The 137,809-nt window shown below is 50.4% G+C and overlaps 8 protein-coding genes across 14 annotated transcripts; 2 read left to right on the top strand and 6 right to left on the bottom strand.

Moving 5' to 3' along the window:
- The first annotated feature begins 4,926 nt into the window (after positions 1-4,926).
- UBXN11 (UBX domain protein 11) lies at positions 4,927-26,846 on the top strand. Of its 2 annotated transcripts, none has more exons than XM_046016674.1 (15): positions 4,927-4,970; positions 9,036-9,141; positions 9,908-9,936; positions 10,565-10,663; positions 13,278-13,378; positions 13,845-13,899; positions 14,374-14,450; positions 16,717-16,843; positions 23,209-23,423; positions 23,723-23,800; positions 24,783-24,900; positions 25,031-25,134; positions 26,294-26,367; positions 26,442-26,582; positions 26,668-26,846. In XM_046016674.1, the coding sequence occupies exons 2-15, from the start codon at positions 9,071-9,073 to the stop codon at positions 26,828-26,830; spliced, it is 1,452 nt and encodes a 483-aa protein (XP_045872630.1). In that variant the 5' UTR covers positions 4,927-4,970; positions 9,036-9,070; the 3' UTR covers positions 26,831-26,846. The 2 variants fall into 2 exon arrangements, with proteins under 2 accessions (XP_045872630.1, XP_045872639.1); XM_046016683.1 differs by having other exon boundaries at positions 9,911-9,936.
- A 713-nt stretch (positions 26,847-27,559) lies between these two features.
- On the bottom strand, positions 27,560-29,112 carry SH3BGRL3 (SH3 domain binding glutamate rich protein like 3). The gene is made up of 3 exons (XM_046020020.1): positions 28,920-29,112; positions 28,108-28,275; positions 27,560-27,980 (listed from the first exon to the last, which is right to left on the bottom strand). The coding sequence occupies exons 1-3, from the start codon at positions 28,965-28,967 to the stop codon at positions 27,915-27,917; spliced, it is 282 nt and encodes a 93-aa protein (XP_045875976.1). The 5' UTR covers positions 28,968-29,112; the 3' UTR covers positions 27,560-27,914.
- A 1,242-nt stretch (positions 29,113-30,354) lies between these two features.
- Positions 30,355-65,278, bottom strand: CEP85 (centrosomal protein 85). 3 transcript variants are annotated; one of them, XM_046020007.1, is made up of 15 exons: positions 65,168-65,278; positions 59,087-59,162; positions 55,372-55,524; positions 47,306-47,619; positions 46,928-47,035; positions 45,985-46,118; positions 45,439-45,556; positions 44,276-44,461; positions 39,912-40,064; positions 39,531-39,682; positions 38,066-38,180; positions 37,143-37,193; positions 33,896-34,003; positions 32,538-32,763; positions 30,355-32,020 (listed from the first exon to the last, which is right to left on the bottom strand). In XM_046020007.1, the coding sequence occupies exons 2-15, from the start codon at positions 59,139-59,141 to the stop codon at positions 31,860-31,862; spliced, it is 2,034 nt and encodes a 677-aa protein (XP_045875963.1). In that variant the 5' UTR covers positions 59,142-59,162; positions 65,168-65,278; the 3' UTR covers positions 30,355-31,859. The 3 variants fall into 3 exon arrangements, with proteins under 3 accessions (XP_045875963.1, XP_045875945.1, XP_045875955.1); XM_046019989.1 differs by having other exon boundaries at positions 46,928-47,619; XM_046019999.1 differs by having other exon boundaries at positions 46,928-47,619; positions 65,201-65,266.
- Positions 65,279-84,147: 18,869 nt separating this feature from the next.
- On the bottom strand, positions 84,148-96,929 carry CATSPER4 (cation channel sperm associated 4). Its single transcript, XM_045998157.1, has 11 exons — positions 96,861-96,929; positions 96,663-96,737; positions 96,060-96,203; positions 92,208-92,309; positions 88,445-88,542; positions 88,167-88,287; positions 87,838-87,971; positions 86,411-86,585; positions 85,428-85,639; positions 84,931-85,096; positions 84,148-84,284 (listed from the first exon to the last, which is right to left on the bottom strand). The coding sequence occupies exons 1-11, from the start codon at positions 96,927-96,929 to the stop codon at positions 84,231-84,233; spliced, it is 1,350 nt and encodes a 449-aa protein (XP_045854113.1). The 3' UTR covers positions 84,148-84,230.
- An 848-nt stretch (positions 96,930-97,777) lies between these two features.
- CNKSR1 (connector enhancer of kinase suppressor of Ras 1) lies at positions 97,778-107,474 on the bottom strand. Of its 3 annotated transcripts, none has more exons than XM_046021952.1 (21): positions 107,364-107,474; positions 105,106-105,263; positions 104,840-105,021; positions 104,164-104,248; positions 103,689-103,730; positions 103,501-103,605; positions 102,878-102,937; positions 102,699-102,767; positions 102,270-102,371; positions 102,118-102,188; positions 101,958-102,031; positions 101,713-101,819; positions 101,605-101,635; positions 101,069-101,241; positions 100,147-100,220; positions 99,915-99,986; positions 99,353-99,426; positions 99,137-99,198; positions 98,955-99,054; positions 98,690-98,871; positions 97,778-98,431 (listed from the first exon to the last, which is right to left on the bottom strand). In XM_046021952.1, the coding sequence occupies exons 1-21, from the start codon at positions 107,413-107,415 to the stop codon at positions 98,162-98,164; spliced, it is 2,145 nt and encodes a 714-aa protein (XP_045877908.1). In that variant the 5' UTR covers positions 107,416-107,474; the 3' UTR covers positions 97,778-98,161. The 3 variants fall into 3 exon arrangements, with proteins under 3 accessions (XP_045877908.1, XP_045877918.1, XP_045877926.1); XM_046021962.1 differs by lacking the exon at positions 107,364-107,474 and adding an exon at positions 106,280-107,336; XM_046021970.1 differs by lacking the exon at positions 97,778-98,431 and having other exon boundaries at positions 98,697-98,867.
- A 4,577-nt stretch (positions 107,475-112,051) lies between these two features.
- On the bottom strand, positions 112,052-113,002 carry ZNF593 (zinc finger protein 593). The gene is made up of 3 exons (XM_046021996.1): positions 112,708-113,002; positions 112,427-112,489; positions 112,052-112,335 (listed from the first exon to the last, which is right to left on the bottom strand). The coding sequence occupies exons 1-3, from the start codon at positions 112,905-112,907 to the stop codon at positions 112,194-112,196; spliced, it is 405 nt and encodes a 134-aa protein (XP_045877952.1). The 5' UTR covers positions 112,908-113,002; the 3' UTR covers positions 112,052-112,193.
- Positions 113,003-114,244: 1,242 nt separating this feature from the next.
- C1H1orf232 (chromosome 1 C1orf232 homolog) lies at positions 114,245-117,854 on the top strand. Its single transcript, XM_046021983.1, has 4 exons — positions 114,245-114,497; positions 115,890-115,973; positions 116,062-116,159; positions 117,554-117,854. The coding sequence occupies exons 1-4, from the start codon at positions 114,414-114,416 to the stop codon at positions 117,852-117,854; spliced, it is 567 nt and encodes a 188-aa protein (XP_045877939.1). The 5' UTR covers positions 114,245-114,413.
- Positions 117,855-119,012: 1,158 nt separating this feature from the next.
- On the bottom strand, positions 119,013-122,128 carry FAM110D (family with sequence similarity 110 member D). Of its 2 annotated transcripts, none has more exons than XM_046015555.1 (2): positions 122,046-122,128; positions 119,013-120,255 (listed from the first exon to the last, which is right to left on the bottom strand). In XM_046015555.1, the coding sequence occupies exon 2, from the start codon at positions 120,159-120,161 to the stop codon at positions 119,340-119,342; it is 822 nt and encodes a 273-aa protein (XP_045871511.1). In that variant the 5' UTR covers positions 120,162-120,255; positions 122,046-122,128; the 3' UTR covers positions 119,013-119,339. The 2 variants fall into 2 exon arrangements, with proteins under 2 accessions (XP_045871511.1, XP_045871521.1); XM_046015565.1 differs by lacking the exon at positions 122,046-122,128 and adding an exon at positions 120,353-120,438.
- Positions 122,129-137,809: the final 15,681 nt, after the last annotated feature.

Raw genomic sequence — 137,809 nt, forward strand, 5'->3', positions numbered from 1 at the left:
AAAGCCCAATGAAGAAAAGCACGAGTTCAAGGTGATGACAGTTTCTCATTGGCTGAGTTGCTGGGGTACTTGATTTCTTGTAGGAGATGCAATGTATATCTCTTTATGTTGGGGCCTGTAACTGATGTTTCTTTCTGTCCACAATTCTTCTCTTGGGGTCTGTAATTGCCAAGTCTTCCTGTAATTGGCCTTGAATGGATAGCATGAGAGCTCCCCTTCTGGCCTCCTGACCACATTTAATAAGGTTTCCCTTTATTAATTTTCAGACTATCAATCTAGGATGGATGGGAGGAGGGCTAAGGGAGGGGCAAGCAGGTGACTAAACTGTAGTGGAAGAGATTTGGAGTGGGGTTGGCCATCAAGTCCTAGCAAGGGGTGGAGGATGAGAAAAATCACAAAGCTGCTTAGATGGTGCTCTGTTCTTTATATATTTATACATTATCTCTATTCTTTATACATACTTTATACCTTTATACATATAAATGTATGCATACATTTATATACTTTATTCTCTCAGTGGGGCTCTGCAATAACCAATTATCCCCATTTTCCTGATGAAGAAACTGAGGCTTAGATATTAAGTGACCTGTTCAAGGTAGTAAATGGTGGAGTCAGTCTCATTTGAACTTGAATACAGGTCTGTCTGAAGCCACAGTCATGTATGTAACCTCAGGGGCTGCCCTTATAGTTACTGATTCCCTGCCCTCTCCCTCTTAGAGGAGACAGTGGTTGTCCCTGAAGCCCAGCTCTAGTCTCACCCACTCACCCTTCCATAGTCTATTTTTGCCTCATTTGCATGCCAGGTAGTAAAGAAACCCCTCTCGCTTCCCTTCTAAGCCTCCTCTTGCAAGCTTTAGAAAAACTGAGTGGGCACTTAGGGGCCTCCATCTCTGGATAAAAAGAAAGAGAGAAAAAAGAACCGAGAGTGAAGATTGGTGAGAGAAAGCCAGGAAGTAGGGAGGGAGAGGGCAGGAGTCTTGAGGCCCCTGGGCAGGGGAGCTGTTGGTTCAGGAGAGAACTGGGATGAGCCCTCAACTACCTATCACTGGGGTTCAAGCCCTGGGAGGGAGGGGAAGGGGATTGCAACACATATTACAATATGGTCACCCTGCATCTTACATCCCCACTAAGAGAAGGACGTGATCCCATAGTACTACAGAGCACTCTAAGGTAAATCTTCATCCATCTGTCCATCCATCCACCCATCTGCCCATCCATCCATTTCAGGCAATTTATTGATTCCTACTGTGTATCAGGCAAGATGAATGAGTGAGGGTCTCTTCACCTGAGTTCGTAGTCTAAGAGGGAGACACATACTGTAATAATCACAAAACTGAGTAAGAAATGCTATAATGGCAGCAAGACAGTTAGAACGCAGAGTGTGATTCTGCTTGGGAGGAGTGGGCGTATCCATGGAGGAAGGAGCACTTGAGCTAGTCCTTGAAGGAGTAAGGGGGATTTTCCCAGGGGAAAAAGGCAAAGGTAGATGTTCTCACTGGAAGGAGAGGCCTTCCAGATAGCTTCTGGAATACTGAGAAGGATGGAGGGCAGAACTCATAATTAGGAGGCCCTAAATGCCAGTTAAACTAGAGATGGTAGGGCATGAAAGATGTATAAAGTGGCCTGGATGTGGGTGGGAAGAAGGGAAGGTGGGAGAGATGGCCAGGGTTTTATTTTGAAAGGAATGTATGGACTTTGAAGACTTCTCTCTCCTTTATTATTTACCTTTCCCTCCTCAGCTGCTTGGAACCAATAAACTTTTTAACCCCAAAGGGGTCATAATTGATAAAGATCTTTCAGGAAATGACCTAAAAGCAGAGGACTCTGTCCATTCCCAAGAATAGAGATTTCCAGAATCATCTAATGCCAGGTCTGGGGTCTACTTCCTCATCTCACAGATGGGAAAACAGGCCCAGAGAGAGACTTGTTCAGGACTTCTCTCCTCCTGGTCCAGGGTCTGTCCACTGTTGTCAAACAGTGAACACCCACCCTGGGATAGAATGAAGAAGAGGCCGAGTGGCCCCCACCCCAGAAGTCCAGAGGGAATCCTTGGAAACTAGACGGAGTTGGCCTCCAATGCCCTCCCAACACCCAAGTCTCATGTGAGCCTAGAGCCCTTGCAAAGATTTCCAGAACTATCTAAAATGAGGGATAGTGAAATCTAAGAAAAATAACTATTCAATGAGCTTAGACTCTAATTTTGTTTTCATAACTTTTCCTGGAAAACACATTTTTAGGGGTGCCTGGGTGGCTCAGTGGGTTAAAGCTTCTGCCTTTGGCTCAGGTCATGATCCCAGGGTCCTGGGATCAAGCCCCACATGGGGCTCTCTGCTCAGTGGGGAGCCTGCTTCCTCCTCTCTCTGTCTCTGCCAGCCTCTCTGCTTACTTGTGATCTCTGCCTGTCAAATAAACAAAATCTTAAAAAAAACCCCATGTTTTAAAAATCAATAATGTGACAGTGTTATGAGATTTAATTTGCACAATAATCCTATGAGCTAAGGGGTGCCTGGGTGGCTTAGTCAGTTAAGCACCTGCCTTTGGCTCAGGTCATGATCCCGGGATCCTGGGATGGGGTCCTGCGTTGGGCTCCCCCCTTAACAGGAACCTGCTTGTCCCTCACCCTCTGCCCCTCCCCACCCCTCCACTCGTGCTCTGTTACTCTCTCTCAAGTAAATAAAATCTTTTTTTTTAATTTTTTTTAAAATTTTTAAAGATTTTATTTATTTGTCAGAGAGAGAGAGAGGAGCGAGAGTGAGCACAAGCAAACAGAGTGGCAAGCAGAGGCAGAGGGAGAAGCAGGCTCCCCGCCGAGCAAGGAGCCCAATGTGGGACTCGATCCCAGGACGCTGGGATCATGACCGGAGCCAAAGGCAGCTGCTTAACCAACTGAGCCACCCAGGTGTCCCTCAAGTAAATAAAATCTTAAAAAAAAAAAAAAAATCCTATGAGGTGGGTTCTATTAGTACGTCCATTTTATAGATAGGGAAGCTGAGGCTCAGTGAAGTAGCTTGAGCAGGAACAGCCAGCTACAAGTGACAGATCCCAGCTTCATAGACTTGATAAGTTATGCTGGCCTATAATATATCTTCGTTTATTTTCCAAATTTCTATGGGAAAACGTATATTTGTTTTATAATAAGGCTCTGACTTCTCCCAACAAATGTTAAAAAAAAAAAAAATCGAATAAACTGGCCAACCAGGGTCGAGGGCTCTCACTTCTCTCTAGACATGAACTAGACCTAGACATGAACTAGGTGCTTGCCGAATGCCTGCTGCTCCAGGATCTTAGGCTGTGCTTCAGGTCCTGGGTAGGAAGGAAGTATGTGGTAAATACTGATGCCCAGATAAATGACAAGCCACGCTCCCCAGTCTCACTGAGATGGGAGAAGGTAGGCAGACCACAGCAGGGCTTATGAGGCCTGACGACCCCCTGCCCCTTCCTCCCATGCTGTTGGTCCTTGCTTACCTTCAAGAGCAGAACAAACGTAAGCAAGGTGACACTGTAAATTTGCTGATCATGGCTCCAAGCCCCCCAAAACACTTGGCCCAGCATAACCTAATGGTTTCTCAACACATATACTTCAAGCCTCAGAGAAATTTCTGGGAGAAGCTCAGTGGCAAGAGGGCTCTCCCATCTCCCACTTCCAGTCACTTTCCACAGGAACCCTTCCCTTGGCAGTGGGCCTGTACCACCTGCCCCTCAGCCTATCTTTGTCTGCCTGTTTCACTAAAGTAGGAGCTTCTAGAAAGAGCACAGATTCTGGAGGCAGACAGTTGTGGATTTGAATCCACTTTTACTGATTACCTGCATGGTCCTGAGCAAATACCTTCACTTCTCTGAGCTTGTTTTCTCATCTGCAAACCTCATAATGTTGGCATCCAGCACTTGGAAGGCACTCATTAATTCGTAGCTCCCTTCAGCCTCCAATTGGTTTGTAAGGAATGCCTCAAGGAGCTGGGCCTCCCCTGCATGCGGTAGACCAGGAAGTCAAATGGAAAATATTACAAAGTGCAGTCTGAGATATGCAAGAGTTTTGGTGGTTGAGCCCAGGCCTAAGGAAGTGGGTGCCTGCCAGTAGAAGTCATTGATTTTTAGATCATCACCACTGAAAGGTTGAGAGATGATGATATAGTTAAAAGGAGGAAATGTTTTTGAAAACTTACTCTGTATGGGTGTTGTGATTGGTACTGTGAATAATTATTTCATTTAATTCTCAAGGCAACCCTGTGGGGTGGGTATTATCCCCATTTTACAGATGAAGAAGCGAAAAACTTGCTCAAGGACACACAAGTCAGGCGCCAGGACTCCTGAGGCCAAAGTCCATGCTCTTAATTAAACTGCCTCTAGTTGTTCTAACATTTTACTTCTTTAGATGAGGCTGAGGAGGGGAAATATCTCACTCAAAGTCAATGTCTTATCCAAAGGCAAAGGGAGTCTCACCTGAACTTAAACACAAAGGAACTAGGATTTGAGCATCCCTGGTCACGAAGTGAGCAGAGAAATTCGGATTTAGGAAACATTTATTAAGTACTTGGCATCATTTCAATTCATGTTCAAAAACGCCCCGCGATGTACTGCACTGATGGGATGCGGAAACAAGAGACTTAGAGGGCTAATCTCCCCCCAAATCAATTTAGCAAAAACGGCTGCTCTGTCGGACTACCCATTCAGGATTCAGAGGCTTCAGGAATCTAACCCCAGCTTCTCTCCTTTTTCGAGGTTGGGGGGTGGGAGGTATAACTGAACCCTCCACTTCTCCAGACTCCGAGGGCGTACACGGCCGTGGATTCTGGGATTTGAGGTATTCCCGCGAAGAGTTTAGACTCGTGGGCCAATAGAATTCGAGCACAGGCGGTGGTACCCCCCCACCCACCGAATTAGCCAATGAGAAGCGCACGGGTCCTGGTCGCCTGGGAAACCGCGTGACAACAAGATGGCGGCGCCGTGGGAGGGCTCCGTAGCCCTACGCGGTGAGTCCCGGCTCAAACTTTTGCGGCCCCGGAGTCCCCCACGCAGGCTGGGGCCCTCGCCCCGAGAGCCCGAGGACCCGCGAGCCCTGTGGCTGGGTGGCCCAGCAGGCTTCTCATGGGAGCGGCTTCAGGTCCCCGCCTACGTGGCTACGGGAGGAGGCGGGAGGAGGCGACGCAGCTCCCGGGGAGGGGTTAGGTCGTGATTGAAGTCGCGTGGTGAGCGCTTCCAGCTGGAGATGGAGGGCTTGAAGGCGTGCAACCGGCCGGGCCTTGTCCGCGCCGGAAAGCACTGGGCCTGGGGTGAACTGTGCGAATGGACCGCGTAGGTCTGCGGGAGGATATAATCAGTCAAGCACAGCCCTGACTTGGGTCCTAAAGATGTAGGGGCCTGGGACACAGCTTTCCTCTCAAAGCCCCAGCCTGAAGGGGACACAGTCCAACGTGTAGGCGTCTCCAGCTTGAGGGGAAAGTCAACAGTCAGCTCCTGGAAGCCCCCACGTGAGGGGAGTAGACGTGGCTCTATCCTCAGGCCCACCTCTGCCCCGGGTCTGAGGAAGGAGGAGGCACAGCCCCAGAAGTCAGGGGTCTCTTATAATCCATGGGAAAATTAATCTGGAGCCAGTGTATTGGATTGGTCTGAAGCGAGACAGGAAGCAGGAAGTCACTTGCCGGCTATCGTGACAGCCCCAAGGAAGGTCAGTGAGAGCCCCACGAGGATGACCAGAGTGGGCATGGAAAGAAGGAGCTGTGTGAGAGACATTGTGGAGTTTAACCTGCAAAGTCTGGCGATGGATGGGATTAAGAGAAGAGGAAAGAGGAAAATTTTGTGGTTGGATGATGGGGTGCCATTAAGAAGGGGGAAGTGGGAGGAGCTTATTTTGAAGGAAGATGTTGAGTTTGGTTTGGGGACCAGGTCCCTTTTTTTCTATGATAGCTTTGTTGAGATAATAATTCCCATAATATATACTTAACCCCTTTGAAATATAAACTTCAACCGTTTTTAGGATATTCATGAGACTTGGGCAACCACCACCACAATCAATTTAGACATTTTCATCTGTCTAAAAAGAAACTCTATACCCTTTATCAACTACCCCATATACCCTCCAACAGCCTCCAGCCCTAGGCAATTACCAATCTATTTTATGTCTCTAGATTTGTCTATTCTGGACATTTTATATCAATGGGTTCATAACAATATGTGGTGTTTTATGACTTTCCCTTAGCATAATGTTTTCAGGTCCATTCACGTGGTGACCTGGCTTCCATTTCTTTTTATTGCTTTCCAATACTCAATTGTAAGGATATACCAGACTTCTTTATGTGTCCTTTGGCTGGTGGACTTTTGAGTTGTTTCCATTTTTGCATATTATGAATAATGCTGCCGTGAACATGTAGGCGAGTTTTTGTGTGGATGTAAGTTTTCATCCTGGGTAAATCCCCAGAAGCAGAATTGCTGAGCCATAAAGTAACCTTCTGAGGAACTGCCAGATGGTTTTCCACAGCTGCCGCGCCATTTTCCACTCCAGCTAAGATACCAATCTCCCCACCTCCTCACCAACACTTGTTCACTTCTGTCTTCTTTTTTTTTTAAAGATTTTATTTATTTATTTGACAGACAGAGATCACAAGTAAGCAGAGAGGCAGGCAGAGAGAGAGGAGGAAGCAGCCTCCCCTGCTGAGCAGAGAGCCCGATGTGGGGCTCGATCCCAGGACCCTGGGATCACGACCTGAGCAGAGGCTCAGTGGCCCACTGAGCCACCCAAGCGCCCCACTTCTGTCTTTTTTTTAACTAGTTTCTTCTGAGGGACTGTTATGGTGATAAGAATTTGGAGAAGGGAGGGGTAATTGGGGCCAGAAGAAACTCATGCAGGTCAGTGCTAGCTGTGAAAGGAACATCACCTGTTAGCATGATGGAATGTTCTAAAGATTGACTGTGGTGATGGTTTCACAACTCTGTGAATATACCAAAAACCACTGAATTGTACTCATTAAAAGGGTTAAGTATGTGAATTAGATCTCAATAACGCTGTTGTTTTTTTTTTAAGGTCAATACGGTATGTTTCCATTAATGTAACATTCCTGAAGTAAGAAAACAGTAGTGGTTGCCAGGGTTGAGGATGGTGTGGTTGTGACCGGAAGGGGCTGGTATGAGGGAGATCCTCGGGTGAGGGAATCTCTGTGGTGATGGAGTAGTTCTTTTTTTTAAATTTTTTAATTTATTTTTTAAGATTTTATTTATTTATTTGACAGAGATCACAAGTAGGCAGAGAGGCAGGCAGAGAGAGCCAGGGACTCGATCCCAGAATCCTGGGATCATGACCTGAGCTGAAGGCAGAGACTTTAACCCACTGAGCCACCCAGGCGCCCTGATGGAGTAGTTCTTTATCCTGACTACAGTAGCGGTTACCTGGAATGTCCATGGGGGTGACAAAGCATAAAAGGATACACACATGTAGTGTAACTGTTGGGAGCACCTGGGTGAAGGGCACACAGATCCCCTCCGTACTATTTTCCCAATTTCCTGTGAATCTATAGTAATTTAAAAGTAAAAACTTAACATAAGACTAAAGGACAGACAAAAACAAAGAAAAAAAGTGGAGTTAGCTCAACCGAGGGAAGGGGCAGGTCAGAGTGGGGACTCCATTCCAGGAAGAAGTTCTGGGCCAGGGGAGCATTTGAGGTCGGGCAGGTTCAAGTGTAGGAGTGAGGGGGAGTGAGGTCAAGAGATGCAGGCAGGGACCAGATCATCTCTGTTATGGAATTTTGAATTTCTTTTCTCTGGGCAAGAAGGAGCCACTGGGAACTTTCAGCAAGGAGGTGACATATTAGCTTTATGTTTCGGAAGATCCCTCTAGCTGGAGACCCGTGCAGGGAACCAGGAGCCGCTGTCACACTTGGCCACACAAAATAAAACGATGCCTGGACAAGACGGCAGGGACTGGGGCAGGCCAGGGGAAGACTAGGAAGGCTGATGGTGGGGGTGAGGAAACGCTAGGTCTGGGGCATGAGTCCCAAACTCCAGAGTGAAGACGGAGAAGCTGCCTCCCAGTGGCACAGCTCCCTTTGCTGGGCAGCTTCAGGGGCAGGGGGGAGGCCATGCCACACATTTTCAAAGGGCAGCTGTCTTGGATTTGTCAAAAAAAGACTTGATTCAGGGGCGCCTGGGTGGCTCAGTGAGTTAAAGCCTCTGCCTTGGGCTCGGGTCATGATCTCAGGGTCCTGGGGTCGAGCCCCACCTCAGGCTCTCTGCTCAGCAGGGAACCTGCTTCCCCCTCTCTCTCTGCCTGCCTGTCTGCTTACTTGCGATCTCTCTCTCTCTGTCAAATAAATAAATAAAATCTTAAAAAAAAAAAAAAAAGACTTGAGTCAGGCCTTGATGGGGGTCCTTTGGTTCTAGGGTTTCTAAATATTAGCCACATAATATATTTAATTCACTGAGTAGAGTAGTGGCCTTTAATTCCATTCCTGATGTGCATTCATCTTGACAGAAGAAGAGAGAAGGAGGGGGACAGACATGTATGAGTGTCCTCAGTGTATAGTAACCAAAGCTACAACAGCCACATTAAAATTTTTTTTCTTAAGATTTTATTGTCTTTTTTATTTTTAATTTTTAAATTTTAAGTAGTTTTAATTATTTTATTTTATTTTATTTTTTTACTCTCGATCAAATGCTTTTCACGATCCCAGGACTTGAGCTATGTGTCAACCAGCTCCTTGATGGATGGATAGGATAAAGCCAGGACACAAGTTGGGAAAATCCCAGGCTCCTGGCCCATCTCTGGACCCCCCACCCCCATCACCCTTTCCCAGGCAGGCCAGGGGCCTCCAGGATGAGAACAGAGAACAGGATATCCAGAGGCTCAGGCCAACATCAAGCACAAGGATCCTGAGACCAAGCTGCATCCAGAAACCTCTGCAGGGGTGGTGGGAAGAAGTGAGGGGCACTGCTCCCTGGACAGTGCTTCTTCCTGGGAAAAGAAACCATGGAAGAGGAAGTTTCCCTGGTTCTGAAGCCCTGGGTCCCCTCTTTCCTCAAGGACTGACTTCCTTCTTTCTTTTCAGGGAGTTCCTGACAGCTAGAGTCTCGAAGTAGAACTATGGGCTCACCTTTGGCCTCCCTTGGCAAAACCCGAAGAGTGCCCCTGCAGTCAGAGCCTGTGAATCCAGCGTAAGGAACCTGCCTGGGGCGGGGCGGGGGGGGGGGGTGGATGTTCGCACCTCTGCCTTTTGGCCCCTGTGGACTAGGAGGATGGCTCCTAGTGTCTTAGGGCAAACACGAGGAGTTACATAACCTTCCCTGACGACCGGATCTTTCTCTGTACCACTTCCTCAGAGAGGCTCCATGGCTCATCGGAGCAGATGCTGGCTGGGGCCCTCTGCCAGGGTGTGGGCTGGGTGGCCCCCAGGTACACAGAGTTCGGGGGTCGGTTTGCCAAGACCGATGGGCAGCTTCTCTGGCCCAGCCACGTGCTGAGCCCTCAGTAAAGGGAATCCTTTATATCTGTTTCCTGCTTTCATCCTTTGGAAGCATTTTTTACCCCTTTCCTTGCTCTTCTGAACACCACTTTGAGTCATTTCAAGGCCAGGGAGATCTAGAGTAGCTGAGCGACAGACCTGGGGTCCCACAGCCATTTCACAGCGGAGCTGGGGCTGGGCTGCTAGGCTTGGGAGCGCTTGTGTTTTCCACCCAAACCTCCCCACCTTCAGCCCTTCCCCGTCCTTCCCCGTTGGGACAAGGGGACACCTTGAAGCCTGTCCCTTGGTTTGCCCCAGGGTCAAGGATGGGATCCGGGGAGATTGCCTCTGGAGGCAGAGTCCCAGCCTCCATCTCATTTAGGCTTGGCTGGGCCCCTAGTGCCGGAGCCGCTCCCCGATGACATTCCAGAGGGTCCTAACTTGTCTGCCTTCCTTTTCCTTCCTGCCCGGGTTCCCAGCAGGCGAGGGATAAAAATCTACGGAGATGGTAAGTGCGGGCTCTGCCTTCACGTCCCCCTCTCCTCGCCCCTGCTGGGTGTGCCTGGGGTCGTGTAGATGGAGAGAAGGGGCAAGATGGCGGCCACTGTCAGAACAGCTGGCCCACCCGCAGCGCCCGCACGCCTTCCTGAGGGCAGGACCCACAGCAGCTCTCTGATTCAGAGGCCCCACACCCTTAGCAGAGATGTCACTGCTAACATGGGAAGCCCTCCGCTCACTGTGGGGTTGGCCAGTGGGTGCCAAGAAGCCGTGGGAGTCAGACCCCAGCAGTCCTTCCCCTGACAGCCTCCTCCAGCCCATCCTGCCTTTTTCCCCAGAAGCCCCATCCTCCCTTGGCTGCCCCGCCAACTGCAGGCTCGGACCTTTGCATCCCAACCCCATTCTTGCTGCCACCCTGTGGCTGGCATCAGCTACTCAGGTCCTCCTGGGACCCAGGCTGGGAGAATTGCAAGAAAGTCTGCTCTGGTTGGATCCTTGCTCCCTGACATCCCACGTGTTCTATCCGTGTACACGTGGGGGTACAGAGTACAGGAGGCTTCATCTGGGCCAGAGCCCAGGGCCCCAGTGTTCTCTGAGCCTCAGCCCCAGAGCAGTGACCTGGGCATCCCTGTCTGCAGAAGATGAGGCAGACGTGCTGAATAATGGACTTGGCCCAGAAGAAAAGATCGCTGTCCCTTCCTGCTATGGCGGCATTGGTGCGCCTGTGAGCAGACAAGGTAAGAACAGAGGCCTAAAAGGGGTCTGGGACCCAGCAGCAGGAGAGGGTCTCAGACAGGGGGTAAGGCCCAGAGAGGCATGGACCTACTCTTGCCTGCTGTGGGTGAGCCCCTGATCCCCAGACAGCCCTCCTCGCCTGGCCTGCGCTGTCCCCAAAGGACTGTGGTGACACCGATCTCAGAGGTGCCAAGAGGGGTCCACTGGGCAGCTTCCCGGTGGAGGGTGGAATGGGCCCGGGCACCGGGGAAACCTGGGCAGGTAAGGTCAGAGTCTGCTGCAAGCCCAGAGGAACTGGGGACAAGACTGGAAGTTTCTGCTAGCTGTAACACCTTGGGTAAGCAATGTTCTATCTCTCTGCCTCCCATTTCCTCGTCTATGAGTGGGGAGGCACTCCTCCTCTGAACCCCGCCATGGGATAGAACAGGGAATTGAGGCGGGAAAAGGAAACCAGAAGAGCCTGGCCCCACAACCATGCAGGCACAAAGTCCAGCTCTCCTGCAGCCCGGCTGGGGACACGCTTGTTAGCAACCCCGGTAACCAGCTCCTCCCCTTAAGGAGCTGTCCCGCGTGCTCTTCGCCTCTCCCCTGGCATCTGCTCCTCACCCCACTCTCAGCCAGTGTCTGTCCCCACCGAGGTCACAAACAAGGACTCGCCTGTCCTGTCTCACTTCTCTGCACAGCAGCATTCCACAAGGGTCACCATTCCCTCCTTCTCACATGGCTCTGGGCTCCTCGCCACCATGACGCCACTCTCTCGGGTTTCTTCCCGCCTCCCAGGCTCTTTCCTGTCTTTGCTAGCTCCTTCTTTTCCTCCTAACTTTTCAGTGGGATGCTTCTCCCTTGGGTTCTCTCCATCTCACTCTCTCTCTCTCCCCTTGCTGCCTCAGTGAGCTCATCCACACTCTAGGCACAGATGGGGTTCAGATGTCCGTAGAGCTGTTATAGGGCTTTGACTGCAAGGCAGAGAAATCCCTTACTCAGCTAGCATGGACATTGAGGAGGACTTACTGTCCCGAGTAGCATGACATCCGGGAGGCAACTCCAGGGTTGTTAATCCACCCCCTCAAAGACATCATCGAAAGGCCAAGTTTTGGGGTGCCCGGGGGGCTCCGTTGGTTAAGCATGTGCTTTCAGTTCAGGTCATGATCTCAGGGTCCTGGGATGGAGCCCTGAGTCGGGCTCAGCGGGGAGTCTGCTTGTCCCTCTCCCACTACCCTTTTTCTGGCTCGCGCTCACTCTCTCTCTCTCTCGCTCTCTCAAATAAATAAATAAAATCTTAAAAAAAAAAGTTCAGGTTTCGCTGTCTTTCCACTGAGCCATCTTTGGCCTGTCTGCCCACGTGGCTGCATGGCGACACAAGCAGTTCCTGGTTCACACACAGGGCAGCGGGCCGGGGAAGGAGAGGGCCCGTTCCTCCCTCTCGGTCTTTCTCGGTTTCTTTTCCGAAACTTTATTTTGGAGAATGTCTAGCCTATACAGAAATTAAAATAATAGTATAGTGAACACCCATATGTCTGCCATCTAGATGCAAGAGTGAGTGACATTTTGCCACTTAATTTGCTTTCTCTCTGTCCATATACACGTATGTATGAATGTAAATGTATTTTTTTGATGAACCATTTAGAAGTCAATTTCAGATATCATGACATTTCACCTCTAAATGCTTCAGTGAGCATCTCTTCCGAATAAGGGAGCCCATGCCCACAGGACAGGGATAGTATCCGAGAATGTGGATGACTCGGAGACGCTCTCGGGCCCCTCTTCTGCACTCAGATTTCCTATATTCCAAAATTAGCTCCTGGCTACTGTTTTTCCTGTCTAGGTACTAATCTGGGTCGGGCACTGTGTTTGATTGTTATACCTCTGTAGAACAGTGTCCTTGCCTTTTTATTTTTTATTTTTTTTAAAAGATTTTATTTATTTATTTGACAGAGATCACAGAGAAGCAGGCAGAGAGAGAGGAGGAAGCAGGCTCCCCACTGAGCAGAGAGCCCCATGCGGGGCTTGATCCCAGGACCCTGGGATCATGACCTGAGCCGAAGGCAGAGGCTTTAACCCACTGAGCCACCCAGGCGCCCCTATTTTTTATTTTTTTAAAGATTTTATTTATTTACGACAGAGAGACAGACACAGTGAAAGAGGGATCACAACCATGGGGGAGCCAGAGAGGAAGAAGCAGGCTCCCTGCTGAGCAGATAGCCCAACCTGGGCTCCATCCCAGGATGCTGGGACCATGACCTGAGCCGAAGGCAGATGCTTAACAACCAAGCCACCCAGGCACCCTTGTCCTTGCCTTTTTAAATTTAAAATGACACTGACTCTGAGAAGTCCGGGTCATATGTCCCTCAGAGAGTCCACACACGGATCTTAGTGCTTGCTTGTCCTCTGTGCCGACTCGTTCCCCTATCTGCTGCGTTCCTATAAACTGAGGTGCACTGTGGGGACAGCACGAGCTGATACAGGCAAAGTATTTTGGACAATCTCTAATATCTAAGTGGCAGCTCCCGTTACTACTGTTCTTTCTGCTTCTGGAATCCCTGTCGCCCTCCACTGGACCCCCATACTTCAACCTCCGCTCTAGGCCTGGGCTCCAGGACTTTGTCTGTTTGGCAGTTCCCGTGTTCCGTGACTCAGAGCTGGTGGCCACCTTGACCAGGAAGATGCGGGATCTGGAGCGGCAAGTGAGGTCTCAGACTGATGAGCTGCTGTCCAAGGTGGGACCCCGGTGGGGACAGGGCCTGGGTCTGGTCTGAGCGGTGGAAGGGTGCAGGCTGGGGAGGTCAGTGAGTTTACTACCGTAATAGGCCAGGGCGGATGGGTTCTAGAACCATCTCTCCCAATGAACCTCCCAGTTCAAGCCCCAGGTATGGGTCCCTGTGACCTGAGCAGAGAGGCTAAGGGTCTTCTCTACAGCTGAGTGAGCCTTGGACAAGGTGGTAGCAGTGGCTGCTGGCTCTGGGGCACTTGGAGGCGCTCCCTGCCTCTCCTCACCACAGTGGAACCACAAGGGTATCTGAGGGGTAGGAGCAGTGGCCGTGCCAAAGGGGGGCAGGGACAGGGTCTTTAAACTCCCCAGTGTTCCACAGAGGCAAGAAGGCTGGATCTTCCCATCTAGAAGGGGCTCCCTTGCGCTCTGGGAACCCCCAGGTCTGCCTGTCCCTCCTTGTCTTGCTGCCACAGGATCGGAAGATACGGGCCCTGGAGGAAATGGTGCAGAACCTCCAGGATCACCAGGGTAAGAGGCTCTCTTGGTCGGCTGGTCAGCCCTCCCGGGACACTTCCCCTGGGCCAGTGGCTGCTGGGCAGCAGGGTTCCAAGAGCATCAAGCTGAGCCCCGTTGTGAGTCCTGGACAGCTGAGCCCACACAGTGGTCATGACACACCAGGACAATGACGTCCTCTGTGGGACTGAGACCCCGGAGTGCGGCCACAGCCCAGCCCCGAGCACTGGGCAGGCCATCAAAAGTGTGGAAGAACACAGCCCCCTCAGGAGCCTCAGGGGGCTGAGGTTGGCGGGGGGGGGGGGGGGTGGTCTCCTGGGAGTCAGTCCGGGCCTCCTCTCTCAAGGTTGGAGGAGAGGCCCAGAGGCAGGTTTCAGGGGACCCCTCGAGTTCTCAAGGGGCAGCTACTCCAAAGGACGGTGAGGGCAGAATGGCAGGCAGGGCCCGAGGTGGTCCGGCAGCCTCCCTGCTGCTGATCTTTCCCCACAGGCCAGGTCAGGACGCAGCAGCAGCAGGACCTGGAGACCACATGCCTGCGGCTCCAGCGCCAGGTTGAGGAGATGGAGGTGAGAGAGGCGGTGGCCCAGAGCTGTCCGGCCCTCAGGACCTGGCACTGGGTCCTCCAGCCCCTGCACGCCCCATGGGTTCCCTCCTCAGGACTAACCCACAGTCTAGTGCCCCCACCCCGCTGGGCCCCCCAACCTCCTCGGTCTCGCTGGGAGCCTCTCGGCTCCAGCCACGGGCCTACCTCTGGTTCTCTGGCCACCTTGAGCTCTTCCCACCACAGGACTTTGGCCCATGCTGTTCCCTCTCCTTGAGGAGTGTTTTTCCACCTTCCCCTGGCGGGTCTTCAGTCATTGTCAGTCTCACATCAGGGGTGGGGGTCCTTCCCAGGGGGCCTCAGTCTCCCCTGTGGGACTGTGAGCTCCACCGAGGCGAGGACCACTTTCCTCCTGGTTGCTGCTGCACAGTCAGGACCAATCATAGCGGCCGGCCGTGTGTGGTTACCGATGGGTCCCGGTCATCGCCTGCCTCTGAACGTGGCATCTCACCCACTGGGTGCCACCTGTTGCCCCCACTGACTTACCCATTCATAAGCCAGACTTGAACTGTAGGGACTGTAGGCTCAGGGGAGGGTCCTGGACACACATCCCTCCTCAGTGCCCCCTGCCCCTGACGACTGCCCACCCTCCACCCCATCCCCAGAAGCTCTCCCTCTCGGCACAGAGCTGGCTTCCAAAGCCCCATCCTAACTGAGACCACAGAAGCAGCCCCCAGGCCACAGCTGCAGGAGGGCCCTTGGCTCCGGGGGCCTGTTCCATACCTGCCGAGTGCCCTGCTGAGAGTGCTGGTCAGCTGGGGCGGGGGAGGGGGGGCTTCTCTGAGCCACTGCCACAGGGGGTGAGGGCCATGCCCACAGCTTCAGGGCAGAAGGTATCTTGGCTCCGGCTCCCAAGACTCCCACGTTGGTGGCCTTCACACATTGACTCCTACTTCATTTAACTGAAACAAAGCATCTCTGGGTGCCAGGCACCCGGCCAGGTGCTAGGAGGTAAACGTGGTCCCTGTCCCCGAGGCTGACAGGCTGAAGGGAACAAAGACATAAACAAGGACATGGGTACACACATAGCACACGGTGAAATATTTCTGTATGTAGCTGGGTGACAGGATAGGGGCGAGCTGGAGTTTGGGCCGCTCTGCGGGGTGGCATCGGGCAGATCTGGAGGATAAAGGCCGAAGAGATGCCGTATGGACTCGTGGGGGCGTGGAGAGCAAGAGGGAGGTGGAGAGCAAGAGGGAGAAGGAGAGACGGCAAGGACTGTCGGGGGGCCCGTCCACCCGTCATGCGGGGCTGGATCCTGGCCTCCAGGATGGGAGGCCACAGGAAGGTTTCGGAGGCGTGGACCGGGAGGCCTGTGGAAGAGCAGTTGGAGTCGTCGGGGGCGCAGGGTGGGGAATGGCCGGAGCTTGAGTGAGGTGCTGGAGCAGAGTGGAGGGACCCGAGTCTGCGTCACTGGTGGCGCTCAGAGGCCTTGCGGGTCGTGGCTGAGACCCAGGTGGAGGGGTGCCGTTGACTGAGACTGGAGATCTGGAGGGGCAGAGGTTTGGGAGATGGGGACACGGAGTGAAGGCTGTTGGGGACGAGTTCATATTGAAATGCCTATGAGACCTCTAAGCGTGGCCGGTGGGCCGGGTGCAAGTGAGAAGGAACAAGTCGTGTTGGGGGGCTGATGACAGAAACCCGCTGGGTTTGGCACTGGGCGGGCCGTTGGTGGTTGCACCTGAGCAGTTCCAGTCAGTAGTGAGATGGGGCTAGAATGGGGTCAGGAGAGAGAGGGAGTCGAAGAAGCAGCGACAGGAAGTGTAGACGAGTCAGTTTTCCTGTGGCTGGGGGGATGGGAGGCCTAGCTCTAGAGAGGCTGCATGTAGCTCACCACGTCCTCTGGGTCCTGCACAAGCCCGTGTCCCTGCCCTTCCTCCACTCAGGCCGGATGCACCGGGTGCCCCACTGCCATCGGGGCCGCCTTCAGTGAGGTCTTCCTGGCGCCAGACACTGTGCTTTAAGCACTCGATGTGAGTGATCTTAACTGAGTCCTGCTCGCATGCTTCTAGGGCAAGGAGAAGCATACACCTCCAGGAAGTGAAGTGGCTTCCCAAGGTCCCAGCCAGGAAGTAGCCAAGACCCCAGGGGCCCATCCCTTCTGCCCCGTGGGCACTGGGAGCTGAGGCCTGAGGCTGGGGACCCAGCTGCTGCTGCCTGCTCCCTGGGGCGTTGAGCTGACCGCGTCCCCCCCCCCCCCCCTCCTGCATCTGTCCCTTCTCTCCATACAGCGGTTCCTCGGTGACTATGGTCTGCAGTGGGTGGGCGAGTCTGTGGACCAGGAGGGCTCAGACAACCAGGCAGACTCAGAGGATGGCAAGAGGGACTGGATGACAGCCAAGAAGTTCTGGAAACCAGGTAGAGTAGGGGGTCTGCCCCCAGTCCCTCCTACAAAAGGAGTCTCCAACACCACCCTGGGCCAGCAGCTGTCCAGAGGGAGTCTCATTCGTGCCCCTGACCCAGGAGCAGGGAGGACAGGCCTCTGCCTCCATCACTGAGCACCTGACCTGCCACCATGTTCTTCCTCTGGTCTTACCTCAGACTCCCTGCTTGCTCATCTTTCAAAGGCTCCAGAGACCCAGAGATACGAGACAGAAGACGACCTCACTTGTCTCGGGCTCCATAGTTCACAAAATGTCTTCCGTCCCAAAGTTTTAAAAAAAAAAAACGAGTCCTCTGCTTTGGAGAGCCTGCTCTGCCCTCAGAGCCAGGCTCGACCCCCCTCTTTGCGTTCCTTTTTCAGCCTCGCTGTAGCCAAGCCATTGAACTCGCCGTGTTTCTCTGGGACTCCTCCATTCTTTTTTCTAAACTTGGCCGTTTCCGATCTAGAGGAATCAACTCCACAGATGTGGAGCCGTAGATCTGGCCATTTCTGGAAGTCCATTCTCTTCAAAGAATGGAGGTGATTGCCCAGAGGTACTTCTCTCCAGGCTCTGGAGTTGGTCAGACCTGGGTGCTTGTCTCCATTCTACCGTCCTCTCCACGTGGGACTTGGGTGGGTGAGTTCTGCTCTCTGAGCCTCCAGGTCCCCCTCAGTAAGTGGGGGGTGCGCTCTTCCCTGGGGAGTTGAAGGGATCAGCGGGGTCGATGCCGAGCATCTGGCACTGACCTTGCAGGTCATCGGCCCCACAGGCAGGGGCTTTGCTTGTTTTCCACGGTGACGTGCCAGTGGCAGCCTCCCGGGAGCATGGGTGAGCGTGGCTCCCAAGGGGAGTGTTTGGAAAGTGACGACACCGTCTTGATTTCCTAACTTTGAAAACCTGAGAGAGCTGCCTCCACATTCAGGCCTGAGCTTTGGCCAGATCCCCCTAAATCTCAGGGCACAACTCCCCCACTGTTTCTTCTAAAAACATCACTTCCCACTTGTACAGTATTTGCAGCTTTCAAAGCATTTTCATCAACAGCCTTGACACAAGCCACAGGTTGTTCCATTTTATAGATGGGAATCACTTAAGAAGTCTGGAGACTGTTGAGCCAAGGGGGCAAGACTTAAGGCCGGGAGCCCGTTTAGGAGGTGGTCCCAGTCATCCAGGCAGGAGATGGGATGACATCCAGAGGCAGGGTGATCCTGGCGGGCACCGTGAGGAGGAGCAGGGCAGATTTAGGAAGCAGAATCCATGGTCTCGGAGACTGCATCAGGGAGCAGACAGGAAGAATTGGGGATGGCCCTGGGACACCCCTTCCCGGGTAGGTGGGGAAGTCCTGAAAGGCGACTGCCAGATGCGCTAAGAACATTCCTGGGGTCTAGCGCTAGGGGTCAGCCACCATGGCATCCTGGACCCCACACATGCCCCTGCCGGCTGGAGGGCAGTCTTCCTCCTGGCCAGGGGGGACCTCCTGGCTCCTTTGGGGGCCAGCCCAGATAGCTGGCTTCCGGACCTGGCTCTGTGGACTCCTACCTTCTCCCTGCCGAGAGCAGGGCAGCCCTCGCTCTGCTGTATTGTATGTTTACGCCCAGAATAAGCTGGCTCTGAGGCCCAGGGCTTCAAAGCTAGAGCAACTTGTGAAAACCACTGTGTGCCCTCCTCCTCCTTGCTTTCTGCTTCTGCAGCATGGAGGGGCCTCAGCTTAGCTCTGCTGCCAGCCGAACGGCACACTCTTCATTTCCAGTAGCTTTTCCTCCTGGCGCTGCACCCCCTGTTCCCGCCTCCTTGGCTTCTCCCCCACCCACCCCTGCTTTGTCCCCAGGTGCCAGGCTGCTGCTGCCCCAAGGGCCCTCACGGGCACGAAGCCGGCCTCTTGCTGTGGCCCTGATACCCTGGCTCGCTGCTCTGGCTCTCCTTCTGTTGGCTACAACTCCCCGCAGGCCCCAGGTGGCCGTGGAGGTGGGCTGGGCATCTGGTTGGGGCTAACCGGTCCAGAACCAGGACTCTCGCCCTGGGGAGAAGGGTTCTCTGGCCCACGAAGGGGACCCAGCCCAGGGGAAGCCTTGTGAGGACGTGGCCTCAGGCTGGATCATTCACCCCTCCCTGCCCTCCCTACCAGTGAACTGAGCATTAACTAGGATGCCAGGCGCTCCAGGGTGTGCCTGAGTATTAACTAGGATGCCAGGTGCTCCAGGGTGTGCGGGGACTTGAAAGGGACGATCCTGCTCTGGTGCGACCCATTGCCAGGTGTTGAGGCTCAGGGCTGAGAGCTCCTCAGTCTCCGTTCACCATTGCCTCAGAGCTCCCCACTCTCACTCCTCTCTGTCCTCTCTGAGCTCCTCCTTCCCCATCCCTGTCCCCACTGAGCTCCTTGATTTCCCCCTTCCCTGTTCCCTGAGCTACTTGCTTCCCCTTCCCTGTTCCTTAAGCTCCTCCCCCTCATCCTTGCCCGCTCAGAGCTCAAACAAGGAGGTGGGTGTGTTAATACCCAGGCCCAGGCCGCTGAGAGCACCGAATGCCATTGTGCACGTGGCGGTTCTTGGAGGCCACTGATGGTGGATGAACGATGACCGACCCATGGTTACTTAGCCCCTGCCAGGGCGTAGAAAGCCCAGCATGGAGCATGGCCCTGGGGCCAGGGCGTTGGGCATGTGTGTAGGACAGTGGGAGTGCCTGTGTGCCCAGGCCTGGATGGTCCGGCAGGTGGGACGACCTGCTGCACGGGGCAAGGTGGGAACAGTGGGAACGGGGTGAACGGTGCTCAGCTGCAGAGGTCAGAGGATTGGTTGTGACCCTGGCAGGGACCAGACTCTCAGGGCCTGATTTCTCTCCACCAGCTCCGCTGAGAGCAGAGCGAACATAGTTCCCCCGAGCAGGGCCAGGCTTGCGGAGGTCTGGAGACAGCAGTCTGATTCCTGTTCGGCCTTTTCGTGAAGCGGTGGGGACAGGCACGGCAGGGCCCCAGGGCACGGCGGTGGTATTCACAGCAGCAGGTGGCCCTGCCTGATGTGTGAGGAGCCAGCTCAGAGCAGGCCCACCATTCCCCTGCTGAGCACGGCCCGGGCTGGCCCTCCTCTGGGCTCCGTGGCCTCTGCAGCGGTACTAACCGCATGCATTGTCATTGCGGTCACCCTGTCTCCTTCACTCAAGTATGAGCCTGAGGAGGGCAGGACTGTGGGTGTGGGCACAGCCATGATTCTCAGGGCCCAGCAGGGCTTGGGCAGTCTGGACATATTGGCAGGACAGAGGGAGGGAGGAGTGGATCCAGTATGTGCTTCTTGGCCCACTCCGGGCCAGGCTCAGGGCTCGATGCTGTAGCCTGTGTTCAGAGACTGCCCTCTGTGGTTGGAAAGACAAGCAACCAGGAAAGGACAACAGCCTGGGATATGTACGGTGCTCCCCAGTGGGCGTGAGGGCTCCAGGAACTCAGGAGGCTGAGTCTCCGAGGCAGGGGCTCCTGGCACAGCTTCTCAGAGGAGGTAGTTCCTTGAGCCGGTGGGGAGCAAGAGGGTAGGGTGTCAGTGACGACAAAGGCCACCGTCTGCCAGGCATTTCCTCTGAGCCTCACAGCCACCTGTGAAGTGGGGACTGTTACTGTCTTCATTTCATAGAAGATGGAGCCCAGGCCCAGAGAGGTCAAACTACTTGTCCAGGATCACACAGCTTGGAAGCAGTAGCCCTGGGAGGATGGCTCCAGAGAGTGATGGAGGTGCAGGCTGAGGGGAGGATGGGGAACCTGGGTCCCAGGGGTCTCAGGCTTTGGACCAAGGAACTTGGTCTTGACTTCCATGCCTCCCCAACCCCCCCCCCCTTTTTAAAAGATTTTATTTATTTATTTGACAGACAGAGATCACAAGTAGGCAGAGAGGCAGGCAGAGAGAGGGGAGGAAGCAGGCTCCCCATCGAACAGTGAGCTTGATGCAGGGCTCGATCCCAGGACCTGGGATCATGACCTGAGCCGAAGGCAGAGGCTTTAACCCACCGAGCCATCCAGGCACCCTTCCAACTCCACTTTTTAATAAACTTACGGGTGCTCGAAGTTGGATGAGGGCTCAGAGATGATCTCTCCCTGTACCACACCCCTCCTTAGGGAGCCCAGGGAACAGTGTCCCAGAGGCAGCCTGCATGGTCACTGAGAGTAAAGGCATAGGGTCACCTGGGCCCTGAAAGCTGCCTGAGCAGGAGCATGTCACCTTACAAGGCCCTGTCCCCTCATCTCTAAAACAGGAGCGGTAATACCTGCCTCTACGTGCTCGGCACGAAGTAAACCCTCACTGAGTCATCCTTACAGTCAGTTCCCCTCACTGGATCTTGCTGGATGGGACAAAGGTTCCTATTCTCCCCCATTCCATGGACGGGAGAGCTGCAGCTCTGAGAGGAGGAAATGCCTCAGTAGACCTCTGACCTGCCTTACCCCATGTGACCTGGCAATGGGCCAGGCTTCTGTGGCACACTCCCTGCTCTTTGGGGCTAGTGCCAGGCTTGCTGCCTTGTTCTCAGGCCTGTTTTGCCTGGAGCTGCAGTATCCCGGGCCCCTTGACTCCCTGCAGACTGCTGCCGCGGGCGCCCGCCGGGCCCACCCCACAGTGACTTCCCCACGCCTTAGCCCCACTGGCCGAGAGCCTCCAGGGCTGACTTTCTCAGCAAACACTTTTCCCTCCAATGCTTCTTGGCATCCTCCCCTGGGCCTCCACCTGGCCCTTCCCTGTCCATCATCCCGTGTCCTTCAGCTCCCTGGAAAAGCCTTGGCTCCCGGATGCAGCTGGATGGGCAGGCAGCGTATCTGAGTGGTCCTGGGTCAGCGTGGTATGGTCTGCATGGGCCCAGTCCTCTGACCTTTCTAGGCTTCACTTTTCCCATCTGTAAGAACACAGGGGTAGGGGCAGGGGTTCAAGGAGATGAGCTTTGCTGATGTCATTTTTGGGTTGACCAGTGTGCTCTGAATGTGGTTCGTTGTAAAGAGAAAAGTGGCTTGCTATTGTTCTGACTCATGCCAGGGATGCCCAGTGTGTTCTGTGAGTATTTCTTGGGTGTCTCAGGAAGTCCAGGGGACCCTGGGATGAGGTGGGGGGGCGGGTGCAGCCCATACCACCTGGCAGATGTAGGGGAGGGAGGAGTCCCGCTGGGGCCTTGAGCAGCCACAAAGGCAACCGGAAACAAAGCCACCCACTTCGGTGTTTCCTCGGCCCCGCCCCCACACCTCCAGAGCCCCCTGTCAGTCACTGTGAGGAAAGGGATTGGGGCTCCCCCACCTCAGAGTCCTGACCCACATCCTGCCACAGCCTGGCTATCCTGGTGAAAACAGGAGGTTTTGTAGGGCTACGCCCCAGGGGATGGCGGACTTGGGAGCCAGATCCCTTCAGGGACCCACGACAGGCCCTGGCCTGGCCCCTTCCAGCATCCCACCTGCCCTCCAGCCTTTCTGTTCTGGTGTCTGTTGTGGCTGTCCCCACTGCTCCCTGAGGCTTAGGCACACCTGTGGGTGCAACACATTTTCCAGAAGAGGGGGCCCAAATGTCCGTCAGCTTCTCAGAGGGGTGTGTGACCCAGAAATAGTGGCACAGGCCAAGGTCTGCCGCATATGTGTTCTGTCCAGCAGCTGTCCCAACATCCCTCCCTACCCCCCAACAGCCATGCATCCCTACCCCAACCCCCGCTTCCTGATGGTGCGGATGGGTGGGAAAAGTCAGCCCCTCCTCTAATTTGCCAGGTGACCTGGGGCAAGTCATTTTTCATCTCTGTGGACCTGTTTCCTCATGTGTCAAATGGAGATAAATGACTCCTGCGTCATAGCCTCTGGGTTAGCCTGAGGCCCGTCGGTGCAAGGCAAGAATTGGTAACAATAACCCCCCCCCGGGCAGAGTGCCTGCTCCGAGCGGTCCCTCTCACGGTCACCTTCCCCCAACCCTTGTAGGAGGGGAGGCTGTGGTGCACAGCTTTCCATGTCTTGACCAAGGTCACATAGGTAGAAGCTGAAGAGCTGATTTGAACCCAGAGAGACGATCCCCAGAGACACAGGCGCAGAGCTGGATCCGATCCCACCCCTACTCCATTAGGAGCAGCCATTAGCCTTCTCTAACCTGTGGTTTCCACATCTGGGGTCGATCACAGCCCCTACAGCATAGGGGTTGGTAGGACGAGAGGGGCACGAGAGGTACGGAGCCCCTAGCACAAGTGAGGAGTCAACAAAAGACGGCCGTTCTGCAGGGCAGTTGTCCTCCCTCCTCCCCCGGGTGAGACGGCCACTTACAGAGATGCCAAGGCCACCGCTTAGCCAGCCGGGGCCATGGAAATCAGGGCTGCTGGAGTGTGCAGCTGCCGGAAGAGAGGCTCATGGCTGTTTATCCTCTTTGCCAGGGGACTCATTGGCGCCCCCCGAGGTGGACTTTGACAGGCTGCTGGCCAGCCTGAAGGATCTCAGTGAGCTGGTGGTAGACGGTGACACCCAGGTGACGCCAATACCTGGTGGAGCACGGCTCCGTGTTCTTGAGCCCATCCCACTGAAGCTGTATCGGAATGGCCTCATGATGTTCAGTGGGCCCTTCCGGCCCTTCCATGACCCCTCCACACAGGTAGGAGTGGTGGGGAGGGGAGACAGGCCGCTCTGGTGGCCTTGCCTTGCCCTCACTGACCCTTAGCTGGAGATGGGTGGGGGGCGGCTCAAGCTACCCTCCATAGGTACCCAAGTCCACGTGCAACTTGCAGAGTGCGCCCCCAACCCCCTCCCCCCCAAGTCCTGGAGCCCTGAGAACATCCAGAGTGTGATCCACTGGGTAAATCCAGGGCCCAGGGCTGATTGTCCAGACGGAAAGCAGAGCAAGGGGCAAGGCACCAGTCCAGCTGGGCCTCACTCTTCCAATCCCTGCTGCAGCGCTGCCTCCGAGACCTGCTGGATGGCTTCTTCCCCTCAGAGCTCCAGCGGCTGTACCCCAATGGGGTTCCCTTTAAGGTGAGGGGCTGCTCCTCACACCACCCTGTGTGAGGAGTTTGGAGGGGGTGGGGGCATTCCCCCAGTCTGAGGTGGGAAGCCACTCTCCCCCCGCAGGGAGCCCCAGTCTGATGACCTCTGGGAGGAGGGTGAGGCTCAGCCGGGCTGAGAGGGGAGTAGGGAGGCTGCAGGGGCCTCAGTTTCTCCATTAGCGAGGGCGAAGGCTGGAGGCTAAGCAGCAGGCAGTGCCCCCTGCTGGCACCCTGGAGGCACAGCCTTCAGCCTTGCAGGGCCACTGCCCCTCCCCAGCATCCAAGATACCTTGATGGCCCCGGGTTCCTGAGGTTCTATGCAAAAGTGGCCTGGCTTGCCCTGGAGGCTCCCGAAGACATCTGATGGGTGTGGAAGGCAGTGCTATGGGGGACAAACGTCGGGACTAAAGGACAGGGCATGCGCCAGCCCACTGCTGGCAGGGGTGGGTGGGGATGAGACGATGGGTGTGGTGGTGGGAGCATCCCGGAGGGCGGTGTGTCACTGCACAGAGAGGGTATGCGAGGGCGTATGCGCCGCCACCACCTGGGCTGGGAAAACCGTGAGTCATGACGGGGGTGTTTGAGGCAGTCCATGCCAAGATGGGGCTTTGCCCTCTCCTAACACTGTGGTGCCTTGCTTCCTGGCTGGCTCCCGAGAGGGGCTCTCTGGGAGGAGGGCAGTACCGCAGCTGCAGCCGGCGTGCTTGCAGAAGCTGGGCCCAGGTTGGGGACAGTAGCATGAACTGCAGCTCTCTGCTCTCTTGGGGGCCTCAGTTTCTTTATCTGTAAAATGGGGATTGCTTCAGACTATCCCTTGAGCCTATTCCTGGGAGGAGAGTGTGGCCTATTCCTAGAGGGAGGGTGTGGCGGGGGGCGGGGGGTGTGTGGAGAGGCCTCTGTTTGGGCAAGGGTAGGGTGGAGCCCAGGGCTGAAGGTCTAGGCCCACCGCTGCTGCCCTTCCTTCTTGCCAGGTGAGTGATCTGCGCAATCAGGTCTACCCAGAGAATGGGCTGGACCCATTCCCAGGTGAGGGCCGCGTGGTGGGCCGACAGAGGTTTCACACGCCGCTGGACAGGATGGAGCACCCAGGTTAGCTTGGACCTGAGGCTGGGCCTGGTGGTGGGGGCACGGTGCAGGACGATTTGCGGGTGGCCTCCTCCACCATCATCCATCCCTCACAGCCCCTCCCCAGCCAAGGCTCCCAATGCACTCCCTGCAGGCTCCAAGATGACTGCTGAGAAGTTTCTGAACAGGCTCCCCAAGTTTGTGATCCGGCAAGGGGAAGTGGTTGACATCCGGGGACCCATCCGAGACACCCTGCAGGTGAGGCCAGCCCCAGCTCCCCCAGCCTTCTTAGGCTCCCTGGCCCAACCTACCCCAGAAGAGGCTTATCTGGAGACTTGGGCTCAGGGACTGCTGAGGAGGGCCTGGATGGAGAGATGAGGCTCTCGGGGCAGTTTCACTGTCTCATGAAAACAGTCTGGGAGGGCTCTGGCTGGCACCCAGAGAGGGGCTGGACTGGCGGCCTTGTGGCTGTAAGAGGCGGAAAGCCAGAGTCTAGGGCCAGGGGTGAGCCCAAGGACTGGGCCACCTCCTCGATGTCCAGGCCAGAATATCCAAATCAGTCCTGGATCCCCCTTCCTCGCCCTTAGAACACATCATCCTCCCCATCCTGCTGCTCCTCCCACATCTCCACCTGTGAAAGGTACCAAACCTCAGTTTCCTACCACTCTACCTCCTCCAAGTCCTGTTTGATCTGTCCATCCCTAGCACACCTCCCAAACCCATCTCTTCTCTCCATTCCCTCTGCCCACCTTCCTAGCCTTGGCCCCCAAGTGGCTGTTTCAGACACCTGCGGTAGCTTCTCGCTGACCTGTCACCCCCACTCCTGCCTTGCCAGCTGCCCTCCCCCAGCAGTCTCTGTGTGTGTGTAAAAACATAAATTGGATCTGGGCTTTCCCTGTTGAAACCCTCCAGTGGTTCTTGGATAGGGCCAAGCTCTCATCCTGGCACTCAAGGCCCACCATCCCTTGTTGGTCCCCTTGCCATATCTAACCTTTTCTTTCTTCCAGTCCAACCTGATTCTCAGCTTCAGCCACATGAACAGCTAACACTTTCTCAAACGTATCATCTCCCAGAGAAGGCTTCTCTGACCAGGGCTTCTTTCCCTGCATTCCATTTCTATGGCCTCCTCATCCTTAGTCACAGCTTAGGGTGAAGGGAAGGCCTTCCCTGACCCACGGTGGGTTGGGCCTCCAGCCCAGTCATCGTGTGGGGTTCTGTCTCCCCCACTAGCCTGAGGGACCTTAAAGACTTCTTGGGGAATGATGGGGCTGCGTCCCAAAGCTTTCCTTCCATTTCCTCCCCCTTTAGCTCACTGGTCTCATCCATCCTTGTTCAGGGAGAAGTCCCCTCTAAGGGTGGGGGAAAGGTGTCTCTGGCAGGACCCAGGACTCTGTCTCCTCTCATCAATGCCTTCCAGAACTGCTGCCCATGGCCCGCCCAGGTCCAGGAGATCGTGGTGGAGACACCAACCTTGGCTGCTGAGCGTGAGAGGTGAGGGCAGAGTGAGGAGGTGAGGAACTTGGGGTTGGGCCACCAGGGGGCACTGATGCCCTTTAGGCCCACAGGAGCCAGGAGTCACCCGAGTCACCAGCGCCTCTGCTCTCCATGCTGCGCATCAAGTCTGAGAATGGTGAGAAGGCCTTCCTGCTGATGATGCGGCCTGAGGACACTGTTGGGGATGTGCGCACCCTGCTTGCAAAGGCCAGGTGGGTATGGGGCGGGGCTGGCAGCTACAGGGGGTATCTGGGCTGGCAGCTACAGGGGGTCTGATCCATTCTGCCCTGTCCCCAGGGCTGTGGAAGCCACCACCTTCGAGATCATCAGTACCTTCCCACCCACCGTCTACAGCGACAACACAGTCACACTGCAGGCCGCGGGCCTGGTGCCCAATGCAGCGCTGCTGCTTCGGACAAGCCGGGCCCCGCCGCCTGCTCCGGGCCCCAGCTCCAAATAAAGAGCCCGCTCCCACACAGGCTGCTCCATGAGGCTCTCTTAGCCAGGAAGACCCGCTGGGCGCCAGGGAAGGCCGGGGGCCCAGCTAGGCTGGGGCAGGGGGCGGTACCGACCCGCCCCCTCTGTAACTTGAGCCCCAGCTGGCAGGCCTGGACGCTGGGTCTTTGTCCTCTAGGTTCCTCTTTCTTCCCAGAAGGGCTAAGCAGATCCAGTGGAGGGAAGGCGGGCTCCAGCTCAGCCTCGGCGGGCTAGAAGAACCTCTTGTGCGAGTGTGCCAGCGGTGGATCCCTGTTCGCAGATGGGGACACTTCCTCAACACTCTGCACAAAGCCTCTGCACTCTGCACTGTTCCCAAACTGGGTGAACCCACTTCCATGACACATGCGCTCAGAGCCAGTCTGCTGGAGCTCCGGTCAGTGGCCACATGGCACAGACACATTACCTTACCGGCTGGCACATAGATGTGCCACACTCACCAAGCCGGGTGTGTCGAGACACCATCACTTGCATGTGAATCGGGAGGTGACCCACCCACACTGGTTCCAGAAACACAGGGCCGCGTGGTTATGCATGTGCCAGACATACACCCACAGACGCGTACACTCACACACACGGGTACCACACGGGAGACTGCTCAGGCGAGCTGCCCTCCGGAGCACAGGCTCAGCACAGTCCCATCTACCAGCCTTGCTCAGAGCAAGAGCCCAGATCATATCAAACAGACACGCTGTCAGTGGAATGGGACATTTAATTGTCTCTAGGGTGCTCCCAGGACGGGGAATGCGGGGCCTTTGGCAGAGCCCTGGCTAATGGAACCAGCAAAGGTGCCCATCAGCCAGTGCTAGGCAGGGTGGCAGCCTCAGGGCCTGGCTGAGGACAGCCAGCACTTCGGCTGTTGCTTAAGACAATTTCTGAAACTAGTGGGTAAGGAATGTTGCCTTTGAAGAGAGAGGGGAGGAGAAGGGGCTTGGGTTGGGGGGAAAGATTCCAAGGTCAGAAGGTTTTAGGATAACAAGAGTTGGTCATAAGGTCCTTCATGGCCGGGCAGTGGCTGGGGGGCATGTGGTGACGGGAGTCCAGCGGGCTCAGGCCAGCTTCAGGAACTCCTGCAGTGTGTTTTGTTCCACAGCCTCCACGAAGAGCTCATAGTCCTAGGGGAGGGGAGGGGAGGGGAGAGGTGGTCACCTGAGTGCTGGCATTTTTGTCTCAGGTCTGACTCTGACTTCTGACTCAGAAGTCCTCCTACACTTCCCCACTCCCAGCCCCCAGGGCCCATACCCCACAGTACTGGTCCCCGTTGACAATCTGGGGTGGGGTGGCCTTGGGGTTGCCCGCCAGGGCTCGCATCTCATCCCGCAGGGCGTTGTCCTGGGAGATGTCCACTAGCTGGTACTGGATGCGCTTCCCATCCAGGATGCGGGTCACCTCGCTCTGCTGGGACTTGATCTGGGGGTAGAGGGCGGGCAGGGGTTAGTGAGCAGGCTGGAGGGCTGCCGGGGGAACCCTGGGCAGAAAGATAGAGGCTGTGGCCAGTAGTTTTTGTCCCCCTCCACAGCCTGGGCCAGCATTCTGGCCACTAGGGAGTTAGGACAATGAGTCAGGCTTGCGATGGTGGAGGATGAGAGGGACCACCATGCGGAGGAGAGTCAGAACGAAGAAGGGAAGTGGGATAAAGTTGGGGGGGGGGGGAGGGGGAGAGAGGAGCTCAGCGAGGGGAAGGCAGGGCACGCTTGGGTGGAGGCTGGTAAGGGGCCGCCCCCACCCAGGTACACACAAATTGGAAGAGATGAAGGGCACCATCAGGACGTGATGGGGTGGTAGTGGGGTTGCAGGGAGTGCGTGTGGGAGCAACGAGATGGGCGTGGGCAGCTCGTGCTGGGGCTGCTAAGGCTCCAGGATGTCCAAAAGAGGGGTTCGAGTCTGGAGCCCACCTCGGGACCGGACCCCAGAGGCCGAGTCCCGCACCTCGTCGCCCCCCCACCCCCCGCCCCGTCCTACCCCGCCCAGGGGGTGGGTCTCGGGCGCCGGGCCGTAGCGCCCAGACTGCGCCGGCGGCGCTCCCCGCCAGCGCGGCCCAGGCGTGCACTCACTTCGCGGGAGCCGGTGACCGACGTGCTGTAGACGCGCAGGCCGCTCATGCTGCGGGTGGACGGGCAAGCCGACAGGCGGACGGACGGCTGTAGCGGGAACTGCACGGCCTAAAGACGACGCCGCGGCGCTCGGGAGCGGTTTCCTTCCTGCTCAGCCCGCGAGTCACCGCTCTCGGGACCAATGGGCGGCACGGGTAGGCGTGCGGCCGGGGCGGAGCCTGCGCGACCCCGCCCTGCGCGCCGCGGTCCCCCACCCCTCCCCCTTCAGTGGCCGGGCGCGCCAAGGACCCCAGGGCTCAGCGAGGTAGCCCCAGTCGGCTTTCCCCAGATCTGGGGCTCAGTGTGAGGCTGGGGAGTTGCCTGGGTAGCCGGAAAGGCCGGGGAAGGGAGGGTGAGGGTGTGGCAAAGGCCGCCTCCTCAGCCTCCCCCGGGCTAGCTGCACCCAGCTACCCACCCCTTGGTGCCACGATAGCGCAGCGCAGCTCCGAGCTTTGAAGGCTTGGGCCGTTTTCGAACGTACAGTGCCTTGGCTAGGGGACCTCACTCTAAGGGACCCCCTCCCACAGTCCCCAGGATGACACTCACACTTGGCTAACCCCGTGTACACCAAAACAGGGACAGCCTCCCCCCCCCCCCCCCCCCCCCCCGCCCCGAGATTTCCCCAAAAGTCCCTCTCCACTCAGGCAGGTTTAGACAAGGAAGGGTGGTGGCCAGAGACAGGGCCACACCCTCAAGGCACCAGATGGAGGCCTAGGTAAGAGGCTGCTAGCTCTAGAAAGGGTGGAGGCAGAGGCTGGCCAGCACTCCTGAGAGCCCAGCCCACCCTCGTGAAATATTCACAGATGATCTTAGGGTGGCCCTAGCTCAACTTCGACTCCAGATGGCATTCTAAAGCTGCTCCTGCTCCCAGAAAAAATAGGAAGGGTTCAGAGGGAGCAGTCTCTAGCAACCAATCTGGAGGCTTGGCTGGCTGGCTGGGGTGGGACAGGATTCCCCTCACAAGTCCTCCCCACGTCCAGGGCTTGAATGGCAGCCCAGGAAGATAACCCGAGCTCCCTAAAGCAAACAGTGCCCTGCCTGGATCCAGAGAAGCCACCTCCTCACAGCAACCTAGAGGCAGCTGACTTCCTCTCAGAAGATTACGGAAACGCTTTCCAATGACAGACTTGCTCAATGACTCGGGGCACCTTCACCCAATTGAAAGTCGTGTGGGAAGAGCTCTTATTTGTCCCCACAGAGAACAGAGGAGCGGAAGTGGTAGAAACAGCCGTGAGGCTGGACCTGCCAAAGGTTCCTCTTTGCTGCCATCTGGGGAACTTGGCTGAACACCCAGCCCTTGGCCCCAACAAGCCAAAATGAAGGGTGGAGTAAGGGATGGTGATGATGGTGATGGAAAACTGAAGAGTTTGTTAAATATTTTATTTTGTAATCAAAATAGGCAATACAAACCAGATGACATAACAAGGATTCATATAAATAACTGCTTATAAACTTTGAGGAAAAATACCCGTGAGCATGGTGGCTGGGCTCCCAACACAGGGTGGAGACCAACCAGGCAGCTCTGCTTTTAGGAGGCAGGAAGGAGCCCAGAGGCTGAGGGGGACAGCTGGGCGGGGCTGTTCTGAATGGAAGGGATACATCACTCCATAAATAAGACACAGAATTGTAAAAACACTTAAGGAGTCTCATTCAGACCCAAGAGTGAGGTTCAGGATGCTTCTCTGACTGCTCAAGGCTTACCAACAAACTCCTGGTGGCTGGCTCTGGGATTGCTCAGTGTTCCTGCACACCCTTCCAAGGCCCGGCTGACCTGGCTCCAGCTCTAGTGCAGGCCTGGGGCCAGCCCAACAACCAGATACAAACAATTGTGTTGTGAGATGCTCCCTAAATGAGGAGGCAAGAGAAACCAGGTCCAAAGGCCCCAAACAATATTGGCTGTCTGGCAAATAAGCTATACCTTAGAGCCAAACCATACTGGGTACTCTGAACTCTCAAGAAGCCACGGAGCAAGAAAGGGAAAGGACCCTGCCCACAAACAAAAGAGAGGCACAAGTCAGGGCTGGACGCCAGCCCTTAAACACCAGGAGGAGGAGGTGAGCAGCTTGACAATTGCCCCGTGGTATTCTAGGGGAAAATCCTGCTCAAATCCAGAACTATAAAGATGAGTTTGCAAGGGGGCTACCTGACTGGCCCGAGAACAAAAGAGAAGGGAGCTGTGCTAACCATGTGGCCAGGCCCCCAAACGATAGGGCAGCCAGAGAGTGGGGCATCCTGTAAACTGGCACGACAGCACAGATGGAGGAGGCCTGGATAGAATCCTTAGGCCAATTCTAGTGGGTACTTTGCTAATAAACAGATCACCCTGAGGTGTCTGTGAGAACAAGAGCCCTGAGGAAGCAGCAGTGGGCCTAAAAACACCCAAGAAAGCCAGCTCAGATCCCAGGCAGACTAGCCTACTGGCCTGAGAATTCTCACATGGCCATCATGACTGGTACTCAGACTTTCCGTGCCCTTCTACTGAACTCTGGCCATCAGCCGGACCAAGATATGGAGTGGGAATGAATACGGATCCATCCCAGAGGATGGAAAAGGGAATTGAGCAGCCTGTTTAACTTTGACATCAGCCAGGGGCTGGAACAGTCTGTGAGGACTTATCAGGTAACCTGCAGAAGTTAATTAGTAACTCACCCTCAAAGGGTAAATTCAGATGACAGGACAAATGCAACCCAACAATGCAAAGCCAGTGTGGGGCAGGGCAGGCACAGTTCCTTAATAAGCCCACGGCCCTAGATGCAGGTTCTTAACCCCCTTCACCCCTTCTCTCTGGGAATAGCAGCAGACCGGAGGCAAGAGATTGTCAGGGCAGAACCTGGGCAGACTGGCGCTCAGCAGACCAGATCTTCCCTGGGGGAACAGAGCGTGTGCCACCCCCAGCATTCTTCACTGTGTAACACAGTTTTCTCCCATATCCTGGGCATATCTGTCTGACATGGTGGTCCTTAAGTCCTCGATGTCGCGGCGCAGCTGTTGAACCTCTTCTAGTTTCCTCTTGATCACATCCGGCTTCTGCAAATCCAGCTGAGTCCCCGGGTGCTGTGTAGCTGAGTAGGAGAGCATTTCAAGAGAATGTTAGTGAGTCAGTTAGGGGGTGCTTTCATGGAGGGGACAGTATGGATAAGTAGTTCTCTGAGGCCCATGATCTGGGGACATGGCACATTGTTTCGAGTAGCCTCCATGCTGGGCTTGAACTCATGACCCTGAATGAGATCAAGACCTGAGTCAAAATCAAGAGTCAGATGCTTCATCCACCGAGCTACCCACTGAGCTACCCAGGTATCCCAGGACACAGCATGCTTTTATAAAAGCAAATGGAATAGTGGGCTGAAAACTTGCTGCCTCAGGGCCATTTTTTGTTTGTTCTGCCTTCAGGTATCCAATCTGTTTCCAAAACAGATTTACTGTCTACTCTGCTAAACATGTTAGTTAACTCCCAGCCGGCAGTGACCAGGCCTACAAAGCCTTGTTCACACATTACCATAATGATAGGAAAGTTGGGTAGGGGTGACAAGACAATGAAAGCCACCCTTTCCTGTGTCCCAGACCGGCCTGAAGACTCACAGTGAATGCCCAGGAGCAGGGAGAGATTGGGGTCATGGCCCTGGGCCCTCTGGGTCACAATGCTACAGACAGCCTGCAGATCTTGAAGGCAACTGGCCAACTCGTGGTGCAGCTCAAATGCCAGCTGGGCTGTGTCTGGTGAAGACGGGGACCCTGGCTGGGCCTGGCGCAGGTGTTCCTGGAGTGTCAGATTCTTCTCAATCAGGTCCTGGTTCTGCACTGAAAGCTGAGCAGATAGATGGGCAAACATGTTAAACCATGCCCAGGGAAGGGCAGAATATCTGTACCTGTGTGTGGCTGTGTATGAGTCACAGGCGATACCCCCCTCCTACCCCCTACCAACAGGCTTAGCTCTCCTCCAATCCCAAAATTGGGCCTAAATTCTCCTGTAGGTAGGTCGGGCCTGTAGGGTTCCAGCACTGGAGAGGAAACCACTCCCCAGCAGACTCTGAGTCACCAGCCTCCAGGTTTCTGTTCAGGAACCAGAGAAGATACTCCCGCCCCTCGGAACTCTATCTGAAGCCAGTCCCTCAGCCAACTCTGTTAACCAGGCTATTAGAGAAGGCTTAACGTGAACTGTGAAATCTGAGGAGACACTGGTTTCAATCTCTCCCTGCCACCCTGACAAAAGTGGCCACCGGCCAGCCTGATCAGAGTGTGTTAGAGGAATAAAGGGGGCAGGAAAGACAACACAGCTAGCAGCCAGCCACTGGGTGGGGGTTGGAGAAACCAGAAAGCTGGAGAACACAGTGCTAGAATGTGTCCTGCCTGCCTTTTCACACCTTCACCTCAGTGGAGTCAGGCTTCTCTATGAAGACCAGCTACTCAATGTATGTCCGTGTCTCCTTCCCTCCCTCTCCCTTAACACCTTAACCCACTCTCCCCTCCCTACCTCTATTCTGATTCAAAGACACTGAATACAGTTCCTTCTCCAATCCCAGCCCTTCGCCCTCACTGCGCCATGTGACAATCCCAGCTCGGAGATTCCTTTGTAGGTCAGTGAACTTGGTCACCCCTTGCTGACGGCTCTGTTTATTCCATGAGGACACCAAGCTCTCAAGTCTTCTTGAACCCTTCCTCCCCAACCCCACAAACCTGTGGCTACAGAAAGACAAAGGGAGAGAGACAGACTTCTCACATCCAAAAAGCATTCCTGGGTAATTATGGCCAGTCCAAGATGGGCTTAGGACCTTTAATATAAAGGATAGTGCAATGTCCCTTCCCATTCTTCTGCCAAAAAACCTCAGGAGGGACTGTCAGACATGAGGGCTCTTGTGGAAGTAGGGATGGGGGGCGTGGTTCACAGAGCAATCAGGTTTGTGGAGGCAGTACCCAGAAGCGAAGCTGATGCCGCTCACCTCCTTCACGGCTGTGCGTAGCTGCTGCAGAGCTGTCTCCCTCCGCTGGGCCTCCTCTTTCAGGGCCTGGCTTGTTCCTTCTTCCTGAGCCACTTCTTGCTCTAGGGTCTGAATGGTAGGATTACACAGGAGTAGCAGCAAATCTGGTTCAGACCGTATCACCTCTGGCTTGGACTACACAGTAAAGCCCCACCCCACCACACACACACTGCTGGGAGATGACCTTAGAACAGCCCTGATCTGCTACTTCCCTTTGAAACCCTCCTGTAGTCACTGACCATGTACTCACTAGAGGCCAGCTTCTCAGCAGGGCATTCCAGGCCAGTTTGGCCCTTAGCTACTTTTCTAGCCATATGTCTTTCTACCTTCCCCACAGCCTCCACTCCAGTCACATCAAATGACTGAAAGCCTCCATTCCCAAAGGCTCCAGCGGCAACGCTGTTGTGTACTCTCCTTCCCCTTTGCGCAGGCTACTCTTCCCGGCCTGTCACCCAGGAAATCCTCAAGGCCCACCTGAGCCTTCCTCTATCTGCAAATCAGATCCTATTAATCGTACTCTCACCCTGCTACTCATACCTCTGTCATGGTTCATTTGTACATTCGTTGGCTGTGCATGTGATTCCTACCCACCCCCATAACTTTCTTGAGGGCAGGGAATATCCACTCAGTTCAGCTCAGTATTTACGGAGCAGTTACTGCGACACTCAGACACTCACGGAGGATACTGAGGATACAAACAATACCTGTCTTTGAGGAGCTCATAGCCAAAGCCCTTGAGAATACTGCATACTAAATGCTTCTGACAGAGATAAAGGGAAGGAGAGCACTCCCACAGGCACCTAATCTAGTTGGGAGGGAGGGAGGGAGGGATGAAGAGTGTGTGTTTGTGTACGGATGGTCAGGGTCAGGGAGAGGGAGGTATTTATGTTTGCTAATTTTTTGCCTTTCATTCTATTCATTCCAATTCCCTCCCCCAATTTTGAAACTTATTTGAATCAAGTATTTAAAAGTTTTCTGAATTTTCAATTTTGTATTAATAAAAAAATGTAACTGCCAAAGAACATCTCATTACCATGAAATACCCTAGGTGGCCATTTTGAATCTACCTGATTCCAGCAAATTCACCTGATACCTTAATTTGCCCGAGGAATTTCACCATGGGTAAATGTACCACTTAAATGTTGGGCTTTTTCAAACTTTGTGGAACCTGTGGGTTCCAGGAAATGTATCTGAGATCCATTAGAAACTCTACCAAGAATCTGGGATTTTAAATGGGTATAAACACTCACTAGGCTGGACTATCCTTACAGGACTGGAAATAGGGGAACCAGACAGACACAGCCTGACCCACATGATGGCAAAGGCAGAACTGCAGCTTTGAGCTGTTCTCAGAGTGAATGTATTTCAATTGTTTTTTTGTTTGTTTGTTTGTTTTTAAAGATTTTATCCATCCATTTGACAGACAGAGATCACAAGCAGGCAGAAAGGCAGTCAGAGAGAGAGAGGGGAAGCAGGCTCCCTGTTGAGCAGGGAGCCCGATGTGGGGCTCAATCCCAGGACCCTGAGATCATGACCTGAGCCGAAGGCAGAGGCTTACCCCACTGAGCCACCCAGGTGCCCCTATTTCAATTGTTTTGATGTGAAAAACTCTTTTGGAGTCCAAACACAACCTGAGTGAACCTGCTTTACCTAGGATTTCTTTTTCTTTCTTTTTTTTTTAAGATTTTTTTATTTCTTTATTTGACAGACAGAGATCACAAGTAGGCAGAGAGGCAGGCAGAGAAAGAAAGGGAAGCAGGCTTACTGCTGAGCAGAGAGCCTGATGTGAGGCTCGATCCCACGACTCTGGGATCATGACCTGAACTGAAGGCAGAGGCTTCCTGAGCCTTCCTGAGCCACCCAGGCACCCCCCAACCTTTTTTGTTGTTGTTGTTTGTTTTAAGATTTTTTATTTATACCTACCTAGGATTTCTTGGGAGAATCCAATTAAGGACACACCCCTGCCCCGCCACACACACACACTCTGGCCAAGAATAGAAACCAAGAGTCATCTTTAATTTTTCCTTATTCTTTAACTCCCTACATCTTGTCAATCACTGATTCCTCTCAATTTTACCTTCTAAAATTCATTTAAATCTGTTCCCTCACATCTCCTCGTTATGCTGCCTTATGCCAGGTTCCTTCATTTCTCACCAGGATTTGCAATATTCCTCCAGCTTCCAGCCCTGCTTCTCGCCAAATGCTACTCTTCTTTCCACACTCAAGCCTGAGTTGCAAACCTAATTACATCACATCCAAATTAAATTCTATACTAGATTCCCATGGGGCACCTGGGTGGCTCAGTCAGTTAAGCATCTGGCTCTTGATTTCAGCTTAAATCATGATCTCAGGATCCTGGGATTGAGCCCCGCATTAGGCTCCACACTTAGTGGGAAACCTGCCTGAAATTCTCTCTCCCTCTCCCTTTGCCCCTCCCCCTGCTTATGAAATAAATAAATAAATAAATCTCTGAAATAAACAAATACATCTTTATAGTAGATTCCTATCACCTATCAAAAGAATAAAAGCAAACTCAGTTGGAAAGATGAAGCCCTCCGGTAGCCCAGCTGCTATTCACCACCTTACTTCGACAATATCAAACTGCTTGCCGCTCTGTGTGCAAACTGTTTCATGCCTCCATGTTCCCATCAGTACTATTCCTTCTATCTGGAATTCCAAAACCAACCTATCCAGCTCTTCTTCTCTGCCTGGCTAACTCTTCCTCCTCATTCCAGGCTCATCATCTCCAGAAATCCTTTTTTTTTAAAATATTTTTATTATTTATTTGATAGACAGAGATCACAAGTAGGCAGAGAGGCAGGCAGAAATAGAAGAAGGGGAAGCAGGCTCCCTGCCGAGCAGAGAGCCCGATGCAGGGCTCGATCCCAGGACCCTGAGATCATGACCCGAGCCGAAGGCAGAGGCTTTAACCCACTGAGCCACCCAGGCGCCCTCCAGAAATCCTTCTTTAACCTCCCCTGCTCTGACTGACTCTTCCATGTTCCCCCAAAGTAACATGGACATTGAGATCACAAGACTGTGCTAAAATCCCCTCCCAACAATGACTGTAGGCGAAAAGCACTGATCAGGTCTCATTCTTGCTATACTCCCAACACTGAGCAAACTGTATGACACAGACTAAAGAGTTGGCTAAATTCTAGAGATTCCATCAAGTCCTGCGTACCACATCACAAGGACACCAGCTCACCTGTACTTGTAAACGCAGCTGATCCATCTTCTGCTGTTGCTTCTCCACAATCTGAAAGGCAGAGTTATCAAGAAGGCTATAAGCACGGGCTGATGGTGAGGCTGGACTGCAAGAAGCTACACAAGGATCTGTAGTCTGGCTATCAGCCCACTGGCTATAGGCAATCAATAGTGAAACCAGGGTGAAGACCATTTAGTCCTACTTACAGAAGTATAACCCAGACTCGCTATCCCAGCTAACTAGCTTCACACTTCTGTGTTCTACTCACAAAGAGGTTTAAACAGGAATGTAGTGTGGACCTATAACCACTACTGTGGGGCAGGGGGATCCCACCCTAATGGGTGGAATGAACTTCAAATATAACCAGAGTATATTTTGGTTCTTTAGTAAAGGACATGACTAAAACTTCAGTTTAATGAAATCTATCCTATCCAGGGCTGTGATGGATGCTATTATTTATAGCTTTGGTCACACTGACTAAGGAGAGAACCTGAACAGGCCCAGTTTCCTGTCTTCTGAGACCTCAGGTATTCCCTGAACCATTTCTGGGTCTTCTTTTTTGCTAATCTGACATCAGTCTCATTTGGAGACTTTCTTCTCTGCTGAATTAGGGCCACCTCACTGGTTAGAACTCTGCCCAATGCAACAGGCCTGTACGGGGCCTAAACATGAATGAAATGCACCAAGCTTCAATGCACCATTTTGGAGCATCTAGTTTGGACATTCAGAAGCATATCCTCCCCTAACTCTGCTTGCCTGTCACAAGGATAAATCCCTAAATGCAAAGATTATGCAGGGGTGACTTCTCAGAAAAGGGAGGAAAGCTCTGGCCCAGGGCGAGAAACTCATGGTTCCTTCCCAGTACACAATCTTTTCTTTCCTCTCAGCCTGCCCTCTATTGCTGCCCGGACATGCTCTGTCACCTTTCGAAGGGAATCACATTCTTTCTGCCAGGACTCCATTTCCACCTTTGGACCTTCTCCCTGTTGGGCTGGACCTTCTCCACTGGCCTCCTCCACACTCTGCTTATCTTGCAGGCTGAAAAACAGGGACCTCTTTAAGAATTTTAGTCGGACGGATGTGGCTTTGACTCCTGATTCCATTATTTACTGTATATTTTGGGCAAGACACTTAGGTGCTTCCAACTTGTAGCTGGGCATAATGTTAGGTCTGTTATAACATAGGGTGTGTCAACACAAGCTGCCTAATGCGTTAGTTCCCTTCCCTAGAGACCAGCATCTATCTAATGTGCCACCAATTCTCTACCCGTCCAAAGCTCTTTTATATTTGTTTTGATATTTAAAAATAAACATTCATCACATGTATTTAGATTATAAAAGTCATACATGTATACTACAGAAATTTTGGAAAATACAAAAAAAAAAAACCTTTTTTCTTGGCACACAAAGTCTAGGGCAGAGTCGACTTTGACCCCAACCTCTCTTTTGACTCCAACCAATGGTCTCCTCCAACAGATCCCCAAAATCACTTTCATCATGGTTCATTTGCTGAGATAAACAGGGCCACTGTGATAGAATATGGGATGAGAAATCCAATCCACCCCATTAGAAACTGGATTTGGTTCAAGAGGCTGTTGAAACACAGCCATCACATTTACAGAAACTGCAACTAATATGTAAGAAGCTCTCAAGACACCCTGAGAGAGTACATTATGGCATCTTGTTTTGTTCTTAGAACCTGTGTGACCATCGAGAATAATCCCTAGGGCTGAAGAGAAACAGATGTTCCTGGTAGCCTTTATCTTATAACCTTCAAAATGTAGATAACCCCCTCCTTTCCCAGTTCTTTTTTTTTTTTTTTAAGATGTAAGCTCTTTTTTTTTTTTTTTTTTTTTTTTTAAGATTTTTTAATTTATTTATTTGACAGAGAGATCACAAGTAGGCAGATAGGCAGGCAGAGAGAGAGGAGGAAGCAGGCTCCCCGCGGAGCAGAGAGCCCGACGCGGGGCTCGATCCCAGGACCCTGAGATCATGACCCGAGCCGAAGGCAGCGGCTTAATCCACTGAGCCACCCAGGCGCCCCTCCTTTCCCAGTTCTTAACACCAGGATCTGCTTTGCAAATATACAGATAGCTAATTTCCCAGTTTATAAAGTGGTTCCCTTCATTCAACACATACAAACTCAGAAATTATTACCCAGTATTATGCCAGGGCACTAGGTTGGACTTTCCAAAGGATATAGTAACAAGCCCCCACTGCACCACTACATCCTCCCCTCTCCATCTCAAAGACCTATTCCTTACCCATAAGCAGCTTTCCTGTTACTCACATTCCAAAGAAAAGTAAAGTGATTTGCCCAAAGTCACACAGGTAGTGAGTGGGGTAAACTTAGCTCTGCTCCTTTCCTCAGCCACACTGGGGTATTTACCTATGTTTAGTGGAGAGTTCTGCTCCTTTGTGTCTTAGGCTTTCCAGTTGAACCTCCTTCTCTCTGCAGGCTGCCTGGGTCTCCTCCAGCAAAATCTCCAGCTCGGTCACTCTCTCCTGCAGTTCTGTACTCTTCAACTCAGAATCCTTAAGCTGAGAGGTAAGATCCCATGCTTAGGTCAACAAGCCAAGGAAGACTGTCTGGGTATCCCAAAAACTTTGCAGTTGAGTTGCAAACTTGACACATGTGAGTCTGGACATGACTCCTTTGGGTTTTTCCTTTCAGGAAACCACAGTGTAACTGTGTAAAGGAGAGGCTGAGACAGTGCCCCTGCTTGGCTACTCCCTGCTTGTCCCAGGTATGCCCAGATATTGCTGCTACCTGCTGGCTCTGCTTCTGATGGTCTTCCAGGGTGGGCAGGTCAGCCAGGTAGCGCTCCAAGGTCTCAATACGCTGCTGCTTCTCCCGGTTCTGTTCTGATTCCTTCTGACATTTCTTTTTCAAATTATTGATGTGCTTATCACGACCCTTTACCTAGGGAAAGAAGTATCAAGAATCTGTCTCCACTGATTCCTCTAGGACTCTGAACATCACATTTTGTTTTGTTTTGTTTTTTTAAGATTTTTTATTTATTTGTCAGAGAGAGAGAGAGGAGCGAGAGTGAGCACAAGCAGACAGAGTGGCAGGCAGAGGCAGAGGGAGAAGCAGGCTCCCCGCCGAGCAAGGAGCCCAATGTGGGACTCGATCCCAGGACGCTGGGATCATGACCTGAGCCGAAGGCAGATGCTTAACCAACTGAGCCACCCAGGTGTCCCTGAACATCACATTTTTTCTGAAGTGATCACTGTCTCTGCCCTTAGGACTGTAAATGTTCTACTACAATGAAGGCAGGGAGGTGATCAAATTTTACCATTTAAGATTAGGGCATAAACTGCAGAGTTAACACACCTGAACTTTCCAATCAAGGGTAGGGAAGGAGGGCTCCTTGGGCAGTTTTTAAAAACTGGTAGCACTTCTATATATAGGCATAACTGGGCAACACTGCGGGTTTGGTTCCAGACCACTGTGACAAAGCAAACATCACGATAAAGCAGGTCAAATGAATTTTTTGGCTTCCCAGTTCATGTAAAGGTTATGTTTACACTATTCTCTAGTCTATGAAGTGTGCAATAGCATTATATCTAGAACAACAATGTACATGTCTTTAAAAATATTTAATTGCTGGGACGTCTGGGTGGCACAGTTGGTTAACCATCCAACTCTTGGTTTCAGCTCAGGTTATGATCTCAGGGCTGTGAGACTGAGCCCCACGTTAGGCTCCACACTCAACACGGAGTCTGCTTAAGACTCTCTCTCCCATGGGGCGCCTGGGTGGCTCAATGGATTAAGCCGCTGCCTTCAGCTCAGGTCATGATCTCAGGGTCCTGGGATCAAGCCCCACATCAGGCTCTCTGCTCAGCGGGGAGCCTGCTCCCCCCGCACCCTGCCTGACTCTGCCTACTTGTGATCTCTCTCTCTGTCAAATAAATAAATAAAATCTTAAAAAAAAAAAAAAAGGACTCTCTCTCCCTCTCCTCCCCCAACTCTCTAAAATAAATCCGAAGGAAAAAAAAAAAACAAAAAACAAAAACAAAACAAACAAAAAAAACTTTATTGCTAAAACATAGTATTCATCATCTGAGCTTTCAGTAAGTCTTAATCACTAATCACAGACTATAGCAGACATAAAATAATGACAAAGTTTGAAAAATTGCAAAAATTACCAAAATATAACACAGAGACATGAAGCGAGCAAATACTGTTGGAAAAATGGAACCAACAGATTTATTCAAAGCAGAGTTGCCAAAAACCTTCAATCTGTAAAAAACACAGTATCTGAGAAACACAATAAAGTGAAATACAATAAAATAAGGTATATCTGTTAAAAAGAATCTGTCTGGTTTTTGTCTTGGGTTCCCGGCTGGGGAGAAAACTTCTAAACTCTTAGAATTTCCCAAATAATAGGAATGTCTTTGCTATTTATAGTGGTCTGGTCTGTCCTGGTGTCCCTAAACACCACACAATTTAAAAGTTAAGCAATCATCTGGAAGGGTTAATGAGACTCTAAACTTCTAGAAGAAGGAATTGTGTCTATTTTGCTCATTATCATAGTCCCAATATGATGCGCCAAGCACGATGCTTGGCACAGAGTGGGCACGCATCAGATTTGCTGAATGGAGACTTTTCTTCACTATTATGTTTTTTATTTTGGGTTATGAAAAAAGGATGCTGAAGGAAGCAAGAGAAAGCAGAGAAAAAGGCAGATCTCCTAATGTCAAAAGGAATCAAAGACCTAATTTAACCCAAAGATAAGAAAGTACTAAGAGTAGATACCTGAAAATCAGCCAAAGGCTTTACTCCAGGTATAACCTGCACGCTTTCAAGCTCTAAACTAGTGATTCCCACATTTTAATATGCTTCAGACTCAACTGGGAAGCTTATTGAAAATGCATATATCCCTGAGAAATCTCCCTCTTCTGATTTCTCCAGAGAATAAATATCCAGTCTCCTGTTGGGGAAATCTTTAAATTAAAAAAAATGGTGGACTGGGCACCTGGGTGGCTCAGTGGGTTAAGCCGCTGCCTTCAGCTCGGGTCATGATCTCAGGGTCCTGGGATCGAACCCCACATCGGGCTCTCTGCTCGGCGGGGAGACTGCTTCCCTCCCCGCTCTCTGCCTGCCTCTCAGCCTACTTGTGATCTCTGTCTGTCAAATAAATAAATAAAATCTTAAAAAAAAAAAAGTGGTGGATTACCCTGAGATGTTTATCTCTTCTCCCCTTCAAAACATCTCTAAAATGACAGAAAGGAAATAAAATACTAATTTTAAAAAGTTAATAGGAGACAAAAGGGTATGAGAGATTTCAATGTGTTTATAGAAGATCAAAGACAGCAGATAAATTACTTAAGAGAAGAGTTATAACCTGCAGTGGGAGTTACAGACAACTTGGTAAACACTGTGCCCTTCAAACACCACAAGTACCTCTGTATTTGAAGTACCAGGTATGTCTGTAGCAGGTATCAGCCATAGATCTGAAAACAGGGCACTCACTGGAAATCTACATACAGGTTAGCTGGATACCATTTTTACCCTAAATTTTCCCAACAGGAGACTGGTAGAGATTTATTCTCTGGAGAAATCAGATGAGGGAGATTCCAAACTCAGGGATATCAGTCACAGTAGAGAGAGTGCAGCACTGGGTTTAAAGTAAGTGTAAGTAAAAATCTGTGTACAGAACTGGGGTACTCTTAAGCCTAATCTCCTTCTCAATATTGAGATCCTAAAGGCCAAAAGCATTCTTGTCCTTAGCCTCCCAACTAGGCAACAGGCTGAAGATTGATTTTTTTCTGGACAGAGTTGTTTAAGACATTCAGATACTATTATTTGTTGGTTCCCAAGTGAGAAGGCAGTCTAAATCTGATTATCCTATAATGCAGTCCACGAGGAAATTACCATGAACCCAGTGCTCCTATCCAGCTTTTAAATATTTCATTCTTAAACATGACTGCCCATTCATTCAAGGATCACCAAGCCTCTAACACGAGAGATACTTCAACAAAAGAACATGTTCTGAAATCAAAACAGAGGCAGACATCCCAAAAGATATAATCAATATCATCAGAGAGAGAAGATACTGCACCCATGAAACAAAAACAGCAAAAACCTCAAGAATACTTCTCAGAAATACAGAGGTTTATGCCAGGAGAAAAAGAGTTAAGGATGGAAATCTTTGTAGAGTGGGGTTGGGTACAGAGCTAATTTTATTATAAACATATTGGTATTAGATTATTTAACTTAGATAAGCCTCTAAATCCTTGATATACTAGTGGCACCAACAACACCTGGGAGCTTGATAAAAATGCAGGACCTCAGGCACACCCCACCTCAGAAGTACTAAATCTGGATCTGTGTTTTATTTTATTTAAGAAACAAAGATGTTATATTTAAGCAATCTTTACACCCAGCGAGGGGCTCAAATTCACAACCCCGAGACCAAGAGTCATACACTCCACCAACTGAGCCAGCCACGTGCCTCTGGATCTGCATTTTAAACAAGATGATCCAGTGATTCTTCAGCACATTAGAGTTCAAGCAGCACTGCTCTGTTGATTTTGATGCATGTGGTCCAATTTTAGTATATGTGCTGCTGAAGCGAGCACGATGCATGTGGTCCAGAACTAAACATTACTAAACTGGCGTTCCAAGACCATCTGCATTACAGCAAGCTACGAAACAGAAGCAAAAGATTTTAAATCAGCTCCTTCTATGATGACCAATCGTACTCTAAGGCCTTGGAAAAATGTAAAAATTCCCGAAGTGGCTGCACACATGGAATTCTTTTCTATTTTTCAGGCAGAATAAGGGAAAACCAGGCTGAATGATGTAAATTTACCACAGATGTTTAAACATCTTACAATAGTACCATCTGGTATGACTGCCCAGGCTGGTTTTCTAACCAGGTCAGTTGGAGGCCCATCACAACCTGGGGCAGTGAGGGACTTTGTGGCAGTTTTGTGGAGATGAAGCAAAAAGGAGGAGTGCCATTTCTAACAGACCAGTCCTGCATGAAAAGTCAATGCAGGATCTCACCCAACTGGTTCCTCCTAGTTCCAAGGATGGGGGCCAGAAACAGCTTAGGGTTTGGCAAGAGAAGGCTGACTGCCAAGTCCTTTTTGAATTAGACAGCTACCAACTCCTTAGCTCACCCTTTCTTCCTGTTTCTTCCCTTCCTCTGAGTGCTTCTGCAACGCCACTTTGAGTGATTCTCTGATGAGCTGAATTTCAACTTCTGAAGCAGAGAGTTTCTTTTCAAGATCGATCTTTTCTTTGTTCAGGGCTTCTGTCTTCTGTGCAAACTGTGCACGTAAGAAAGTGTTCTCTCGCTGCAATTCCTGCATAAAGATTCTCAGTATATAACGGTTCCTCACCCTTACAGTCCCATGTACTTTACTTATCCTCGATCTACTTTGTGGTCACATATCATCTTTCTCTAAGAATTTCCTCAAGCAGTGCTTCTCACAGTGCAGTCCTAGGACTAACATCTTCAGCATCACCTGGGGATTTGTCAGAAATAAAAGTTCTTGCGCCCGACTCTGAGCCCACTGACTCAGAAACTGGTGATGGGCCTCAACAATCTGTGTTTCAACAAGCCCTCCAGGTGATTCTGAAGCACACTCACATTTTCTCCTCTACTCATTCTCTATATGATCTTGGGCAAAAGTTCTTCCTCACTCTTGGGCCGCAATTTTTTCACCAGTAAATTCGAGGACTACGCCAGATTTTATATAAGGGTCTTTCTCACTCTAACATTCTGATTCTGTAAGATAGAACACCGTCTTAACAGGCCCACTATGTGGCAAAGCCAGTACTATAATCTGTTTAATACTCATCACTCAAAAGCCCATATTGCAGAAGTAGTAAGCAAAGCAAGCTTTTCTAGGAGCCACTGCCCTCAGTGAAAATATAGCTTCCTTTACTTGCTCCTAGACATGGAAAAATTAAAAAATGAGAATGGCTCTAAATCCCATTACCTCTGCCTCTCCCTCCACTTGGCTACAGCTAGTAGATTAAGACTTATCAGAACATCACCCAGTTCAAGAAGCTTACTATGTACCTTGCTCTGCCTTCATTTTTTTCCCCAAGTATGTCCTGATACCAAGGCATAACTGATTCTACCCTCGAGCCTTTTCTGCCTCCACAAAGGCAGAATGAAGGATGTTTTGTAATTAGGATGTCTACCCTTTTAAGGGCAAGGGCACCTTATATCACTTGATCCCTTTTCTATCTCCTGGATACCTAGTTTGTAGCAAGCAAAGGGAAGACACTGAGTTATGACAACCAGAATGCCATTCTGGCTGCCAATGCTTACCTGCAGCCTCAGCAAGCAGACATCCCCAAAGGGGGCAGGGCGGCCCAAAAGGGCACTGTGGACTTGCAGTTCACTTTCTCGTACTTTCTGCTCCAGCTGAGAGATGTGTTTCCTCTGCCTGCAACAGCCAGTAGAATGAGGTCCAGGGTACTGACACTAACCCCCTGGCAACATGAGCCCCCACTTTCCTTAAGTGGATACAATTCATACTATGTAAACCAAAAAAGGCCTTGCGTCGGGACAGTGCTGTCTTGCTGAAGGAGGAAGAGCAAATAAGAATGCTGACTTGGGGGAAATGAGGAAAGATCAGCTACAAAGGACTGGCTGCCCGCTTCGGGCACTCCCAGAGTCCCTGCAGAGCATACACAGTTGGCCTATCCCATTACTCAAATACAGAACTAGGTTGCTTGTCAACCTAGCCCTACCATGAAGGACAGCGCGGACCCCAACAGAGAGGGATGTGCTACCCTTGGAGAGATCTCATTAGGTGCCCTCTGTGGGCTGTGAGAGCAGAGCCTGGTACTAGGGCACCCCTTGACCTCTTACTTGTCAATGAGGAGCTCCTTTTCCTTCAGAAGGTGTTCATTACTGTTTAAGATGCTGATCCACTGCGCTGGTTCTAATGTGGGCAGTGATGGAGCAAAAGCAGCAGGATGGTGGCAGATGGCTCCATTCTGAAGCTGGAAGACAAGGAGGCCCAGCGGGGCTTGATCTTGACCCATAGGCACCTGGAAAGCACCTGAGCAGTAACCAGCTGGGTCTCTAGTCAAGGCTAACTTTGGCTCAGCTGAGGAGGCCCAGTGTTTATGAAATAATTTTAGCTCTGATGCATGACTGGAAAGAACCTGCCAGGGAGACTTCTGCCAATTGGACACTCCCTGCTCATGAAGGCTCTAGTTTCTAAGAAAAGGTCACTTATCTTTCATTATCTGGCAAGAGAGGCAAAGCAGGAGCTAAGATGTCCTCCCCAACCAGGAAAGGAGAATAAGTCTTACCTTTTTCCTTCCCACTCTTAAGCAGCACAAGGCTTTTTTTTTTTTTAAACACAAAATTAGTATAATGGAAGAAACACAGGGGTTCAGAGATCGTTTTTAAACCCTAGCTCTGCTACTTACCAGCTTTGTGACCCTGGACAGATTACTTATTCTAAGAACCTGGTAAATTTCTACATTTACCTCATCAAAGTGCTACAAGGATTAAATTAAGGTTCTGTATGTGAAAGTAGCTAGCCTACTGATACATAAGTACACAATCAGGGTTAATGTCACACCTTTTGGGGTCTTCTGTTGTAACTCTCTACTCTGGAGGACCCATCTGGTGTTTAATTAGACGATCAACATACTCAATGGCATTCACAAGTCCTCATTTCCCATCTGTAAACATCTTCCGTCTTTCTTACAAATGTTTTCTTTAGACTTATAGGACTAAACCTATATAGTTCTAAGATCTGCAGAGAACCCACAAAATCCAACGAAAGAAGGGTCTCTACCTGCATTTGTTCCATCTGTAAACGGATCATCTCCAGCTGCTGCCGACAAGTGCTGAGCTCGCAAGATCGCTCATGTGGGTGCCAAGGGTCAGGGTTCGGCTGCCATACCTGAGAGGGTAGAGGCTTGGAGAAGCCAGGAGCAGGTTGGAGTCCCAAAGGGAGCACTCCACTGCTATTAGGGTGCGGTCCATTCCGCTCACATACCACCCCACTACCTGGTGCCTTCTTGGTCTCAGGCAACACTTTGTATAACTCCTTGTTCGTGTCAGCTCTTGGGTTGTGAAAGTGGACTTGGTAGTGGGGATCAGAATAAAGTGTCTCCATCATTGCCGACTGATTAAGGGTAGACTCCATACTGGGAATATCAAACTTCCTCACCTCTTCTCTTTCATGGCCCACTGTTGGAAACCAGGACTGTTCAATTCCATTTTCTCCAGTAGCACCACAAAGATACATGAAATCTCTAGACAGGCCAGGAGAACGTTTCATTGCACCAAGGTCTCCATTTCTTGTCATCCCCACACTTTCAGCCAGCCCTGACAAAGGGAGTTTGGAGGAAGAGAGTCCAGCAGGTATAGAATTTGGCTTGACAGGAGAGGTCCCCAAAGTGGAAGGTATCACATGGGCTGTTGGAATGGTTATGTGGCTTTTGATGGGCTGGAAAGAAGGGCTGCTACTTGAGCTACAAAAATCTGCAAAGAGAATAATCTTCCATAAGTCAAAACTGAAGCAGCAGAATTTCTTTCTCTCTTTTTTTAAAGATCTTATTTATTTGACAGAGAGACAGAGAGCACAAGTAGGCAGAGCGGTAGGCACAGGGAGAGGAAAAAGGCTCTCTGCTGAGGGAGCCTGACGTGGGGCTCAATCCCAGGACCCTGGGATCATGACCTGAGCTGAAGGCAGCCACTTTAGAACTGAGCCACCCAGGCACCCCAGCAGCAGGATTTCTTGAGTTTGGCTGCTATGCCAGATGTTTTCTCCTAACTGAGACCAAGCAGAATAGAGACGATCACCATAAGTATCAGGCAGAAAGGCAGCCTAACTGAGAAGTTACGTGTATTCTAGGATCTCAAATGCCATTCACAAGGTAAACCAACAAAAGGCAACATTAGCTTTATTTTTAACTTACACTCTGTCCTTTTTATTTGAAAAAAATCTTGCCAGTCAACAAACAAAGCTGAAAAACTAATTTAAAACCAAAAAGCAAAAACCAAAAAACCACTTACTTAAGGGAAATGGATTAGGTCCTACTCTTCTGGGAGCTGGGCAACTCTCAAGCTACAATCCAATCCAATAAAAATATTCTTTCCAAGGGCTGCCAGAATTCCCTGTGGCCTCCAAAAGCTTCCCAGTGAAGGTAAGCAATGAATCTGAACTACCCAAAGAACAGGCAAAGTGGATAGATAGTGCTGCTCTGTGTCCAGGACAGGGAGTACAGCATCTGAATCAGGATTCTATTCTCTCCCCCACACCGCAGATGGATATGTGAAGTTATTCTTAGTAACTCTCAGGTTTCACTCTAGCACAGGGAGCACTCTCAAGTGGGTACACACTGAAATCCTCTATTTTATATTTTGCCTTTCACTTCCCTCTTGTTTATATCCAACTGTGACTTTTCACTTTTCGTTCATACTCAATTTCTGCTTCCTTTAGCTCTTTCCCTGGTTTTGGAGGACAACTCTCTCATTAGACCTGCTACAGAAGGTACACATTTCTATATTATTTCCAACTTTCAAGTGCTACTCTGAAAAAGACTATAGGGTCACGGAATTAATGCATCAAGGCAGTGGGCTGCAAGCAAACAAGACAGTAATGTCAGGAAGCATACCTGTTACCTTTAGCAGGGAGTAAACTGAGTAAGGGGACAAGGAATATAAATGTCTTCCTTTTTCTTTTTTTTCTTTTAATTTATTTGACAGGGAGATAGAGAGTGAGCACAAGTAGGCACAGTGGCAAGTAGAGGGAGAGGGAGAAGCAGGCTCCCTGCTGAGCAAGGAGCCTGGTGTGGGACTCAATCCCAGGACTCTGGGATCCTAACCTGAGCCGAAGGCAGCCGCTTAACTGACTGAGCCACCCAGGCACCCCATCTTCCTTTTTCAGTTATGTCCAGTACTCTTTCCAAACCAAGCACATCTACCATGAAGAGTGGACAACCAATTTAATTCATTTCTTTTTTCTTTCCATCAACCAACACAGAACACACTCAGCTAATGAGGAGAGATACTATAACCTTTCCCAGAATTACTACACATCAGCTACCATCTTCTCATATGGGCTTGTAAGTAGCTCTTTAAAACCATGGACACCTGGGTAGCTCAGCTGGTTGAGTGTCAAGTCTTGATTTTGGCTGAGGTCATGATGTCAGGATTGAGGGACTGAGCCCCACATCAAACTCCACGCTCAGTGCAGAATCTGTTTGAGATTCTCTCCTTCTCCCTTGGTGTCCCCCCACCCTGCCCCGACCCCACCGCTCATGCTGTCTCTAAAATAAATGAATAAATATAATCTTAGGGACGCCTGGGTGGCTCAGTTGGTTGGGCGACTGCCTTTGGCTCGGGTCGTGATCCTAGAGTCCCGGGATCGAGTCCTGCATCGGGCTCCCGGCTCCGTGGGAGTCTGCTTTTCCCTCTGACCTTCTCCTCCTTCATGCTCTCTCTCTCAAATAAATAAAATCTTAAAAAAATATATATATAATCTTAACAACAACAACAACAACAAAAAAGGCAGCGCCTGGATGGTTCAGTTGGTTAAGTGTCCAATTCTTGGTTTCGGCTCAGGTCATGATCTCATGGCTGAGGGATCAAACCCTGCAACAGGCTCTGTGCTCAGCACAGAGTCTGTTTCAGATTCTCTCTCCCTTTTCCTTCCATGTACACGCGCTAATAAATAATCTTTTAAAAAACAAACACAGAAACAACCCCCCCCATAAAAAACAAAAACCATGGACATGCCAAATTATCCCTTATAATGTATGGGATAAGGCAAATTATCTAATTTCCTACACTTAGATGATCTTGGGGATATACATAAAAGGCCATACTAAAACAAAACAACAGTAATTTCTGATAAATGTGTCTGCTTCTAAGGACCAAGAACATTTCAGAGGCTAAGGACACAGTTTTTGATGTCCCATAACTTATACATAGGAATAGGCAACAGGCTAAAGTAGACTGTGGTGATGAAAACTTCCAAGAATAGCAAGCTCTCCACTTGAAACCCTCTGTAACAGCACCATAATATTCACTCTCACCAAGGGTCTCTGCTCTCAAAGTATAATTATGGAACAGAAGATCGTGAAGTTGTAGCATATAAAGGACTGCTATTGTGCCGAACTTTGCAACCCCTCCTTCCATTCTCTGTCTACAGCACCACCTACTCTCAAGACTTACCAAATTCAGTCTTGAGCCCATAACCCCCAAAGTAGTAATGCCAAAACCAAAGCCTGGAAAGGTATCAAATGACCCAGGACTTCTAATTTTCTAGAAGTGTGGTTGATCCACTGATAAAAGAATAAAAATCTTTTTCAGCATGTCACTTTTCTATTAAGTTTATTTATAGTAAGAAAACTGGTATTTTTTTTTTTTAAAGGATTTATTTATTTATTTGACAGAGAGATAGAGAGCGTAAGTAGGCAGAGCGGCAGGCAGAGGGAGAGGGAGAAGCAGGCTCTCTGTTGAGCAGGGACCCCAGGATCCTGGGATCATGACCTGAGCTGAAGGTAGCCACTTACCTGACTGAGCCACTCAGGGACCCAGAAAACTGGCAATTCTGACAAACTGCTATAAAATGTCAAGTTACACCTTAAGTCTGGTTTGTATTTTGAAACATTTTGAAGCAAAACAGCAACACTCATTTTTCTTTAAAGATTTTATTTATTTGAGAGAGAGGGAGAGAACAAGCACAAGCAGGGGGAGAGACAGAGGGAGAGAGAGAAGAAGCTGAGCAGGGAGCCTGATGTGGGACTCAATCCCAGAACCCCTGAATCGTCACCTAAGATGAAGGCAGACGCTTAACCAACTGAGCCACCCAGGTGTCCCGCAACACTCATTTTCAAAAGGGCCACTTACCTTCTACAATTTTCAAAGACTCAAAGTTCAGTGTATGGGATATGTGATTTTTAGAGAAGATACAGTTCTCAGAATATTGGGATTTTGCCACTTTAAGGATATTCATATTTCTAAATCTCTCCTCTCTTCAACCATACCCTCTGCCACACTCCCTAATTCTTTCTAAAAACCATGCTTTCTTAGTGAGGGGGTAGATTTAGCTATTACTAAATCTTGATCACTTCTGTCTATATCCCTTACAGGTTTATGAAGTAAGGGAGTCTGAACTAAGCCAGTTAACTATTGCAGTCTTTAGCAAAAAGCTGAAAGTCTTCTGACATCGCCAGTATCCACCTCTACCCCATCCCTTACAATTCTTCAAGGTAAAACATTTTAATGAAGGGTAGAATCAAAAGCAAACCTGTTCACTTTAAAGATGAAACAATGAAAAAAAGAAGATGCAACAATGAACTATATTTTATACCAGTCATAAGGGTTCTTGTCAACTGGGCTCCAAATAAAACCAAGCTAGATGGATGGACACAAGAAGCAAGGGTTAAGATAAAGACCACTGTACGTAACAAACATGACAGAGAGGACATCTTGGATCCTTTATTTTTTTCAAAGATTTATTTATTTATTTATTTATTTAGAGGGAGTGTGTGTGTAGAAGTGGGGGGAGAAGGAGAGAATCTCGAGCAGAGTGCACTGAATGTGGAGTCCAATGAAGGGCTCAATCTCATAATCTCACCCTGAGATCGTGACCTGGGCTAAAATCCAAAGTTGGACTCTTAACTGACTGAGCCACCCAGGTGCCCCACCTTGGATCCTTTAAAAAAAAAAAAAAAAAGGCATCACATCAAGGCTGCTACAATTTAAAAAGAATGCACTACACAGGAAATATATTTCCCCCCTCAAAGGAATAAAAACACAGAATCTGTGTAACAACGTGACTGAATTAAATACAGTCACTAAATTCAATAGGGGTAAATCTAGACCATTGTTTGATTTTTAAAAGAACTACTATTTAGTCAAAATGAAAAAGGTCCCATGACTGCAATGTAGACAAAACCTTAACAAATAACTAAACTGAGAGTAACACTCGATTACAGAAGTGACAGAAAAAATACTACAGCTGGGAGACCTGAATCTAACTAGTTGTGTGACATTAGGCAAATTACTTAACCCCTTGGAGAATTTTTGTTACCAGCAAAAAGGAACTGGATTAAATGATTTTCAAAGTCCTGTCTACAACAAAATCTATGATTCAGTTCTACTCAACATTTATGAGCACCACGCCATATACACACAGCTATCAAACTATTAAATGCCAGGTGTCTAAGGGTCAATACAGTAGATAACTTTTTTTTTTTACCCATTTCTATTTTCAAACATTTCTATCCTTTTCTTTGAAAAACAGCTTTACTGAAATATAAATTCACACAACATTCAATTCACCCACTTGAAGTGTACAATGCAATGGTTTTTATTACATCCATTGTTGTGTAACCATCACTACAATCAATTATAGAATATTTAATTACCACAAAAAGAAACCTCTTACTCTTTAGAAGTCACATTCCATTTACCCTAACTTCCCTAGCCTTGGACAACCACTCATTTTCTGTTTCTCTGGATCTGCCTATTTTAGACATTTCATATAAATGAATTATACAGTATGTGGCCTTTTGTGTCTGGCTTTACTTGGCATAAATGTTTTAAAAGTTCAACTATTTTGTAACAGGTGTTAGTATTTCATTTCTTACTGCGGAATAATATTCTATTATATGGATATACTACGTCTGACTCATCCATACATTAGTTGATAAACATTTGGGTTGTTTCCATTTTTTGCTACTATGAATAATGCTGCTATGAATATTTGTGTAAAAAGTTTATGTGTGGAGAGACTATGGACTCTGAAAAACAACCTGAGGGTTTTGAAGGGTCAGGGGTGGGAGGTTGGGGGAACAGGTGGTGGGTGATGGGGAGGGCGCGTTTTGCATGGAGCACTGGGTGTTGTGCAAAAAGAATGAATACTGTTACGCTGAAAAAAAAAATAAATAAATAAAGAAATTATTACCAACAAAAAAAAAAAAAAAAAAAGTTTATGTGTGGATAGATGCTTTCATTTCTCTTGGGTATATAGGTAGAACTGTTGAGTCATAGGGTAACTCCATGTTTACCCTTTTGAAGATCTGCCAAACTGCTTTCCAAAGCAGCTTCAACATTTTACACACCCACCAATAATGTATACAGGTTCCAATTCCTTGACATTCTACCAAAACTTGTTATTATCTTTTTGATTATAGCTATCATAGTGGGTGTGACATCTGATAAAGTACTAAAGTGACTAGTTTTGTAATCAAGTAATCTAATCACTTTGAAATCCAGCTTTCTCAGGGTGCCTGGGTGGCTCAGTTGGTTGAGCGTCCAACTCTTGGTTTTGGCTCAGGTCATGATCTCAAGGGTTGTGGGATCTAGCCCTGTGTAGGGCTCTGCACTCAGCAGAGAGTCTGCTTGAAGATTCTCTTCCTCTGCCCCTCCTCCCACTTATGATCTCTCTCTCTCTCTCAAATAAATAACTCTTTGAAAAAAAAAAAAAAAAATTCAGGGATGCCTGGGTGGCATCTGGATGCCGGTTGGGCCACTGCCTTCAGCTCGGGTCATGGTCCTGGGGTCCTAGGATCGAGTCCTGCATCAGGCTTCTTGTTCAGCGGGGAGCCTGCCTCTCTCTCTGCCTCTGCCTGACGCTCTGCCTGCTTGTGCTCTCTCTCTCTCTCTCTCTCTGACAAATAAATAAATAAAATCTAAAAAAAAAAAAAAAAAAAGATTCAGGTTTCTCGGCTGTAAAATGGAAATAATATTTCACAGCATTCTCAAAGATGTTAATGAAAAAATATAGAGGGGCGCCTGGGTGGCTCAGTGGGTTAAGCCGCTGCCTTCGGCTCAGGTCATGATCTCAGGGTCCTGGGATCGAGTCCCGCATCGGGCTCTCTGCTCAGCAGCAAGCCTGCTTCCCTCTCTCTCTGCCTGCCTCTCTGCCTACTTGTGATCTCTGTCTGTCAAATAAATAAATAAAATCTTTAAAAAAAAAAAAAAAAGAAAAAATATAGAAAAAATTTAGTGTAGTACCCATCACAAAGTATTTAATAAATAGTTATTATTACCATCAGGTCCTCTGCCCTCTAGGAACTCACTATCTAAATGAAAAAATAAAACACGCTTGTGATGCTTGGCTGGCTCAGTCAGTAGAGCAAGGGGCTCTTCATCTTGGCTTGTGAGTTCAAAGCCATATTGGGTATAGAGATTACTTAAATAAATAAAATTTTTTAAAAAAGAAAATACTCTTGTAAAAACACTGTCTGGCAGTTATTACTTAATTTAAGTGCCCCCCAAATGGCAGACACAATGAAGATTACAAGATGGCAGAGAGGGAGGGGTGCCTGGGTGGCTCAGTAGAATGAGTGTCTGCCTTCAGCTCAGGTCATGATCCCAGGGTTCTGGGATTTAGCCCTGCATCACACAGGGCTCCCTGCTCAGCAGGGAGTCTGTTTCTCCCTCCCCCTGCTCTTGTTTTCTCTCTCTCTCCACCCTCCCTCTCAAAATAAATGAAATCTTATTTTTTAAAAAAGATTGCAGGGCACATTCCCAGGATTGAGTCCCACATAGGGCTCCCTGCTCCACAGGGAGTCTGCTTCTCCCTCTGACCTTCCCCCTCTCGTGCTCTCTTTCTTTCTCTCTCTCAAATAAATAAATAAAATCTTAAAAACATTAAAAATAAATAAAAAGGTTGTAGAGAGGGAGATCAGTAATGGGTAGAAGGGATGGGAAAAGTCTAGTCAGACACTTCACTAGATTTTGAAAAATAAGATCAGCACAGCTGGGAAGGGCAAGAAGAGGTGGAAACAACACAAATGGGCCTGGATTAAAGAAGAAAAGAGCTCAGATATCCAAAACAACAACAACAACAACAACAAAATTCTGTGCTTTTTCATCGCATAGTAAAACACCACACTCTGTAACAGTAAGAAATATATCTGATTGGGTGGGAAAGCCAGATCACAAAATTAAGGCCTCTGAACTTTATCCTCCAAGTAACAGAAGCAGTCGAGGATTTACAGGAAAGGGAAACCATAAAACCAGCTTTTATAAAGATTAACCTGGCAGCAGAGGGAAAAGACTTGAGGACAAGAAACCTATAAAAAGTTATTAAAATAGGACAAACAGTAAAAACTGAAAGAAAAGGGCCAAATGTAAGAAACAGAGTAAAAAAATCAAGCAAACTCCTTGGCTGAAGGGCCCAAGTTATGAATATTCTGGAATTGACCGTATACATGGAACACAATCTGAAAATGACAACACATATTAGTAATCAAAACATTAATCCAAACTTACCTTCTGCAATGTCTGAGCATGATGTGCCAATGGCTGTGTCTCCACTGTCAGCTACACTTGAGCAGCGGCTGAAGCGACTCCGAAAAGCCTCTGAGATAACTGGGGTCTGCCATTCAGTCCCCAGGGAATTACCCTTTTGAATTACACTGGAACCTGAAACAAGCAGCATTTCCCATCTTTAGTGTGAACCAGTTGATGTAACCCCACAAAACTGTTTAAATAAAGCACTTAAACCTATGAAAAAACAGCATCACTCTCTCTCTCCTGTGCCTATTTCAGCCTCTCTAAATTAGTTAATTTTGAATGGAAATAGCATGAGATGTGAGAATGTTCAGACAGAAAAGACTCACCAAGAACCCAGGAATCTATCAGTAGCTACCATTTTTTTGAAATCTAGAAGTCCTAACACTTTACCAACATGATCTCTTCTACTTGCTTACTGAACAGTATCATCACCCCTATTTTACAGAGGACAGAGCTGAGATTTGAACCCCGGTTGTTTTGATTACAATATCCACATTCTTTTCTATTAAAGGATTTCTCAGTAGGTGCTTCTGGCATACTGGGCATGACAATTCCTCCATGTGTAGTCTATACATGTCAGATTGGTTTAGCATCCTTGGTCCCTATTAAATGCCAGTAGCAGCCCCTAACCCTATCCCACCATCACTATGAAACATGAAAATATACTATATGTTTCCAAATGTTACTTAGGGTAACAGGCAGTCCAGTCTCTTGTTGAAAACCATTGCTTGGGGGTGCCTAGGTGGCTCAGCTGATTAAGTGTCTGACTTCAGGTCAATTCATGATCTAGGGGTCCTGGGATCAAGCCCTATGTTGAACTCTGTGCTCAGCAAGGAGTTTGCTTCTCTCCCTCTGCCCTTCACCCCACTCGTGTGCATGTGGGCTCTCTCTCAAATAAATAAACTGAAAAGAGAGAGAGAGAGAGAGAGGAAGGAAGGTAGGAAGGAAGGAAGGAGAGAAAGAAAAAAGAAGAAAACTGTTGCTTGACTGAACTGGGGTACCTAGTGAGTGGGGTGAATCCAGATCATGGTTAAGCCTTAAAAGTCAATCTGAAGAGTTTAACACTATTTTGAGTGCAATGCAAAGAAACCACTAAAATTTCTAAGTGGGTTAAGACAAAACTAGATTGAGGAGTTTTTTTTTTAAGATTTTTATTTATTTATTCAACAGAGAGACAGAGTGAGAGAACAAGTAGGCAGAGTGGCAGGCAGGGGGAGAGGGAGAAGCAGGCTCCCCACACGGGGCTCAATCCCAGGACCTTGGAATCATGCCTTGAGCCGAATGTAATCATTTAACCAACTGAGCCACCCAGGCGCCCCAAGACTGAGGAGATTTACTGAACTTTATTAGTTTGCTACTTGAGGGCCATAGGTAGCAACCATTCAATAAACACTTGATTTACTAGTATTCATTGTTAAAAATAAAAAACAAACTATAATTTTTCTGAACTGTATCTGATGATCCATGTAAATAAATGGACAAAAACGTAATGATGGCTACTTATCCGTTTAAAATGTCAGAGTTTTAGCTGAAATCAGAAAACGAGGTTCTACAGACTCTTTGATTTAGTGGGAAGCAAATGATATTTGAACACAAATCACTTTATTCTTTTCTTCCAATTTTAGTGCTTCTCCCATCTTTTTAACTCACTTTCTTCTACTTTTGCTACCCTCTGCCTTCTACTGAAGGCACTCTAACTTTCCCCAAGGACTTATTCTTGGGGTCACAGTGGACTGCCTTATGTGAAAGAATCTATATACATGCAGTAATCGATAATAATCTTTCATAAGACATACCCAATGATCAGAGCTTCTGATTAGCATAAGATTAGCTGGTGTTACTATCTGTACCTATAAGCATAATTCTAGCTAGAAGGAAAGAAATTTGAGTTCTAGGTAAGTCTATATGGTGTTATCTCTCTAGCCAGTAGACAAATTTCCAGGCCTTCCAAAATACTGAAAATCGCTTGAGGGCCTCTATTACCATCTTTTTGGCCTCTTACTTCTTGTTATCACTACTAATCTTCCATTCTTTACCACTACCACTTTTCTATCTGCTCACTCCATACATTGATTACATCAATTCTGAAGAGATATTTGCTAAAATAAAAATGTATTTTATGGGGTGCCTGGCTGGCTAAGCTGGTAGAGCATCCAACTCTTGATCTTGGGGTTGTGAGTTTAAGCCCTATGCTGGGTGTAGAGATCACTTTTTTTTTTTTTTTAAAGATTTTATTTATTTATTTGAGAGAAAGATCATAAGCATGGGGTAGGGGTAGAGGAAGAAGCAGACTCCCTGCTGAGCAAGGAGACCAATGCAGGACTTGATCCCAGAACTCCAGGATCACCGCTCAAGCCGAAGGCAGACGCTTAACTGACTGAGCCACCCAGGAGCCCTAGAGATCACGTAAATAAATAAAACTTTTTAAAAATGTATTTTGGTATAGGTACAGAGGCTTATGCTTATTTCAAAATTCAAGTTTGAAAGCTGAAATTTTTTTGTTATGCCACATGTCCTATCACTAACATCTTTTTAATCAAAATATTAAGACTATTATTAATCAAATGAAAGACTACTAAAGACAAAGTCATCAGAAAAGCAGTGAGTTTTGTTAGAAATTGCTATATCCCCCAAATTTGTGTGTTATAACATAACTGTCATTAGAAATTATACAATCCAGGGGCGACTGGGTGGCTCAGTGGGTTAAAGCCTCTGCCTTCAGCTCAGGTCATGATTTCAGGGTCTTGGGATCGAGCCCCGCATTGGGGCTCTCTGCTTAGAGGGGAGCCTGCTTCCTCCTCTCTCTCTGCCTGCCTCTCTGCCTACTTGTGATCTCTGTCTGTCAAATAAATAAACAAAATCTAAAAAAAAAAAAAAAGAAAAGAAATTATACAATCCAGCCCTAAAACAGTGAATGGCATGTAGCAGATGTTCAATAAATATCTGTTGAAGGAATCTTGAACTGATTCAACAAATGTTTTTCAAAATGCTTAATCTATGCAAGGCAGCACTCCTAGGAGAATACAACAAAGATCTAATAAATGCTGTAAGGCACTGTAGGATTTTAAAGTTAAATAAAATATATCCTTCGTTGAAAAAATGTACCCCTCTTTTCATAAACACCTCAGAATTCAAAAAGCTATTTTTCTAATCTCCCTTCTAAATATACCACATCTGTTTATTTACATATTTATGTATGTTTAACATATATATTTAATATATCCACTTAATATACCTACTGAGCTTTAAAAATCTTGTCAATCCATTCTAAAGATAAATTCCTGAGTCTCTAGTGACAATATAACTGAGACTGTTGGCATCCAAGAAGAATTCCAATCTTTGTGGGCTAGCAGATGACTGACCCACCCACAGGACTACAAAGACAACATAGAACACAGTAATTTATGCTGTGTTTTTCTGATTTCAAATGGAACTATGTTCCAAAGTCATTCTGTTCCTTCATGTGTCCTCCCCTCCCAATCAATCATGTGGTCTTCTTGGAAGCCACGAAGGACCAGAGATAAATAGTTGTTCTTTTGGAGAGGCCTGTCTTTCTATTCAATATAGCCTCATGTTATTTTTGTTCTTTAAGTACCAGCATTTTAGTGAATGTTTGTTTGCTAAGTATTTCCTTTAAAGGAAATTTCTGTTATGAAAAAACAGAGCAAAGGTCAGAAAACTGACTACTCACCTGGTGAAGTGGCATGAGAAATCCTCTCACTTGGGTATTTCTCCTGCATGGCCATCAACACCGTTATTTGAACCAACTGTAAAATGAAGGAATAACCAGTCAGAGCTCTCCACTATCTTTTAATTCCTTGTAACTGGCTCCCATTCAACTGAAACTGTCAAAACCACACAGGATTCGTCTTCCACATGTTTTACTCCTACAGATATATATATATTTTCTAAACATTTTATTTATTTATTTGACAGAGATCACAAGTAGGCAGAGAGGCAGGCAGAGAGGGAGGAAGCAGGCTCCCTGCCGAGAAGAGAGCCCCTTGTGGGGCTCGATCCCAGGACCCTGAGACCATGACCTGAGCCGAAAGCAGAGGCTTTAACCTTTACACTGAGCCACCCAGGCGCTCCCTAAAGATATATTTTTAAAAAATATTTTATTTATTTATGTGAGAGAGAGCATGAGAAGGGGGAGGGGTAGAGGAAGAGGGAGAAGCAGACTTCCCTGCAGAGCAGGGAGCCCAACACGGGGCTCAATTCCAGGATCCCAGGATCATGACCTGAGCCGAAACAGATGCTTAACTGATTGAGCCACCCAGGCACCCTTCCTACAGATATTTTTTGAGGCAAACCAACTCCTAATAGTCCATCCTACTTCTCTTCCTAAAGTGAGAGAAAATCTAGAACCAAATAGAGATTCTCAATACTGATCCTGTATGTCCTAGAATTCCTCAACTGTTGCAAAAGTTAAAAATAATATTATTTTCATTTTATTTTTTAAAAGATTTTATTTATTTATTTGAGATCAAGAGGGAGAGGGAGAGGGGCACAGGCATGCAAGATTAGGAGGAGGGGCAAAGGGAGAGGCAGAAGCGGGCTGTCCAGTAAGCAGGGAGCCCAATGACTCTGGGCTCAATCCCAGGACCCTGGAATCATGATCTGAGCTGAAGGCAGACACGTAACTGACTAAGCCACCCACGTGCCCCATAATATTACTCTCAATTAACACACTTTACCACAGATTTACTTAGCCATGGAAACAGGATAAGAGAGTGGGGTAGAGAAAGAACTAAATAACCAAACCAACAGTGTATTATTATGACTCAATTATCAACATAAATTCCCCAATTCCTCCAGTAATGAAAGTTAATTATAAGATACACAAAAAAAAATAAATAAGATGCACAAATAAAATTCTTGGTCATAAGAAGAACCCCAATTCTCAGCTGGGAACACAGATTTTCTTACCGTTTATATTTATTCTAATGGTAGGCTGTGAGAATTCAGCAAATGTCTGATCACTATCTGTGTAAACAAAAGCCTTAAATAACGGTAACTAACAGTAGCAAATAATATCTTATATTTGCATAGTACCTGAGGGCAGGGCAATACAGGGAAGTGGTTCAGAGTATGTACTTGTGATCAGACAGCTTGGGTTTGAAGTCTGACTTCATTAGCTGTGTAACGTTGGGCAAATTTTGTAGTATCTCTATACCTCAGTTCCTTCACATAAAAATGAAGATGGGGGGACCTGGGTAACTCAGTTGGTTAAGCACCTGCCTTGGACTCAGGTCATGGTCCTGGGGTCCTGGGACTGAGATTGAGTCCCTAGTCGGGCTCCCTGCTCAGCAGGCAGTCTGCTTCTCCCTCTCCTCCCAGCTCATGCTATCTCTGTCTCTCTCTCTGTCTCAAATAACAAAATCTTTCAATAAATAAAAATGAGGATGGGGGCAAGAGTAGGAGGAGGGGCATATTGGGTGGCTCAGTCAGTTGGGCATCTGACTCTTGATTTCGGCTCAGGTCATGGTCTCAGGGTTGTGGATGAAGCTCTATGTTTGGCTGCGCATTCAGCAGGGAATCTGTTTGAGATTCTCTTTCCCTCTCCATCTGCCCCTACCCCTGCTTGTGTGCATGCACTCACTGCCTCCCTCTCTCAGATAAATAAGTAAATCTTAAAAAAAAAAAGTGAAAATGAGGATAGGAGTGGTTGGTTTGGTCTGTCAGTTAAACGTCCAACTCTTAATCTCAGCTCAGGTCTTGATCTCAGGGCTGTGAGTTCAAGCCCTGTGTTGGGCTCCATGCTCGGTGTGGAGCCTACTTAAAATAGTAACAATAAAAATAAATAAAAATTAGAATAAAGACAGGACCTAATTCATGCCAATTCATTTAAAATTAACTCACATCAGGGGCACCTGAGTGGCTCAGTGGGTTAAAGCCTCTGCCTTCAGCTCAGGTCATGATCCCAGAGTCCTGGGATCGAGCCCCACATCGGGCTCTCTGCTCGGAAGCAAGACTGCGTCCCTTCCTCTCTCTCTGCCTGCCTCTCTGCCTACTTGTGATCTCTATCTGTCAAATAAATAATAAATAAAATCTTTAAAAAAAAAATTAACTCACATCAGTGCCTGACACATGTAAGTGCTTAATTATGTTTTTATTATTATTACTTGGCAGTTTACATCAATAAAAAATGAGATATGATTGACCTTGGAAGATACAGTTTGAATTTAGAAACTGAATTTATAAGAGTCCCCAAAGAGTCTGGGACAAACTCAATTGATAGATCACAATTCTTAGAAGTGAAATTCAATTTTGGTGAGAAAACAAAGGTTATATGGGTACTATTTCTCTAATGTGCTTTACTGACCTCTATAGTTTTCTCTTAGTAACAACAACACAAACCCTTGCTAATTCAAGGCATCTATAAATGGTACATAGTGGGTAAGAAATGATTGTTCAATAAAAGCTTCAATTTATGGCTATTATCATTTAGTGTGTTCCTGGTGACACAGAAGGATTAGATTATCTACATAGCAGTGGTATCAAATGGTCAACATCAAAGTCCTTTTCTTCACTTATGAAGAAAGTGGGTGGCTCAGTGGGTTAAAGCCTCTGCCTTCAGCTCAGGTCGTGGTCCTGGGGTCTTGGGATGGAGCCCTGCATCGGGCTCTTTGCTCAGCGGGGAGCCTGCTTCCCTTCCTGTCTCTCTGCCTACTTGTGATCTCTGTCAAATAAATAAATAAAATCTTTAAAAAAAAATTACTCTGTAACTCGGAAATTCCATTCCCAAGTATATGTTCAAGAGAAATAAAAACATGTTCACACAAAATTTTGTACATGAATGTTCACAATAGCATTACTTACAATAGCTAAGAAGCAGAAAAAACTCAAATGTCCATCAACTGATAAACAGGTAAATTCCATTTATATGAAATGTCCAGAACTAGAAAATCCATATACACGCAGATTAATGGTTACCAAGTACTAAGAGGAGGGAGGTAAGGGAATGGGTAACAACTACTAATGGACATGGTGTTTCTTTCCAGGGGGATCAAAATCTCCTGAGACTGGATAGTGGTGGTGTCTGCACAACCTTGTGAATGTACTAAAACCACTGAATTGTACGCACATAAAACTGAATTTTATTGTACATGAATTTTACCTCAACTAAAAAAAAAAAGAAAAACTCCCACAAGGAGTAAAACTGTATGAAAGAGATAATTCTCTCTCTCTTTTTTTTTTAAAGATTTTATTTATTTATTTGACAGAGAGAGATCACAGGTAGGCAGAGAGGCAGACAGAGAGAAAGGAGAAAGCAGGCTCCCTGCTGAGCAGAGAGCCCGATGCGGGGCTTGATCCCAGGACCCTAAGATCATGACCTGAGCCGAAGGCAGAGGCTTAACCCACTGAGCCACCCAGGCGCCCTGATAATTCTCTTTTTTCTTAAGTAGCCTCCAAGCCCAGAATGGGGCCCAATACAGGGCTCAAACCCACAACCCTGAGATCAAGACCTGAGCCAAGACCAAGACTTGGATGCTTAACCGACTAAGCCACCCAGGTGCCCCTGGAAGAGGTAATTTTTCAGTTTTTCCTACTAAGTTCAGAAGTAGATGAGCTACTGATGGTTTCTAAGACCATCTGAAGGACATAAAAATTTCCTGAGATAAAAGTGAGAGAAATGAATGTACAAGAAGTAACAAAAATAACCAATTACACAGCCAAGAAAGGTAGGAGTGAATGGAAGCAAACAGAAGAAACACCCACATTGATGGTTTCTATCTTCAAAGTCCTTTAAACTACTGAAGTATTCATTCAACAAATTTAACAAGTACTGAATATTTACTACCCACAAAGAACTGTGCTAAACACTCTATTACAGGTATAATGTCTTATATTTAATGCTCACATCAAATCTATGAGGCAGTTATTACTACCCTTATTTTATGGATGAAAAAAATGAAGGTTGAGAGAAGGGAAGGTTATATAGATAGAAGAGGCTTCAAGGTCACGACTGTGTTCTAATGCTATAGAGATTCTAGTCTGCATTCTTTCTCTGTGTGACAAAAAGAAATAAAGGTAGTTATGAAGGCACCATAAGTTGGGATTTTCTGCTTCAGACACAGCCAGAGCTGAAAGCCCCAAAGTAGTTAGGAGCAAGGATAGCTCATACAGTTTCTTCACGTTGCTCTTGGTTACCACCCCGGCTCTATTTCCCAAGTTGCCTCCCAAGAATTAGGTTTTGACTTTTATAAGTATTTCTCCCCTTGAAGAATTATGTTAGTATGGAATGTCACACTTGGCAGCTGTTGAGAATCCACACCAAGACAGCAGAGGACATGAAGGGATACGCAGCTGACAAAAGCACATTAAGAATCTCACACCACTGGGATGCCTGGGTGGCTCAGTGGGTTAAAGCCTCTGCTTTCGGCTCAGGTCATGGTTCCAGGGTCCTGGGATCGAGCCCCACATTGGGCTCTCTGCTCAGTGGGGAGCCTGCTTCCTCCTCTCTCTCTGCCTGCCTCTCTGCCTACTTGTGATCTCTGTCAAATAAATAAATAAAATCTTTAATAATAATTTAAAAAAGGAATCTCACACCCTTGCACTATTTTCATGTCCTTGATCATTCATTAAACCAGACCTAAAGAAAGAGAAGCCAAATTCTTCCCAAGAAGTTGCCTTTTCAAAAGTCCCGAGACCTACACCACCACCAGACCATCATAAAACCTACAAGGCCTAGGGGGCAGGAAATGAGGCACGGTTATCTTAATCATCCTGGTATCATCACCCTTCCCTACCTCGCACACAGTATTCCATTCATCAGCCAAAATTTACTGAGGGCCTACTATTCACCTGGCTCTGTGCCATGTGGTGGAAATACCCTGGTGTAAAAGATAAACGGGATTCTGATCTTCCTGTTTTAGTGTGATGGGAGTGCTGAATACCCTCTATTGAACAAATTCGCTGTAACCCACTGAACTTGTGGTCCGTCCAAAGCACCAGCTCCTCCTTGCCTTATGTAGAGCAGGGTGGTCTAGACAATCTGGATGCTCCTGACATTTTAGGTCAAATAAGTCTTTGCTTGGAGCGGGGGAGGGGAGGCTGTGCTGCACAAAGTTGGATGTTTCGCAGCAGCCCTGACTTTCTACCCACTAGTACCAGGAGCAATCCCTGAGTTGCGACAAACAAAATTGTCTCCTGACACTTGTCAACTACCAGTGCGGGCTGGGAAACTCCAGCCTAGCGCCTTCACAAGAGCTGTCTGTCCCCCAACCCTAAGTCTCTATTCATCCTGTGACTCCCAGCCCCAACTTCCCTGCCTCAGGGAGGGCTCCCTGCCCTCTCGGACTACACGGGCGCCTTCTGCCTAGTGCTGTGTACTTCTCCAGCCCACACCATGCAGCGCTAACCGAGTCGTCATCCGCTTCACGTCTACTCTTCTCTGGGACCGTCCGCTCCGCAAAGGCAAGCAACGTGCTTCCCGCCGTCCCCTCCCCCGGCGACTGGCACAGGGCCTACCCTTTACAAAGGTAAAGCAACAGCTATGGAGTGAACGATGGAGAAAGCCACGCGAAGAGGGCAGGGAGGCAAGCGAGTCGCGAGGGGGCGTGTGCCGGGCTTTATTTTAGGAAGCCCAGCGAGTGAAAAACCCAGAGGGGACGACTTAACAGCTCCGCGCATGCGCTTCGCTCTCCCACGGCCCCCGGATAAGGTAGGTCATGAGTGTCTGGGGCTCCTCTGGGGCTCCTCCCGGGCTCCCCAAGGTGGGGCGGGATCTCCTAGCCCAAGAAGGGCGCCCGAGGGGAGGAGGACTTACGTAGGGCCGAAAGCGGGCGGCGAAATCCCTTACCCAGGGACGCCGACTGCGGCCACCACGTCAGCCGCGGGCGGCGATTCACTTCCTCAGCTCGCCTAACGGCCGTTACACACCCACCAGGCCGCGCGCCTTAGAGCGCGCGCCGCCCCACCCCGCCCCTTTCTGCCCGCCTGTGGCCAATCAGGAGTCTGGCCGCGCCGGTGTTCCGCCCCCGCACGCTGCGCTCCGCGCCGGGAGCGGACGGATCTCTCTGCGCATGACCCCGCCGCTTATTCGAGCCTCTTCTTCAGCCTCTAGCCAGGTCTCGCCTGTGGGCGGAGCCCTCGTCTCTCGGGTCTGGAGTGGCTTGCTGGGCTTGGGCGGTTGGAGGAGCTGGAGGCCAGGGAGAATCATTCGGGAGCCCCATCCCCAAACACCTGCCCCACCCTTCTCCCATTCCCCACGGCCTGTCAGTACTCCCATCTGAAATGAACCAGGGGGTCAGTCGGGTAGTGGTCCCGAGTTACTGTGTGGCCCGAGTCACTGCCATGTCAGGGTTAGGGCTGACTGTGGCTGGGGTCAGGGCTTGGGCTGGCTTAGGGTCAGTGGTCAGACTGTGATCAGAACTCAGGTTGAAGGGTAACTAACAGATCGATCTTGCCTCCCTACCCAACCTCGGTCCCCAGGAAAAGAACTAAGTTCATTTGCATTAATATATTCTTAAGAATCAGACTGAGGAATTGTTAAAAAGAGGAACAAAGCCATCAGCCAAAGGATAGTGAAAAATTCCAGGCTTCTGGAAACCTGACTTGGGAGGGAGAGGCATGGAAAACTTGTGTGATTTCTTAACTTTGAAGAACCAGACTTATAGAGAGTTAATTACTGGATGAAATTCACTTCAGAGTTAGGACTCTGGGGATGTGCTCCAAAATTCTGTTCCGTTCCCCCACCTCCTCCCCAGCTTCATATAACATTTTAAGGTAAGCATATAGAAGGCATAAAATAGGTTTAATGGGTAATGAATCAGGGTATGATGTGATAGATGCATTTAGGGGGTATTCTCTGAAATTAGGACCAAACGCTTTTGTTAAAACATAAATAGTAAGGATACGTATCTAAATGAATAAATTTGTAGACTAGTTGGTAGGAAGTAGACGGATGGGTGGTGGAAACATCTACTTGATTGCTTCTATTTCTTCTGTGAGAAACATCTGTGAAGAGGGAGGGAACAAGGACCTGTAGAGGACTGAGAAGAACCGGTAGGATTTGAAGAGCTGATGCAGAGAAGGGAAGACAAACCTAATTGGAAACATAATGATAGTGCTAAGATTTAAATTTACAAATGGCAAATACTGCATTTGTACAGTTTACTCCAATGGATTTTTTAAAAAAGATTTTATTTATTTTTTATTTGACAGAGATCACAAGTAGGCAGAGGCAGACAGAGAGAGAGAGGGAAGCAGGCTTCCTGCTGAGCAGAGAGCGGGATACAGGGCTTGATCTCAGGACCCTGGGATCATGACCTGAGCCAAAGGCAGAGGCTTTAACCCACTGAGCCACCCAGGCACCCCTCCAATGGATTTTTTTTAAAGATTTTATCTTTAAGTAATCTCTACACCCAAGAACTCACAACATGATCAAGAGTCGCATGGTCCAACTGAACCAAACAGGTGCCCAGATATCTGTATTTTATTTCTTTTTATTAGAATTTTTAAAAAAGATTTTATTTGTTGGAGAGAGTGTGAGCACACACAAGCAGAGGGAGCAGCAGGCAGAAGGAGAAGCAGGCTCCCCATCGAGCAGGGAGGGAGCCCAACTTAGAACTGGATCCCAGGACCCTGGGATCATGACCTGAGCCAAAGGCAGACACCCAACAGACTGAACCAGATATCTGTATTTTAAAATTTTTTAAAAAGATTTTATTTATTTATCTGACAGACAGAGATCACAAGTAGGCAGAGAGAGAGGAAGGGAAGCAGGCTCCCTGCTGAGCAGAGAGCCCGATGTGAGGCTCGATCCCAGGACCCTGGGATCATGACCTGAGCTGAAGGCATAGGCTTTAACCCACTAAGCCACCCAGGCTCCCCCAGATATCTGTATTTTAAAAGTAACTCCATTATCATACTACTAATTTTCAAATGTGATTGAGTCTTCATATTTTAACCACGATTTGTTGTTAATTTCAGAGAATATTCACAATCAATTTTTAAATAAGAGGTAGTCTTAAATCTTCAGTTACTCTGTTATTTTAAAAAGACTTGCTGCAAGGGGTCCCTGCATGGCTCAGTCGGTTAAGTGTCTGGCTCTTGATTTCAGCTCAGGTCATGATCTCAGGGCTGTAGGCTTGAGCCCCAAACTGCTCTCCACAGCTCAGCAGGGAGTGGGCTTGAGATTCTCGCTCCCTCCCCTTCTCTTCCCTCCATGCTTGCTTGCACACACACACACACACACACACACACGCATGTGCATGCTCTCTCTCTCTCCAAAATAAATAAATCTTAAAAAAAAAGGACTTGCTGGGGCGCCTGGGTGGCTCAGTGGATTAAGCCGCTGCCTTCGGCTCAGGTCATGATCTCAGGGTCCTGGGATCGAGCCCCGCATCGGGCTCTCTGCTCCACGGGGAGCCTGCTTCCTCCTCTCTCTCTGCCTGCCTCTCTGCCTACTTGTGATCTCTCTCTCTGTCAAATAAATAAATAAAATCTTAAAAAAAAAAAAAAGGACTTGCTGAAAATTTAATAAAATGTCAATGGAAGAAAATAAAAAATAAGATGTCAATGGAACTATCACCTGACATGACTGATAAAAGTTAGCCAGATATGTGCCACCTCAGCGCTCAGTGGATTAAGCCGCTGCCTTCGGCTCAGGTCATGATCTCAGGGTCCTGGGATCAAGCCCCGCATCGGGCTCTCTGCTCCGCAGGGAGCCTGCTTCCTCCTCTCTCTCTGCCTGCCTCTCTGCCTACTTGTGATCTCTCTCTCTCACTGTCAAATAAATAAAAATAAAATCTTAAAAAAAAAAAAAAAAAAAAAAAAAAAGAACATGAGAAAACTAACTGCATCTTAGTTATATCATTAGAGCTACCACTTTTCGCATGCATTAGTGTTGTCCAGTGGCTTAATTTATAAGCATCTATTGTTACACAGCACAGAGGTTTCTTTCATGCGCTCAACCAAGTATAGTTCAAGTTCAATAGCTTCCTTGTTCACTTAATTTTGTTTCATTCTTTTTTCTTTTGGAGATATTTAATATAGTATAGTCATAATCTTTTTGCCTTTATCCTTCAGGATATATTTTATTTAATTTTTTATTTTTATTTTTATTTTTTAAAGATTTCATTTATTTATTTGACAGAGAGAGATCACAAGTAGGCAGAGAGGCAAGCAGAGAGAGATGGAGAAGCAGGCTCCCTGCTGAGCAGAGAGCCCGATGCGGGGCTCTATCCCAGGACCCTGGGATCAGGACCTGAGCCGAAGGCAGAGGCTTTAACCCACTGAGCCACCCGGGCACCCTAATTTTTTATTTTTAAAGATTTGATTTATTTAGTTGAGAGAGCGGGAGAGGACGGGGGTGGGGGCCGGAGGGGCAGAGGGAGAAGCAGACTTCCCATTGAGCAGGGAGCCTGACAGAAGGCTCAGATCCCAGGACCCTGAGATCATGACCTGAGCTGAAGGCACATGCTTAACCAAAGCAGACGTTTAGCCAGCTGAGCTACCCAAGTGCCCCCAGGGTATATTTTAAATAAGAGCATGGGTTAATGCCCTCACCAACAGGTCTATTTAAATAGTCTACTCATAAATAGGGGCGCCTGGGTGGCTCAGCGGGTTAAAGTCTCTGCCTTCAGCTCAGGTCGTGGTCCCAGGGTCCTGGGATCGAGCCCCGCATCGGGCTCTCTGCTTAGCAGGGAGCCTGCTTCCTCCTCTCTCTCTCTCTGCCTGCCTCTCTGCCTACTTGTAATCTCTATCTGTCAAATAAATAAATCTTTTTAAAAAAAAAAGCTACTCATAAATAAATAAACAAACTACTCCAGACCCATAAAGTGAATATGAATTCCCAATGAAATGTAGTTACTTGTGTGCTGATTTAATGAATGTGTGATTTTGGTGTACCTAAAAATATAATATGTATTGATCATCCGACTTAATTTTTTTCAGGAGCTGTGAAAGCATTAAATGACAAGAAAGGTTCTTGCAAATGAAACATTAGGACTGCTAAGTTTAGCTTTATTGTTTGTACCAAAATATTTTCCAAGAAATTAATTTCCAAAATGATCATAGATATCAATCAAAAGTAGTATTGCAAAAACAAAACAACAAAAAAGAGGCCTTCTTGTGATTTTGTGAAAGATCCACCTCTGCCAGCTTACAAAGCCTATCCTATTTCCTGGTCCTTATCACCTACTTCCTGGACTCAACTGTCTTTTCTGTAACGTCCAAAGACCATGTCTTATGTACTGTTGAATCCCCAGGGCTTAACAAGGAACTGGTACATAGTTGATTCCAGCCCATTTTTGAATGGATAAATGATAGTAGCACAAACACTGCTCCCTATATCCCCCTCTACTAGGAAGGAGAGGGGAATTATGAGGTCAGAAATAATTAATAGGCACGATAATATATCATATGGAATAATTTAATCCTAATTCTGAAATTGAATGTCCATTCTGCCCATTCAGCAGAAGAGAGGAGACAGGACCAATTGGCCAATGCCCAGACACCTTCCCTGGAACCAGTCCCTGCGTTGAAACAGAGATGATCTGGTCAAAGTCTTTCACATATAGAGGGACCAGAAGCCATAGAGAAGAAAGTGACTTCTCACATATACACAAGATCTGTAGTCAGATTACATAGAAAGGGAGGTCAAAATAGAATTCCTTGCTGTTTATTGGCCATTCTCTTTGCCCAGCCCCCTACCACATCGAGCAGCCCAGCCCTGCCTTTGGAAGAATTCCAGAGCTGGGAAGGGATGGTGGGATGAGGAAGCATAGCTCGAGCTCAGCTCAAGATAGCAGAAGTACCTGGGACGCCTGGGTGGCTCAGTTGGTTAAGCAGCTGCCTTCGGCTCAGGTCATGATCCCAGCGTCCTGGGATCGAGTCCCACATCGGGCTCCTTGCCCAGCAGGGAGCCTACTTCTCCCTCTGCCTCTGCTGCCACTCTGCCTTGCCTGTGCGCTCGCTCTCTCTCTCTCTCTCTCTCTGGCAAATAAATAAATAAAATCTTAAAAAAAAAAAAAGGATAGCAGAAGTACCAGACAGTAGTTGGGACACACGGGGGTTCCACACTCCCAACAAAAGGACAGACTACTTCTCTCTCCTTAAATCTTTCTCCACCTCACCCTTACCTCAGACAATGAAACTAGAAGCCAAAGGAAATATCTGGGCAGGATTTTATTCCAGTAGTAAGTCTAGAAGAAGAAAGATAGTCATCCAGGCTCCTTCAGGAAAGAAAGAAATGATTACAAATAGGGTTCAGTGGCTTTGGGAGCCTGGGAAACTTTTTAGGCTTAAACATTCCACTTTGGGGGTGCCTGGGTAGTTCAGTGGGTTAAAGCCTCTGCCTTCGGCTCAGGTCATGATCTCAGGGTCCTGGGATCGAGCCCCACATCGGGCTCTCTGCTCAGCGGGGAGCTTGCTTCCTCCTCTCTCTCTGCCTGCTTCTCTGCCTACTTGCGATCTCTGTCTGTCAAATAAATAAATATATAAAAAAATAAATATTCCACTTTGGGGGATTATTTAGCAATCCATTCATGCATTCTTTCAACAAAGCTTTCCTGGGTACCACTGTCCCAACTGTCGAACAGTCCCTCCCTTAAAATGGGGGTGAGGCAGATGGAGTACAGGGATGAAATGCACTCTCTAGTTCAATGGGGACCCCACTCAGCCTCCTTCACTTATTACCTGCCTGGCCCTAACCCCCTACTCTAAGTCATTTCTGGATAGTCTCATGTTCTGATGAGGTGTAAACTCTCAACTGTGACCACCAACAACCCCCCAATGACAAATCTGCCATATTCTGCTGAGTAAGCTGAGACTTGGAGAGGGTAACTGACTTCTCCCAAGTCACACAGAGTTGAGCAGAGAGAGGATCCAAGACCAGCACCATCCAGAACCCAGTGTGCACCCCCAAGCACCTACCAGAATTTCACACCAGTCCCTATGCACCAACCTGCTAAACACCATCTGCTGGAGGCATTGGACTCCGAAACCCCATAAAAAAGAAGACTGAGCTTGAGGAACCATCCTGACAGAATTCCCATTGCTTCATCAAGATAGAAAGGGCTGACCCTTTGTTGAAGCAGGGCCTCAGAAGGGTGTGATGATGACCATTTTGCCTGTAATTAGAACGGACTTCCTAAGATAGGCTTTCCCCTGAGGGTCAGCTCTCATGGAATAGAAATGAAGATGGAGGGGCGCCTGAGTGGCTCAGTGGGTTAAGCCTCTGCCTTCAGCTCAGGTCAGTCTCAGGGTCCTGGGATTGAGCCCTACATCGGGCTCTCTGCTCAGCAGGGAGCCTGCTTCCCCTTCTCTCTCTGCCTGCCTCTCTGCCTACTTGTGATCTCTCTCTGTCAAAAATAAATAAATACAATCTTTAAAAAAAAAAAAGAAGATGGAATGGAATAGAAAGAAGAGACTGTTCAGACCAGCAGGAATATGCAAAAGCAGACCTCCACAGGGACGAACAGACTAGAAGAGTGAACTGGTGTGGCAGGAAAGGTGAGAATGGAGGAGGAGTAGAAGTTGAATGAGAAAAGGATATGTGAGGGGAGAGGACGCCCTCCAGAGCAGAGGAGAAGTTGAGGATATAGATTTGGTGGGGATATGTGTAGGACAAGGGGTTAGGGACCTCAGAGCAGGTCCCTGGGAGACTCTGCAAGAATCAAGGAGTCTCCTAAATGACCCAGTCACCGCTTATCCGGTTGGGCCCGCACACCATCCAGCCGGCGCCGCTCTCCAGGAGCTCTTGCGCTGGGGTCTCCCAGGTGAGGTCTCTGCCTACAGGTCTGCGGAGGACACAGCATAAAGGTAGTAAAGTCCCTCCCAGCCCCAGCCAGGGAGAGCCTTTGCGAGAGACTGCAGGGAGGTAAGTATTTTCTCCAAAATCCCGTCCCATGGGACAATCCACGTGCCCCTTGCTCCACAAGCCCCACCCTTGGTTACGCCCCTGGCAAGATAAGCCAATCCCCAACTTCACTGTCCTTCAGGTCCCTCCTTAGTCCCGTCCCCAGGATGGCAGCATTGGTATATTGCTAGGCGTCTGGCTCCCTAGTGGCTGCCCCAGTGGCCGCCCCAGCTGCGAGTGCCAGCAGTCTCCAGGGCTGCCTGCTTACTGGTTGGCACAGGTATCCCTCTCGCTTGTCACACAAGGTCACTTGGCTGTGCAGGTAGAACGTGTCGTTGGTCACGAAGTGGAACGCGTTGAATGAAGGCCAGTGTCCCCGGCAGAGAGGCCCCCTTGGCCCGCAGCCTCTGACCAGTCGGTTGCTGATGAGGCAGCTGTGGGGAAGAGGCAGTGTCTCACTGTTTGGAGTCCCGGCTTGGGCTGGCTCTGTGGGCGCAGAAACCTTGATTTTCCTCTTTTCGCTTGTGCTATTTGAGTGTAGATGCTGCGTCTGGTACTGAGAACTCTACGTGCATTATTTCATTCCATCCTCGCATCAATCCTAGGCGGAAGATTATACTTTTGCCCCTTTCTCTTTCTCTCGCCCCTGACTTTCCTCCCGCCTACTCCCTCCCTCCCTCTTTCTTTTTCTTTTCTTTTTTCTTCTTTGTTTCTTCCTTTTCTCTTTCTTTCTATCTTTTCTCTCCCTCTGTGTTTCTTCTTCTCTTCACTATTACTTTGGTGGTGTGCTGGTGATAATTCATGGCAAGATGATCTTTTAGTTTTCTTTCTTTCTTTCTTTCTTTCTTTCTTTCTTTCTTTCTTTCTTTCTTTCTTTTTTTAAAGATTTATTTTGAGAGAGCGAGCACACCAGTGGGAGGAGGAGCAGAGCCAGAGGGAGAGAAGAGGACTTCCCGCTGAGAGTTTCTATCCTACCACCCTGAGATTTTCAACCGAAACCAAAAGTCTGATGTTGAACCAACTGAGCCAGCCTAGGTGCCCCAATCTTTTCGTTTTCTTTGTCTTAATTTTATTTATTTGTTTTTATAAGGCTCTCTTCTTTCGGTAAAGTTTGCTTGATTGGGCATAGTTTATCAATCATTACTTATTAGCAATAATTGTTCCAAACTGAAAAAAAAAAAAAAAAAAGGAAAAGAAACCTCAGTTATTGGTGGCAATGTAGGGACTGGTGGGCAAACTCTGATAGACATAGAAAATTCTGAGCTGGGGCACCTGGGTGGCTCAGTCCTTAAGGATCTGCCAGGTCATACCAGGATACTGGGATCAAGCCCCGCATTGGGCTCCTTGCTTGGTGGGAAGCCTGCTTGCCCCTCTTCCACTCCTCTGGCGTGTATTCCCTCTCTTGCTGTGTCTCTTTCTGTCAAATAAACAAAAAATTTTTAAGTAAATTTTTTTTCCTTTTTTTTTTTATGTATTTATTTGACAGAGAGAGATCATAAGTAGGCAGAGAGGCAGGCAGAGAGAGTGAGAGGGAAGCAGGCTCCCTGCCGAGCAGAGAGCCCGATGTGGGACTCGATCCCAGGACCCTGAGATCATGACCTGAGCCGAAGGCAGCGGCTTAAACCACTGAGCCACCCAGGCGCCCTTAAGTAAATTTTTAAAAAAGATTTTATTTATTTACTTATTTGTCAGAGAGAGAGAGAGAGCGCACAAGCAGGCGGGGGCAGGCAGAGGTGGAGAGAGAAGCAGACTCCCTGCTGAGCAAGGACCCTGGGATCATAACCTGAGCTGAAGGCAGCAGCTTAACTGACTGAGCCACCCAGGTGTCCCATCAAAATCCTTTAAAGGAAAAAAAAAAAAAAGAAAAGTCTGAGCTAAGGGATTATGGAATAGTGGTATGAACTGTCCACACTATTGTCATGGGGACTTTTTTTGAGGTGACAGTAACCTAAATGTAACCCTTTCTATAACCAATAATGTTTGGATAGGCCTGTGCTGTATAGTGCATGGCAGAAAGAAATTCTTACTATATATAGACTCTGTTCTGGGTCCTTGGGAAAATTAGGAAACATGAGTGAACAAAACAGACCCAAACCTCCCATTCTCTAGTGGGTAAGGGGATACAGTAAATAACCTTCCTTCTTTCTTTCTTTCAATTCAATTAGCCAACATATGCTAGTATATCATTAATTTCCGATGAATAACTTCATTTTTAAAAACGCAAGTGATCTCATATAATATGGCATATAGTTAGGAGGGGATACATAGAAGAAAGAAACTGATCTAGAATGGACGAGTGGAGGGTAGTTGCAATTTTAAACAGCATGGGCGGGCTGGGCTTCATGGAAATGGTCACATTTTAGCAAAGACTTGAAGGAGATGAGAGTTTTCTCTATGGGTATCAGGGAGTTGAGGGTTTCTAGGAAGAGAAACCAACCAATGCACAAGTCCAAGGGACAGCAAATTACTTACCCACGAGTACCTGTCTGCACAGATGCTACCTCCCGTGGGCATTAGGGGATCACCTGTTTAATCTCTGTCTCTTGTACTCCCTGAGGCCCATCTAGTCTTTTTATCCCATGGTCTTTATTTCCGGGGCTCAAGCTCACCATCAGTAAGTCCATTCCAAGTTCCACCTTGATGGACCCTTTCTTTTCGAAGGAGATGAGGAACCTGAGGCTCACCGAAGTTAAATAGGTTGCTGAAGTCTCTTCAGTTAGCAGCCTGGCTGCTGTGCCCACCCACACCTTTAATCACTGTGTTCCATTTCCTTCTGACCATGGATGGATATAAAGTCATGACTGGTGCCAACCACCCATTTCGCAGTCCTCTCCACATCCCGCCTCTCCCCCACAGACTCCCCCATTCTTGTCAGGCAGCTCCTCCCAGCTTGCTTACAGAGAAGCGCAGTCCACACGTACCCTCCTTCTTCTCCATCATGGAAACCCACGCATGGCGACCACCCTCCTCTGTCTTGCCGACACCGAGACATCCTAAGAAGGCACCTTCCCTCGGGATCCAGCAGTGAATCTTCAGGAAGTGGCTGCTCAGGACCACCTCAGCTGTCTACGCAGGGCCTCCTACACCAGGGACAGGTCTGCAGGAGGACCAGAGCCAGTATGACATCCCAGAGCCTCCTGGGATGATGACATGGGAAAGGGTACTACTCTAACCTGGGTAGAGGAGATGTTGTGGGGGTATTAGCCCAACGGATCATGACTCCCCTTAAACAAAGACTCCCCTCACAGGAGGTGAGACCCTTACACCATGATGGCCCTGGGGGACCCTGATCCACTCACAATCTCTTTCTTCGGAACTGAATCTAAATTAAGAAGGTGGTATGGGGCACCTGGGTGGCTCAGTGGATTAAGCCTCTGCCTTCAGCTTGGGTCATGGTCTCAGGGTCCTGGGATTGAGCCCCGCATTGGGCTCTCTGCTCAGCCAGAAACCTGCTTCCCCCTCTCTCTCTGTCTGCCTCTTTGCCTATTTGTGATCTCTCTGTCAAATAAATAAATAAAATTTTTGAAACAAAACAAAACAAAAAGAAGGTGGTATAAAACTGGAGATTCTGAGACAGCCATTCTCTGTCGTGTGTGCTAAGAGGTGGGGGAGCCAGTGTATAGAGGGAGGAACAAAGCAGGTTCAGGTAAAGAATGGGAGGACAGAGAAGAGAGAAGGGCAATTCCCTGATTCCTGCCACTTTCACAGTTCTAAGTCCTAGTCTCCGGAGAACCTGGTTGGAGCCTATCCTTGGCCTCCAGGAGACACTTTTTTTTTTTTAATTTTATTTATTTGAGAGAGAGAGCACAAGCAGGGAGAGCAGCAGAGGGAGAAGGATGAGCAGACTCCTCGCTGAGCTGGGAGCCCGAGTAGGCCTTGACATGGGGCTTGATGTGGGGCTCAATCCCAGGACTCTGGGGTCTTGACCTGAGCTGAAGGCAGATGCTTAACTGACTGAGCCACTCAGGAGCCCCCAGGAGACACCTTATAATAAATTCTCCTGTCTTCACTGAGCAGCCCAGTTGGGTTTCTGTTACTTGCCTGGCAAGGTTGTTTTTTTAGAGATACTAATTTTTTTTTAAAGATTTTATTTGTCAGAGAGAGAGAGAGAGAGAGAGAGAGTGAGTGAGCACAGGCAGACAGAGTGGCAAGCAGAGTCAGAGGGAGAAGCAGGCTCCCTGCAGAGCAAGGAGCCTGATGTGGGACTCGATCCCACGATGCTGGGATCATGACCTGAGCCGAAGGCAGCTGCTTAACCAACTGAGCCATCCAGGCGTCCCCTAGAGATACTAATTTGATTTGTTCTTTGATTTCTCTCTCATTCCAACAGGCAGCCTGGGCTTTGGGGGTGTTTGAAGGACCCAAACTGTCTGAAGTCAAGGGCTCTTTTTGTCTCCTAAAAGTCGAATCTGAAGAGACAACATTCGGGTGCCGGGCTGCTGTAGTCATGGAATATGGGGCTCTTGATCTCAGGGTTGTGAGTTCAAACCCCATGCTGGTTGTAGAGATTATTTAAAAATAATATCTTAAAAAAAATGAAGAGATAACCCTCAGGGAGGGAAGGGAGAGGAGTGAAGGGGAAGGAGGGAGGAGGTAGGGAGGGAGCCACTCTGGGAGTCAGGAGGCAGGGGCGTCTGCATCTTCAAGTCCTCTTTAGGACATTTTAGTTTCATGGATCAACAAACTCCATTTTATTTTTTTTCATGGTACCTATCTATTTGGCTCAAGCCAGTCAGAGTTGGGTTTTCTGCCACTTGCAATACACGGTGTCCTGATACATATGAAACAGTGATGCTTTTGGGGTGATGAAAGAGAAGCTCATACTTAACCCTTCCCTTCTTTCTGTGCCTGTTCTTTCCGAGTTTGTTTGTTTTTTAAGATTTTATTTATTTATTTAACAGAGAGAGAGAGCACAAGCAGAGGGAGCAGCAAGCAGAAGGAGAGGGAGAAGCAGACTCCCTGTCGAGGAAGGAGCCTGATGTGGGACTCAATCCCAGGACCCTGGGATCATGACTTAAGCCGAAGGCAGACGCTTAACTGACTGAGCCACCCAGGTGCCCCCCCACTTTCCACGCTTTCTACTGAATTTGGGATGAACTGTTTAAAAGTCATTAAAAAGCAAAACATAACGGAGATACTAGTGTTAAATGCATCTGGGCTTATTATTTTGAATTTAAAGACTTTTTTCCCTTTCCTTTTTAAAAGCTCACTGTTTTCTGTTTTGGCAGGCAGGTTTGGTTGGAGGGTTGGGTTACAGTTTAAGAGCAGGTGCTTTGTACCAATGTGTGCTCAGCGGGGGCAGGGTGGGGGTCAAGTCTGTCACTAAGTTTCTGCTGTTGCAGTCAGTGGTATCTTGTGATACAGAATGCCAAATAATAATATCAATAAAGCTAACCCTCAGACACGAATGCTACGCAGCAAATGTGCTCTTATTATTCCCAGCAGAAGAAAAAGAGGCGTAGTTGCAGAGTCCATGTTCCTACCAACCTGGAAAAAAATGAACACCAAAACCCAAGCTGTCTCATTCTCAGTGCATGAAAACACAATGACATACTTCCTAATTTCTGGGGAAGGATTTTACAGCACTTTGCAAGTATCTCACCAATATGGTTTGTTGACAAACGGACAACCTTCTAATGCACCAGCACCTACTCAGGGCTTTACTAACTCCCCACCCCACCCCGGGCTGGACTGGTCAACCCAGTCACTTCTGCCTGCCCCGCGCTGCTCTACTCTAATCCGAATTCCTCTCCTCTGCAGCTGGGTATATTCCAAGGGGCTGCACAAGTGTTCCTCAGAATGAGTAGCCTAGGGACGGATACTCTGGGGAAATGCATGCTATGATCTGCTGTAAAAATATGATTTTTAAGGGAATCTTGGAGGATAGTGGAATATTATAGGCTCTGAAAAGTCGTGCAGTCAAGAAACCATTTTGTTTAATCTAGTAGTCCCCATATATTTAACAACAGAACCCTTGTTTGTGTAACATCTGTTGAAATCCCATTCTCTGGTCGGCTGGGGTCCCAGGGGTTGGGGGCTGATGAATTGTCCATTCTATCTCTGCTACAGAGTGAATTTTTATGTTAGGTTAAATCCTAACACCGAATAATGATGGTATTTATTAGGAGGTGAGGCCTTTGGGGGTGATTAGTTCATGAAGACAGGCCCACAAGGATTGGGATTATTGCCCTTATAAAGGGAACCCCAGAGAGCTCTCTTCCCCGTGTGCTACGTGAGGACACAGAGAGAAGACAGCTGTCTGTGAACCAGGAGGTGGGCGCTCACCTAATCACCTAATACCTAATCTGCTGGTGCCTTGACCTTGGACTTCTAGCCTCCAGAACTGTGAGAAATCAAATTCTATTCTTTAAAAGCTGCCCAGTCTGTGGTATTCTGTCCCAGCAGGCAAAACCTACTGTCACAACATGTGCTCAGCTGCTTGTCCTCTTCCTAGAAAACCACCTCTACCCAATGGACTCTTCAGATGCCAGTGTCTGGCCAAACCTCCCGTAGCCACTGGACACACATTTTGTCTGGGCCTTCCCAGAGTTACAGTGTCCACTCTGGCCCCCGCCTCTTCTTTGCCGTACAGACATGAGCTGCTCCGACTCACCCGAGTGGGCGTAGTAGTTGTCGTTGCACGTATAAACACCCCCACCAGCTGGGTACTCATCCAAAGCATGGGCTCCTGCTCCGGGACTACGGCTCTGGGTGCATTTAGGGAAACCTGACTGGACCCATTCAAGTCAGAGGACTTTGCTGTCCCCGAGGAGCTGGGTGATGAGGGCTGTTGAGTGAGCAGCTGCTGTCTCAGGTGACTAGGCTGCTGCAGCGCCAGCACTCGGGGCTGATTCCACTGGCCAGGAAGGTGTCTGTGTGGCAGCGCTGTGACGTGTTTTGGACAGTATGCTCATCATGAGGGCTACTGTTGGGGCTGGGTATGCAGCTGTAGTTTCCCCTTGCGGAGTCCTGGACATGCTTGTTCCAGGAACAGACGTCCCTAGGATGGTCAGGGCTATTGAAGTGGTGTGGATGACTGCACTGGTTGTCGTGGGTAGAGATCCTTTCACATTGGTGATCTTGTTCAGTGTGGTTGGGGAAATCATTGTAGCTTACTCCTCAGACACAGTGGCTGTCATGGACCCCACTGTTAGGACACCCTCACCTGGTATGTTTAATGCTGTTAGAACTGTGATCGTGGCTGATATCTGACAGTCAGTGGACACTGATGATTCCAATCCATTGATTATGGAGCTTGAAGCTAATGGGGCTCTGATTGGAGCTCTCTGATTCTGTTTTAGTCCTTAGCTAAAGTAGCTGCTCTAGATGAGGCTATGCTTCCGGATCTCTCATTTGGAGTCTCAAGTATTGGGGTTGTCTGCTCAGTGGACCCAGCAGAGCTGTTGGCTTATGGTAAAATGGGAGGCATAGCTAGTGGTGTACTCTTCTGGACTCTGACATTGCTGTCCTCCTGGTTGTTGGTGAGAGGTTAAGGGGAACTGCAGAGCTGTTGTCTCTCCCATTGTTGGATAGAGCCAAGGTTTCAGTGAGCATGCTGTAGGTCCCTTAGGCACAGAGATTTTTGTGGAGTCTGCTTTATTTGATTCAACCCCCTGAGGTGTAATAGTGCCTGTAAACAAACAAACAAACAAAACGAAACCAATACACCGGTTCCCTCCACCAATCCAGAGTTCTTTTCAAATGTTCTCAGTTGATGAAATATCTTTATTTGAAGAGTCAATAAAAATCATGTCAACACCAACTACGCTATTGCTGACTCACATTCATTTATGTGCCAGCCCTGTGCTAATAGATCTGAACTGATGCATGATCTTCATTCTTCTTTACAGATGAATTTCACTAGTACTGGCAACTATGTTTCCTTCTGTTCAATGACTACTCTAGAGACAGAGTCAGCAAAAGATGGAAATCTGCAATTGCATTTGGTTTTCAGTATCTAGATGACTTTCTTGATGTGAGTTTCCTACTCCATTGAATATGGTTCTAATATTTAAAGATATACATTTTGGGGGGTATAATGTGATCCCTAATTGCAATCCAAGTGCTTCATTTAATGCAGTAGCCGTCCAGGATAGTTTTGACATCATTCAATTTTCACCTTGTCCAAGTAAGGTGCTGTTCCATTGCACAAGTATTGTTGCATTGAATCCTCACAACCAACGTGAGGTAAAGATTAGTATTTCTACGATAATGAAATGATGAAGAAACTGAGGTTCAGATAGGCAAAGAGCTCTGTGCAAGGTCACACAGCCAGGAAGTGGTGACACTGCATTTGAAATGAGGTCTGTTAGATTCAACATCCCAGTGTCTTCCCTGTCGCACTCTACCACCTTGCAAAAATGTGTATCTTCATACTCATGGTTGAGCCAACCACTCTAGAGAGAAAGTCCTAAATCAGCTAAGAGCTGGCTCTCTTGGAAACCTTCCTCCTTCCCCTGGGCCATGGGCAGAAATAGGTCCTTAACCCAATGCTCTCTCATTGCATCCTTGGCACAGTCGTCAAAGGACTAATTCCAAAAACTGGAGGGGACCCAACCCAGGTGTTAGGCTCATCCTTCCCACAACCTAGCTTTGAAGAGACCCTGACTCTTGTCTTCAATTCTGCCCCCATCTGGTACCTGCCCCCTCCATACCCCCCTTTATTCTACCCTTGTGCAGAGCAAAGGGGTCACAACAGGGCAGGAGAGATGGCCAGAATGTGTGGAAAGAGTAAGAGGACCTAGGTTCTAGACCTGGCTCTATTACTGACTTGCTGTGTAATCTTGAGACCCAACCCTCTGAATGCTTCCATGTCCCCCTCAAAACAGTGAGGGCCTTGGGCTCAATATTGTAGAAGTCCTTTAAGCTCCAGTGATCTGTGAGTCTATTTGCAACAAAAACCCTGGCTGTAATGAATAGAGGCCATGCCACAAATTTTTATTTGCAGGGAGAGACGTTTCCATTGGATCTGATTTTATGGTTTCTTTTCCCCTCATGTAGTTAACCAGTTGTCCCTGCCATGCTATGGTAAAGTCCATCCTTCCCTCACTGATTTGTCATGCTATATGTCATTATATATCCAGACCACTTTCCATGCTCTTTTGTTCCTTTGGTTCACTTGTCTATCACTGCACCGACACCACATTATCTTACTTTAATGTAAATCTCAGTATCTGGTAGAGTGAGTCTCCCATTTTGCTCTTCAAGATTATCTCAGCTATTGTTGGCTTTTAGTTCTACCATATAGTTTAGAATCTGCTTATCAAGTTCTACAAAACCCCTGTTGGGATTTTGGTTGGAAGTGTGCTACAATTATAGATGTGGTAAGAATGGACAACTTTATGATAATGAGGTTTCCCCATCCACAGCAGTATTTTTGAGAAGCAGTGGAGTGTAGGCTGGCCTCTGAAGTCTGACCTGGGATGGAATCACGTTCATGAGCCTCAGTTTCCTCAGCTCTACAACAGGAATAGTAACAGTACCCACTTTGCTGATGGTCATGAGGGTTAAATGAGAAGATACCTATAAAGCACTTAGAATGGTGCTTAGCCCATAGTAGGTGCTCAGTGAGTAGAGCCTGCTACTAGTAATGATTATCCCCTCTGCTCCTCTCACCAAGATTGGTATCTGCTTCCTGGGTGCTTGCCAAAGATACCTCTCTCTGGCAAAATTTATGGATTCATGGGAGCAATGAGACATCCAATTTCCTTCCACCTCCCAAGATCTTCCCCCATACTGTCCTAGAAGCTCAGGACCCAGGGCTGCACTCCTATCTGGGCTCAGAGAGGCTTTGGAGGTGGCCGTTGTTCTTCACTGGAGTAGGGCAGGGGAGGGCAGTAGGGGTCCAAGGCCCTGGGCCTCCTGTCTGGGAACTACCCAAGCTATTGGCCTGGCACATATGGGAAGGACAGACAGCAAGAGAGAGACAGCTGGGCTGACAGACAAGATGGAGGGAGTAGACAAAGATAGCATCCTGGAAGAGGATGGATGAGCAAAGCCAGAAGTCCCTTGGAGGTTATCCTGTCATGCTCCTGCCTTCAAATTCACTGGTGTCCCGAGCCGTTCAGACAACTTAGGGTTGGGCAGGGGATGGCTATACTCACATTCTATGATCTTCTTGGGGACATTACCTCCTGTCTCTTCTTTTGACAGCTTCTTCCCCTCTATTCGGGTCTGTGAGAGCCCCCAGAGCAGGATAGATGGAAAAGGTAGAATGTGGGTGCTCACCAGGAAGATTAAGATCTCCTTCCACAAGAGATGGCAGTAGTCGCAAAAGTCACCGGATGCCCATGGCCCTGCTGGTTGATGGTCCTGGAGAGCACTGAGCTCAAACAGGGGAACAGACAGCAGCTCCAAGACAGCGAGGCGTTGCTGGCACTGGTGCGATCTCTCTTCTGCCTGAGTATACTACCACCCCCGTCCCCAGTTGTCCAGACTCCTTCCTAGCTGGCCCCAGGGGACTTTACAGGGCTGGAACCGATGCAGACTAGAGGTGGATGGCAGGTGAAGTTTCCCACCAGCTGCAATGAGTGGGCCTTTGGGGACTCCCATTCCAACTGGCAAATATTCCCAAGGCCCCTGTCAGCCTTTGCTGACCAGCTGGGCGGAACTCTGGGCCTTCCAGCCTTCCCCCCAGCACAACACCAGGGAATCTGAGTCTCAATGACATGGATGATCTTACTGGTCTCCCAACTCTTGGGCTAAGAGCCCAACTTGATTTTATTTTTTTTTTATTTTTTTAAAGATTTTATTTATTTATTTGACAGAGAGAGATCACAAGTAGCCAGAGAGATCACAAGTAGGCAGAGAGGCAGGCAGAGAGAGTGAGAGGGAAGCAGGCTCCCCGCCAAGCAGAGAGCCTGATGCGGGACTCGATCCCAGGACCCTGAGATCATGACCTGAGCCGAAGGCAGCGGCTTAAACCACTGAGCCACCCAGGCGCCCCGGCCACTTGATTTTAGAGCTGCAGATCAATCTCACCGTCTCCCCCCGCCACTGCACAGCTGGGGAAAATGAGTCCAGTGACTTACCCAAGGATGAGAATCCAGTCCTCCAGGCAGCACTTGCTAATGCCTATCATTGCCGCAGCTTTCTCAGATTGCTGCATTCCTAGCTCAGGAACTTGCTGTGGCTCTCAATAGTCTTTAGAGTGAAGGTTCCAAGGAGACCTCTCAGGTCCCAAGTACCCCACCAGATCTCATTCATCTGACCCACAAACTCTTTCTGTGATCTTCCAGCAAGCTCCAGGCCTCCTCTCCTCTGGAAAGCTGTACCTGCACAACTGGTCGGTGTGACCTCATCAGACTAGCGCCCCCCCCCGCCCAGAATGAAGACCAGTCTTCTCTATCCTGGGGCTGTCTCCTTCATCAGACTGGGGCTCCCAACCATAAGAACCAGATTCCCACCCCCTCCCCTGCCAAAAAAAAAAAAAATTTTAGAAGAGTAAGGGGAGATTACATCTCTAACATTAAGTCAGAAATTTTCAAGGTACATTCTCTCTCCCATTCGACTGGAAAGCTCTAAGAGGGCAGTCAGTAACTCTCCCATCAGACAAACAGGCTTTTAAGGGGCAGGACTGGCCCACGTTTGGAGATCTACCAGTCAGACATATTGATCCCAACACAAAACTTTATTATCAATACATAGATGCCTGGCCCTACTGGCTTCACCTTTCTCCTCTAGGTGCTTAGGTCAACTTGGGCCCCAGCTAGCTCTGGCCTAAAGCAGAGGACCAGGGATGTCCATCCTTAGGACTAATCTTGGCTGCCTTGGCCATCACTCCCTTTCTGTGCTCATTCTTTGCTGTGGGGCTCCTCCTCTCATCCAGCATCCTTCTCCATCTGAATTCCTCCGGACCTGGGGCTCACAGACACAAGCCCTGGAGAAGCCACACCCTTCACAGCCCCAGGCATTTGCCTAGGTGTAAGGCAGAAGGTGGGCTCAGGAGAGACTGTGCCAAGTCACAAAGAGATGCAGGAAAATGCCACTGGGTGTATGTGTTCAGGCCCCTTGGCTCCCATTCTGCCTCTCAGCCGCTGCTCTTGTGTTTGTTAAGGAGTATGTTTGTGTTGGATTCCTGAACCTGCAAACCAAGGGGCTTGTGTCAGTCCCCCACCTTCACATGGCATACACCCCCTCACTCCCCTCTGCTAGCTTTACCAGCTACCCCGCCGGGCTTCCCAGGGAAGTCCTTCCTATGTCTGACTCTAGCTGCCCAGTGTCCTCTCCAAGGTTGGGAGCTGTGGACATTCACAAGGCTCTGGGTCATTCTAGCCCCCTCGGGTGGTATTGGAAGCAGAGAAAGAAACTAAAGAATGTGGGTGTGTGCCTTTTTCTCCCTAGAAGCTTCCAGAGGGAGGAAGCTATTCTGGGGCACTCTAGCATGAACCCAGCGGTCCTCTGCCCACAGTGAGCCTAGGTATCTGCCACCAGGCAGAAATGGAGTTGGCTCTTACCATCCTAAGGAGTAGTAGTAGGTTTGAGGGAGTCAGGGACTTAAGTGACTCAGTGGGGGGAGCTTCATGGGGGGAGCGGGGCAGAGCCTCTCTGAGGGGGAAAGGGTGGAACCCAAGGGATCCACGGAGGCTGCCACTGGCACGCGAGGGTCCAAGCAGGGGATCCGATCTCAGAACAGACAGAAAGCTTGGCTAATGGGGCAGAGGCTAGGCTGGCCTGGGGGTGCGAGGCGGGCTAGCACTTGCTGGGTAGGAGAGGGAAGCTGTACGCACCTTCTCCCTGTTGATGAGTGCCGTGATCAAGTCTTGCCGGCAAGTCATGTCACGGATGTCCAGGGAGGAGCCGCTCACCACCGACAGGTTCAGTGACAAGTGCTTGTGCAACAGCTCCTCCTCCTGCTCCTGGTTGAAGCGGATGGAGCGGACCTCCTCCACTATCCTGGGGGCGGAAGGATGAGTCCTTTCCGAGGGCTGAGCGAGCAGAGGAAGAGGGGCTGCCCTCCCATCTCTTTCCTGGCCTCCACTCGGCTCCGCCCTCCCCCTTCGCTCCTATGGAGATTCAAGCCAAGCTGCACGCTCCTATGAGATGGAAGGAACAGGAAGGTCTGGATTCCGGCTCCTCCACCCCACCCACCCCCAGCGAGTCATTGAAACCTCTCTGGGCCACAGGGTCCGCCTTATAAAACGGTGAGGGCGTGAAGCCAGAAAAATCTGAGGCTCTGCTCAGCCCAGACTCACGGGACTCAGGGTACCCCCAGTACCCGCCCTACGTGTTCAGCTCATCTCGGATCTCCTTGTACTGCATCAAGTTCTCCTGTATTGCCTCGAGCACCAAGCAAAAGTTGTCATAGGTGTTTTCTGAGAGGTTAGACAGGTGGCCCCCCGACAGTGGCTCCTGCGGGACGCCAGACATCTCCAGACGGGCAACAACACAGTGCACCACCGGCAGCTCGTTACTTCCATCCAGCTCCTGGTTGCCTCCCTGGGAAGAGGGAAATGGAGAGGAGACAGACAGCTCAGCCAGCACACCTCCCCCAGCCCCTTCCCACTTGGTTTGGGGGGAGGACGAGTCTCTCAGGACACCAGGGTTCTAATGTCCCTCATTTCAGCTCCAACTAATCTTAGCCCTCCCACCTGGCCGTGGGAGCTCAGCTTCAAACGCATTACCCCCTCCTCCGCCTCTTGGAAAATTCTCATCCCTTTTCAAAACTTAGCACCCAGTTTCACTCCTGATAAATCCTACCTAGCCAACCTCTAAAGCCCTACCTACCCTCAAGCCATAGTTCCCAGCCCTCAACATTTGCAAAGTCCACCCCTTCCACCCCCACCAACAGTTTGGAAGTCCTACCCATGAATGAATAACACTGTAGCTAACATTTAAGGAGTTCTACCTGGGTGCCCACTACTGTTCATTTATCCATATAATTCTCATAATAGTCCTATGAGAGCAGTACTATGATTACTCCCATTTTACAGAAGTAGAGGTTGAGGTTGAGATTGGTTACCTGCCCTAAGATTACCCAGCCACTCAGTTTTGAGTTGCCATGGAAACCAGACATCTAGGGAACCCACACCCCTCGGATGGCACACAAGGTGGGGGATGCTATCCCCACATCTCAGGCTTGACTTTCTCCATACCCTTAAGGGTGCAAGCGTGTGTGCACACATGGGCACACACACACACATACGTGTGCTCAAGTCAACACCCATTCGTTCACCCTCTCCTTCCTTCTGCCCTCCCCAGCCCACTTACCTCACTGAAGTTTATCTGATGCAGTTGCCCCTGCTCTCCTGCCTTCATCATTTGCTCCAGATTGGTGGTGACCACGACGACAAACAGGTTGATGCCAATGAAGGCACCGATGGTGATGAAGGTAGCAAAGTAGATGGCGCCCCCAATCTCCATTGCATACTCTCTTGTCTCCATCCTGGAGATGACAGGCAGGGGCCCCATCACCGCCGTGGCCCTTTGAGTCTCCATTTCCCCATCTATGAAATGTGGACAATATCTCAAGACCTCCTGGGACTTCTGCTACCTCACTGCTGTTGGGCAGATCTCATGCCTGCTCTGACTGTCAAAGGATCCACTCTTTGCTGCGCACCTGCCGTCCTGCCAGGGACAGAGCGTAGGCCTCAAGCGAGCCCTCTAAGGTGGGGATTTGTACATAGGCATTATCAAGTTTAATCTATTGGCTACACTCTGTATTCATGTTTTTCTTATTATCAAAAGTAATTCAAGCTCATTATAGAAGGATCAGAAGGAAGAAGTGAGATATACAGGAAAAAAAGCCCATCCACTCTTAATAGCTTATTATGAATCTCCTAAGAAAGAAGGTCTTTCTCCCTTTCTCTCTCTTTCCATACATCCCCCCCACCACACACATATGTATATATACACTCTGTGCCAGGCTCTATGCTAAGAGATTTCTACAGCTTTTCTCTATTGATCAGAGCAGTTCAGACATAGTTAATTATTATAATTCCCAACTGCCAGGTAAAGAAGTTGAGGCTCGGAAGAGAGATGAAGTAACTTGTCCAAGGTCACGGGGCTAGTGTGATGGACTCAAAAGCCCAGCCTTCAGTCTACCTTTACTACTCACCCTGTGATTTTTTCCACTGCCTACCTCATACTGGACAATGCCTGCAGAAGCTCTTTGCCAACTGTTCTACTCTCTCAAGAGAAAAAAGGTATCAGTCAGAGAGACTTACTCCCAGGAGGGGATGGGAAACAAGTAGGGTTGAGATGTAAATGGAAAAGACATAAAGAACAGAACCTGGTGGCCATCTGTGGCCAAAAATGACCTTGGGCAGCAGGTCTATGAATGAATGAAATGAGACTCTAAGTTCCCAGGAGTCCAGGCAGTTTGATGGGCTCGAATGTGGGCCGGGAGGTTGTCCTGAAATCACAGATCTGCTTTCTTGCTCAAGGTCTCACTATCCAGCTGTTTAGTGTGACAGGGGCCATCTTCATGAACAGGTCTGCAGTAGGACTTTGAAAGGGGGACAAGGCCTCGAGAAAACCAAGACCAGTCCTAGGGGGTCTCCTTTTCCCTGATTTGAAGGCCCAGGCAGCCCCCTCCTGCTGGGCCATCCTCCTCCTAAGCCCTGGAGCTCCACTCCTACTGCATTGCCCCACTGGGGGTCGGGGGAGGGGGGAAGAGATACCTTGCAGACACTCACTGAAAGTTATTGTAGATATCCACCCAGCCATCTTGGGTGATGCAGATGAAGAGGGTATACAGGGCAACCTGCATGTTCTGGAAATGCATGGGCAGAAACGCACCAAAGAGAGTGACCCCAAACACGGAAAACACCTGCCGGAGAGACCAAAGAAGATGCCTGAACTTGACCCAACAACCTTGGAGACAGGACAGCTACCATGCAAAGCTGCCAAGGGAATCCCAGGGGTTCAGTCCCAGAGGCCTCTCCTCTTCTCTAGCTACCCCCCCCCCCGAGTGGGGGCTCTGGTTAGGGAAAGAGAGCAGCTGGGGGTGGGGGAGGGCACTGACCAGCATGAAGAAAAGGATGAGGGTCATGATGTTGGCCATGTCAGGCACCGACTGCAGGATGACACGGATGATCCGGGCCAGAGGCTCCACCGCCATGCACACATGCACCAGACGAAGTGCCCTACGGCACAGCCTCTCAGGGGTGCCCCTCAGCCCCTCCCGCACCCCTCCGCCCCACTTATCCCCGATCTGCCCAGAGGGGCAGAGATGATCCCCACCCCATCTCTCTCCCGGGGTCCAGACAGGTGCCCTTCTTTTCCCCAGAGTTCCCAGCTCACCTGAGTGTATAGGTGATAGCCTTGACATTGAGTTCGCTAATGAACAACCCCAGGAGCAAGATAAAGATGATAAGGAAGTTGAGGATGTTCCAGCCGTCCTGGGGGTGGTGGGGAATGGGGAGGTGGGCCAGCCCCAATAGCATCTATCAGACCCAGCCCATGGGGACATCCTGGGTCTGCCCTCCCACCACCCCAATTTGGGGGAGCTCAATGTTCTTCTCAGGGCAGGGCCGGTCATCATCCTGCTGCCCCCCAAATGTGCCACAAAACACACAGGCACTCGTTGTCTCCTGTGTATGTCAACAGCCAGGTGTATTCTCGGAGACACACAGTGGAGACTCTCATACACACAGCTGATTCCCAAGCTGAGCATCCGCCTTGGCCAGTGCGGTGCTGAAAATGGCCCTGACCTACAGTTAAGGGACAGGAGAGGGTTTGGGCGCTCCAGGCTTTGCGTGGCACACGCTACAATTAATAATAAGATGAAAATAAATACTAAGAAAACCATTAAAGAATACAGCTTTGGTAGCCAGTTTAGAAGTGGACTAGCTCTCACTGTGCAGACAGAGAGAGACACAGGGAATTTTTACAAGCCCTTTGTCCAGCAAGGAACAAAGTCATAGAGGAATGGGGACAGAGGAAGGAAGTTCCCATGTATGAAAAGTTCAAGCACAGCCACTAAAGATGGGAACTTATGTAGCAAACCATGGATGCATTTAGCTTTTAACCAGTGATCTCACTTCTAAAATGTGAACCATGGAAACTCTGGTCCAAGTACAAAATGCCATTTGTTAAGGCTGAAGACCACTAAAGTGTCCGACAATGAGACACTGCTGAGTAAACCACGGAGCATTAAGTCAGCGAGCACTGCATAGCCAAAAAAGAGGATGAGAAAGATCTCCATTTACTGATACAGAAAGGTTGCCAGGATCCATTAAGTGACAAAAGCCAAGTACAAACGGAGGGAGGACAAAGGAAAGGGAGGACTGAGATACATACATATTAACTTATGATTGCAAGATACACACTATGAGGGGCGCCTGGGGGGCTCAGTGAGTTAAAGCCTCTGCCTTCTGCTCGGGTTGTGATCCCAGGGTCCTGGGATTGAGCTCCGCATCGGGCTCTCTGCTCAGCGGGGAGCCTGCTTCCCCCTCTCTCTCTGCCTGCCTCTCTACCTACTTGTGATCTCTGTCAAATAAATAAAATCTTAAAAAAAAAGATACACACTATGAGGACAAACAAGAGACTATAAATAACAAAAAGACCACCTGACGGGGAGGGGAAGAGATGAAGGGAAGGAGTGGAAGGAGTATTCTTTGTGTACCTACCTTTCCATATACTTTTGATCAACCTGTATCTGCATTAAATATTCAGAAAGAAAAACTATTTTTTAGCAGGAAAAAAATGTTCTTAAATGTATTGGGCAGTTCAATGAACACAAGCCTTCCTGGTATCCCACATTCAGCACGCTTGTGCCTACACATACAGAAGGAGATGCATGTCTGTCTATCCACAGATCCAGCCCTCTACCCAGCCAGTATTAAGCTCCTACTGTATGCCAGACCCTGAACGGGATCATAGGATACAAGGTTTCTGCCCTGCGGGGCACACCGACTATTTCCAGGAAGATAGGTAATGAATTTAAACTCCATGTGAGACCGCTAAGTACACAGCATCAGGGAGACACAGCAACACCTAACTTGGCCTGGGAGAGACAGGAAAATTCCTGGAAAAGAAGATATTTGAAGGAGTCTTAAGCTGTAAGCAGGAGTAAAGCAAGTTGATTTTTTTTTTTTAAAGATTTTATTTATTTATTTGACAGGCAGAGATCACAAGTAGGCAGTGAAGCAGGCAAAGAGAGAGGAGGAAGCAGGCTCCCTGCGGAGCAGAGAGCCCGATGTGGGGCTCGATCCCAGGACCCTGAGATCATGACCTGAGCCGAAGGCAGCGGCTTAATCCACTGAGCCACCCAGGCGCCCCGCAAGTTGATATTTTTAAAAAAAGATTTTATTTTTATTATTTTATTTGTTTAATTTTTTTTTATTTTTACTTTTTAAAAAGATTTATTTTTCTCATAGAGAGAAAGCATGCATGTGTGCACACACATGGAGGAAGGAGCAGAGGTAGAGAGTCTCCAGACTCCCTACTGAGCAGGGAGCTGATATAGGACTCCACCTCAGGACCCTGAGATCATGACCTGACCCAAAACCAAGAGGATTTGGGTTCAATCAAATCAAGATGCTCAACCAACTGAGCCACCCAGTCACCCCTAAAGATTTTATTTTTAAGTAATCTCTATACCCAACATTGGGCTTGAACTCACAACCCTGAGATTAAGAGCTGCACGCTCCACCAACTGAGGCACCTGATTTTTTTTTTAAGATTTTTTTTTTATTTATTTGACAGACAGATCACAGTAGGCAGAGAGGCAGGCAGAGAGAGAGAGGGAGAAGCAGGCTCCCTGCTGAGCAGAGAGCCCGATGTGGGGCTTGATCCCAGGACCCTGAGATCATGACCTGAACCGAAGGCAGAGGCTTTAACCCACTGAGCCACCCAGGTGCCCCTGTTTTTTATTTTTCTTTTTAAGATTTTATTTATTTATTTGAGAGAGGGACAGATAGTAAGAGAGCACGTGAGTGGTGGGGAGCAGCAGAGGGAGAAGGAGAAGCAGGCTCCCCTGAGCAGGGAGCCCAACTCAGGGCTTGATCCCAGGACCCTGGGATGATCATGACCTGAGTTGAAGTCAGACACCACTTGACTAAGCCATCCAGGTGCTCTTTGATAGTTTTTTTTTTTTTTTAAGATGTTATTTATTTATTTGACAGACAGAGATCACTAGTAGGCAGAGAGGCAGGGAGCGGGGCTCGATCCCAAGACCCTGGGATCATGACCCTAGCCAAAGGCAGAGGCTTTAACCCACTGAGCTACCCAGGTGCCCCCCTGATAGGTTTTTTTAAAGCCTCTTCTCAAACATGCCCAAAGGCAAAATAAATCCCTTGACTTCAGAAATCACTTGACTGCAGAAGTCCTCGTGAAACAAAGCTCATTTAATGTAGCATTAAGACCTGTTCCCACCCAGACAGCTCTGACACTCTCCCGAGCAGGGGTCAGCAAGCTACAGCCTCTGGGTCAAATCTGGCCAGCAGCGCTTTTTTTGTAAGACCCTCAGGCTAAGAATGGTTTTTATATTTTTAAATGGTTAGGGGGCAAAATCAAAAGAACAGTATTTTGTGACATGTGAAAATTATATGAAGTTCAAATTCCCGTGTCTGTGAATAAAGCTTCCTGGGAACACGGCCCTGGTCAGCTTGTCTGGACTGTTTACAGGGCATTTGTGGTCTGGGAAGAGGTGAGTGTCTGTCACAGGTCCTGTATGGCACACAGAGCTTAAAATGCTTACCCGGCCCTTTGCAGAAAGTCTGCTGACCTCTGCTCTTGAACCTTGTAAATTAAGATGGAGACTCTCAAACCCATTTCTCAGGTAAGGAAAGCAAGGTTTTCCCAAGATCACAGAACTGGGGAAGGCTAATCCAGGGACTGGAACCCAGGGAGGCTGCATTTCTAGGACAGATTATTTCCTGCTGCATCCCAGACAGACATCTCAGAAATAGTCAGTCTCTTTCTCCACATCACAGTCACAAACACACACATACACACACATGTGTGTGCGCGCATTCTCAGCTTGTTGGGGCAGAAGCACAGGGTTGGGGTACGGTTTCTAAGGAGGAGCTGGGGCAATGGCAGGGAGGGCCCAGGATCTTACCTTCCAGAAAATCCAGAAGCCATTTAACCAGCCAAGGAGAACCTCACAGATGAGGATGGTCAGCACAATGTCATCTATGGTAGAGAACAACTCATAGTGTTTCTATATGGAAGACAGAGAAAAAGAGAGGGGCCAAGAGGTCAGTGGAGCAGAGCCTGGGGGAGGCCGGAGAGAGCGGGCATCCACGGGGGAAGGAAGGCCCGTATTCCTGCTGCTTTTCATCCTCAATATCCTTGCTGCTCCCTTTGGACAACATTTTTCGTATACATGTGCTCTTCATGTTAGCATCACCCCCCTCCTACAAAGTAGGTTTTATTCCCATCTCACAGAGGAGGAATCAGAGGGGTGCCCAAGGTTAGATAGTTAGCAGTAAAGACTGTTGTCTGGCTACAAACTTTCCCTCCTAACCTCTAGCGTAGGGACACGCGAGAAAGAGGGGTTCGGGAGAGGTAGAACAGGCCCCAGGACTGGGAAGAAAGGCCTTGCCCCCGAGATGGCAGATACGAGCCTCATCCTTCCCTCTCTGGTTGTCCCAACCACTTCTGCTTCTCCAGCTCCCGAATCCCCCAGGCAAAGCCTGGCCAAACTCCTGTGCATCTCCCACACTCATGGGTCCAGTTCCCTGGGTGGACTGACGGATGGATGGATGGATGACTTGATGACCTTGAATTCTTTTGGAAATCCAACTCACTCCCCCCCCCCACAACCTCTCATACTATACTGACCCAACTATAGTTTGTGACCCCACTAACAGCTCCTAGAACCTCTGATTCCACCCTGGCAGTTACCAAAATTCTTGTAAAGACTCTTCCTTCCTTCACTTCCATGATTTCACTTGTCAAGACTCAGTGACTCAAAGCTCACTGCCACAAACAGAGGCTTCCTGGTTCCCCCATCTTACCATCACCCATGCCCACTGGTTCATGAGAGGCTGAGCAGAGCTTCTTAAACCCAGATGGGAGGTTAAGGTTATGAGTTCTCTACCTGTTCCATATTCCCAAAGGGCATCACAGGCCAGGGGTGTCTGTTTACAACAAGGAAGAACTTTCTTTTTTTTTTTTTTAAAGATTTTATTTATTTATTTGACAGACATAGATCAAGTAGGCAGAGAGGCAGGTAGAGAGAGGGGGAAGCAGGCTCCCTGCCAAGCAGAGAGCCCGAAGTGGGGCTCGATCCCAGGACCCTGAGACCATGACCTGAGCCAACGGCAGAGGCTTTAACCCACTGAGCCACTCAGGCGCCCCAAGGAAGAACTTTCTTTCCCATCATCTGTCCCCTCAGCTCCAACCCACTGGCCCTGGGAGGCAACAGCTCTCCTCACTGTTCACTACGTGACCTTCCTGAGTAGGCCTCCTACCTTCTCCAAGTCATGAGATTCTAGAGCTAAATCAGGGTTGCTTCTTCTGCCTACAAGCCTGCCATGGCTCCCGATGGCCTACAGGGTCTGAACCAGGTCAAAACCAGTCTGACATTCACAGGCCTCTAGGATCTGACCTTCGTGGACACATATCAGCATTTTTGACCAGGACCCATGGGAAAAGCGATATGCTTTGTATTTTGCAGCAGAGTACTCTGTCTTCCTCCTGCCCCCTCCTTCCCTCCATCTCTCTCACACACACATACAACTTTTATTTTGTTCTTTTTCATTTGGCTTCATTCTATCTCAGAAGGCTGGTGTCTGTAGTCTGGACCGATCTCACAATCCGTGAGGGGTAGAAGCTGCCATCTTGGCTGCTGGGGTTTCTGCTTCCACCACACCGGAGGCCGTTCTTGTCAAGGCCACAAGAACTAAACCCAAGGGATGCTCCATGATCCTTCTCTAGCCTCCTCTCTCACCTCCTCTGGCCCTGCACCCCACCCTCCCCAACAGCCCATTCTCCTGGGTGTTCCCACTCCTCTGCCCACCCCTCCTTGTTCTCCTTTCATTTGGCCGACACCATTCTCTGTCCTCACTGGAAGGCTCTCCTCAGAGCTCTGTCCTGGGGTGCTTCCCTTCTCACTGGACACTCTCTCCCCAGGTGGCCTCATATCTTCCTTTAGCTTCTGGCCACCACGTACCCAGATGCTGTCAATCCTCATGCTGCCATCTCTATCCCCAATCTCTTGGTTCAGGGTTGACCTCCAACCTCTCCCTAGACATCTCTGTGTGGATATTGCCCTGGTACCTCCAACCACCACACCACTCAACTCAATCTGACCTCAGCATCCTCTCCACACCTGCTTACAGTTCTGTGTCCCCAACATCCCAAAAAACAGCACCGTCCCCACACAGTTGCTCAAGCCAGAAATGTAAGTTCTTGCTCTCCCTTTCTCTCCATGTGTGAGAGGATAAGGTATGTTAAACAGTGTACACATATTAAGCGCTTACTGTTTGTTGGAAAGAATAGTGATCAGGGAGTGCCTGGGCGGCTCAGTCAGCTAAGCCTCTGACTCTTGATTTCGGCTCAGGGCATGATCTTGAAGTCCTGGGATCAAGTCCCACATCAGGCTTCCCACTCAGTGGAGAGTCTCTCCCCCTCTCCCTCTGCCCCTTCCCCTGCTTGTTCTGTCTCTCTCTCAAGTAAATCTTAAGAAAGAAAGAAAGGAAGGAAGGAAGGAAGAAAGGGAAAGACCAGTCAGGAAGGCCCATGGATTTGACTCCTACAGAGCTTCAGATGCATGGGACCTCTTTCACCCATGGCCCTTGCCCAGGTCCAAGTCCCACCACCTTTCACTGAACACAACACAGTCTGCCCGGTCCATCTCTTCCCATTCCCAGCACCCTCCCTTCTGTGGTTCACCCTGTGGGAGCAAGTGTAAGTTTTCTAAAACACATGTCTGGTCATGTGTTTAAAGCATGGTTACTTCCATGTTTTAAACCATTCCCTGGCTTTCCAATGACGTAGGATAGAGGTCAGCCTCCTTAAGATACCTTAAAGACCTTCCAACAGCTGGCTGCTGACCACTTCTCTGAAATCATCAGCCATGGCACTGGGCACTTTTACAATACGGATTTCAAATGGCACAGCTCATATATGTAACATATTCCTTGTAGGAAATTAAAACATCACGGATAGGGGTGCCTGGGTGGCTCGTGGGTTAAGCCTCTGCCTTCGGCTCAGGTCATGATCTCACAGTCCTGGGATCGAGCCCCGCATCGGGCTCTCTGCTCAGCCGGGAGCCTGCTTCCTCCTCTCTCTCTGCCTACCTCTCTGCCTACTCATGATCTCTGTCTGTCAAATAAATAAATAAATAAAATCTTTTAAAAAATCAAGGATAAGACCAAAATCATACTAGACTTCAAGATGGACATACAGAACTTGCTCACAAGATCTTTCTTCCATTCCCAAACACTCTTTCCCACCTCTCTCTGCCTGGATGACTCTCACTTACTCCTTCTTCCCATCTGAAACATTCTTTTCCCCAAGAAGCCTTCCCTAACTGTACAGATTAGGCAGGTTCGATGCTTACTTTGAACTCCCACGTACTCCGTGACACTCAGGCATCCATAATGACACGCTTGTGTCTGAGATAGCATTCGGTCTGCTGTGATCATACCTAGAAATTCTCACAGTGACTTGATTAAATTGGAATACCCTCCCCCACCAGGCACCCATTTGTCTGCCTCTGTTCACACTATTTTTCTCCTGCCCTATCTCTCTACAACAAACCAATGTCTTCCTCAAATCTGGGCCCCCTCCACCACGAAGTCCTCCTTGATCTCTAATTTCCTAGGTCAGAGCTGGCAGGCCCCTGAAGAACATTCAATGCAATCATCGTGAACAGGTGAGGGGCCTGAGGCCCAGAAAAGAAAGTGGCTTGCCCAGGCCCCCTGTTAGATCAGTGGGGGCAGGGGTTGGGCTGGAGTCCCACCTGGCCAAGGAAGGAGTTGGTGCGCAGAGCAATGGTGATGGCGTTGACCACCAGCAGGAAGGCCAGCAGCAGCTGGAAGGCGGGGTGTCGAAGCAGCTGCTGGACATACATGCGAGTGATGAACTCCTGGACGTCCCAGGCATCCTGGGAAAGGGCGAGAGACCTTCCTTCAGGCAGGTGTCACGTGGGAGGCCTCAGCCTGGGCGTTTGTTCTCAGTGAATGGGGGCCCCTACGGGCCGCTCTACGGGGAGAAGCTGCCTGAGAGGGGTCTTGAAATGGGGGCATCGATATAGGGGATCACCACCTAAGTAGCCATTGAAAGGGGGTGACTGCTGGGGAATCTTTGTGGGAGTCATTGCAAGGGAGACCTTTGAGGGCTCAGCTGGTAAGTGACTGTCATTATACGGGGTTCCCAAGGGGAGCACTAACATGCCATGAGGGGCTCATTGCAGGGGCCACCGGGAGGGTCCTCGGGGGGTTGTTTAGAAACTAGAAGGGGCAGAGTTACGATGGGAGCCTGTGGCCCCTGGGGTGCAGCGGCACAAGGCTGACTGTGGGAGCAGGGGAGGTGCTGCAGGCCACCGCCCCAGTCTCCTCCTTACCTTGGTGCCCATGATGTCCTGGCGGTTGATGAGGACTTGCTCCTCCGGCCGGGCGTAGGGCTCATCAGGGGCCCTCTGCAAGGGTGAGCAGAGGGCCCATCAGTGCAGCCACGGCCCCTGGGACCCAGGGCGATGCCCCTGCGCCCTGCCCCTCCCTGGCATGCCCAGCTGGGGTGGACCGAGGAAGGGGCCACCTACCAGGACAGTCAAAGGTTTAATATTGGTATCAGTCCACTGCTGCCACCAGTTGTCTTGGTTACCTATCATAGCTGCTCAGTCTCCTCCCACCCTTCAAAGACACCTCTTTCCAAATGGTCTTGCTCCCCCTCGTGGTGATATCATAGAGGACTCTGTGACCTCCAGCTGTCTGCATTCCACCAAGGAATTCTGATACAGAGAAAAGCTCCTCCCACTGACTGCCCTCGGTACCCCACCGAGGAAGCCAGGGACACCAAGGGGCTGGGCTGCGGCCAGAGGTCAGAGGCTGATAGGAGAAGGTCAGGTCTCTTGTGCAGCCTGGATGGAGACGTAGGGGCTTGTCCCTTCTTCTTCAGGTCCAGGAGCTGGAGGTGAGACTGGGAGGAGAGAAGAGAGGTTTGGCCCTGGCCCAGAGGCCCTTCTCCCAGCTGACCTCAACCTGTACCCCCGCCCACCAGCTATGCCATCCATGACCCCAGTCCCCAGGGCTGCTCACCCTGTCCTTCCATGCAAAGTGTGTGTCTCCATCTAGAGTAAAAGGCCCGTCTGTTGCTGTTCATGCCTCCACTGAGGATGGGGCAGGAGAGCAACCCTGGTCTCCGAAGTGCTTGGAAAAGATTCTTATGTGGAAGCGTTCACTCGTCATGGATCAGCAACACAGCATCTTGACAGGCACAGACTTCAGCTACAGGGCCCAGGCTGCTGGTCTTCATACATGGTGGCCTAGTTGCCAAGATGATCTAGTTACCAAGTTAGTTCCCAACCAACTACTAGTTACCAAGACTAACTAGTTACCAAGACTAGTTACACGCATACCCTCCTGATACTTTCCATCCTAGTTCCCTCCGGGAGCAGATTCAGCTTTCTAATATGAAGTCAAAGGCACATGTAGATTCATTTTAGATAAACTGATTTTATTTTGTTGAAGTGTTTGTGTAAAATGAGCACCTATACAAGACTGGTTTGGGGAAGGGAGAAGGGCAAGAGATGGAGGGGGACAGGTTTGTGCCCCCACAGGTGGGAGGATGAAGGGGGAGAGAATTTCAGCCCAGCTGCCACTCCTTCATTGGCAAGAGAGAGGATGGCATGGGGTGCACTTCACTTTGACCCACTCCAAGGGAGACAGGAGCAGAAATGGTGGACACGTGGGCAAAGGGGGGGCCTCTGAGGGTGACACACGGACTAGCACTTCTTCCAGCCCTGAACAGAAGCTGGGGATGCTCTGTCCTGGACATGTCAGGATTTGGGGGCTAAGGTGGTCCTCAAGGCCCAGAGGTCAGGAGCCAGGGTATGGACCAGGGTCAGAGGTCAGGAGGTCGGAGGTTGCTCTCTGGGGTCAGGGGACAGAGATGGGACTGCTCCTCGGAGTCAGAGGGCAGGGGGTGGGTAGACTGTTCTCTGGAGTCAGAGCTCGGGACTTGGGAGGGGCCCTCAGACTGCACCACTCCCCAGCCTCCCAGGCCCTCTGAGTAGAGCTCTTGGTTCTGCTCCTTCCACTGTCGGAACTTCTCTCCTGTCAGCTCCGGGTCACCGAGCACTTCCTCCAAGGCCTGCAGCTCCTGCAGCTTTGCCTGTGAAGAGAGTGGGGGGCTAAGGGGCCATGATCACGTAGGGAGAGGGGCCAGAGCCCAAGTCCAGAGCTCACTCTGGAGTCCAGGTTTAGAACCCAGCACCTGGCTCGGCCTAGCCCCGAACCTCACATTGAGAGGCTGGCTCCGGGAACCTAGAACGTGGCCCAGTCCACAGCTGAGCCCAGCACTCAGGGCCAGGAACCAGAACAGAAAGCCCAGAGCCCAGTCCCTCCCCATGCCCAGTGTCCTCCAGCTGACCTTGAGCGTGCTCTGTAGCGCACGCACGCGGTGCACTCGCTCATTGAGCTGGGGGTCTCGGTTGCGCCTCATGAAAGAGCTCCGCCACTGTTCGTGAGTGAAGGGCTGCAGCTGGCCCAGGAGGGACACGCCCCCCTGCCTCAGTCCCTGTACCATTCCCTCCAGGGCACCTTCACTGCTGTCTATGGGAGGCAGAAGCAGATGAGGATGTGCCCATCCCAGCTTCCTCCACCCTCCAGCTCAGCTCCGAACCCCAACGCAACACCTGATGGCGGGCCAAAGGAAGTCCGTGGGCTGCCCTGGGTGGGGGTGGCTGCAGGTGACGTGTCTCCATGGAGCGGACTCCACACTTGAGCTGGGCTGGGCTGTGGGCAGGGTATATGGAGAGGTGGGTATCATTCTGAGCCCTGTGGTCTGCTTTCCCCTCCCCACAAGTCTCCTACTCACCGAGGCTGAGCGGGACCCAGCCTCATCGTCAGGGTCTTCGGCTTCTGTCTCACTGTAGCAGTCTAGGGGGAACAGGAGCAGAGAGGGAGCCCACTTAGCTTCACAGGGTTTGGGGAGGCCAGGGAGCAGGCTAGAGTACTGGAGTTTCCAGCCCCCATTCTAGGAAAGAGAGGCTCATCTGAGACCTGGTGGGACCCACCCCTGTGAGATACCCACCTTCCTCTCGGGGCAGGGAGGCCTGGCCTGGAGACTGATACTTGGAAATGCAGGTAATGAGATGGCGTACCCACCTGTTGGGGGGTAGGGGGAAGAAACGGGTCTTGGAGTTTTCATCTACCATATGCCAGGGGATTTTCACCTGTATCATCACCTTTTTTTTTTTTTTTTTAAGATTTTATTTATTTGACAGACGGAGATCACAAGTAGGCAGAGAGGCAGGCAGAGAGAGGAGGAAGCAGGCTCCCTGCTGAGCAGAGAGCCTGATGCGGGGCTCAATCCCAGGACCCTGGGATCATGACCCGAGCTGAAGGCAGAGGCTTTAACCCACTGAACCACCCCGGTGTCCCTCACCTGTATCATCTTCTAACTTCATCTGCAGAGTACCTCTGAGAGGTAGGAACTCTTATTAACCCATTTTATAGACGAGGAAACCGAGGCTTGGAGAAGTGAGTGCTCTGACCAGCCACTATCAGACGGTGGGGCTCGGGATCCATGTTCCTGAGCCAGGCTCGAAAGCCCTCATGTGGGAGTGGGGGTGTAAGGGGCAGGTGACACTCACATACTCAGGTCCTCCAGGGTATCAGCAGCAAAAATGAAGGGTTTGTACACGTCATGCGTGAGCTGGAAAACACTGCCAGGGCGCATGCGGGGCCACACTCAGCCTGGTGGTGCCCATCCAGAACCCATGAGGCTGCCCCAGGAATCCCAGCTACCTGCTGCCCCCCACTGCCGCCGCCTCCTCTCTCCCTTTCTCGCCCCAGGCCCCCCTGTGTCACACTCTGGGACTTAACTATTTTTTCTTCTGATCCTGTCCACTTTCCAGACTGTAGTTGGAAACATTGATGAGGCCTTCAGCCTTCTCATCCTGGGGGGAAATCACAGAGGGAGGGTCAGCCTGCAGTCCCATTACCCTGGAGGCCCAGTAAGTCTGGGGGGGGGTGGGCAGGGAGGGCAGAGTGTGGTTCCTGGGCGCTCCAACCACAATCTCCCAGTGCCTAGAGCTCAGGGCAGGAATCTGGGGTGGGAGCAGGGGATGCAACCAAGGCGGGGCTCTTAAGCCAAGAAAGGGGAGCCAAAGGCAGCCAGGAAAACAGTCACAAGGGAGAAGACTGCTTATGCATTTGTTCTGTTATTAGATGAGCTTTGCAAACGCTCTGCTCCCTTCCTGGTTTATTTTTTCCTTTCCATCTGAATGACCCCCAGGCATTGATTTCCCAGGGGGCCTTCTCAGCACTTGAGGCTGGACTGGCCACCGCTGCTGGGCTCCTATCCATCCCTGAGCTTTTTCCCATCAGAGCATGCATTCCCCGAACTGTCCTTGGGTGTGCCTGTATCCCCCCCACTGCCAGCCCAGAGTAGCAGGGACTGTCCCCGTCTGCCTTATGTCTCTAGTATGCGGCCCAGAGTGGGGGACACAGCAGGCACCGGAATGCTCACAGAGTGAATAAACGGGACAGACGGAGGAACAGAAGAGGAAAGAAAGGCGGGCAGAGTGAACAGGACTCTCTACGCTGCCCATGATGCCTTTCTCAGCCTGCTTTCACACATGCATCTGTTCGTTTCTCTCCAAAGAGCGCTCTCATTTTACAGATAGGGCTTGGAGGGGGGGGTCTGTGGCCTGCCTGTGACCACAGACGGAGGGGCTGGAGGAATAAGGACAAGGACCGTGGCTCTGACTCCCCCACTGACCTGTGCATGGGGCGGGGGGCTCACCTGTGGCTGGCGGTACCAGTAGAGCGTGTGTCTCTTGAGCACAAACCAGCAGCGGCGCCAGCGCGGGCCCATGAAGCCACCGGGCACCTTGCGCAGCAGAAGCCAGCCGTCGCAGTCTGGCTGGCCCAGCTCCCGGCATGATACCCGCCGGCGACTCAGCCGTGTCGCCACGCCTGCAGGAGCATGGCCCGGCCCGGGTGATCAGGGGCTGGCAAGGCACCCCGGACACCCCCAACTCCCTCCCCCACTCCCCACACCAGCATTCCCAGCTGATCTTTCAGAACCCGCACTGTGCTTGAAGTGTTAAGGGTATCTCCCTGAGGTAGGGCTGACTCTTCCCGTTGGAGAGACAAGGAAATGAAGATCAGAGGAGGAGCCCACAGCCCAAAGTCACAGAGCTGGTGAGAGGCCCAGGCTGCTGAGGAGAGGCTGTGTGTGCAATGGGTGGGGGTGGGGAGTTGCGTCTTGCCAAACACTGGAAAGACTTCGAAGAGCTCCTGTCAGGGGACCCTCAGCCAGTCAAGTACGTCTCTTACCTTTTGATTTCTTCCGACCAGAAACAGGACTCTGAAAAGGCCCTAAGTGGTTAGAGAAGGGTCTGGGCCCAGAGCCACACACCCCTCCTTGCGGAGCTCTCCCCTTACCGTGTCAGGCTGTTCTGGGGCTTCCTGAGTCTCCGCTACCTCTGCTGGGTGTGTGACTACGGGTGCAGAGGGAACGGGCCGGGACTCAGGGTCAAGGGAGGTAGAGTCTGTCGGGAAAGAGGAGAGAGAGGAGGGTCCATGAGCCCAGCCTGGATCTCAGAGTCGGTGGGAGGGAGCAGGGTCAGAGCCAGGCATCCCACAAGACTTGCGGGGACATCTGCCACCTGCTGGGACTTTGCAACTACCTGTCCAGGTAGGGCTGGGTGCAGGACTTGGGTCTGAAGTCAGTTCAAAGGCAAAGACGTCTTCGGATGGGGCCCTGGGGAGAGCAAGGGGAGATGAGGTGAGCGAGCCCGTGGCACCCCAGCCCAGACCCAGACCCAGACCAGCGGCAGAGCCTGTTACCTGGGAGACAGTGGGGTGAAAGCCGGCAGAGGACTTGACAATGGTGCGGAGCCCGGGGTCTGAGGAGGGGTCTGGGGAACAACCAGAAATGGTGACGGAGCTGCTGACAGGGGTCTGAAAGCGGGACGGGAGCAGGCCTGGGGGACTGGTACCTGAGGAGGGGTCTTTGGCACGGGGACCTTCTTCAGCACCAAGCTGACCCCGGCTGGCTCCCGCAGCAGCTCCCTCAGCACGTTCTTATGGGGCCAGCCCACCTGGACAGGGCAGGGGGCAGGGCAGGGACCCTGGGCTGAGGCAGCGGCCCAGAAGGCTCCAGAGTAAGCCAACGGCCCTCAACCTCGCCCTCAGCCTCCTGCCACTCCTCCTCCAGGAGGCCTCCACCAGGCCCTTCACCTTGGCCCTGCCAAGGCCACTCTGGCTCATCTCACAGACAGCAGCTCCCACAAGCCTGGTATCCACAAGGGTCTGCATGAGTCCCCCCCCAACCCCCACCCGCCCTGGGTTTTCTCAGCAGCCCCTTCACTGCCCCCCAACCCCGTCCCCCCGCCCCGAACAGCCACATCCCTCTCCTCCTCACTCACCACCACCTGCTCATTGACCTGGACAATCTCGTCTCCGGGCAGGATCTGCAGCCGGGAGTCGGCAGCGACCTGGTATGTGGGGTGGGGCTCATGGGGTTCGCTCTCCACAGGCCTGAAGCAGGCTCAACTGGAGGGTAGGGCCTTCGGGCGGGCAGCTGAGAAGGGCGTAGGATTCTCACCTGGGGGCCCACGCGGGACACGAAGTGCAGGCAGTTACCGGTGGTATGGATTTCCAGGCCCTGCCCAAGCAGAGGCTGTAGTCACTGAGTGCTGGGGGGGCCAGGATTCTTCAGTGGGTAGAACTGGGGGGACAGCTGGCCCCAGGTAGGTGCTGCCCAACTTGCTGTGTGACTTTGGGCCTGTCACTTCTCTCTGGGCCCCTGCCTCCTCCTCTAAGAAGGGCCAGGAGGAGGCTGGGCTTGCTGACTAATGAGGTCTCAGATCCTCAGCAGCCCTCCGGAAGGGATCAGCAGGGCTGGGGCAGGACAGGGACAGGGCTGGGAGCTCTGGTGTTTTCAACCAGTTGAAGATTAAAGCAACAAAGTAAAGTCTGTGTCCTTTCCCCAGTCCCCTAACCTGCCACATCTGTGTCCTAGGGCTGGAATGTGTCCCCTGAGACCACACCAGCTAATGCCCCCCAGGACTGGAGAAAATACTTAATGACCTAAGACCCCAGTTAAGTCCTCTGGGCCTTTATCAGCTGCACAGAAGAGGGCTTCCAGCCATAACAGTACAGCATTCTGGGGGCTCCTAGAACCAGATTTCAGGGCCCAGACAAGGCTGCCGAGAGGTCAGCGCTCACCAAAGGGTCGTCCAGCTGCACGCGCTCCAGCAGGGCCCTCTGCTCCAGCAGCTCCTGGGGGCTGCAGCGCAGGATGTGGTGGCAGATCCCGGCCACGTGGCTGCACTGGGGGAGGGGGCATGGGAGGCTGAGCCTGAGTCCCATCCCACAGCCACCCCAACCCCCTGCTCAACAGAAGCCACACTCACAATCCTCAGGACTTTGCTCTCCCTCTCAGCCGCGGGACTGTCCTGGAAGCAGAGAGGGCAACAGCCTTCCCTGAGGCAGGGGCACTGCCTTTTCCCCCCCCTCCCCCGAGGGCAGGGTGGGCTTCCCTGTGGTCCCTCCCTGTGACCTGAATGCTGGTCTCCTCCCAGAATGACAAGGCCTCAGAGCTTTGGCTCCGGGGTCTCTCTCTGCTGATGCCAAGCCCCAGAAATCACCATGCATACCCTCCCCCACTCTACCCCCATCCCCGGAGTCAAACTTTCTGAGCCGCCCCTGCCAGCTAAAAGACCCCCGCCCCCATCGCCCCCTACCCCGTGGCCAGGCCTCCTTTCTTCCTGCCCCTGTCTCTTCCCAACCCCCACATGCGATCCTGTGCTGATTCACAGGTTATAAAAAGCTCTAGCCTGACTTGGTCTGTTACTTGCCTGGGCCAAGCCTGGCCCTTGGTTCTCCTACCTCCTGCAACGCCTCGCCCAGCTCCCCGCACAACTCCCCAATCTTCTGGCAGGCCGAGAAGTCATTTAAGTGGGAGAAGAGGTACCTGGCAGGGGGAAAGATGGTAAGGGCAGTGGTTAGGGCGCTGTGATGACCAGTCCGTCATGGAACCAACTACTCACCTGCCACACGGGAGGTGGGGGTCAGGGGGCTATCTGCTCTGACGGGTTTTGCTTGGGGTAAAGGAGCGAACTAACACATCGACAGAGCTTAGCACAGGACACATCTGTCAAGCACCTAGGATGTGCCTGGCCCTATTCCAAGCACTAGGGGGAGAGAGACCTTACACACATGATTCCATCAATAATGATATAACTCCAGGAGCTGTGAGATGTAGGGAGCTCTGAGAACCTACAACAGAAAGGCTTCCCAGAGGAGTGACATTTGAGCTGGAATCTGTGGGACCAGCAGCAGCGGCCGAGGGGAGTGGAGAAGCTCTCCATGCAGTGTCGGGACAGTTATGATTACAAGCTGGGGGGTGGATGGGAACCCAGGGGCCCCAGTGCCCCTGCACGGACCAAATAACCTCTTTGCCCGTCTCCACAACATCTGAACAACAGCCTGGCTCTATTCTCTCCTAGGCTGCGGAGGAGGACAAGGATGAGAAGGGTCCCCTCTCCAGTAGGGTTTTAGGTACCTGTTGAGCCAGAAAAGGAGGGTACGGGCCTCATGCACCAGCTCCACGGCTGCACTGAGGACATCAGCAGGGGGCTTGGCACAGCCTTCCAGGTGGCCCTGGACTAAGCTCTGGAAAGCATAGGTCCTCTGGAGCAACCCCTCTGTCAGGCTCTGAAGGTTCTCCGTCTGTAACCCAGAGCTCTGGGCCAGAAAAAAGGCAGGTTATCTCCTGGCAGCGGCCAGCCCCCCATTCACGGCCAGCGTGGCCACCATTCATTCACTCACCAGGGCCCGGAGCTGTTCCACCCCTTCTAAGATGAGCTCCTGGTGGCCAAGAGGCCACACAGTCAGGGCCTCCAGGCTGCGGGGACAGAGCTGGAGCAGGTACTTCCCGGGCAGCTCCCAGTCCTCAAAGCAGTAATCCTGCAGGGAGTCATCGAGGCCTGGAGGGAGGACAGGGCTGCCGTGGCCTCTCAGGCCACTTCTTCACTCCCACAAAGCCCCTTTCCCTCCCTCCTGTTCCTAACCACAATCCTGGGACTCAGGCTGGGTTCTGCCCATTTCACAGACGAGACTACTGAGAGAGTAACGTAACTGCTCTGTGCCTCAGCTGGGAAATGGCAGTAATATAAACACCTATTTTCTGATCCAGTGGTACCAAATGACAGGATGCATGTCAAGCGCTTGGCCCATTCCCTGGATCACGCTTGTGACATCCGCCATCGTATCATCAGCAGACTCTTTCCCCTGACCTACAAGGCCTTGTATGAGCAGGCCGCCACCTGCCTCTCCAGTCTCACCCCCTGGCACAGCCCCTCAAACTCAATACTTTAGATCCAGAGCATGAACTCCCTGGGGCTCCTGGAATGCTCTTTTGCCTCAGGGTCTTCGTATGTGCTATTTCTTCAGCCTGGGTGGTTCTAGCTCCTTTACCTGCCTTTTTAATATAACTCCCTCCAGGAAGCCTTCCCTAACTTCCCAGGGTGGGTCCGGGGCTCTCCTGCTCCCACTGCCCCTCAAGTTCTGGGCCATAAATAACTGTTCATCTTGAACTCTAGCCCATCCATGCCTGGCACAGGGTAGACAAGGCAGACCAAAAATAGGAATAATATCTATTAAAAGCTTATCAGGGGCTAGGCAAAATTTCAAGGGCGTTCTACATGTTAACACATTTGGTGCTCACTGAGTGTAGAAGGTAATGACTACTGTCATCCCCACTTTACAGGTGGGCAAACTGATACAAAGAGTAAGTAGCGGGGCGCCTGGGTGGCTCAGTGGGTTAAAGCCGCTGCCTTCGGCTCAGGTCATGATCCCAGGGTCCTGGGATGGAGCCCTGCATCGGGCTCTCTGCTCAGCAAGGAACCTGCTTCCCTTCCTCTCTCTGCCTGCCTCTCTGCCTACTTGTGATCTCTGTCAAATAAATAAAATCTTAAAAGAAAAAAGTAAGTAGCTTGCTCACCCTTTAAAGGAATTCCTTCCATTCCAAGTCAGGCTCCATCACCAGGGTGTGTGAGTGTCATTAATGTTTCTCCTTCATTCCCCGGGTGACATTAAGAACACTGGACTGCGAGTGCCCACACCTGTGACTCCAGGGCTACAGCCCCTGTATAGTCCCTCTGCCCTGTGCAGTGACCCTGCTGCGCTGCCTTCCTCCCCAAAGCTCCTACACTGAGCCACACAGGCTAGGCTCCTGCTATGATTGTCTCATTTTGTCTACCTCATGAGATCGTTGCAGACTGTCTCATCTTATGGATGGAGAAACTGAGACCTCTGGTCGCAGAGCTGATGAGCCGAGGGGAGGGGCCTGGAGCTGGGCCTGGGAGTCTGACTCCAGGCCTGAATCCCTGCTTTTCAAGGGCTGGTCGCCCTGAGCCCTGAGCCTGCCAGCAGCGTCCTCCATTCCCCTCCACTGCATTGCCAGCTTCCCTCCCAGGAAGGCTGTCAGGACTCCCCTCCCCTCCTCTCTCCTAACTGCAGTCTGTGCCATTTCCCACCCATCAGGGCTCACTGACGCTGGCCAGCACGTCCCCCCTGGAGGCCCCCAGGATGGGGCTGTGCCAACCCCTTCGGTCTGGCTGGGCCTTCTGTTTCTCTCACTGGGAACCTCAAGGTGGGGAGAAAGGAAAAGACAGGAGGACCGGGCCTATTCCAAAGCCCAAGGAAATCACTTCCTGGCTCAGTGCGTCAGTTTCCGCTTCTGAAAAATGGGTTTAAGAACAGCCCACTGAGCCCTGGGGCCGAGGGAAGATAAAGGAGATTAAGTGGGCGGGGGCGCGCTGGGGCCGCCTCTCTGTTTTCCTGACACAACCTCCGCCTCCCCGCCGCCACCCTGACCGCCACCGGCGTTGTTGGGGCGCCGGGAGACCCCTTCTGAGTTCTCGGGGCCCCCGGGGTCATGCCGCCGATCCTGCCTAGCACAGTACCGGGTAGCTGGCAGACGGTCTATTCATGACTTGTTGACTAACCGACAGACCTGACTCGTCCTTTTTTCCTTTCCCTCTCCCCTCTCAGCTCCCTTCAAGCCCGATTCTGCCCAGGCCCACCTCTCAGCCAAGATGCCACCTTCGCGGGGGTCCAGGTCGCCACTGGCTCCATAGCCGAGACCACCCGCTGGGATCTGCTCCAGCCGGGTCCAGCCCGCGCAGGAATTTCCGCTCCGGAGTCCGGCCTGGGGAGGGACCCGGGCCGGGTACGGGGCGGAGCCACCGGCACACCTGGGCCCAACTTGGACCGCCAGGTGAGGCGCTGCGACCGCCATTGGCCCGCCGCTGGCCCGCCTCCTACCCCGCCCTCCAGGCGTCCTCTGGCTGCTCCGCGGCCCGACCCGAGGCGGTGTCCCTGCTGTGAGACCCGAGGATCCCGCCCCAAACTGCACTTTGACCTTTAGGCTTCTCAAAAAAGAAAAAAAAGAAAGAAAAGAAAAAGAAAGGTGAGCAGGGAGTGCCGCAGAAAAGCACAGAGGTTAGGGAGCCAGAGCTCTGACTACAAATTTCAGCTCCGCAGCTTCTTAGCTGCCGAGCCTCAGTTTGTCTGCCAAATGGGCTGCTGTGCATAGTACCTGCGTTACCAGCTCTAAAACTTTTCGGAATAGGGTTTCTTTTTTTTTTTAAGATTTTATTTATTTGACAGACAGAGATCACAAGCAGGCAGAGAGAGAGAGAGAGAGAGAGAGAGAAGGAAGCAGGCTCCCTGCCGAGCAGAGACCGACCTGGGGCTCGATCCCAGGACCCTGGGACCATGGCCCGAGCTGAAGGCAGAGGCTTTAACCCACTGAGCCACCCAGGAATAGGGGCTTTTAGTTCCCCGCTTTTTTGGCACACAGACCTTTCTGGTACACTAATGAAAGCTACGGACCCTTTCTCAGAATAGTGTTTTTGGAAGCATTTAAAAATTGCTGAAGTTTACAAGGAAGAGAATTATAATCAAAATATATTTAAAACACAAATTTATAGGACACCTGGGTGGCTCAGTCAGTCAAGCGTCTGCCTTTCACTCAGGTCGTGATCCCAGGGTCCTGGAATCCAATCCCACATCAGGCTCCTTACTCAGTGGGGAGCCTGCTTCTCCCTCTGCCTGCTGCTCCCCTGTTTGTGCTCTCCCTCTCTCTGGCAAATATATGCAATCTTAAAACAAGACACAAATTTATGACTGGGGTGCTTGGCTGGCTCAGTCAATACAGTGTACAACTCTTCATCTCAGGGTTGTGAGTTCGAGCCCCATGTTCGTTGGGTGTAGAAATTACTTAAAAAAATAAAATCTTAGGGGTGTCTAGGTGGCTCAGTGGGTTAAGGCCTCTGTCTTTGGCTCAGGGTCCTGGGATTGAGCCCAGAGTTGGGCTCTCTGCTCAGTGGGGAGCCTGCTTCCCCCTCTCTCTCTCTGCCTGCCTCTCTGCCTACTTGTAATCTCTGTCAAATAAATAAATAAAATCTTAAAAAAAAATCTTAAAAAAAATCACACCCAAAATTTATGATATAGTAATGTGTTTATTAGCATTAAATAAGACTCTTAAATTTTCCTTTTCTAACGATATCAGTCTGTTGTTCACCTAGAAGAACACTCCGCTGTGGGGTGGCCTTTGATTCACCTTTTTGTACGCATTTATCAGTTAACAACTAAACACAGGGAATGCAAGAGCGTAGTGGGAAAGCCTGGGTCACCAGTGCGAGAACGTGTAGATCCACCATTTGGTCACGGATCCTCTGCTAGGCCACAGCTGCCCAATCAACAGTGGCTATGTAGCAGGAGTGTCTGAAAGAGTGTGATTTAGTAGTGGGCTAATAACTATCACGATTTTGAAACAGTCATGAGCATATATAATGTTGAGACTGTTGAACAACTGTATTTTGATATGAAAGTATCTGTGATTTCAATACGTGACAAAGACACAGATACTACTGATATGTTAATCCATATAGAAGGAAGTGGTAAATTTTGGTTATAGGTTAGCGAAAAATGTAACATTTTTCCCATCCAAATTTATGGGGCCCCTGAATTCTGAATCCCAGTTAAGACCCCTTCTCTTAGGACAAGTCTGAAACATACTGTTTAGAACTGTCACCATCCTCACCATCATCATCATCATCATCATCCCATGCCAGGAGACTCCCCCGACTTCGTAATCAGACAGAATCAGTTCCATCTGCTGTGTGACTGAGACTAACCTCAATACCTCTCTGAACCGGTTTCTCCCCATCTAAAACACGGACATCTACACCTTAGCACAGTGAAGATTTGCTCAAAGTACTTTGATATCTGTCACATAGGATACACATGAGTTATTATTGCTTTGATTTTGTGGAGAGGGGCTTGGCCCTCGGACTGTGTCACTCTGGAATCCCTACCAGTGCCCCAATGCCTTCAAAGCCTGTCATGATCTTGCCCTAAAATCCAAATTCTGCACTTGGCCTATGTTTGGCTCTTATGGTGTGTTTCAGTTGTCATCACTGAAAAATTTCACATACAAATCCAGGTCCCTGGACCTTGGCCAGCTCTGCTGACCCCTTCCCACCTTCACATGGGGCATCAAACATGAATGCAGACTGTTGTCTGTATCTTTCAAGGTCCCCGCAGGTCCCTGCAGGCCTTGCTCCCTCACTGGTGACCCAGGTGGCTCCAAATGTGCAACACAGCCCTCACCCCTGGCTTCCTCCTTTGCCTGATGCCTCCTTACACCCTGCGTAGCACGTGTCCCTCCATCACTCCTCCATGCTGCACCCCCCTTTCACACTTTCACCTCTTCCTTCAACAGCCTTCCTGTGGCACTCTGGGGAATCCCAATAAACACAGACCTGGTCTCCACCATCCTGATTTCGTCAAACACCTTCTCTGAGCCAGCCAGCCCCTGCCCTCCCTGAACACGCAATCCTGCAGGGGAGAAACAGACAGGAACTCACCGCTCATACTCAATTGCTCCCCTGAAAGGCCTGGGGGCCTCACATCCACAACCTTGCCTTTATTTTGTGCACCTGGTAGGGCTCCGCAGGTAAGGGTAGAGTAAATGGTAGTAGTTTTATGAGTTTGTAAGAGTTACTTCTACACATTTGCTGTAAAACATTCAAAGGTTAACAGTAGGGCATTCTCTCTCTCTTCCATTCCCAAGTGGGGACCACTGTCAAAGTTTCCATTCTCTACATAGGCAGATACGCCGCATGCTATTTTTTTCATTTTAGGAGATAGTCAATACCAAATAAAATAATATACGTGCACTGCTTAGAATACTGCCTGACACGGTTGGCCACTGGTTTTTAGCATGCCGTGGACAGCTTTTTAATCAGTATATACTGATCTCCTTTTATTACTGTCCCCAAGCCAAGAATAGGAAAGTCCCTGTAGGAACTTCATCTTGGAGAAAGAAGTGGTATGTGCCTTTCCCCAAGGTAGGGGCCATTGATCCAACAGAAACCAAGTGAAAAGGCCTACCAATGTTTGGGAGGATAGGAAGTTAATAAGGCACTCTGCTCCTCCTTTGCTGAGGACTGACTGGTGACATCCAACCATCCGAGGGGTAGGGAAAGAGCCGGAACCAGGGCTGGGGAGACCCTCCCAGTACCTGGTCCAGGTCTAAGACTCCTGGGCGCTGCCAGGCAAGGCCTCTCCTGCCTACCCAGCCTGGCCTCCCTGGCAAGTGGGGGAGGTGCTGCTCAGGCCTGATGCTGATCTCTCTTGACAGCTGTTCCTGAGGCTGGCAGGATGGGCAGGAGGGGGAAGGGACAGATTTAAAGGTTCAGCTGCCCCGCCCCCTGCCAGACCTGGGAGAGCAAACACTGGTGAGCATCCTCTGAGGCATGGCTCTCACGCATATAGGAAGTCAGAAACCTCTATGCCCTGATTTCCGCTCCTGGGTATCACCAACACCGCTACTCCTCATTCCCGCTTCCACCTCACAGGCCGCCAGGGAGACCAGTGGCATCCACCATGAGATTCCGACGCCTGACCCCCGGCTACTTCCGGGTACTACAGGTAAGTACCTCTCGCTGATGGCTTCGGCCACCGACCCCCCGCTTTTCCGCTACCATAGCTGCACTGACACCCCCAACAGCAGGCTGTCACGTTTCCTGCCGCCTGAGCAGCCAGGGCCCAGATGGGCAGTGAAGCGAGAGGGATTGGGATGGAATCTCCCTGGGGCAGCAATGGCATACGTATCTCCTTCACCCAGCCGTACCTTCTCCGCTCCTTCCCACCCTCTACCTTCCCGGAAGTCTCAACTGACCCACCCCTCAGATGGAGCCTCTGTGTATCTCCAGATGCAGATAGCTGGGGAGCTGAAAGCAGAGCCCCGAAGTCCGCTGGCTGGGGTTGTGGCTACACTGCTGGCTGTCCTGGGACTGGGTGGCTCCTGCTATGCTGTCTGGAAGATGGTGGGGCAGCGGCGGCCGCCACAGGCCTGAGGATCAAGTAGGCGGCCCCTTACCTGGGTCCTGGGGGAGGTGACTCAGCGGGGGCTGCAATCTCGGGAGCCCATTTCTTTTCTATGCGCCAGTCCCTGCTCTCATGGGAGCAGGGCAGCATAAATCTGATCCTTCCTCTCCCCTTCACTGACCTGGGTTCCACTTTGGGTCTCCAGCTCAGATGCAGGACCCCCGAGGGAAGACAAGGCTGTAGGTTCCAAGGCTGGACCAAGTAGGGAACAGACACCCTAGGCCCTGTAAACAAAAGTAGCAGAAACACCCGCCCCTCCACCCAGGGCAGGAGCTGGGGGGAGTGGCCTGGAGGTTAGAGTCAGAGGCAAATCTTCTCTAACCAGTTCTTTTATTGGAGGTGAGGCCATCCACTCCCCAAGCCCAGGGCCAAAAGAGGTTGGCACAGTCTCTCGCAGCCTAGCCCTTGCCCCGCTGTCCATGGGCAGCTCCCGTGACTTGCATCCTCAGGTGATGTCAGGGATTTGTGTCCATCTCAGGGACCTCAGTGGATACTTCCGTGGGCACTGCCAGCCGCTGGGGGGTCATGTAAGAGCCCATTCCCGCTGCCCTTTCGGCCTCTTCCTGACTGTAGGGCTCCACGCTCAGCTGCTTTAGCCTGGGAGAAAGAAGAATGAGAGTTGGGAGCTGACCAGACGCAAGCCCTGTCTGCCCAGACGTTCATCAGTCCTCTCCTTACCCCTTCATACCTTTTCTTGTGGTCTTTGGATCGGAAGTGGGTCTTCAGGGTGGCGGAATCGATGAAGTATCTCCTGTAGGGATGGGAGGTGGGTAAGAAGAGTGAGGTGAGGCCTCTCAGGTACGCCTGTCTCCCTGAACCTAGCTATTCCTGACACTTGGCAGCGAACCTGAAGGGATGGGAAACCAGGAGACCCACGGGTCCCACGAGAGTCCCGGGGCCCGGACCTCACGCCCCCGTCCCGCCCCGCCTACCCTTCTCCTCCCCAGGCCAGGCCGGGGCGGGACTCACGCGCAGGCCAGACAGCGATGCAGGCCGCCCCCTGGCAGGTCGGGGTCAGGCTCAGGGCCCGGGTCTGGCCGAGACCGTGCGGGAACCTGGGGCCGCAGCTCGCGGTGAATCTCATCCAGGTCCGGCCGCCGCCGCTTCGCCTTCATCTGGCGGGCCAGGGAGTGGGCTCGGTGCGCACCCGTCCGGCGGGAGCGACCCATGGCCGGTGACAGAGGGGCCAGGACGCCCAGAGACGGGCCGGGCGCACACGTGTGGGAGCTTCCGGACTGTGGGATGACGTTACGTGACGCCCGGGGGCAGAGCCGGCTGCTCCAGACCGCCTCAGATGACGTCACTGCGCAGTTGGAGTCTTGAGCGCCCCCACGCGGCCGTCGACGTCAGTGACGGAGCGCGGGGCGGGGCCCAGAAGCGGCTTCATCCGCCCCCGGCGAGGCTATTGCTAGGGAGCGGCTGGGTGGTGCGTGTCCCCGGGGGATTCCGATCCCTGCCCTCCCGTCCTGCCTGGCCCAGCGTATCTCTGCGTCATACCCGGGCACTATCACCCCTTGCTTGTTCCCAGATCTTAGACTCTGCGGTCAGTCGGGAGAGGGAAAATGCTTCGCGCATCTCTGGAAGGCGCTGAAAAATGTCCGTGATGTGAATAAATGAATTAATGAGTAAGAGTGAGTACGTTTGCTATCCTGGCCCCCACAAGGATTCCTGAGATACCTCCAGTTCCTGACAAAGCCCTCACCACTTCTCACCGTTCCGCACTTATTCCCTTGGATCTCCATCCTTCATCCGCCCCAGCCAGATCCGTGAGCAAGGAGTGTTCCTCCTGGGGGAGGACAGTGCGCAGGCATGCCCTCAGACTGAATGGGGGGGTCAGCTCCTCTCACAGGAAGAGGAAGTGCACACAGAAGGACACAGAAGGATTGCCCCCTTTCTCGGAGGCCTGGATTCCCAGGCATGGGCTGGCAGCAAAGGCAGATACAGCCGAGGAGTTGTGTGCTCAGAATGCGGAGAGGGCCAGAGAGCCTTTCCCCATTCATCGGAGCCTGGTGGCTTCCTGGCTGACCAGAGGAGCTCAGCAATAATTCAGGGACTCCAGCTCTTTGGAACCTGTTGCCAGGAAACAGGTAGACGTGCACGTGCATCCCTGGGGAAGGGAATCAGTTTCCAGCCCAGATAAAGCAATGAAATGTAAGCCCAGGGAGCCAACTGGGGGGCCTGAGGACCTCCTCAATCCAGTTCACAGCTGAGTAGGGATCTAGGGCAGGCCCTGCTTAGGGCACAACTGGTGTGACTACAGCCACAGGGGCACCAGAGTGGGTCTTGGGCCCAAAGACTTTATAAATGGACTTTGTGAATGAAAACAGATTTTTCCTGGAGCCATTCCGAGAGATCAAATTCAAATTCAAGTACCCCTAGGGCCAGGAAGGAGGCCTCCATGGAGATGTCTTCATTATTCTTGGCCAATATGGGTCAAGACCAGGGACTGAAGCCACAGAAGCCAGCTCAGTCCCATCCCTACCCCAGACTCCTCTGGATCAGATTCACCTGCTGGACACTGTGCCAGATGGGGAGACTGGTGCATCTTTAATGAAGTCACCTGATCCCTGGGACAGGCTCCTGGCCTCACCAAGTTCCTGGAGCCAGACCCACTGGGTGACCACCGAGTCACTGCCTTCCTGAACTGGGGTGTCAGGTGTGTCTCCCCTACAGCCATGAACCAGGCCTTCTGGAAAACCTACAAGTCCAAAGTGTTACAGACCCTAAGTGGGGAACCTGAGGAGGACCTGGCAGAGGAGGTGGGTATGATCCATGCTTACTGGATGGGTCATGGCAGAGGGGCAGCAGGTGTGAAATGTACAAGGAAGGGCAAGGGACAGGCTCTGAGGGAAGGGCACATTTGTGCAGAAGCCAGCAGCACATTCAGGGATGACGAATGGCATGGTGTGGAAAGCCAGGGTATTTAAGAAAACCGAGGGAGAAGATTTGGGGACCACCAGAAGAATTGTCATTGTCTCCAAAGATCTCAAGGGTTACCGCATGGAAGAGATCCTTCCAGCACCAGTGGGCAGTAACCACCGGGGGGGTACATGGGGCTTGATACGACTTTCTAGTGGGCAGGGCTCAGCGGGATGCAGATGGCTTGCCTTGAGAGGAAGTGAGCCCTATGGGACTGGAAGTAAGGAAAGTGGCGCTTGATGTAGAGTTGCCATTGCAGCATCAGGTCAGAGTCTGACTTGGACCATCTTTGTCCTGACATTAAAGATCAAAAAAGCTCTGAAACTGAGAACAGTCTTCCATCCAGACACTGTGATATATGGCAGTTGTGCAAACACGTGTCTGTCGCAGGGGCAGGAACTATTTCTGTAAGGGTGTGTGTGTGTGTGTGTGAGTGTGAAGAAGCATCTGTCTAGACAGGTGGGTGTCCTAGGCTGGGCTTGTGTAGAAGTAGCTGTGGGTTGGTATGAGGACTGGCGTCCGTGCAGAATGTCCATGAAGTTGTACGGGTGGACATGAACTGGAGATAGGGATTTTTGGGTGTGTGGATTTGGGGCATAAGTCTCTTCCGGAGACCCTCTGTGCAGGCACTGGCAGGTGTTATGTTTGTCCTGTGTGTACGTCTGGACCTTGGTGTCTCTGGAGGGGTGGAGAGGTAGAGGGAGCTGTGCGTGGACCTCCGGGCAGCCCTCTGCATTGGTGTAAGTGTACAGGTGTGAATGGGGTACAGGTATGAATGGGGTACAGGTGTGAATGGGGTACAGGTGTGAATGGGGTACAGGTGTGAGTGGGGTAGCCGAGGACTTGTTCTTGTAGAGGTGCATCCCTCTAGGGAATGAGGTAGCACAAGGGAAGAGGTATAGCCGGGCGGGGTTGCTCACATACAGGTGTGTCTGCACTGGCGTGCATGCCTTTGTCTGCACTTTTCTGGGTGCGTGTGGATGTGTCTGTGGGTGAGCAGGTGTGTGTTCAAGATTGTCTGCGGAGGTCTACTCTCCAGGTAAGGTATGGGACTCGTGGCTTTATGTAGAGGGCCACCTGTCTGGATTTATGGGCTGTGTGAGTGGATGAGATGGGTGTTTAGGTGGGAGGGTTTGGGGTGCCGGGAGTGTGCATACCAGGCTAGCAGTCAGGGAGGGAGGTCTCATTCCTCTGGGGCCTCTCTCATGCTGGGAGGGGGTCTTGTGTCCCAGAGAGGGAACCCAGCGTTAGCGGAATCTCAGCCCGCAGAACCCGCAGAAGAGGCTTTCCATTCCATGTCACAGTTGGCCCGCCGGGTGAGTTCTCCCTTCTTCACCCCAGCCCCGGGGCACCAGGCAGAGGCTGCTGTGACCCCCTCCCTGACTCCCAGCCCCTTCCTCCCAGGTTCAGGGGGTTGGGGTGAAAGGTTGGCTGACAATGTCGTCTCTGTTTAACAAAGAAGATGAGGACAAGCTGCTGCCTCCGGAGCCCTGTGCGGACCAGTACGTGCGTGTTGGTGGGGGCTGGGCTGGGCCTGACGTCCCCATGTCCTTTCTTTCTGATCTATTTGTCTATCTTTCTGACCAGGTAGGGAGAGGGAGGGCCAGCTCCTGGCTGTTTCCGTTTCTCTCATCAGGAAAGAGGCCAAGTCGACATATCTGGAGTTTAGGTCAGATCTCAGGAGGACTTTAAGGGCTGTTGGAATTGAGGTGCTAGAAAGGTACTTTATGCTCTCTCTCCTCCCCATCCACACGGTGGAGGGGCCGTCCTCTCCCTACAATTGAGGAACAGAAGAGAGAACGTTTAGGTGTTCAGAACAGAGGGTGGTCCAGACCAGTGGTTCCCAGTGCTGGTCTAAACCCTCTTCTTCCTAGGGAGTTTGTGCCAGACCCTCCTTCAAAGCTTCTGATTTGGCAGGTGCGGGCTGAGGCCTGGGATCTGTATTTGCAGCTTGCTCGGGAGGACCTGAGGGGCACTAGTTTAGTTAGGAACCACTGACTTAGAAGGGATTTGATGCTGGGGGTTACTGGTAGGACCCCGGGGAACTCCTTTCTCCTAGCTCCATTCTGGCACACACTCCCTCTCTGCCCTTTCCTCCAGCCCAGTCACACCCCCTTTCTTTGACACTCCCCTATTCCTTTCTCCCCTGGGGGTCCCCCGACCCACCCATCTCTCCCTCCCCAGGAGTCCCTTTCTCCCTCCTGGCGCTCATCCCCTGTCCTTCCCAGAGCTCCAAGGACTCCTCCTCAGATCTGAGGCTCCCACCTCAAGACTCAGCATCGCTCCTTGACTGCCCTTCCCCCCACACTCCTTGCCACCTCTCCAGTCCTCCTCCCCACTAAGCCCTCATCTAGGCATTTCTCATTTCCTTGGGTCGCTCCACCTGTCCTTCTCTCCAGTGTGTCCTCATTTTCCTAGTCGCCTTTTTCCTCCATCCCAGAACCTCACCCCCGCGCCGCCTCTTTCCCCAGGGCTGCAACCCTGGTTTCCCGGACCCCTTCTCCCAGAGCCTGACCCCGCCCCAACCGTAGCCGGGCCCCGCCCCCTCGTCCGGGATCCAGACGATTTCCAGACTCCGCGGCTCAGGCTTTCTTCCCTCCTCTGGCTGTACTCTTCTCCCCGTCTTTCTTAAACGCCTGACCCCGACTTTTTCCCCAGGAGTCGTGGTCTCAGTCCCCTCTTCCCAGACCCCTCACCTAATCCCCTGACACTATCCCACCCCAGCAGCCTTTCCTGTGCCTCTGAGCGGTCGGCGGACCGCCAGTCTCCCGCCCCACCCACGTCACCTGACCTCCCTCTGGCTCCTCCTGTCCCACTGCTGGCGCCTGCACCTTGTCTCCCCTCTTCGTCCTCTCTTCGGGCCTCTCGGCGGGTGACACCCGTCCTAATCCCGCAGCCCGCTGGCGGCGCGGTCCCCCTCGCACGCAGGGACCACGACGGAGGCGGAGCCGCGCGGGCCGGGATTCTGGGACGCGTTCGCCAGCAAGTGGCAGCAGCAGCAGGCGGCAGCGGCGTCCATACTGCGCGGCGCCGAACCCAACCCGGAGCCAGATCCCGAAGCCGGGGACGAAGCCGCAGAGGAGGCTGCTGAGCGCCCCGAGCCGGCGGAGGCCGACAACGTGGCCGGCTTCAAGTGGGGCTTTCTCACCCACAAACTGGCCGAGATGAGGGTGAAGGCTGCGTCCAAGGGCGACTAGTCGGCCGGCCCAGCTGGACACCCCCTCCTTTCTTCCCCCACTCCCATATAAACCCTGACCCGACACCCCGTGTGACCGCGTGCCTTTGTCCAGACGGCGGGGATGACTGCTTTTGGGTGGGCAACCTCAAGGCAGGGTCCAGCTCAAAGCGCCCTCACTCCCTTCCCCCACAAATGTACAGGGAGAACATGACGAGACGGCCCTGGTGTCGGATTTAGGATACAACTTTCCAGGAAACTGGGGAACCCCAGAGGACAGCCCCCCATCGCCTTGTTCAGCCTCTTTTAATTTGACAAACGTTGCCTGTGGCCCCCCTATGTGCACTGTCCCTGCACTGGGGGAAGGTCAGAGACTCACTGACCAGCGGGTCCCACAAAAGGTGACAAGTTGAGACACAAAAATAAGGCTGTACTTGGGAGCTGGGAGATGAGGCCGACTGGGGAATTCAGGAATTTCAGAGGGAGAATGAATACATGTAATCTTAGAAGGATGAGTGGAAAGAAAGGGGAAGGTAGCCCAGGCAAAGGAAGGAGGACCCTAAGCAAAGACTTGGAGATATGGACTTGGAGGCAATCAAATGACCTTGTGTGTCTTTGAGGGAAAGGAAGACAGTGGCCCCGTATGAGGCTGCCGATGATCAAAGTCCTGGTTTGAATGGTCTTTTCTTTATTGTCCTCAATTCTGGATTTTTCCTGTCTCCGCCCATCCATAGCTAGTAACCAAAGAGGGCAGCAAATCTCCAGGAATGGGGGATTTTTCGGTCAGGCAAGCCCCACATTTCTGGAGAAGACCCCTCCCCCAGAACTCCCCAAACATGCTATTCCTGGGTCCCAGATCTAATGTGGACCGACCTCGGGAGTCGGTGGTGGAGATGATCATAATGGAGTTAGTACTGATTCAGTAGTGGTTTTAGTGGCTGTCGTTTATTGAACACTTCTTATATGCCGGGCACTTTGCCATGCGTTTTATGAACATTTCAAAAATATTTTGATCAGCGAGGGGTGCAGCTGTGGTTCAGGGAAGTTAAGTGCTTGCCCAGGGTCACACAGTTGAGTCGGGAACCCGGGTTCCAAAAACCCAGGCCCATACTCGGCGCAAGCCCGCCCCGCCCCCTTCCTCAATAGCTGCTCTCTAAGCCAACATCACGACTCCTTTAAATAACGTTTTGGTTTTATTCAGCAGGTTCTCCGATCTCCCACCTCAGGCTTCTCTCCCCAGATCCGGCCTCCACAGGGGCCACGTAGCTGCCCCCTCCCCCTCGGTCGTCTCCTCTGGGAAGGGCCTTCCGAATCATTCGGTCCCATCCTCCCAAGGTTCACAGGGGGAAACCAAGAATGCAGAAGGAAGGGCTTTCCTAAAGGCACCCGGCGCGTCAGAGGCAGGGCGCCCCTGCCGGTGCCCGGGTCCAGCCCTGCGTCCACCCCTTAGCCCTCCCGGGACCCCAGACCCCGGACTCCCCGGGAGCCCGCTCCCGAGCGGCCGCGATCACACCTCGGACTCACGCGGGGGGCCGCGGGCGCGCTGGCAGCCGTACAACCACTGGATGACGCGCGCGTTGCGCTCCACCACCGACACTGGGGGGCGCCCGTCCCGCGCCGAGCCCGCCGCCTCCGAGCCGCCGCCGCCGCCGCCGCCAGCTCCGTCCGGGCGATCAGTGTCGCTGTCGCTGGACGTCCAGTCGCTGGCGTCCCCAGAGCCTAGCGGCGGCGATGTTCCGGGCTGGGAGCTGGCGTCGGCGCCCCAGCTCTGCGGAGAGAAGCGCTCAGCGCCCAGCACCTCCACCAGCGCGCGCTCCAGGCCGCAGTAGTTGAAGAAGCGCTCCTTCTCCGACAGGGGTAGTGAGCATGTGGGGCACAGCGCCCGCTTTCCTGCCGCTTCCGGGGCATCTTGGGGCGCGGCCCAAACCCCAGGAGCCGCTGGTCGCTCGGTTGGGCCCGGACTGCTCGAGGTGGCGTCTCGGGGGGCGCCCAGGAAGAGGCGCCGCACCAGCCCCTGGCCCTTGGCGTTCTCTTTGTTCACTGAAGCCTTGCAGTCCCGCTTCTGGCGGTAGAAGATGAGGGAGTCAGGCCTTGGCAGCCGCCTGCCGCTGCTCCGGCGGGCGGGCCCGGGCATCCTGGGCGATGCAGGGGCCCCCAGCTCATTGCAGGGGTGCGGGGTGAGAGGTCCGGGACCCCCACGCAGAGCCGGCTCCTGGCGTCGTGCTATCACTTGGTGGGTCTTGACATACTTGGCTTTGTCGGCCTCCAGCCTCTCCACCGCGCTGGGGGTGCGTCCCCTGGATGGGGTGGAGGGAGAGGCCAGGATCATCTCAGCGGAGCTGGACAGGATTGTACCCCATAAGCCACTGGAAGTAGGCAGCTAGTTGAGGAGCCAAGAGTAACTGGCTGGGGCCTCCTGGTGCCTGCAGGGAAAGAGAAATGGTCAGGGAGAGAGTCCCTGCACTTCTCCTGGGAATAGGATCAGCCAGCCACCCCTCCTCCATCCAAATCAGCCCGTACCATCCTTAAGGGGCAGAGAGGCTCAGGCGACCCCCCCCCCCAATCCCTCAAAGACATTGAGCAGGGGCTTCCTGGCCACCCAGAAACATGCTCCTTTGAGGGCCCCAATCTGGTCATAGAGCCATGCCAAGCAAGCATCAGCAAGTGGGACACTTGGAAAAGGAAATGGGGCTGGTCCCGGCTCAGTTCCCGAAAGTGGCCTCGACCGGAAAAAATACCTCTTCCCAACCCAGCAGCTTTGAGTCCAAGACAAGAAGGCTCCCCAGCCACAGGCTGGCTCCAGCAAGGCCCACCCTTCCCGCCCCCAAGCACCCGAGGTCAGGGATATAACCACAGGGTAGGAGCCTCCGGTAATCACAGCCAACTGCCCTGCCCAGTCCCAGCTGGGCCACAGGGAAGGAGACAGAGAGGTGGCGACCAGGTCATGTCACCCAGCCACCTCCCACCTCTGTACCCCTGCCAAGGGAATTCCACAGTGCCCACCTGTAAACACCACCTTGCCTACCTCTGCATTTCCACTTACAGAAAAGGAAACTGGTAGAGAGGAAGGGGCTTGCTCAGGTCTCTACTGAGAGGTAGGGGCTGGGATTGAAACCCGGGTCTCTAGCCTTGCAGTGCAGAACTAGTTCAGATGGCCCTCTCATGTTTTGCTTCTTTTCTTGCTGCTATAATCCCAAGCACTTTCCATTAGACCTGGGCCCTTTGCCTCACTAAAAAGTTCCTTCCACAAATTCTCCCCAATAACTGGCACTCCCAGCAGTCTGCCCTCAGGGTCTCTGTCCTCTTCTCATCCTGAGACCTCATGACCCTTGTCCGCCACCTCCCCTCTGCCACTGGGGAAGGGGACCAGGAGGGGTTGTAAATCAAGAGCTGATGATGCTGTTGGCAGTAAGAGAATGGGCCACCCACAAGGCTCAGCACAACCCCTCCCATCCCTGCTCCCTCCTCCCTGAATCCTCCATTCAGTTGAAAGGGACACAGAAGTTCTAGGGGCTGAGGGGACCTCCAGTCAGGAGGCCACAAAAGAAAAGAACTTGCCAGGATAGGGGGAGGCCAGAGACCCTGCCAAACCCCCAACCCCAGCGTGAGCACGCATGCGTGTGCACGTGTGTGCACGCGCGCACGTGCGCGCGCGCACACACACACACACACACACCCCTATCTAGTGTCTAGTAAGTCAGTCCATAGGTAGTTGGTGACTGGTGACTGTGAATGCAGGAAGCCAGGAGAGCTTGGCAATGACCTCCCTCCTGGCTCTCAAGAACTATACCAGGCAATGGGTCCGATTCCAAGGTCCCAAGAGGGCACTGTGCTTATCTGACCTTATGGGTATCCTCCCATCCCTTTCCCTCTTCCCAGCCCTGAGCAGCAAGGCTATAAAAAGTCCCTAAACACAGGGACTAAAATAGTCTGCCATCCACCGTCTCTTCCTTGCCTCCTGGGTTGGCCCTGATGCTCGACCACAGATGTTCCGCCCTAGAAGCCTGGCAGGCATCTTTGTGCCCTCCGTCCCTTTGCCCACCTTCTCCCAGTCCTGTGGTTAGTGGTCTGAACATTGCCCACAGCTTCAGATCTGGACTTAGTGGGGTGGGGGAGGGTGGGAAGCACTTGGTCACTGGCTTGGTGCCAGCCTCCCTGCCCTTGGGTCCCCGAGTGGCTTCCCACCCCAGCCCTGGGCTCGGGATGCACTCACCTCTGTGCCCTCAGTGAGGCTAGGCTCGAAGCAGGGGTCCCTGGGCAGGACCAGACAAGGGCAGGAGGGACAGTAAGGACTGGAAGTAACTTTGGTGGCAGCCAAACTCCACTCTCCACAGGAAAAGGAGAGAAAGCCTCCACCCCCGCCCCCCCAGATTAACCCTTGCCTTCCTGATCTGGAGCCTGGTCTCCAGTTAACTCCTTCCTGGTCACAGTCTCAGTACTGGAGAGGACCTTCAGACCAGGTCCAGACCCTTTATTTTATAGATGCTCATACAGGCCCTGACAGGCTAGGTGATTTGCAGGGAGGCACAGCGAGGTTGGGGTACAGCCAGGACCCAAACAAGGTCTCCTGATTCCCTAGCTCCCTCCAGAGGCCTGGGGTAGGGATATGCTCGTCATGTGGGGTCAGCCCCCTTTGCTAGGCCTTGGCACAACCTCTTAGTTAAAAGACAAGGCAGAGCAGGGTTCTAGCTGACGGTGCTTGTTTTCCTCCGTAGCGGGTTTAGGCCTGTCCTGGCTGGGGTGTGTGGAGGGTGGCAGGCCGGCTCTCCCTAGGGGCGAGGCCAGGAATCTGCAGCCTAAGGGTGGGGTCGTTGGTGCTACGGATGGACGTGCAGGGCGAGCCTGTCCTAGCATGTCATGTCTTGGCATGACAGTCACCTTGAAGCCCATTGGAGGTGCCTCTGCCCAAGGTCCTCTGATGGCCAATGGGATTGGCTGGGAAGAGGGAGATAAAGGGATGATTCTGGGGCCAAGCCTGTGTCTTTGGCCTCCTTTCTGCTTTGCCCCACTGGGGACTTCTCAAGGTGACATCTCATGTCTCAAGGCGGAGCCCTGTCCCCACAGTGCTGGTGTCAGGTAATATCCCCCCCATCTCTCCAGTAACCTGCAGCACCCAGAGCTCAAAGCTCAAAGCCCTTCCCAACAGGCCCCTGCCCCACCCCTAGCTGGCCACTTTCCACAAACCCCTTTCCTTCCCTGTAGAACTGTTAATGTTTGCAAAGCACATTCACACCCGTGCTCTTGGATCTCCTTTGTTTCTCCTAAGAACTCAGGGTAGGGGGTGCCGGTAGGGGTGACCACCCCACCTCATGGATGAGGAAATGGGATCTTGCCAAAACCCAACCCTGAAACCGCTCTTTCTGCTACACCCTCTGCCTGTCAAGTAAGGTAATGAGTTTGAAAAACCAGGAGGCCCATTTGCTGGTAAGAGATTTTTATCACCTAGTCAAGGGAAGGTTTTCAGGGTTTTTTTGTTTGTTTGTTTGTTGGTCCATGATAGTTCCATATTGCATTCTTATGTTATCTATCTTTGCAAAATATTTTCATCTAGGGGCGCCTGGGTGGCTCAGTGGGTTAAAGCCCCTGCGTTGGGCTCAGGTCATGATCCCAGGGTCCTGGGATCAAGCCCCTCATCAAGGGCTCTCTGCTCAGCAGGGAACCTGTTTCCTCCTCTCTCTGCCTAGTTGTGATCTCTGTCTGTCAAATAAATAAAATCTTTAAAAAAATATTTTCATCTACATGATCACAATTCATCCCTGGGACAATCTTTGGGGAGTAGGGAGTTTTACTTCCCCATTTAACAGTGGAGAATACTGAGGGTTAGAGATGTGAAAGGACCCATCCAAACTCACACAATGAGACTAAGAGTTAACTTTTTTTTTTATAAAAAGCTAACTTTTATTGGAGGATTAACATATGCTAGGCATTGTTCTGTGATTAACACATTTAATCCTCAAAACAACCCAGTGAAAGGGGTACTTTTATTCACCTAATTTTACAGACATGCAGGTCCCTAGCACTGAGATCTGGTTGTGAAGGGGTTAAGCATGGAGGCTGGGCAGGGCCCAGCTGGGATGCTGTCAATGGCAGGAAACCTGGACTGGGAGGGAGGGGGAGGATGGGGCTGTTGTGTCTGACTTGATGCAACCCCCATCCCTTTGGTCTTAAAGGAGCCTCCGGGTTGGGTGGAAGGGCAGCCGGAGTGAGGGTCAGAGCTGGGCGGGGGACTTCTCAGCTCTTTTCTAGGGACTAAGACAGAGTTTGGGCTACAGAAAGAGGGGGTTCAGAGTGGAACACAGGTGCCACCCTGGGGCAGCCCTGGGTCTGAGGAGGGTAGCTGGAAATGACCCTGCCTCCTTGTGGGAGCACTCTGTCAGAGTCAGAGGGGGAAGACAGTTCCAGACCTCAGAGCGCCCAGTTAGAGAGGGGAGACACAGCTCTGCCCTCAGCAGTCCAAGATGGGGGGTGGTCAAGGACTCGGAGTCTGAGGGGTGACAGTTACCTGCCCCAGGATGCCAGTGGACACATACTGGCAGAGAGGCTCATGAAGGAGAGGTCAAACTAGATCGGCTTTCTGGGTAAAAGAGCCCCCCTGCCCCCCCACAAGGAGTTAGAGGGGCCCGGTGGGGGAGGTTGAGGGGAGATCATGAGGTCGAGATCCAGCAGCCTGCCTGCTGGGCTCTTGGTCACACTTGCTATGAACCGGATCCTCTGTCTTTCTGGTCGTGGATCCCTAGGGAGATCCTTAAAGTGGCTCCTTCCGGTGCAAGAGCCAGGACTTTGAGCCTGTGGGAGGCCAAATGTGAGAGAGGTTTCCTTCCTATTTCCGAGCTCATTGAGCTCATTCCCGGATCACCTTGATGATCGATTGGAAAGGGTCTGAGTCAGAACCGGCTCCTTCCGGAGGAGAGAGTTGTGGGGAAGGGGGTGTAGGCTGGGGGGCAGCTCTGGTCAGTGTCGGGAATAATGAGATGGTTCAGGAAGGTCTTCAGATCCAGCCCCGGACCCCAGACTCACCCTGTTCTGCCCCTGCCCTCCCCCCACCCACCCTTAGCAACCAGCTACGGCCCCCTCACCCCAGCCACAGGCCCATCAGCTCTGTCTTTCATGCTAACCCTGGTGTGACCACTCACTGGCACCTTGGCCTGGAGCACAAGCTTAACCTCTTTGAGTTTCCTTCAGTGTAAAATGGGAATGACAAGACTCAGCTCTTGAGTGGCTGGACGAAGCAGTGGCTGTGGTGACTGGGAAAGCCTCTGGTGCCTTAAGGAGCTCATAAATGTTAGACGAATCTGCCTTTTAGCTCTTGCCCAGCCCTGACACCTTCCCAACACCTCCGGCCCAAATCGTTTCTCTAACTCCGCAGTCTCAGCTGCTGTCAACAAATCATCCTGGACACGGCTGTGTGCTGTGAGGTCAGCAGAGAGGTCAGACATGGTTTCTGCTCTCAGGGAGCTTGGCCTGCTTAGGGGCTGGGGGCGGGTGGCGGTGGCGGTGGGCAGAGGCATGACAGACTGATCACAGCTCCAGCCAGGGCAGTGCTTCTGTGACAGAGGCCAACAAAGCAGGGGACAGTGGAGGACATTTGTTCTTCCAGAGAAGCTGGGGGCAGGGATGAAGGGATTTCTGGCCTGGGTGGGATGGGAGGTGAGGGGTGGGGTGTTGGGGGAGAGCCCGGGAGACCTGGAGGCCTAAAGACAGAAAGCGTGCCAGGGTGTCAGTGAGGGGGTGCGGGGACAGGGAGGGGGCGGGAAGAGAGTGAAGGAGAGGGCCAGAGACAGAGGGAGAGAGAAGGAGGAGAGAAATGGAAGGGAGAGAGGCTGGGGGATACTGAGAGGCAATATGGAGTGTGGAGAAGGGAGGGGTTCTGTGAGGAGATGTGTGAGGTGGTGGGGGTCCTGAGAAGAGGCAGCTCAGAGGAGAGATGGGGCTCTGGGTGGGGTCTGGCTTAGTGATCAGGAGGGGCTCACGCTGTTGTGGGCACCAAGGGAGGGACCCCTCTGCTGGCCCTATGCACCCCCACAGAGATTAGAGCAGCTACTGTGCAATTCGGGGCCTTCCGTTTAGGAAAGAATCTCAGCCACAACAATAGCCTGGCTCCAGCTTCTCCCGGTGAGAGGTGCGGCCTCTGGGCAGAGCTGGCGCCCTTCACCCACTGGGCGGGGGGGGGGGGGGGGGCGTGGAGAGGAAGGTGTCGTTAAAGGTTGTGTGTGGAGCACCTCCGCGTTGCCAGCGAATGAAGTGAGTAACAGATTGGATTTCTGCTCTCTCAGTGCATGGAGCATGGTGTTAGAATGAGGAAGCCAAGTCCATGTACTATGTGCCCTGCACAGGGCGCTCTGCGCAGTAGCCCCCTGCTTCTCACCAAATGCCATGTGAATGCGGTGAGGGAGCCGCCCGGGTGGGAGAAGTATCTCAGCCGGGTCCACAGCTGGCAGCCAGAGAGCAGGGCCTGCAGAACGAGCTCCCAGCTCCTTGCCCCCCAGAAGGCAGTACCTGCAGCATCCCGTCCTGCAAGCAAAGCCAGGAAGGAGAGCAGCCCCAGCTGCAGTGCTCACCGCCTCCACCTCCGTGCCCGGATCTTCTTCAGCACCTCCATCATCCCCACCTCCCGTTGCCGTCCTAAGCAAGGTGCCTCCACATCCAGTACCAGGAACAAAACCCATCCTGTCTCCACCTAGTGCAGGAAGGAACATGTGGGCAAGAAACGGGGGTTCTTGTGAAAGGCAGCAGCAAGAAATCTACCCTCTGGCAAGTATCGACAACTACGTGTTCATAATGACATGTTGAAAAATGTGTTTTGATTTTTTTTTTTTTTTACACAGAGAAAGTCATGAAAATATCAAACATGGCTGAACTTAATTATTATTGAACATATATGGGTATTTTGGTCAAGGGACAGCAATACGGGAGAATAAGAAAATAAAGATAGGAGTAATTCACAAATCGTTCCATCTTTATTCCATAAAATCTATTTTTCTTGCTTTGATTTGAGCAAAATCACCAAGTATGTTGCTATAATGAAAAGTTGCAGAGGTACTGGCTGGCTCAGTCATTAGAGCATGTGGCTCTTGATCTCAGTGTTGGGAGTTCAAGCCTCAAGTGTAGAGCTTACTTAAAAGGAAAAAAACAAATGGAAGAGTAAAACACATTGTTTAATATTGCAAGATAGTCTTTAGCCGTCATATGTTACTATTGCAAAAACCATCTACGTATCGGAAGGTTTGAAGTGGAGCAAGAAAATGGATGCTCAGTACTTGCTGGAAACAGTCCATTCTTGCTACAGCACTCCTGCTCTCTGAGAGGAAGGATTTGACCAGAGAATTCATTCGCCTCACCTAAGGTCCCTCAACACTCAGTCTTCTCCATGCCCCGAACCGTGGCTGGTTGTGATGTCAGCAACAGTGCAAAGCTTCATGGTATTTGGATGCGGTCGACTTTCGTTTCAAGGACATAGAGCAAGAGGTATGGAGAAACGTTTGTTTCCCCAGGGCTGAATGGTGTCAGGTATGAAAGCAGATGGTGAGGATTACAGCTTACACTGTGTAGCACTGAGATGCTTGTATGGTCTTTAATAAATGACTTTGGGGGCACCAGTGTGGCTCAGTGGTTAAGCCTCTGCCTTCAGCTCAGGTCATGATCCCAGGGTCTCCCACTCCCCCTTCTCGTATTCCCTCTCTCGCTGTCTCTCTTTCTCCGTCAAATAAATAAATAAATAAAATATTTAAAAAATAATAATAATAAATGACTTTTGGGGCGATTTTGATATCAGGCCCTTTTGAAGGGCATGGATCCCTCTAGCTAGTTTTTTTTTTTTTTAAAGATCTTATTTATTTGACAGACAGAGATCACAAGTAGGCAGAGAGGCAGGCAGAGAGAGAGGGAAGGAAGCATGCTCTCCGCTGAGCAGAGATCCTGATGCCAGACTGGATCCCAGGACCCTGGGATCATGACCTGAGCCATTGAGCCACCCAGGCGCCCCTACCTCTAGCTAGTTCTAAGGGTGGCACTGAGCTATGGTCAGGAAGCTGCTGTGTCACATTGAACATACCCAATGGTGGGGACATACCTTTCTGTATGTGAGGAGGGTAAGTCACAGAGAAGGTGAAAGTTGAGAGCTGGGCCTATACTCCAAAAGGTGAGTATTATAACCATCACCCCTAATATCAACCTTGTATTGTAACTAACATCTTAGTGTTACCCCTGGATTCTAAATAAAAATTTTTTAAAGATTTTATTTGTTTATTTGACAGGCGGAGATCACAAGTAGGCAGAGAGGCAGGCAGAGAGAGAGGGGAGGAAGCAGGCACCCTGCTGAGCAGAGAGCCTGATGCAGGGCTCCATCCCAAGACCCTGGGATCATGACCTGAGCAGAAGGTAGAGGCTTTAACCCACTGAGTCACCCAGGCGCCCTACCCCTGGATTCTAATCATCCAATCCTTCCGAGTCATTGTCAGCTTCTCCATGGTTCCTAGCACTGTAAACATCTGTGAGTTTTGCCATTCAACAATTGTTCTCATCCTACCCTGACTTTGGCCACCTGTGCTCTCAGAGTGGCGTAACTTGACTTGGAGCAGGTTGCTTGACCTAGGCTTGGGTCAAAAAGCCTATCATGTTTCTCTGGCCCCAATACTTCATTTAAAGATGGATATGGGGGCACCTGGGTGGCTCAGTGGGTTGAGCCTCTGCCTTCGGCTCAGGTCATGGTCTCAGGGTCCTGGGATCGAGCCCCGCATCAGGCTCTCTGCTCGGCGGGGAGCCTGTTTCCCCCTCTCTCTGCCTGCCTCTCTGCCTACTTGTGATCTCTCTCTCTCTCTGTCAAATAAAAAAAAAAAAATGGATATGTAACTCAATTACAGCCAAGGGGACTTTTGTTGAGACTGCCGCAACAAATCTCTCTTCCCTACAATGCAAGAAGCCTAGAGGGTCCAGCCTGCCCAAAGACCAAGTCAGCAGAGAAGGAGCTTCCCTGAGAGTCAGAGCCAGTGAAAACTGACCTTGAGGAGGGAGCCTTCTATATCTGGTCATATCTGAAGCAAACTAGTAGGGAAGCCAATACCTTTCCTTTTGGCTTAACCATGCTGGGTTGGTTTTTCAATTACTTACAGTCAAAATAAACCAGAAGGAGATATCTTTCTCTCCAGAACTGTGTCACCTTCATCTCAGTGCCTGTAGCATGGGCCGTGAACAGCCTTCCTTTGCTCACTATCGCAACCCATCTCTACGCTAATTTCTTCGGAATGCTCAACAAATGCCTCCAGTTTTTTTTTGCAAAGCTGACTTGGAAGAGCAGTTGAAGTTCTCATAAGGGGCCAGGACACCACAGTCCTGGTCTTGACTTTGACACAAACTACTTACTCTTGGTCTGGAGCAAGTCACACTCTCTTGTATTTCAGATTCTGATATGTTAAAAGGAAGAAAGTGGATTCGACCATGTTTCCCCAATGCTATTCCTTGGTGGGTTCCAAATGGCTACATGAAACTTACCTGCGGAGCTTGCTAACAAGACAGATGCCAGACCTCTGCTTTCTGAGAACCTAATTTAGTAGGTCTAGTGGGGAGTCAAGAAGAAAAGAATATAACAGTAGGTCAGACTGATTTTATTGATATAAATGCCCTTACTAGAGATTCTAGATTTAGTGTGTTATCTCTTGCAGCTGAAGGTAGCTCTCACATTGCTTGTTTAGTTGATTGAAACTGGTACTCAACATGGCCTATAGTCACTAAGGCTGAGATGTCAGCATTTTTCTGGTTAATATGTCTCACGTCTATGGGGCACCTGTGTGGCTCAGTCATTAAGCGTCTGCCTTTGGCTTAAGTCATGATCCCGGGATCCTGGGATTGAGTCCCCTGGTCGGCGGGGAGCCTGCTTCTCCCTCTCCTTCTCTCTCTGCTTGTGCTCCCTCTCTCACTGTCCCTCTGTCAAATAAATAAATAAATATGTCTCACGTCTAAAAAGATAGGAATGTTGGAGATTTATCACATGAGATTGCATATATTCCCCCCAAGGGGCTCAGAGGGTAGTTCTTTGCCTAGGTGTTGAGATAATCCAGTATTATAACACCAGTATTCTTGAAAAATTTTATGGTAGCTGTCTTCTGCCATTTGGGTATATTGGGAGAGGTACCGCGGAGATGGGCTCCCTGATTTCATTAGGGGTGATGGGGTCCTGAAGGAGTAGAGGCCAAGCTGAACTTGGCCAAGCTGCCAGAGTCAAGGTGGACACTTTCCCCGCAGGATGAGGTGATCATCATTCACTTGCAGGGATCTTTGATCAGAGTGTCCTAGGAATGAAATAGATGAGCAGGTTATTAGATATCCTTGAGTTGCATCACAGAAAACCCTCCACGTCTTGTGGCCAGAAGCCTAAAATGAATTGTTGTCCCAATGGAGTGTCTCAGCCTTGTGTCTAACATCTAAGCCAGTTCACAGAGCTGATGTCCCCATGGAATAGGAGGCCAGGTTTCTGTCAGTGTAAGTTTTCCTCCAAGGAAGGGGGATTAGGCACGACTAGACATTGACTTTGAATTGATGCTGATCTCTGGGAACCCACCGTTCAACATGTCTGAAACAAAACTACTGTTCTCTTATGCCCCCAGATCCATCTCGGCATCCTTCCAACAGCTCAGGCCAAAAGCCTGGAGTCATCTTGGACACATGTCTTTCCTTCACATTCCTCATCTAATCCATAAGCCATCTGTTGGCCTATCTTCAGAACACATCCTGATATAGGTCACCTCTGTCCCACCCTACACCTACCACCTTGGGCCAAATGCTGTCCTCTCTTGCCTGCATTCCTTGCAATAGCCTCCAGGGCTCCCTTCTAACCTCAGCCCACCCAGCAGAGATCAATCCTTTCAAAGTGGAAGTTAATCACCAAGTCATTTCCAACCCAAATTCCTGAAAGAGGCTCCTCCTCTTTTCACTGGAGTGAGACACAATACACTCAAAGGCTCACAAGGCTTTTCCTGACCTGGATCTTATCTCTGGCTGTCCTCCCTCTCACCCACCCTGCCGCAGACACTCTGGCCTCCTGGCCTGCTCCTTGAACACACGACCATGTCTACCTTTGGGCTTTGACCCTCTGCCTGGAATGCCTTACCTTTAGCTCTCAGCTTCGCTAACTCCTTCTCCTCCTTTAAGACTTTGTTAAACTCTTGCCCCAATGAGATCTCCCCTGACCGCTTCATTGAATAAGTCAGCCAGCATCTTTTTTAGCATTCCCAACACGTCTGCCGGGCTCCTCTACTTTTCCTTTGCATCGTCTTGTTGGTTTGTTTTTTAACTTAACAATTCTATCATACTAAATGACTTATTATGACATACTTAAATGACTGGGGCGCCTGGGTGGCTCAGTGGGTTAAGCCGCTGCCTTCGGCTCAGGTCATGATCTCAGGGTCCTGGGATCGAGTCCCGCATCGGGCTCTCTGCTTGGCAGGGAGCCTGCTTCCCTCTCTCTCTCTCTCTGCCTGCCTCTCTGCCTACTTGTGATCTCTCTCTCTCTCGCTGTCAAATAAATAAATAAAATATTAAAAAAAAAAATGACTTATGTCTCCCCAACTAGAATGTAAATTCACTGAGGCTGGAGACCTTTATTTTGTTCACGGATGTGTTCCCAGTACCTGGCATGGGGCCAAAGACTTAGTGGGTTTCTCAATACATTTGTTTTATGAATGGATTTTTAAAAAAAGATTTTATTTATTTATTTGACAGACAGAGGTCACAAGTAGGCAGAGAGGCAGGCAGAGAGAGAGGAGGAGGCAGGCTCCCTGCTGAGCAGAGAGCCTGCTGTGGGGCTTACCCCAGGACTCTGGGATCATGACCTGAGCCGAAGGCAGAGGCTTTAACCCATTGAGCCACCCAGGCGCCCCTCATGAACAGATTTTGAAGAAACCATGGAGAGACTGGGGGGCGGGGGGCTTGAGAAGTTCTTTTGAAGTTCTTGGGACTGGAGTGATGCAAGCTCCAGGCTCCAAAAGTCTTCCAAAACCATAGAATTTACAAATTGAATTTTGGGAAGTTTGTCAGAAATATCAGGATATTTTATTTTATTTTTTAAGGCAATCTCTATTTTATTTTTCTTTAAAAATTTTTTTTAAAAATTAACATATAATGTATTATTAGCCCAGGGGTATGGGTCTGTGAATCGCCAGGTTTATACACCTCACAGCACTCACCATAGCACATACCTTCCCCAATGTCCATAACCCCACCACCCTCTCCCTACCCTCCTCCCCCGGCAAACCTCAGTTTGTTTTGTGACATTAAGAGTCTCTTATGGTACGACTCCCTCCTGATCCCATCTTGTTTCATTTATTCCCTTCCTATCCCCCAACCCCCACATTGCCTCTCAACTTCCTCATATCAGGGAGATCATATGATAATTGTCTTTCTCTGATTGACTTATTTCACTAAGCATAATACCCTCTAGTTCCATCCACATGGTCGCAAATGGCAAGATTTCATTTCTTTTGATGGCTGCATAGTATTCCATTGTGTATATATATATATGACGTCCTCTTTATCCACTCATCTGTTGATGGACATCTAGGTTCTTTCCATAGTTTGGCTATTGTGGACATTGCTGCTATAAACACTTGGGTGCACGTGCCCCTTCGGATCACTGCATTTGTATCTTTAGGCTAAATACCTAGTAATGTGATTGCTGGGTCATAGGGTAGCTCTATTTTCAACTTTTTGAGGAACCTCCATGCTGTTTTCCAGAGCGGCTGCACCAGCTTACATTCCCACCAACAGTGTAGGAGGGTTGTCCTTTCTCCGCATCCTCTCCAGCATCTGTCATTCCCTGACTTGTTAATTTTAGCCATTCTGACTGGTGTGAGCTGGTATCTCATTGTGGTTTTGATTTGTATTTCCCTGATGCTGAGTGATGTGGAGCATTTTTCCATGTGTCTGTTGGCCTCTGGATGTCTTCTTTGCAGAAATGTCCGTTCATGTCTTCTGCCCATTTCTTGATTGGATTATTTGTTCTTTGGGTGTTGAGTTTGATAAGTTCTTTCTAGATTTTGGATACTAGCCCTTTATCTGATATGTCATTGGCAAATATCTTCTCCCATTCTGTCAGTTGTCTTCTGGTTTTGTTAACTGTTTCCGTTGCTGTGCAAAAGCTTTTGATCTTGATGAAGTCCAGATAGTTCACTTTTGTCCTTGCTTTCCTTGCCTTTGGTGATGTTCCTAGGAAGAAGTTGCTGCGTCTGAGGTTGAAGAGGTTGCCGCCTGTGTTCTCCTCAAGGATTTTGATGGATTCCTTTCTCACATTGAGGTCCTTCATCCATTTTGAATCTATTTTCATGTGTGGTGTAAGGAAGTGGTCCAATTTCATTTTTCTGCATGTGTCTGTCCAATTTTCCCAACACCATTTGTTGAAGAGACGGTCTTTTTTCCATTGGACGTTCTTTCCTGCTTTGTCGAAGATTAGTTGACCATAGAGTTGAGGGTCTATATCTGGGCTCTCTATTCTGTTCCATTGATCTATGAGTCTGTTTTTGTGCCAATACCATACTGTCTTGATGATGACAGCTTTGTAATAGAGCTTGAAGCCTGGTCTATTTTCAAAATTTTGAGGAACCTCCATGCTCCTTTCCAGAGTGGCTGCACCAGCTTGCATTCCCACCAACAGTGTAGGAGGGTTCCCCTTTCTCCACATCCTCGCCAACATCTGTCATTTTCTGATTTGTTAATCTTGGCCATTCTGACTGGTGTGAGGTGGTATTTCACTGTGGTTTTGGTTTGTATTTCCCTGATGCCAGGTGATGTTGAGCACTTTTTTATGTGTCTGTTGGCCACCTGGACATCTTTGCAGAAATGTCTGTTCCTGTCTTCTGCCCACTTCTTGATTGGATTATTTGTTCTTTGGGTGTTGAGTGTGATAAGTTCTTTATGGATTTTGGATACTAGCCCTTTATCTGATAGATCATTTGCAAATATTTTCTCCCATTCAGTCTGTCTTCTTTTGGTTTTGTTGACTGTTTCCTTTGTTGGGCAAAAGTTTTTTTTATCTTGATGAAGTCCCAAGAATTCATTTTTGTCCTTGTTTCCCTTGCCTTTAGCTGTGTTTCTAGGAAGAAGTTGCTGCAGTTGAGGTGGAAAAGGTTGCTGCCTGTGTTCTCCTCAAAGATTTTGATGGATTCCTATCCACATTTAGGTCTTTCATCCATTTTGAGTCTATTTTTATGTCTGGTGTAAGGAAATGGTCCAGTTTCATTCTTCTGCATGTGGATGTCTAATTTTCCCAGCACCATTTGTTGAAGAGACTGTTTGCTTGTTTGTTTTTTTTTCCCCCCCACTGCACATTCTTTCCTGCTTTGTTGAAGATTAGTTGACCATAGAGTTGAGGGTCCATTTCTGGGCTCTCTATTCTGTTCCATTGATCTATGTGTCTGTTTTTGTGTCAGTACCATGCTGTCTTGATGATTGCAGCTTTGTAATAGAGCTTGAAGTCTGGAATTGTGATGTCACCAACTTTGGTTTTCTTTTTCAACATTCCTCTGGCTATTTTGGGGTCTTTTCTGGTTCCATACAGATTTTAGGATTATTTGTTCCATTTCTTTGAAAAAAGTTGATGGTATTTTTTTTTAAAGATTTTATTTATTTATTTGACAGAGGGAGAGAAAGAGATCATAAGTAGGCAGAGAGGCAGGCAGGGAGAGAGGAGGAAGCAGGCTCCCTGTGGAGCGGAGAGCCCGATGCAGGGCTTGATCCCAGGACCCTGGGACCATGACCTGAGCCTAAGGCAGAGGCTTTAACCCACTGAGCCACCCAGGCGCCCCGATGGTATTTTTTTAAAAATATTTTATCTATTTGACAAAGAGAAACCACAACTAGGCAGAGAGGCAGGCAGAGAGAGAGGAGGAAGCAGGCTCCCCATGGAGCAGAGAGCCCGACGCGGGGCTCGATCCCAGGACCCTGAAATCATGACCTGAGCCGAAGGCAGAGGCTTTTAACCCACTGAGCCACCCAGGTGCCTGATGGTATTTTTTTTTTTAAGATTTTATGTATTTATTTGACAGAGAGAGAGAGATCACAAGTAGGCAGAGAGGCAGGCAGAGGGGAAGGGGTGGGGAGTAGGCTCCCTACTGAGCAGAGAGCCGATTCAGGGCTTGATCCCAGGACCCTGAGATCATGACCTGAGCTGAAAGCAGAGGCCTAGCCCACTGAACCACTCAGACACCCCAAAGTTGATGGTATTTTGATAGGGATTGCATTAAATATGTAAATTGCTCTAGGTAACATAGACATTTTCACAATATTTTTTCTTCCTGGGGTGCCTGGGTGTCTCAGTCAGTTAAGCTGCTGCCTTCAGCTCAGGTCATGATCCCGGGGTCCTGGGATCAAGTCCCACATCGGGCCCCTTGCTTGCTGGGGAACCTGCTTCTCTCTCTGCCTCTGCCTGCCACTCTGCCTGGTATGCTCTCTCTCTCTCTGATGAATAAATAAATAAATAAATAAATAAAATCTTTAAAAAAATTGTTCTTGCAATCCATGAGCATGGACTGTTTTTCCATTTCTTTCTGTCTTCCTCAACTTTTTTCATGAGTGTTCTATAGTTTTCTGAGTACAGATTCTTTGCCTCTTTGATTAGATTTATTCCTAGGTATCTTATAGTTTGGGATGTAATTATAAATGGGATCGACTCCTCAATTTCTCTTTGTTCTGTCTTGTTGTCGGTATATAGAAATGGAACTGATTTCTGTGCATTGATTTTATATCCTGACACTTCACTGAATTCCTGTATGGGTTCTAACAGCTTTGGGGTGGAGTCTCTTGGGTTTTCCACATAAAGTATCATATCATCTGCAAAGGGTGAGAGTTTGACTTCTTCTTTGCTGATTCATATGTCCTTTATTTCTTTTTGTTGTCTGATTACTGAGGCTAGGACTTCTAGTACTATGTAGAATAGCAGTGGTGATAGTGGACATCCCTGCCATGTTCCTGACCTTAGGGGAAAAGCTCTCAGTTTTTCCCCACTGAGAATGATATTCGCTGTGGGTTTTTCATAGATGGCTTTGATGATGTTGAGGAATGTACCCTTTATCCCTACATTGTGAAGAGTTTTGATCAAGAAAGGATGCTGTACTTTTCAAATGCTTTTTCAGCATCTATTGAGAGTATCATATGGTTCTTGTTTAATGAATTGTATCAACTGATTGATTTGCAGATATTGAACCAACCTGGAAGCCCAGGAATAAATCCCACTTGATCATGGTGAATTATTCTTTTAATGTTCTGTTGGATCCTATTGGCTAGTATTTTGGTGAGAATTTTTGCATCCATGTTCATCAGGGACACTGGTCTGAAATTTTCCTTTTTTTTTTAAAGACTTTATTTATTTATTTGACAGACAGAGATCACAAGTCGGCAGAGAGCAGACAGAGAGAGAGGGGGAAGCAGACAGAGAGAGAGGCTCCCTACTGAGCAGAGAGCCCGATGTGGGGCTTGATCCCAGGACCCCGAGATCATGACCTGAGCTGAAGGCAGAGGCTTAATCCACTGAGCCACCCAGGTGCCCCTGAGATTCTCCTTTTTGATGGGGTCTTTGTCTGGTTTGGGGATCAAGGTAATGCTGGCCTCACAAAATGAGTTTGGAAGTTTTCCTTCCATTTCTATTTTTTGGAACAGTTTCAGGAGAATAGGTATTAATTCTTCTTTAAATGTATTAATTCTTCTTTAAATAGTTGGTAGAATTCCCCTGGGAAACCATGTGGCTCTGGGCTCTTGTTTGTTTGGAGATTTTTGATAACTGCTTTAATTTGCTTACTGGTTATGGGTCTATCTTCCCAACAATCTTAAGGGGGCTTCTGAGCAGCTCCTCCAACACAGCTTTCTCCTTATTGAGTTTTAGACACCTTTCCCACGTCTTTCCTTCAACATTTGCTCTGCAAACGAATATTAAGCACCCACTAGTTCTAGAGTCTTGATAATTTTTAAATGCCTTCCCTATAGAATGGGAGGAAATCTTTTCCCCATAAAGGGCCTAGACCCTGAGTGGTCTGCTCCCCTCGGCCTCCGGCGGTTCCAGCCGCAGGTAAGGAGGCCGTCCCTGCCAGCCTGAGCGATCTGAAAGAGACTGAAGTCAGGAGCCTAGACCAAGCCCGTTCTCCATCATCTGTGGTCAGTTGCTTACTTCTTAGAAACTGGCCCCCAGTTAGCCTCTGAGATTAGGCGAGCTTGGCACTGAGACAAAGTCCACAGTGAACGTTTTGTTTCCAAATTATCCCACTCTATCCTCCAGTGTCTACAGGAAGCACAGCGGTTCAGTCCAAGGGATGTACAGGCTCAGACTGTTGAGAGGTTTCCCAGGGACGCGCACAGGGCCCCTTGCTCTGGAGCAAAGTATTCCAGGCGCATCCACCAGAGGGCAGGCTTCACCCATCAAGAAGCCTTCCCCATGCACGTTCACCTACGACTCTCCCGTCCAAGCTCCGTTGGCCCCAGGGTCCACGCGGCTGCCTGACATTACTCTGCACTCCCCGGACGTCCTCAGCGCTGCTGTTCTCCGCTGCCCACTCCGATGGTTATTTACCCTGATGCTTGGTGCTTTGCAATACCAGTGAACCGGTAAGAGCAGTAATTCCTTCATTTATATTTTCTCCTGCAGTTTGTGAAGTATCTTCACATGCATTATTCTCATTTGGTTTACAAAGCAACTTGAAAAGATAATTTATTATATGGCCGCTTTTTAGAAGAGGTAACAGGCTCACAGAGTGAAGCAGCTACACTTAGTAAAGTCACATAGTGAGTTTCTGGTGCGGCTGTCTTTGACATCTCCTGGGCACCTGCTCTATGCCATGGGTGGTATACAAGCTGCTTTGTAATTGGTTTAATTCTGCAGTAATTGCGACCATGATGTACTGACAGTAGGGGATAGACAAGCAGGTCACTGGACCATGGAGAGCTTATTGAGGATACGGTTCAAATCTCCCATGTTCTTACAGAATTTTTGTTTGTTTATTGGTC

Source organism: Meles meles, chromosome 1 (genome assembly GCF_922984935.1).
Source record: "Meles meles chromosome 1, mMelMel3.1 paternal haplotype, whole genome shotgun sequence".
In the NCBI taxonomy this organism is placed as follows: domain Eukaryota; kingdom Metazoa; phylum Chordata; class Mammalia; order Carnivora; family Mustelidae; genus Meles; species Meles meles.

Coding starts and splice junctions, on each gene's coding strand:
- UBXN11 (XM_046016674.1), top strand. CDS start 9,071: ATGGGCTCACCTTTGGCCTCCCTTGGCAAAACCCGAAGAGTGCCCCTG. Junction 10,664..13,277: donor TGCGCCTGTGAGCAGACAAG/GTAAGAACAGAG, acceptor TCTGTTTGGCAG/TTCCCGTGTTCCGTGACTCA. Junction 23,801..24,782: donor CCAATGGGGTTCCCTTTAAG/GTGAGGGGCTGC, acceptor CCTTCTTGCCAG/GTGAGTGATCTGCGCAATCA.
- SH3BGRL3 (XM_046020020.1), bottom strand. CDS start 28,967: ATGAGCGGCCTGCGCGTCTACAGCACGTCGGTCACCGGCTCCCGCGAA. Junction 28,276..28,919: donor CGGTCACCGGCTCCCGCGAA/GTGAGTGCACGC, acceptor CTCTACCCCCAG/ATCAAGTCCCAGCAGAGCGA. Junction 27,981..28,107: donor ACGGGGACCAGTACTGTGGG/GTATGGGCCCTG, acceptor CCCCTCCCCTAG/GACTATGAGCTCTTCGTGGA.
- CEP85 (XM_046019989.1), bottom strand. CDS start 59,141: ATGGCCATGCAGGAGAAATACCCAAGTGAGAGGATTTCTCATGCCACT. Junction 45,557..45,984: donor AAGGAGCTCCTCATTGACAA/GTAAGAGGTCAA, acceptor TGGCTGTTGCAG/GCAGAGGAAACACATCTCTC. Junction 38,181..39,530: donor GAACTCTCCACTAAACATAG/GTAAATACCCCA, acceptor CCTGTTTTTCAG/CCTGCAAGATAAGCAGAGTG.
- CATSPER4 (XM_045998157.1), bottom strand. CDS start 96,929: ATGATAGGTAACCAAGACAACTGGTGGCAGCAGTGGACTGATACCAAT. Junction 92,310..96,059: donor CCAACTCCTTCCTTGGCCAG/GTGGGACTCCAG, acceptor TCTTCCATATAG/AAACACTATGAGTTGTTCTC. Junction 85,640..86,410: donor ATCAGATAAACTTCAGTGAG/GTAAGTGGGCTG, acceptor CCCTCTTCCCAG/GGAGGCAACCAGGAGCTGGA.
- CNKSR1 (XM_046021952.1), bottom strand. CDS start 107,415: ATGGAGCCAGTGGCGACCTGGACCCCCGCGAAGGTGGCATCTTGGCTG. Junction 102,189..102,269: donor TGCCAAAGACCCCTCCTCAG/GTACCAGTCCCC, acceptor GTTGTTCCCCAG/ACCCCTCCTCAGACCCCGGG. Junction 102,032..102,117: donor TTCACCCCACTGTCTCCCAG/GTAACAGGCTCT, acceptor TGCTCTCCCCAG/GGCCCCATCCGAAGACGTCT.
- ZNF593 (XM_046021996.1), bottom strand. CDS start 112,907: ATGGGTCGCTCCCGCCGGACGGGTGCGCACCGAGCCCACTCCCTGGCC. Junction 112,490..112,707: donor CATCGCTGTCTGGCCTGCGC/GTGAGTCCCGCC, acceptor CCATCCCTACAG/GAGATACTTCATCGATTCCG. Junction 112,336..112,426: donor TCCAAAGACCACAAGAAAAG/GTATGAAGGGGT, acceptor TCTTTCTCCCAG/GCTAAAGCAGCTGAGCGTGG.
- C1H1orf232 (XM_046021983.1), top strand. CDS start 114,414: ATGAACCAGGCCTTCTGGAAAACCTACAAGTCCAAAGTGTTACAGACC. Junction 114,498..115,889: donor AGGAGGACCTGGCAGAGGAG/GTGGGTATGATC, acceptor CTTGTGTCCCAG/AGAGGGAACCCAGCGTTAGC. Junction 116,160..117,553: donor CCGGAGCCCTGTGCGGACCA/GTACGTGCGTGT, acceptor CTAATCCCGCAG/CCCGCTGGCGGCGCGGTCCC.
- FAM110D (XM_046015555.1), bottom strand. CDS start 120,161: ATGATCCTGGCCTCTCCCTCCACCCCATCCAGGGGACGCACCCCCAGC.